This window comes from Manis javanica, chromosome 1 (genome assembly GCF_040802235.1).
Source record: "Manis javanica isolate MJ-LG chromosome 1, MJ_LKY, whole genome shotgun sequence".
Taxonomy (NCBI): domain Eukaryota; kingdom Metazoa; phylum Chordata; class Mammalia; order Pholidota; family Manidae; genus Manis; species Manis javanica.
This window is the reverse complement of record NC_133156.1, coordinates 74,912,399-75,056,577: the sequence shown is the minus strand read 5'-3', so window position 1 is coordinate 75,056,577 and position 144,179 is coordinate 74,912,399. Positions and strand designations below refer to the sequence as shown.

The 144,179-nt window shown below is 38.6% G+C and overlaps 1 protein-coding gene across 1 annotated transcript; it reads right to left on the bottom strand.

Annotated features, from left to right (window-relative positions):
- Positions 1-41,307: 41,307 nt before the first annotated feature.
- PCSK1 (proprotein convertase subtilisin/kexin type 1) lies at positions 41,308-80,980 on the bottom strand. The gene is made up of 14 exons (XM_017650258.3): positions 80,536-80,980; positions 77,385-77,489; positions 74,125-74,235; positions 72,046-72,192; positions 70,769-70,845; positions 65,512-65,600; positions 62,569-62,741; positions 61,376-61,588; positions 58,791-58,891; positions 51,912-52,145; positions 49,338-49,495; positions 47,818-47,951; positions 46,095-46,256; positions 41,308-44,484 (listed from the first exon to the last, which is right to left on the bottom strand). The coding sequence occupies exons 1-14, from the start codon at positions 80,713-80,715 to the stop codon at positions 44,107-44,109; spliced, it is 2,262 nt and encodes a 753-aa protein (XP_017505747.1). The 5' UTR covers positions 80,716-80,980; the 3' UTR covers positions 41,308-44,106.
- Between the last annotated feature and the right edge of the window lie 63,199 nt (positions 80,981-144,179).

Genomic DNA, 144,179 nt, shown 5'->3' with positions numbered 1-144,179 from the left:
TTATTTTATATGCTCTGCTTATTTTATAAGCTCTTCACTTATTCTCTTCTTCCCTTCCTTCCTTCATAATCCTGGTTTGCTATATTCATAGAGCTTTAAATTCTACTGGGCATGGTCACAGTAAAGGTAACTCACAAGTATACTGAATGCTGAGTTCGGAGCAGGGAAAGTTGTTCATATCACCTCTCCCTTAAAGACACTGCCCTGAGACTCAGTCTCAAGGGACTTAATTTTCAATACGTAGAAGTTTGGCGGATGGTCTTATTGCTCTTGCTGAGGTCTATCTTGCTCCTCTTCCTAGAGAAGAGCACCTGGGAGGAGGGCGCTGGAGCAGCAGGTGCCCTGCCCAGAGGCCTGCGTAACTGGAAATGCAGCAGAACATCCTGTTCCTGGGAGACCTTCTGCCTGGTTGTTTGGTACGCTAAAGACTGGCTCCTGGCATTTTCACCCAGACCTTTGGACCTTGGCAAGGCCACTTACTGTGTTTCTGTCTACATCCATGTGCTGTTCTGGCTCTTGAGGAGATTTGGTTTTATGTGTATTGTGTCAGTGGAGGCTGCTGGGACTGCCCAGCCAGGTACTTCTGCATGGACTCTGGCAAATTTCAGACACAGCAACACACATGCACTTAACTTGGAAATTAAAAGTATTACTTGAGCAAAAATGTAACAAAGTATTTTCTCAATTCTTGATAAAATATCGAGGAGCCAAGGCTCTGGCTTTAATGGTGATTATTAGAGTCTTTTGACTACTGCCAGATACCAACACTAAACAGTTTTAGCCATACAACTTGATTTGAATCATATATATCAGAAGAGCACAATCAGAAGCTTCTGAAAGCATAGTGCCAAGCAAATATGATAATACATGATCCCAAGAAAGCCATTCAAACATTTTAGTGCCTTGGTGTCTGTATCTATAGAATAGAACCAAAATGTAAAAGCAGTAAGAAAAACTTATTTGGGATTTTGTGAAGGATATCAGGTAGTCCTTATGAAATATCTAAGTCTCTTGAAAATAGGGCCCATTTACTAATTATTGGTCATAACACTGCATACTGTAGATGGGAAATGAAAGAGTAGAAAAGTTAAGTAATGAGGTTAAAAAAAATCACACAGTGAGCCAGGGGAAAAACCCAAAGCAGAGAGAGATCCAGATTTGTTTCATCAACAAACATGGCCAAGTCCCAGGTTTTAAGTAAGAAGGGCACTTTACATAGAACCTGAAATCACAGGCATATGGACCAGTAATACAGCTCTACTTGAATGCAGGTGGAGCACCAGTCCTTGTCTTTAGAGAAGATCTGAGGTGGGTCTGGTGTTTGACTTGCAAGTGCAGTGAGCCAGTGGAGCTCTGGGAATTGCTCCAGTTCCTGATGAGACAGGTGGAGGGGCTGTGAGTGTAAAGGGACAAAATGCCCCAAGCTCTGTGCAAGTGAGATCCTATCTTCAACTCCGGGACATTTAAAGTCTTGCCCAAAGTCTTGTCCTTTCAACTGGGAAAGCAATCACAGAAAGGATTCACGGCAACTGGTTATGAAACAGGAAAAGATAACTGCGAAAACTTTGTAAACAGTGTGAAGAGAAAGAAGGAAATTCAGGCAAACTTTTTCTTTGCTGTTTGCCTCAAGGTTGTATTTTGTAACATAATGGCAACAATAAAACAGGACACAATGTTATCTAATTTGTGCTGTTATCTTTTCAAGATCTGGAACATTTTCTGCAGGAGCCTACCTTTATCTCAGGGAGCCTCTGGCAAACAGTTCCATTTCAGCTAAAAGCTGTTGAGGGCTCCTGCTGCCCTCACCCCCTCTGGTGGTTAACATGTTTTTCATCTATATTCTGAATTGCTGTAGTAATTGGCCTCAAATTTTATTTCAGTTAATTTTTAATGAGTTCGTAACTCAAAGGTCCTGGTTCCAAATCTCTGGAACTGTGCCTTGTTAGTCAGGATTGAATCTGTTGGTTCTTATGAGACTGACATCCAGTAACATCCATGCTGTGTTTATTTACTTGGGTGGTTACTGGACCCCAGTAGGAGAAGTGGCCAAAGAGAAGGCTCTGGTCAAAGCCTCTTCGGTTGCCAAAAGAGATCTGGTGGCACAACTTCTGCTCTCATTGAAACATCACCCTTCGGAAGGAAGTTACTACCCCCTCTTATTATAACGAGGCTTTCAAGAAACTTTCACAGCTTCCATACCAGTAAGCATGTAAGACTTGCTCCAAGCTCTATGAAGCAAATGTTGTGACAGTTTTCTAATTAGAAATTAACTTACAGTATAGCTATCACTCTATAGGTTGAAACTTATGCAGAATGATAATGGAATTTAACTAGTAGTCAGTAGTTTATGTCCAAAAGCCACCAACATCACATGTGCCAGGGGAAGCATTAGTGAGTGTACTTAAGATGCATTTAAATGGAAAAAAGAAAAACCCAGAAAACAAAAAACAGAAATAGTGTTGTAGAGAAATCCTGACTCAAGGATCATAAAGCCCTATTTTGTTAAACCCAATGCCTACAAAATATATAAAGGCTAATTTATGCACATATGTAAATAATCTTGTCTCAGTGGGAACAGTTGTATTTTAATTGCTACTAGTAATGGACAGTTATAATTTATTTGCCCTCTTGTCATTAAAAAGGATAGCTTACCATAAATTTAATTCAAGTTTTTATGTTAACTTAAAAGTCTTGGTCATAATCTCCTTTTGGTTCAGTGTCTTTCTATCTGTTTTGCTTACTGTTGTTTTGGTTTTTGAAAATCAACCGTTGTAACTGATGAAATCTCAAGGTGGCATGTATATGCTTTCCTGAAAGCCAGACTGCAGGTTGAATTAGAAATAACACCTGTGTCTTTGAAGCGAGAAGCTGAATTTGAAGCCTCCTTACAGAAAGTGCCAGGGTAACAACCCACAGCTTTCCTTAATATAGTGGCTCCATTTACATACCATATCCTCAAACCACCTCTCCTATAAACTTCCTAATGTTTTTCTTTAAAACGGTGCATCTTTCACTTAAACTTTCTTGAAATGGAATTTTTGGATAATGACTTCACATAGAAAACCTGTATCCCATACCATAATAGGCAACCAAGAAAAGAAAGAATGTTGAGAACAAGAAAATTTTGACTGAATTATAGCTAGAAACGAGCTTTCTGGGGCACTGGGTCTAAGGCTCCTTTTCTTTTGAATTTTCTCTCTTCCTCTGTAAAGTGTTAAAGGTAACACTAAATAGAGACTTTCTCAAGACCTAATGAGGAATGTAGGGAAGTTGAAAAGGGAGAAACTTTCTCACAATGTGATTTAATGGTATTGACACCCTTCCCAACCCCTAATCATCTTCACCTTGAAAACAGAGCCTCGGCCACACCACTCAAATCCCCTGAGTCGGTCGGCTGTGGGTGGCGGCGTGCAGCTCTCCACGGGCGCCGGGCCCGACGTCGGCTCTCATTCTCCAACATCCTGCCTCCTCCCGGGACCCTACCGATGCCGCCGCTCCTGCTCCAAGGCCTCGAAATGCGCCCTGGATGTTCCGGCTCAAATGTGAATGCAGGCCTACTTCTTCCTTCTCTGAGGACCCCCAAGAAGAGACTGGAAGTTTAAATAGGATTTTAGAATGAAATGGCATAACAAAAAAAGAAATAACCAGAACGACTTACTCTGCCTTTTTATCTTTGGTTGGAGTCCCCGAGGCAAGGTTTCTCCTACTTTAGCTTCTATGGGAGTCACCTGAGTGGCTTGCTGAACCACTGCGGTCTGGGCCCACCTCCAAATATTCTGATTCTGCAGGTCTGGGTTGGGGTTAAGAATCTACGTTTGTGCAAGTGCCCGGGTGAGGCTGAGGCTGCTGGTACGAAAATCGCACTTGAAGAACTATCCAGAGGAGACATATTGCTGCCTGGTGGTGACTGCCTACGTATCGTTAAGTCAGGTCCATATTTGAGGTAAGTGAGGAAACTCCTTACGGCATGGATCCTAATTGTAATATGGTAAGGCCATTAGTCTCATAAATAGGATTGAGGTGAATTATTTCTCCCTCAAGCTAGCACAGATCAGCTCTTCATCATCCTACCCATGTCTCCCTCTTCTTGAAGTCACCCAAGCTTATTTCCTCACTTATAAGGTACAAATTTCCCACATTTTCACATCAATAGACAGGCACATATTTATTTCATGGTCATTTTTGGTCATGCTGCAAATTCCTGAGTCTATGGAAACCCTGTTGTAGTTCTTCAAATTATCATTGCTTCATGAGTTATGTTAATTTTTGGTAATGCATGTGTGGGTTTCATTGGCACTTAAAATGTCTTAAAAATTACAATTCTGTGCTTAAGTATTGGAACAAAAAGTTATTGTGTATGAAGAGAGGTGTGGGAATAGGGCAGTGGGGCTCACATTTGGTATTGAAGCAAATATTTGGCACTAAAGACTGATTGCAATTCCATATTTTAAAAAAGAGCTATGATAAGAGTTTTATTTTAAAATAACAACCTTTACAACACACCCTGTTGATAAAATGCAAGTTCCTGTGGCCAGGATTCTCACCTGGCCCTGGTTGGCTGGCTCACTGCACAGGTGTGGGCAATATGTTCTATTTACTCTATATAAAGAGCTCTGCCCAGTGCTCTGGGCAACACGGTCGCACGGCTGCAGGAGAGCAGAGCAGAGGACAGAGGCCCAGAGGCAGAGACTGGCTTGCTGCATGTAGACTCGCTCTGAGTGGATGGGATTTTAGTGATTAACCTGCCACTGTGGGAATAAAGTTGGGTGTAACACTTTCACCCCAAGAACGTTCTACTGTCATTTCTTTGGTCACACTGGATCCATAGCGAACTTGCCCCAGGCTGAAACCCATTGGCAAGACACACCTATACATAGTTGCAGTTGTTTATATGATGGTGAAAAATATTAGCTTCACCTTAGAAATAAGACATATATAGATTTTCAAAATTCTCTTGGATACATGAACAACTCTAGATTGCAATTTCCCAAATGGCCCTCAGAGTACTGGCACCTGGTCAAAGTATGTTCTTTAAATTGGGGATCAACAGAGGTGAGGCTTAGAACCTCCCCACCCGCCATTCTGAGAGAAATCTGCTGCATCCGTGGATGTCTTATTGCCCTTGTCTAGCTTGAATTAACACATAGTCTACAGGCACACACCTGATCATCTACATTTGCTCTCTTACAACACTAAACTATGTTTTCTACCTTTATCTTGCATCTACCTACCACTTCAGCATTTTATTAAAAATAATAATAATAGAGAAATGTGGTATCTACATATAAATCAAGTATAAAAATCAAACAAATATTCATATTTAAACTGACTGTTTATAGTTCATAATGCATGATCAAAACCGAAAGTTTTTGTGAGGACTGCCCTTGTACTATTTACCATGTAACTTATTCACTATGTAAGAATTTTTTCTCCATGTAAGAACTTGTTCGTTATGCTTCAGAAGATTGGAGACTGACGAAAATTAGGCCTGGGGTGGATTAATGATTATACATTGAACATTGAGTCCCCTATACAGAATTTTATTGTTGTTAACCATTTGATCAATAAATAGGAGAGATACGCTCACAAAAAAAAAAAAAAAAGTACACACTTCCAATTGTAAAATAAATAAGTAACTGGGATGTAATGTATAGCATAAGGAATATACAACTTGTTATGGTGATAGCTGGTACCTAGAATTATCATGTATATAAATGTTGAATCACTGTGCTGTACACCTGAAACTAATGTAATACTGTGTGCCAACTACCCTTCAATAAAAAATAATTATCTAAAAAAAATATATGTTCTTTGTCCACAGCAGAAAAAGAAAGTAAGGACAGTGTGTTGACTTTTTGGTTTTTTTAATGAAGCTGAATGTTTTCAGTTCAAAATTCTATATTCTGAATTAGGTCCTTTGTACATTTTTGGAGGGAAGAGATTTAAAATATATTTTAGTTTCAAAATTATGTTAATACTTGAGGCTTTTTTTCCCCCTTCCAAATTTCCTTTTAAAGCAATAACTATGCTTTACAATACCTACTATGCAAGGAGGCTACCCATAGGTAGGTAGAGCTAAGTTCCATTTTGCTATTGGGATATGGGCAAAACTGTAGACTATAACTTGCTAAGCATTGAAGTTGAAAGCAGAAGAAATTTCCAAATCTCTGAGAACCTATGAAATAAATATCTAAGCCTCAGAATTGTCATTTTAGAAATCATTCACTGGCATTATTTTTCTTAGTGGTCCAGAAAATAGCAATATGATGTTCAAATGATGATGCTTTAGGTTTGATCATTCATCCCAGCACCTAGATAAATTCAATACATGTGTGCTGAGTGAATTGGGGACTGAAGGACTTGGCCTGAAACTCCTACTTGAGTATCATTTTACATTTAGCCTGTGGCCTTAATAGAACTAATAGCCCTGCTTTTGTCAGGGTGGTAACTTTAAGGCAGATCCACATTTTAGATGGACTGGGAGACTGGGCAAGGGACAATATTAAGGTCAGTACAATGAGCACTACAGCAAAAAGAAGACTCACAAAGACAGTTTCTGTTGGAAGGCAGTTGTATAGGAGGGAGAGGGGTGGTGGAGTGGGGATGGGATAGGGATTATTCTTGTATAGCCTGGCATGTAGTCAGTACTTAAATGTGTTGATGAATGGGATTTTTGGAAATTTCTCCCAGTATGAATTTTTTCTCATGAACCAGGAGTCATTTCTTTTGGGGTATTAAGCTTATAACCCCTCCAAGGCAAATAAAATGTCAATCATATGGTTTGAGAATAATATCTTGTATGAACTTAACCATGAAAGCAAGCAGTGGCACTTATGCCTTCAAAAGAAATTAGAATGAATTAGAGTCAGGTAGCAGAGTACAACATCTAATAAGTGCACCATAACCTAGGGAGAAATTAAACATACTATACTGTTCTTTTATTTCCCCATTTACTCTTGTTTGGGTTTGTGGAGATACAAGGAATTAATTTGCTTCTGGTGGTTGTATTCTTCCTGGGAAAAATGGAACAAGTGACTAATACCTAGAAAGTGGATAGAAGATTGGCTGAGGTGAATGGAGGCCAAGCCAGCATGTATTTTTCTGTGCCATGCAGTTCCCCAGGCTGAATTATAGTAGAAATTTGTATTGTGTCTTCTAGTTGTGTAAATTCTTCTATTTGTATAAATTATTACTTATACAAATAGAGCTGAAAAATCATACCTGGTGGTTAAGCACAGAACCACATGATTTAATGTTTCATAGACACAAGGGGTCAGCATTTCAACACAGATGATTCCTTTGATGGCTCGCCTTTCTTACTCAGTTCTGCCACTGCTGGCTTGATGTGCTTCTGTGTATAAGCGTGGATAGGGAAATGAAATTCAATTTGTATTTTGCAAAGCACTTTCTTTTCCGGTTTAGAATTTTGGTTTCTCCCTTTTAGATGTAACCCATCTGTTAATTGCTGCAGGAAATGATATCTAACAGCGTTATCTTCCCAGTCTCACTGGCCCCCCATGGTTTCAGCAAGCTTCAATGAACTCCTGATTTACATTAATGTTCCTTCTCCCTCAAAGAGGTTCTTAACCCACAGAGTCCTCAATCTATGCTTGCTTAATAAGTGTACTGGATCCATTTATTTATTCCTGGACTGCAGTTTTATGGATGTCAATTTGCCTGGAAAAGCAGCTATGGGGATGGTGAGATTGTTGATTCTGGGCTAATTGGGGCTTTTGACGTGGAACAGTTCTCATGAACCCAAGGCTATCTTTGATCTGCTCTCACTTGCCTTCCCTAACTCAGTGGAAGTGCACACTAGTGTCTCTTGGGATATGCCATATTTTTCCCTAAATTAAAAACAGTTTACATACAGTAAAACTGACTCCTTTTTATGAACAGTTCTATGAGTTTTGACAAAAATAGAGTTATATAAAACCACCATAATGAGGGTAAATTTCTATCATTCCAGAATGGTCCTTTTTGCTGACCTTTGTATTTAACCTCTCCCTCTATCCCAACCCTTGGCAACCACTGATATGTTCACTGTCCCCATAGTTTTGCCTTTTCTAGAACATTATATAAATGGAATTATATAGTATGTAGCCTTCAAATCTAGATTCTTTTATTCAGTGCAGTGAATTTGAGATTCATCCATGTTGCATGTACCTATAATTTTTTATTTTGTTGTTTTAATTGTTGGCTGGTATTCCATCATGTGTCTGTACCATAGTCTTTATCCATTCACCAGTTGAAGGGCATCTGGGTTTTTCTCTGTTTCTGGTGACTATGAATAAAGCTGCTATAAACATTTATCTTACAGGTTTTCTGTGAGCATAAGTTTTCATTTCGTGTGGGTAAAGGGGTGAGTTTAAATACCCTTTAGTTCAAAATTATGATAATACATAACATTTTTCTTTTCCACATTTCCTTTTAAAGCGACAACTGTGTGCTTTACAGGGCTGCCACAAGGAGGCTACACATAGTGGATAAAGCTGAGTTTCATTTTGCTTCTCAGATACACACACAAGTATGGCCTGTAACTTGTTAAACATGGCAGGTGAAAGCACCTAGGAGTGGAGTTGCACAGTCAGGGACTCTCTCTTTTTGCTATTACTTAATCATTTCCTTCAAAACCCTCCAAACTCATGAAAATTGAATACGTGTATAGGATCTAGATTTCTGCACTCAGAGAATGTTCATCCATCTATAGAGTTTACACTGAAACAGTAATATTTCTAAGCCAGAAGAGATCATGTCTGACATTTAGACTTTATTTTATAAATGAGCTATGTGAGGCTAAAAAAAAAGGAAGGAGTTTGCTCACGGCCATTTAGCAGCCCCAACTAGACCTCTGGCTTTGTTTTCTGGCATTGTTTTCAGGACTTCCAACTCTAATTTTCTTGCCATTTGGTAAATAATGACATTGGTCCCAAAATAGAAGTAAAAAGGATAACCGTTAACAATATGTGCTTTATTATAAGTATTTTCCGTTGGCCATACCCTGCCTCTCCCTCATCTTTCACGTCTCAGTTAACAGTACCACCATCCACCCAGTTATTCAAGCCAGAAACTTTATCATTATCTTTGATGTTCAGAGCTTAGAAAATTCCCTGTCACAGAACAGACATTCAACAAATATTTGTTGACAGAAAGAATGCTTGAACAAATATATGCACTTGAGTGTATGTCACACTACTTTCATGTCATATAGGTTGAAAAGGCTTTCACATAAACCATCTCAAATATTGAACATGTAAAGCATTGGGTGCCTTTTGGTGTGTTTCTTAATTTTTAAAATGACTTGAAATAACTGACCATATTATATAATGCAGTATGATTACATTTTTATCACTCATTTTATCCATTTATTCCCTTTCTTTATGAACCTTTATGAAGTTTTCATAATGTGCCAGACACTGTGCTAGCACTGGTGATAAAGATGTGAGCAAGAGGGTTATCTTCTCTGCCCTCAGGGAGTTTATAGTTTGGGAGGAGAGGCAGACAGAACTATTGGTGACAAATGCCCTTTGTCATGTTAATGTGATGTGATGGGAGTGTATAGCCCAGGAGCTCAGCTTAGTTTGGGATGGGAGCAGTAAAGCCTACTGAGGGAGGTGATATCTGAGGGGCATCTAAACAGGGGGTAGCAATGAGTAGATGAGAAAGGGGATGCACTTGCCAGGCAGAGGGATCAGTACATGTGAGGTAGGAAGAAACATAGTACATTAAAAACAAATAATAAACAAAAACAGGGACAAAGGCCTGTGGGGTTGGATCAGGGTGAGTGAGGGTAAGAGTGATTTGAAATGAGACTCAAAAATCAGGTAGAGGCCAGATCATAGGGGCTTCAAAGGCCAGAATAAGGATTTTGGACTTAATTAACAGCAATAGGAGGCAATTTAAGGGCTTAAATAGGAAAATAACACAGTCATATTTTCACTTTTAAAATAAGATTTTGGCTTCTATGAGAAGATTGATTAGAGAAGGTAAGAATGAATGTGGAAATGTAGACCTCTAGGAAGTTGTATTTAGAATTTGTAACTGCATTACAAACTTCTCCAAGACTTGGTGGCTTTACACAAACACTTACTGCTTCATAGTTTGTGTGGTCAGGAGTCTGCACACAGGATAGCTGGGTGCCATTGACTCCAGGCCTGCCAGGCAGCAATCAGGAATCATCCCGGGCTGCTGTCACATCTGAAACTTGGATGAGGGATGAGACACACCCACACTCACTCCTGTGGCTGTGGTCAGGATTCAGTTCTTCACTGGCTGTTGGACTGAGGACCCCAGCTCCTTGCTGAATGTCATGGGAGGTCTCCCTCAGTTTCTTGGTATGTGGGCCTCTCCATAGGGCAGATCATAGCATGGCAGCAGGCTTCCTTCAGGGCAAAGAAGTGAGAGAGGGAGATACAGAGAGCAAGATAAAACTCATAGTCTTTTTGTTACCATCTTGGAAGTGAATCTCATCATTTTTTCTTGTATTCTATTTATTAGAAACTAAAGGAGAGAGGAATACATAATGGTGGGAGTAGCAGAAGGTGGGCAACACTGGGGACCATTTTAGCACCTGCCACCATGCAGGCTATTGCAATGGTCCAACTGAGAAATGATGCAATTTGAACTTGGGTGGTGTCAGTAGGATCAGAGAGAAGTGCTAACATTCTTCCTCTTGGGAAACAGAAGTGATAGAAAATAGGGTTGGCAAAACCTCATAGTCGATTGGATGTAGTGCATAAAGGGGTGGGAGAGTTTAAAGAAGACTCCAGGTTTCAGGCTTGAGATCTGAGTAGACAGCAGTGCTATTCACTTATAATGACATATTGCAAGAAGGGAGAAATGTTTACTGAAGTTTTAGACATGTTATGTTTCAAATGCCTATGAGATACTTAATTTGAATATCAACTAGGTGGTTATATATTCAGATTTGGAGCTCATGAGAAAGTTATGGGTCAGATGATAGATTTGGCATTAGTCACCATAGAGATGGTAATTACAGTTTGCTTTAGGTCTGGTTCTCCAGAAGTACAAATTTTCCCAGTGATAAGTGGGTCACTGGGAATAAGACAAGTGGATACTTTCTAATTATACTCATTGGCTCCCAGATTCATATATTCTACCTGGTAGAGACAAATAATGACCACTGACATGAGGTGTATGCTATGTCCTGAGCAACACCACAATCTCATATAGAGGGTGTCATCTCAAGCTGGAACCTTAGATGTCCCTTCAAGAGGCTGTTCCTTTCCCTGTCAGGACACCAGTGTCTGGCGAATACATCATGTGGGAGACTAGCAGCAGTCCATTTGCAGTTGTACCAACATACCGAGCTAATGCACCCATGAACCAGGCCTGGGTTTTTTCCTCCTCTATCACTGAACGGGTTCTCAGATATTACACAGCACAACCATCCTAGCATACCCACATCTCTGGGCCTTCAGATCTCTTCAGAACTCTGCTGAGGCTGTTCTGACATCTTCACCTCACATAATGTGAACCAGTTTTTTCCACCTATGGTCCTGGCAGCTGTCCCAGAATGCATGAGGCCAGCTTCAAAGCCCCAAGGAAAATCGTCTGGATGGGGACCATTGAAGGCAAAAATAGACAAAAAGCAGGGGAGAGGCCCACAGACTGGTAAAGGTGGTTTGAGGGGACCTGCAGACCACCGCTGGTGTCGACTACAAAGCCATAGGAGTGGGTGATGTGCAGAGAGGGTGAAGGGAGAAGGCAGGGGCTTCAGACAGAGCCCTGCCTACAAGGCCCCAATAGCCAGTGATTCATGAGAAGGAATTCCCAACAAATGCAGCAGGAAAGGAGTTGTAAAAGAGATGATGACCTGACAGTGTTATAAGAAAAAGGGATTATTCCATTGAACTGGCAGGTGCTGAACCAAAAGAATTGAATGGATGTAATATCGTGGAGGGCAGTGATGACTGTGGTAGCAGCAATCTCAGGTGGGACAGTGGGCCTAGGAGCCAGATTTAGAATGAAGAGTGAGAGGGAAGAAATGAAAGAAAATAAAGCCAAATAAAAAAATTAACAGTGGAAGGAGGGAAATGAGATGATTGTTGGGAAAGCTATGGAGTAAAGGCAGGTCTTTTTTTTTTTTTTTAATTTTACTTTAGTATCATTAATCTACAATTACATGAAGGACATTATGTTTACTAGGTTCCCCCCTTCACCAAGTCCCCCCGACATACCTGTTCACAGTCACTGTTCATCAACATAGTAAGATGCTGTAAAATCACTAATTGTCTTCTCTGTTTTGCACAGCCCTCCCCGTGCCCGCCCCCCAACACTATACATGTTAATCGTAATGCCCCCTTTCTTTTTTCCCGCCCTTATCCCTCCCTTCCCACCCGTCCTCCCCAGTCCCTTTCCCTTTGGTAACTATTAGTCCATTCTTGGGTTCTGTGCTTCTGCTGCTGTTTTGTTCCTTCAGTTTTCTTTTGTTCTTATACTCCACATATGAGTGAAATCATTTGGTACTTGTCTTTCTCCGCCTGGCTTATTTCACTGAGCATAATACCTAAAGGCAGGTCTTTTTGTTTTTAACTTTAGAAAGACATGAGGATGACTAAATGCTAGTAGGAAGGAGTTGGGAAGAAAGAGAGGGGAGAGAGAGAGATTGCTTTTGATTGTAAGAAACAATCTCCACATTAAGCAAGAAAGGAGAAAAATATATTTTAGGGATTTGGTGGTGGGAAGTTGAGGCTATAACAGTACCAATCTGATGGCTTATTTTTCCTGAGCAGGAGTTAAGGTTATTTAATGAGAGTTTATGGATTAGAGAAAATACGAGATGTGAGGGTGGTGGACAATATCTTTAAGAAATCTCAGCTTATACACAGAAGGCAGGCAGATGAGAGGGACATGAGAGGGATAGAGTGGAAGGTAGGATAACATGTAGCTCTGTCTACTCTTCTCTGTAAGTTTATGTGTCTTTATGATCCAAGTGGTCTTTGAAAGAATCATGATAACAGTTAGGCCTCCTGATAGAAATGGAAGACAAAAATCTCTATAGCCAATTTTCTTGATAAACAGTTATATATGTTGCATTCAAAAACAAAAAGGCTAGATAAAATTCTGCAGGTCCAGAGTTTGAAGAAGGTGGAAAATGTTTGTCTGGAACATGGACCCACTTCCAACCTGACGTACTTGGGAAACTAGGAAAAATGCAACTGCTATTAGAAAGGGCTATATGGGAAGTGGTACTTACTAAAGGAAGTTATTTTAGTTATGAGCAGAAAGTAGAGGGAAGGTAAGTTTGAGAATATAGAATTGCTTATCATAGAGTTGAGCTTTCTGGAGAGTAAAATAAAAGAGTTGGGAGCAAGGATTGGAGCAGAGATTAGGTCAGGGAGGAGAAAACACAGAGCATTACAAACTTATATGATTATATAATTTATATGATCATCTCCTTTCTCTTTCTTCTACTTCACTCTGACATAATGGAATGTTTTGCTGTAATTTTAAACAGTCTACTTTTTGTTTTGAAATGCAACATATACAACTATTCATCAAGAATTGCCTATAGATATTTTTGTCTTTCATTTCTATCAGGAGGCCTGTTATCATGAGTCTTTCAAAGACCAGTTGGATCAGAGAGACATATAAACTTACAGAGAATAGACATACCTACGTCTTTCAAAATAAGCGCATGTTTGCACCCGAGATATTTTCACTATTGTCAATTGCATACCTCATTAAACCTGAGGATGTGTATTGAAAAATGAAGACTGAGAAATAGGTTGGCTTCAGAGTGTGTTTAGGCACTGAACTTTGTTCCATAAGCAATAAGAGGCACTCATGAACTCCTTTCAGATGATGACTGTCACCATCACAATACAACTGGGTTTTTAGAAAGGTAGCTCTTACTGCTGCACAGAAGTGGAAGCGAAACAGAGAGATTAGAGGCCAAAGAAAAGTAGGAAGCTAGTGCAATAGAATAGGTGAGAAATACTGTAGGTATAATCTACACAAATGACCAGGAGGACAAAAATGGTAAAAGGAAACTTTTCTGTTTCTCCTCTACTTTCAACACTTCTGACACCAAAGTAGAGTTTCTCCAACCCAACCAATTTTCCAACTGTCTGGATACCAATTAAATGTCCTCCAATTCAATTATGATACTAGCTACCTGGAATTAGCTCAGACCCCAGAGTTTAAAAGCTCAGTCTCACCAGACTGTGCCCCTTCAACCTCAAATGCAAATCACAAGTAAATCCAGGTTATCACCTGTACTTCTGACTAACCAGCTATAAGTTGGAGGTTCCTGTGACCTCTTCAGATTTGATAATATTTAGAATAGCTCACAGAGCCCAGGAAAACAATTTACTTACTTAGATCATTGGTTTATTATAAAAGGATACAATTCAAGAATGGCCAGATGGAAGAGATGTACAGGGCAAGGTATAGGAGAAGAGATGTGAAGCTTCCATTCCCTCCCAGCACCTGCATGTGGTCACCAACCCAACAGCTCAACTGCCTTGGTGAGGCTTTTTATGGAGGCTTCATTACATGGATATGATTAAGTCATGGCCCCCAGTTGGTGATTAACTCAACCTCCAGCCCCTCTCCCCCGAGGTATGGGCTTGGGGATGAAAGTTCCAACCCTCTAGTCTCATGGCTGGTTCCTCTGGCAGCCAGCCCCATCCTCCAAGAAGAGCCTCATTAGCATAAATTCAGGTATGGTTGAAAGTGGCTCATTATAACAATAGATGCTCCACTCACCCCAGTTAAGAAATTCTAAGGGTTTTAGGATCTTTGTGCCAGAAGTTAAAGACAAAGACAAAAGTTCTATTATATATCACAATATCACAGATGGGAATGGAGTAAACTGGATATACAACCCACACTTAATTTGGCAGCTAACTAACCTGCCTGATAGGTCACATTATACTGGAAAGGTCATGATCCTGACTTTGTTTTTTACTACTCCCATTCAAGCTTCATCCTGCCTTATGTGCCCCCAAATATCTTTCTGAGCCATGTAGAATTTGTGTTAAAAGAAACATGTGTCCTGATGTCCATAGCATTAGTGAGGAGGGATGGAAAACTATCGCATAGTTACCATCATCGCACAGTCACAAATGAAACTAATTCTTCCAGCCTGAAATTGGCTCTTGGTTTCCCCTGGTGACATTTTCAGACCTTCATTAGAGGTGTAGAACCTTGATAACAATGTCACACATTTTCCTGTGATCTGAAACACATTCATTTAATGAGATGATGACCTTTATTTATCTACAAAATGTGACACCATTAGCTATTAACCAAACACACAGAGTGAGGTTGAGACAATGACTTAGGACTTTGAAGCTCAGAAATTAGATTTCTTTCTAAACAACATCTGGGGAAAATGTGTAGAAGTGTCCTTTGTTACTAGGGATTTTGATAAAGAGCAGTATAACCATAGTAGAGTGTACATAATAGACTATATAACTGTTTACTAATATTCAGTGTCCGACTTGCAAAAACATTTGCACATATCTGACCCTTTGAAGTTAGGTTTGGTCATATGACTTACTCTGGCCAAAGAAATGTCAGTGACATGCATGTCCCTTCCCAGTGGGAATTTGAGTACCAGTGCATTTTTGCACAACAGCCTCCTCCCTCTGCCTTAGCAGCTGGCAGTGTAGCCAGTGGCTGCTCTCTCAGGCTGGGTCCCTGTGTGAGGAAAAAGCTCTGTGGAGCACAGCCCTCAGCTGGCCTGTGAGGGAAATATATTATGAACAAGAAATAAACCTTTGTTGTTTCATGCCACAGAGGTTTGGAGTTGTTTGTTACTACGACATAATCAACCTATCTTGACTGATACAGAGTGTGCATTTCTACTGCACACCTGTGTTATATATCTGGAGTCATTTTAAAAGAAAGAGACACTGGAAAGGTGTGGGTGTAAAATTGGTAGAAAATAGTCTTTAAATTGTCAGTAGAAATTGGTGAAAATAATCCATTTGTTCTTTTATGTTTAACTATATCCTGCTATAAAAATGATGAAATATTTTGTTTTAAGTGCTTAGGGGTAGAGAAGGAGGTGGAGGAATTGGAACTTCAATCTAATAAATGTACAAGGGAAGGAAAAGTCCTCTAGAGGTTCTAAAAGGATCAAAGAAGAACGAATGAACAGAAATGCCTCTAATGACGGTTGGTTGTTCTCCTAACTTCTCATCAGAGATCACTCTCGGTGTGTGCTCCCCACTCTGCCCTGCCAGCCCCACATCTGGGGATTATTCCGACATGTGGAATTTTGGAGGGGCCTAGCAGCTCTGCCCATCACCCCTGAGCTGGGCAGAGTGTGATAGCCAAAGATGGGTTAGAACTTAAGAAGGAAGTCCCCAGTGGGCCCTTCTCCACAGTTCTTTAAACTTTATACGGTGGATATATATTTTCCTGCTTAGAAAGGAAGGGTTTCCTTTGTGTCTGTTGGAGTGTTCTTCAAAGAGAAATGCATAATGTGGATTAAAAAGTCAGATGAGATACATTGACATATTGTAGTATAATTACCACAGTAATAGCTAACATCACTCATGTCACATATTTATCATTTCTTTTTTTATGGTGAGAACTATTAAGATCAATCTCTTAGCAATTTTGAAGTTTACAATACAGATTTTTGTTCACTATAATCATATATAAATGTACACTGTATATTTTAAGTTTATATGATGTTATATGTCAATTAAATCTCAATAAAAAAATAACCCAAAATCTGATGAATATTAAAATCAGGGCCTGACTTGAGTGTTACTTTGAAGAAAGTAAGCACTAGTTGCTTCACCTGATTTGAAAGTATTTAGCTTTATTCATTTATTTATTTGTGTATGTATGTGTGTGTATAGGGCACTCCAAAGTATTAAGCATAGTATAGTGGGTAAACAATGTACCAGTCAGCTGTTTCCAGGGGCTTCAAAGGGCTTGTTTAACTGTGTTACACAAGAAACATGGCATCCATGATTCAGTGATACAGGAGATCTGGTTTTAGTTTTTTTCCAAGTAGGTAGTATCTTTTTCCACCAATGGAGTTATAACACCTTTTTAACAAAATACCTAGGATAAAATTAATTCTGCCTAAAAGAACCAAGCTCTAGGTAAGAAATGTTAGGTTTTCTGGACAGGTATGTAGTTCTTGTCTAGCCATGGCCAGAATTTGCTGACAATACCTGAGAGAAGCAAACACTTGTAAATACTGATTGATTAAAAAAAAAAGAATACTGAACAACTTTTGAGTAAGTGCATGAACAAAAACTGAGACTTAGCTTATTACTCTTTATCAAAGCAAGCAAAAATGACTATACTGTTTAAAGGGGGAGTAAGGAAGTGAATAAACAAACTCAAATTTATCTTTGGCTAGATGAAGATTTTATCCTAGCTAGGACAGAGCCTGATTTGTGTGAGTGAACTGCCTACTTACCATTTCCACCCAGATGTCCAACGGACATCCAAACCTGCATGCCCAGCTGCACTCTTGATCTGGCCCCATCTTTAACCTGCTGTTCCTGTACTCTTTCTTTTCTCAGGGAACTGAAACTTCACTCTTCCAGCTGCCCAGGCCAACAACTTAGGAGTTATGTTTGACTCTCCTCCTCTCTCACCTGATTCATTCAATGCATCAGTAAATTTGTTCAGCTTTATTTTGAATATACATCTGGGATCTGGCCACTTATCACTCCCTCCCTATTCTCAGCCTAGTCCGAGCCATGACTGGCCCACTTCTGGACTAGGCAAGGATCCCTTCCTTCCAATCTCATCTTCATAGAGATACTTCTCCACAAAGCAGCCAACAGGAAAATTTTAAGTTGTTTTTGAAAATAAAGTATACATATACATAACTTAAAGAGATAATTTCAGAAGGTTTTACTAAAACTGCAATGCCTTACCACCATCCTCCCTCCCATCCACTGCTTCCCAGAGACAAGAGGAGGCCTTCAATTCCTTTAACTGGTTCTTTTGATTTTGACCACTTTTCATTAAATCAGCAATACCCATGATTGTCTGATGCAGTAAACACTGCCAGTTACACTGTGACACACCTTGGGTTGAGATGTATCCTGATTATGGAGATGTTCAAGTGTAAAAAAATAGTGTGTCTCAGAATTGAATATAAATATGTATTTATGTAGGTTATTGTATTAAAAGGGATGTTATAACCCTGTTGGTAAAAACAGATACTTCCTACTTAGAGAAAAAGTTAAGACCAGATCTCTTATGGCACTGAAACATGGGTGCCACATATCTCACATAATACAGTTAAACAAGCCCTTTTGAATGACATGCTTATATATAAATGTTTATTTGGGTGTATGTATATTTACATGGACATTCTTGATTCTTGGGATTAGGCATTAAACATTGACTTCCCACTATGGATGGTGAAGGTCTATTATGCCTTTATACACTCTACCCCTCTGTCTCCCTCACCCACATATGATGGAATTCAATTATATTAATATCAACATTTTCATGGTATGACTGTATAAATATCTTCACAGCTACACCATATAATATGCTTTATTTAACCTTTTCATCCCTTTCCTTTCTGTTTTTCCCTGGAGTCAATAATTATCTTCTTTTAAATTGCTTAAATTTCTATATGTTTATTCTCAAACTCACTTCCCTATGCATAAGTCTCAGAAACATTCGATTCTTCCTCTCAGACTCTTCTGACCCAATCTAGACAGGAGTGATTGATCTCTAAACCTGCGGCAGAACATATGAGCTTGGCATTTTTCTTCACCATCTTCCTGGGATTCTTTCTCTCAGCAAGCTCCTGTTCCTTGAATCCTACATATGTCTTGATTTGCTCCCTGTATAAAATATCTATTGTATTACTTTTCTGAGAAAGATTCAAAATAATGTTTGAAACCTTGCTTGTTTAAAAACAATTTTATTCCACACTGACATTTAATTGCTTGGATATTAAATTTCAAGCTGGAAAGAATGTCTCCTAGTATTTCAGCAGTTTTGCTCCATTTTTTCCAGTATTGCTTTTCTGTGAATCCTGTTTTCCCACCCCCACCCCCATTTAAAAGTGCTCATTTCTTTGCGTCCAGGATTCTAAAACTTCACAATGATTTGTCAAGAATTCCTTGAATTATTTCATTGATGATTTCATTCCTTTCTTCTCTCCCTACCCCACCAATATTCTCTTCTCTCTTTCTTTATATTTTTATTATTTGGATAGTAACATTGTGGATTATTGTCTCTTTTACATATGTATTTTTTCTCTTCCTTATTTTTCATGTCTTTGCTTACTTTTCTATATTTTCTATATCTTTTACTTATTTCCCAGAAGACTATCATGCAACCCTCTTACTGAAGTTTTTCCTTTCTTTCCAGAATATTTTCTACTTAGAACTCTTTTATTCTCCAAATTTGTTTTTAGATATTTAAGTATCTATTTCTTCTTTTCTTTCTCTGATGACATCAAAATTTAACATTTTCTTCTCTTTATGAAGATTTTCTTTCCTCTAAATTACTGTTTTTGCTTCTTGATTTTGTCTTCTGACCTTGAGATTAGTAGCTATCAAATATCCATCAGTCCTGGATGACTTCATGCCTAAATATTGGGTGCCAGAGGCTCTTTTGGAAGCTGTGTGGGTGGGCTTTATTCTAACATGATCTGGCTGATCCACTTTGTTAACAAACACCCAACATTAGTATCTTTAGATCTTTTCTCTTGGAGTAATCATATTCTTCAGAGACAGATATCCTATTAATCTCCTTTCTGATGTCTAATCATGTCACTGTCAGAAATCTGGGAGCCAAGGGAAGATGGCTGAGAGTCTCAATATTCATTAAGTAGATTTCACCGACTCCCCCTTTCCAGTGTGGTACTCCAAACCTCAAGTGATTCTGTCTCTTTATCACACTTTATTTTCCTTCTTAGCACCCTTCCAGCATGACCTATTACACTTTCATGTGTTAATTTGTTTATTGTTTGTCTTCACCAATTAGAATGTTAAGGTGAATAAAAACCTGGTTTTATCTCTTTTTGTTCACAGCTTTATCCCCAGTATCTGACAACAATGCCTCACACATATGAGGTACTCAAAAATATTTATGTAATGAGTTAGGTCAAATCATGAAATTTTTGCTATTTACCTGTTTTTAACCTTCAAGATGCAGTTTCATATAGTTCAAATTAAATAAAAGATGATCTGAATAACTAAGGATTATTACCATTTTCCAAGTGATATGGAAGTGAATATAGAATGTATTGAGTATTTTTTATAGTGTATCATATAAAAATAACCCAGTAACTAGTGAGGAAACTCAAGCCCAGAGAAGTTCAATGACTTGGCCAAGGTCAGACTATGTTAGGCAGTAGTAAAACCAGGACCAGAATCTTGTATGTACCAGGCAGGCAATATTAGAGGCTCTGGGATAAACTAGTGACAAATACAGACATGGTCTCTGCTAGGTATTTCTGGAGTAAGAGAGACAAAAACAAGCAAACATAATAAAAAATTCAATGGAATTGTTATTATCTTGCAGTTCAGCTAAAGGTTCCAAACTGGGAATGATGGACAATATGACCCCTCATAAACTAGAAAGAGCAATGCAGTGCTGCCCAACACCCCTTCAGGGCCAGGCTGGTCCTTCAACTCTCACCCCCACCACTATAGCCAGTCTGTTTGCATGTTAATGTGGAAATTCACAGGAAAGGGGCACTGATTCACAGGAAAGGGTAGGCCTAAGAATTGAGAGTACTGTGGCTTTATCCAGGCTGTCTCCATGTTTGGGTTGGGCATATGATAAGGGTTTGGATTATAAATGCCCAGCCTGACTGCTACTACTATCTGGTGAACTGTTACCCCAGGGAGGTTTAATGTGGTGAAGTTATGAGGGTACATAAATAATAAATCTTCAAACAAAATGATGTTTTTTTGTTTTTTGGATGGTGACATTGTGGATTATTGTCACCAAAAAATTCCTACTTTTCCCATAGAAGAGTGATGAGAAAGCTTGAGGAGCTGAGTTATAGGTTCACCTGTCTCTAATATAAATCAAATTGGAGGGCTCTCAACCTGTAGTCCTAAAAGAAGCAAAGTTGATGCCCATTATATACTCACTTACACTTCCAATTCCTGGGATCTATCTTCATATTTAAAGGAAATGAACAACATTCACTGAGCAGATGGCAGTCTACACAAGAGCCCGTGAAATACAGCCGTGTTTCAGAGGCCACAGATACAGTGGGAACAGCTGTTGACCTGGACCAATGTGTGTTAGTTTCCATTAGCTCACAGTGTTCACCAGGCCATCTGTAGCTCAGAGCGAAGTAAATGGAGCGATTTTTCCATGGTTGGCTCATTTCCATAGGTCGTTATGTAGAGAAGCTGATAAAGCATGATTGCCTCAAAGGTGGTGGCGGGGGAAAACCCTCAGAGATTCTGGCAGAGTTTCCAGGAAGGCTATGATTAACAGTGCTGTTCAGTAAACTCCCTACCACCTGTAGATACTTCACTAACCCTGTACCAGACTGTGGGGGAGAGTTCGTCTACTTGGATTGCTGTCAAATGTCAAAGAGATATGGGGCAGAGGCTCAGCATACGCACATTTACTTTATTTTCTGATGGCATACTTGCTCCTCTCTCTCCCTTCCTTTCTTCCCTCTTTCAAAAACAGTTTTGACTGTAATGTGATGATGAAGTATTTTATAAGGTGCCTGGACTCAAGGTGTGAACTAGCACTTCCCTTTAATTATCTTCCAGCGGAGGCTCTGTGTTCCTTCCGCCTGTTGAATCATACTTTCCAGGAAGGAAGGAACTGTTCTGCCTGTTGGGCCCTATCACATCTACACACAGGTGCTCAATAAATGCACACTGGCTGAAAGGATCAGTACATTGCAAAGAATTTTGGTTATGAACCTAGATGGCCAATCTATGTTACTCTTTAATAGCACACCATATATATAGGCTGAAAACAGGATAAAAAAAAATGAAGATAAGCAGGAAAAAAAGGATGTTAAACACAGCAAGATTTATAATCAATATAGAGGTAAAGGCACTTTCTATTCTAATACTGAGGCAGCATACCTGGCTTCCTGTGTTATCACTGATACAAATTCCTCTAGCTCACATTGATTTTTCCTTCTAATAAATAGTAAGTTTTTTTTTTAAAGCTAACACTTATTAAGTATGGATATTGTACAGAAAATTTTTACATTTGTTTTCTCCTGTAAATTACAGGAAGCAGAGAGTATCACTATCTTGGAGACAGAAAAACTGAGGCCCTGAGAATTTAAGTAATTTTCCCACAGGTCATAAATGGAATGGCTAGGATCTGAATCCTGGTTTATTTGATTGCTACAGCATGCTGTCTATTAAATATTAAATATTGGATGGTTCCTTCAGTGCTTGTTGGACATACCTCTTGAATTTTGTTTAGGATAGAATTTCCTGAGGGCTTTGTTCCCCAATCCTTCATTTTTTTCTTTTGAGTATGAATTTAACATTAAATTTGTACCCATGGCCTTCATAATTTTACTAGATCTTGAACAGAGTTGGCTCTTGTAGCCAGTGAGTACTGTGGCAGCTGTCCTCAGAAGCATGAGAGCCTGTAGGAGAAGGATTTTGTGAGGATGAACCCCACTTGCTCCGGGGCACAGCTGAGTCTAGAGACTAGAACTCACCAGAGTGCTGCACTGGCCATGGGTGTGGACACGGCAGACTTAGGCAGAGGATAATCAAGTCCAATGCCAGGGGGAGAGAGGCAGCAGGTCCTGGCTATTTCCAAATTCAAATGTTGCCCCTGTCTCTATAAAAGCAACAAACCTGCCGGGGGCCTCCCTCATACCTTCCTAGTGGAAATTTGCCCAATTTCTGCTTTTCCTCAGGCTGCAACTTGGGAACCACTCTATCTCCTTCATCTTTTGGGACCCTTCCTTCTTGCTGTATAGATGCCCTCAATACGAGGCCCTGTTAGCGTATGCCGTAAGGCATCATCGTCATCATCTTAGAAGATTAACTACTGGATTCTCTCTCACCCTTTTATACTCAACCCAGGGAAACAGACATTTGCTGATTTCTTGACAGTCTGTGTCTCTGCCCAGTTTTGGGGGAATAAAAGTAGAGCTACTACTGATGTTTCCTGTAGGCTCACATTATTCTCAGTTCCTCTCATCATTGAAACCCCACTTCAGCCCACCCTTCTCTTTGCTCTTTATGACTATCCTAAGCTGAACTGTAGCAGTTCTTTCTTCAGTGGCTGTGAAATTTCATTTTGAATTATTTACTGCAGTGTCCTGCCACAGCTAGGAAAGGATATTCTTTGCTAATTAGGACATGTATCCCTTTTTCTTTAGAGCTGACCCTCCATTTTTGTTGTTTTCTTTCTTATAAGAGAATCCTTAGAATCTGCTTGAATTCAGGCATGCATGTCTTTCTGCAGTAATACTTTCTCTCCATTTGACAGGCAGGATTGTAGCTGAGCTCTGACAGCTGATTAGGTTACATGCCTTTTGAAATTTTCCTCAAAGAGCCCCGGATGACAGTGATGATGACCTAGGGAAAGCAATTAAGGCTTCAGGATCATTTCTGCTTGTGAGTTGGGAATGAGATGGCAGAGAGCACCAAGGGACATTTTGTATTGGGTAATAGGCTCTTTAGGTAAGGCACAGAGTAGGACATGAACTATCTCAGATTCTGTAAAAGCATATTATTTTTCTCTCCCAAGGTAGACAAATGCAATAGCACTCTTTAATGCTGGTAGATCAACTTTTCTGCTTTTGCCAAGAATATTCCCCAGAGAGCATGCCGCTTTCAGGAATGGCAGGTTTGCTCCTCTTACTAAGTTTTAGGGCTTTCAGAAAATTGCTTAATATACTGGAAGATTTGCAGCCCTGTGAACATTTCCATATCAAATAAAAACATCTACTCCCTTTGAAGAGAGACTTGTGTGTAACTTCATATCTAAGAATGGAACTGTAACGTTTAAAGGCATAAATAACATGAGCAGTTTTAGCATATGTGAGGCTGGCTGTGCTGGACATGGAGCATGTGATTTCCTGCTGGTGGAATCTAAGTTGTCAGAGCAATGGAAGTCTTGTCAGTCTCTGAATCACTGGAGGAAGGACCTTGACAGATTATTTTCCTGACTATTTGAATGGTCTAACTGAGAAATCTCAGTCTCCTATGATTCCAGAAAATTTGGCCTCTTGGCCTTGCATGCTACTTTCTTGAACTGGTTGTTTTTTGCTGGAAAGGGTTGATATTTTGCCAGTTCTGAGTGTGAGCAGTACAATTTGCTGTCCATTTAGCATATGAAGTTGTTATAAAACATGTACACAAACATTACGATAGGGCATCTTATGTAGGGAACCTGTCCCACTCCACTCAAAATTGGATAATTGCCACCCATTCAAATATACTTGGTGGAGAAAAGATGAGTTTCCATGGCACCAAAGCAGTATCTGCTTGAACCGTATGTTTTCCAATCCAAATACAGTGTTTTTTTAATTCAGAATGTTCTCCTCTTTCTTTATCTGATTTTCACTGATGTGACAAGTGACAAAACAGCGGGAAATATTTAAAGAGTATATAACACAGATCCATTTCCAGAAAACAAGCCAGTCCTTTAGAAAAAGACATCACATAAAAAAATCCTTTATATGACCATGAATTTTTAATCTTTTCTGGAACTTTTGACAGAGAGATGTAATGGAAAGCATCATAGATTAAAATAATTTCTGATTTCCACTCTCCAGGTAAGGAGAGGTAGGAAGGCTATGCAGTGAGAAGACTGTCCCAAGCCTTCTTTGTGGCCCACCTTACTATCTACTTCAGTCTGAATAATCCATGTGCCAGTGGGTACAGCAGGCATGTATGGCTGCTCAGCATCTTTTGAAAAAACACTCTCTTATGTCTTGATAGTTTCCACATTTTGGGTCCTGTCTTTTCAAGATATGATGTAAAAGATTGCATCAGAATCCCTTCTTGCTTAAGGTACAAAATTACACTACCTAGATTTCTCCATTTAACTGCACCTGGGCAAAATATGAATGAGAAGGGGAGCAGTGTTTGGGTGTTGTCTCACACAAATCCATTTCCTGGCATGTGTGGTTCTATGTGGGACTTTGTTAACTTTTGCATAAATGGTAAAAAAGCAGTAATGGCACCTTAGCAAGAGTTAAGGCGGTGGCACCAAACTATACCAGCAGTCACTGTGTGTTTCACTATCCTGCACTACTGGTTAAAACACAACAAAACTAAACTAAATAAAAACCAAAGAACCAATGGCACTCAAGAATATCTTTGGTCAAGTACTAAAATTTAAGTATTGACTCTTGAATATGTACCTTTTTAATAATTTAGATGACAAAATGGGAAATATATATTAGCACTTTGCTGTACACCAAATTATCATGGTACTCTTGAGGGAAAATATTTGTGCAATTGTGTTGCAAACTGAACTAAATTTTTTTTCATGGCAGACCATTTTTACTTGAAAAAAATGACAAGCAGACCAAATATGTTTATTATGATATAGATATTTGGCAGAAAATAGATATTCTTGAAAATGAATAAAGTAACTGTCCCTTCAGGAAAAACAACTGCCAATATTTGTTGCCAATGATAAAATTTGAGCTTTAAGGTGAAATTAACAGTTTGGAAAACTTACATCTACTGTCACAAGCTTGACAACTTCTTGATACTTAGACATTTATGAGATTGGTGGTCATATTAATTAATGTGCTTTTTATGATTAAATGGGTCAACATGTGGAATATCTGCATAACTCTTTGAATCAATCTTTTCCAAAGATACATAGTATTACAAAATTATGTGAGGGAAAAGCTCCATTCAAAGTTCAAGATAGACCAACGCATTTTAGTTTAACATGGTGCAAAAAGTTTACTGATACGGTTTCGGAATCTACACTGTATCTATTCTTTAAGAAACTACTTACTGAAGATGGCAGCATGAGTAGAGCAGCGGAAATCTCCTCCCAAAAGCACTTATATCTATGAAAATATAACAAAGACAACTCTTCCTAGAATAAAGACCAGAGGACACAGGACAACATCCAGACCACATCCACACCTGCGAGAACCCAGCACCTCGCAAAGGGGGTAAGATACAAACCCTGGCCGGGCGGGTCCTGAGCACCCCTCCCCCCAGCTCCCAGCAGGAGGAGAGGAGTCAGCAGGGAGGGAGAAGGAGCCCAAGAATGCTGAACACCCAGCCCCAGCCATCCGGACAAGAGCGCAGACACAGTGCATGTGCGGGGCCTGGATACTAGGGAAACAGGGCAGCAAGACCGGTGAGCGGGTGCCTGAGGCTGGCGCCGGAGAACAAAGAAACGGGAGTGGCCATTTTTCCCCCCCCTTTTTTTTTTTGGCAAGTGCTTTTTGGAAGTCTTAAAGGGACAGGGACCCCAATACTAGGGAAGCAGGGCAGCAAGAACAGTGAGCAGGTGCCCGAGGCTGGCGCCGGAGAATAAAGAAAAATGAGCGGCCTTTTTTTTTTTCTTTTTTTTCTTTTTTGTGGTCATTGTTTTGTTTTGGTGGGTGCTTTTTGGAAGTCTTAAAGGGGCAGGGCGGAACACTTAGTCCAGAGGTAGGGAATCTGGGGATCTCTGGGCACTCTAATCCCCTGGGCTGCAGGGAGCACAGAGGCCCCTTACAGAGATAAATAGCCTCCTGGCTGCTCCCCCTCCAATGCAACTCCACGACTTTGAAGCAGCATCCCAAGCCAGGCCATGCCCACAGCAACAGCAGAGATAAACTCCATAGCAGCCAGGCAGTAAGCAGAAGCCCTGTCTGCACGCAGCTGCCCAGCACAAGCCACTAGAGGTCGCTATTCTCCCAGGAGAGGAAGGCCATAAACCAACAAGAAGGGAAGTTCTTCCAGCCGTCACTAGTCCCAGCTCTGCAAACTATTCCTATCACCATGAAAAGACAAAATTACAGGCAAACCAAGATCACAGAGACACCAGAGAAGGAGACAGACCTAACCAGTCTTCCTGACAAAGAATTCAAAATAAAAATCATAAACATGCTGACAGAGATGTAGAGAAATACGCAAGAGAAATGGAATGAAGTTCGGAGGGAGATCACAGATGCCAGAAAGGAGATCACAGAAATGAACCAAACTCTGGAAGGATTTATAAGCAGAATGGGTAAGATGCAAGAGGCCACTGATGGAATTGAAACCAGAGAACAGGAATGCATAGAAGCTGACATAGAGAGAGATAAAAGGATCTCCAGGAATGAAACAATATTAAGAGAACTGTGTGACCAATCCAAAAGGAACAATATCCGTATTATAGGGGTACCAGAAGAAGAAGAGAGACGAAAAGGGACGGAAAGTATCTTGGAAGAAATAATTGCTGAAAACTTCGCCAAACTGGGAGAGGAAATAATCAAACAGACCATGGAAATACACAGAAACCCCAACAGAAAGGATCCAAGGAGGACAACACCAAGACACATAATAATTAAAATGGCAAAGATCAAGGACAAAGAAAGAGTTTTAAAGGCAGCTAGAGAGAAAAAGGTCACCTATAAAGGAAAACCCATCAGGCTAACATCAGACTTCTCGACAGAAATCCTACAGGCCAGAAGAGAATGGCATGATATACTTAATGCAATGAAACAGAAGGGCCTTGAACCAAGGATACTGTATCCAGCACGACTATCATTTAAATATGATGGCGGGATTAAACAATTCCCAGACAAGCAAAAGCTGAGGGAATTTGCTTCCCTCAAACCACCTCTACAGGGCATCTTACAGGGACTGCTCTAGATGGGAGCACTCCTAGAAAGAGCAGAGAACAAAACTCCCAACATATGAAGAATGGAGGAGGAGGAATAAGAAGGGAGAGAAGAAAAGAATCTCCAGACAGTGTATATAACAGCTCAATAAGCGAGCTAAGTTAGGTGGTAAGATACTAAAGAGGCTAACCTTGAACCATTGGTAACCACGAATTTAAAGCCTGCAATGGCAATAAGTACATATCTTTCAATAGTCACCCTAAATGAAATGGACTGAATGCACCAATCAAAAGACACAGAGTAATAGAATGGATAAAAAAGCAAGACCCATCTATGTGCTGCTTACAAGAAACTCACCTCAAACCCAAAGACATGCACAGACTAAAAGTCAAGGGATAGGCAAACAGCAGTGAGAAGAAAGCAGGGGTTGCAGTACTAATATCAGACAAAATAGACTTCAAAACAAAGAAAATAACAAGAGACAAAAAAGGACACTACATAATGATAAAGGGCTCAGTCCAACAAGAGGATATAACCATTCTAAATATACATGCACCCAACACAGGAGCACCAGCATATGTGAAACAAATACTAACAGAACTAAAGGGGGAAATAGACTGCAATGCATTCATTTTAGGAGACTTCAACACACCACTCACCGCAAAGGATAGATCCACTGGGCAGAAAATAAGGACACAGAGGCACTGAAAAACACACTAGAACAGATGGACCTAATAGATATCTATAGAACTCTACATCCAAAAGCAACAGGATATACATTCTTCTCAAGTGCACATGGAATATTCCCCAGAATAGACCACATACTAGCCCACAAAAAGAGCTTCAGCAAAATCCAAAATATTGAAATCCTACCAACCAATTTTTCAGACCACAAAGGTATAAAACTAGAAATAAATTCTACAAAGAAAACAAAAAGGCTCACAAACACATGGAGGCTTAACAACATGCTCCTATATAATCAATGGATCAATGAACAAATTAAAATAGAGATCAAGGAATATATAGAAACAAATGACAACAACAACACAAAGCCCCAACTTCTGTGGGACGCAGTGAAAGCAGTCCTAAGAGGAAAGTATATAGTGATCCAGGCACACTTGAAGAAGGAAGAACAATCCCAAATGAATAGTCTAACATCACAATTATCAAAATTGGAAAAAGAAGAACAAATGAGGCCTAAAGTCAGCAGAAGGAGGGACATAATAAAGATCAGAGAAGAAATAAACAAAATTGAGAAGAGTGAAACAATAGCAAAAATCAATGAAACCAAGAGCTGGTTCTTTGAGAAAATAAACAAAATAGATAAGCCTCTAGCCAAACTTATTAAGAGATAAAGAGAATCAACACAAATCAACAGAATCAGAAATGAGAACAGAAAAATCACAACAGACTCCACAGAAATGAAAAGAATTATTAAAGACTACTATGAAAACCTATATGCCAACAAGCTGGAAAACCTAGAAGAAATGGACAACTTCCTAGAAAAATACAACCTTCCAAGACTGACCAAGGAAGAAACACAAAAGTTAAACAAACCAATTACGAGCAAAGAAATTGAAATGGTAATCAAAAAACTACCCAAGAACAAAGCAACTGGGCTGGATGGATTTACCTCAGAATTTTATCAGACACACAGAGAAGACATAATACCCATTATTCTTAAAGTTTTCCAAAAAATAGAAGAGAAGGGAATACTCCCAAACTCATTCTATGAAGCCAACATCACCCTAATACCAAAACCAGGCAAAGACCCCACCAAAAAAGAAAATTACAGACCAATATCCCTAATGAATGTAGATGCAAAAATACTTAATAAAATATTAGCAAACCAAATTCAAAAGTATATCAAAAGGATCATACACCATGACCAAGTGGGATTCATTCCAGGGATGCAAGGATGGTACAACATTCAAAAATCCATCAACATCATCCACCACATCAACAAAAAGAAAGACAAAAACCACATGATCATCTCTATAGATGCTGAAAAGCATTTGAAAAAATTCAACATCCATTCATGATAAAAACTCTCAGCAAAATGGGAATAGAGGGCAAGTACCTCAACATAATAAAGGCCATATATCATAAACCCACAGAGAACATCATACTGAACAGCAAGAAGCTGAAATCTTTTCCTCTGAGATCGGGAACTAGACAGGGATGCCCACTCTCCCCACTGCTATTTAATATAGTACTGGAGGTCCTGGCCACAGCAATCAGACAAAACAAAGAAATACAAGGAATCCAGATTGGTAAAGAAGTTAAACTGTCACCATTTGCAGATGACATGATACTGTACATAAATAACCCTAAAGACTCCACTCCAAAACTACTAGAACTGATATCAGAATACAGCAAGTTGCAGGAGACAAAATTAACACACAGAAATCTGTAGCTTTCCTATATACTAACAATGAACCAATAGAAAGAGAAATCAGGAAAACAATTCCATTCACCATTGCATCAAAAAGAATAAAATACCTAGGAATAAATCTAACCCAAGAAGTGAATGACCTATACTCTGAAAACTACAAGTGACTCTTAAGAGAAATTAAAGGGGACACTAACAAATGGAAACTCATCCCATGCTCATGGCTACGAAGAATCAATATCATCAAAATGGACATCCTATCCAAAGCAATATGCAGATGTGATGCAATCCCTATCAAATTACCAGCAACATTCTTCAATGAACTGGAACAAGTAATTCAAAAATTCATATGGAAACACCAAAGACCCCGAATAGCCAAAGCAAGCCTGAGAAAGAAGAATAAAGTAGGGGGGAATCTCCCTCCCCAACTTCAAGCTCTACTACAAAGCCATAGTAAACAATTTGGTACTGGCACAAGAACAGAGCCACAGACCAGTGGAACAGACTAGAGACTCCAGACATTAACCCAAACATATATGGTCAATTAATATTTGATAAAGGAGCCATGGACATACAATGGCGAAAAGACAGTCTCTTCAACAGATGGTGCTGGCAAATCTGGATAGCTACATGTAGGAGAATGAAACTGGACCATTGTCTAACCCCATATACAAAAGTAAATTCAAAATGGATCAAAGACCTGAATGTAAGTCATGAAACCATTAAACTTGTGGAAAAAACATAGGCAAAAACCTCTTAGACATAAACATGAGTGACCTCTTCTTGAACATATCTCCCTGGGCAAGGAAAACAATAGCAAAAATGAGCAAGTGGGACTATATTAAGCTGAAAAGCTTCTGTACAGCAAGAGACACCATCAATAGAACAAAAAGGAACCCTACAGTATGGGGGAATATATTTGTAAATGACAGAACCGATAAAGGCTTGACGTCCAAAATATATAAAGAGCTCACATGCCTCAACAAACAAAAATCAAATAATCCAATTAAAAGATGGGCAGAGGAACTGAACAGACAGTTCTCCAAAAATGAAATACAGACGGCCAACAGACACATGAAAAGATGCTCCACATCACTAATTATCAGAGAAATGCAAATTAAAACTACAATGAGGTATCACCTCACACCAGTAAGGATGGCTGCCTTCCAAAAGACAAGCAACAACAAATGTTGGCAAGGCTGCGGAGAAAGGGGAACCCTCCTACACTGCTGGTGGGAATGTAAATTAGTTCAATCATGTGGAAAGCAGTATGGAGGTTCATCAAAATGTTCAAAACAGACTTACCATTTGACCCAGGAATTCCACTCCTAGGAATTTACCCTAAGAACACAGCAATCAAGTTTGAGAAAGACAGATGCACCCCTATGTTTATCGCAGCACTATTTACAATAGCCAAGAATTGGAAGCAACCTAAATGTCCATCGGTAGATGAATGGATAAAGAAGATGTGGTACATATACACAATGGAATACTACTCAGCCATAAGAAGAGGGCAAATCCTACCATTTGCAGCAACATGGATGGAGCTGAAGGGTATTATGCTCAGTGAAATAAGCCAAGCAGAGAAAGAGAAATACCAAATGATTTCACTCATCTGTGGAGTATAAGAACAAAGGAAAAACTGAAGGAACAGAACAGCAGCAGAATCACAGCACCCAAGAATGGAATAATAGGTAACAAAGGGAAAGAGACTGGGGAGGATGGGTGAGTAGGGAGGGATAAGGGGGGGGGAAGAAGAAGAGGGGTATTATGATTAGCATGCATGGGGGGGTGGGAGAAAGGGGAGGGCTGTACATCACAGAGAAGACAAGTAGTGATTCTACAACATTTTGCTATGCTGATGGACAGTGACTGTAAAGGGGTTTATAGGGGGGACCTGGTATAGGGGAGAGGCTAGTAAACATAATATTCATCATGTAAGTATAGATTAAAGATAACAAAAAAAAAAAGAAAGAGAAGGGGGATTACTCCCTGATAGGATAAAACTAACTGTAAATCAATGATTAATGCATGCTTTAAATATCCTTAATTTTGATCACTTAAAGGGTGTCAGATGATCGGCTGTGGTGGTACACTTTTCTGATAATATTCCTTTCTCTTAAAAAAAAAAAAGCAGTTCCTGTGTGGTGACCTCCAATGAGTTCTACACAATGGTATAAAGGGCATATCAAAGTGTGAGCAAAGGGTCTGTTTGTGTTTATACAGAGGATCAAAGCCTAATTTGGCTACCCAGAAAATGAACTAAGATATGATATGAAGAAGAACTTCCAACATCAGCACTCTCTGGAAGAGTCATACCAGAAGATGATCATCAAAAAACCTCAACAAAGATCCAGGTGATGCTGCAGTTGTAGCTGCATCCATCCCACTGTTTCCTGGACTTGCCATTGGAATAAAGAAGAAGATATCTAAACTGGCCTGTGCACACAGTAAAACAACAAACTTGACTGGATCTATACTGTTGGAACTCAACCAAGAATTAGGAGAAGTGCAAGTTGTAGCACTCCAAAATATTACAACTACAGACTATCTACTGTTAAAAGAACATATGGAATGTGAACAGTTCCCAGGAATGGGTTGTTTTAATTTGTCTGATTTCTCTCAGACTGTTCAAGTACAGTTGGACAATATCCATTATATCATAGACAAATTTTCACAAATGCCTAGGGTGCCTAAATGGTTTTCTTGGCTTCACTGGAGATGGCTGGTAATTATAGATCTGCTTTGGTTATGTAACTGTATTCCTATTATGTTAATGTGTGTGCGCAATTTAATTAGTAGTTTAAAACCTATACATACTTAAGTTACTCTACAAGAAGATATGTCAAAGAAATAATCAATCTTCCCATATTTTCTTCCATCTGCTACCTCTATAGCTTTTCTTCTTCCTTCCTAATTACAACCCTTAAATAGAATTCGTGCCTCATATCAAATTCACTGAGTATCAAAATTCCTCCAAGTGGTAAAGATACCTCAAGACAAATGCTGGGCATAGAAGCCACAGGACATAAATCTGCAAAGAAGTAAAAAGCTAATCTTTTCAAACAATATGGCTTCTCTCTCACTTACCAACTTTACATTTCCCTGTATGGTCCCGGAAGATGACTGGTTAGCCAGAGATGGGTAAGATTCCTCAAGGGAGGAACAACCTAAGACAGGCACAGTCACAGGGGGGCCATCAGGTGAGAAATTGGGGATCAACAGAGGTGAGGCTTAGAACCTCACCCCCCCTGTTTTGAGAGAAATTTTCTGCATCCATGGATGTTTTATTGCCCTTGTCTAGCTTGGATTAACACGTAGTCTACATTTGCTCTCTTACAACACTAAGCTATGTTTTCTACCTTTATCTTGCATCTACCTACCACTTCAGCATTTTATTAAAAATAAAAATAATAATAATAATAAAGGGAGAAATGTGGAATTCACATATAAATCAAGTATAAAAATCAAACGAATATTCATATTTGACCTGATTGTTTATAGCTCATAATGAGTGATCAAAACCGAAAGTTTTTGTGATGACTGCCCTTGTACTGTTCACCATGTAAGAACTTATTCACTATGTAAGTATTTGTTCATGTAAGAACTTGTTCGTTATGCTTCAGAAGATTGGAGACTGATGAGAATTAGGCTGGGAGTGGATTAATGATTGTGCATTGAGCATTGACTCCCCTGTACAGAATTTTATTGTCGTTAACAACCATTTGATCCATAAATATGAGAGATGCCCTCTCAAAAAAAAAATGTAAAAAAAAAAAGAAACTACTTACTGAGTCTTGGTGTTACATTAGAAAAATATCTACAAGTATACTTCCTTTTTCAACTATATCTATGTGAGGCTACATTTCCTTCATGTACTTCAACTAAAAATATCATTTGTAGCAGGTTGAATGATGAAATAAATAACAGAATCTGGGTTTCTTCTACTGAGCCAGGCATTAAGGAAATTTGCAAACATGTAAAACAATGCCATTCTTCTCACTAACTTTCTGTTTTGGAAATAGTTATTTTTCCTGAAATATTAATGTCATTATGCAATTAGTTTATTATAATTTTTGTATTATTTTTTTTAATTTTCACTTTTAAAAGCTCCAATGGATATAGCCCACATCAACAAAAGGTCTTTGGGTTACCCAATAATATTGAGTGTAAAGGGAACTTGATTCCAAAAACCTTAAGAACTGTTACCCTAATAAATTATTCATGGAGAATTTTGCATATAAGTATCATGAGGCTATACCAGGCAGGTTAATATATTCAACAATAGATTAGGATGACCTCTAATTTGAGTGCAAAGTTGGGTGTAGTGATCCATAAGTCACATAAATAAGAGAAGTCAAAAATAAAAAAAGCTTTCAAAGGCCTCTTTATTACTTTGTTCACGTGCACCAAAGACTGCTAAACTCGGTTACTGACATGTGATGGTGAATGCAACTTGTGGTCTCCTAGGGACACTGTTTGCTTTATCATGTCATATGCACACTTTTTTGATCTCAGATGCTGCTAGCCTTCTGTCTGACTTCTTTGTGTTTAATAGAACTGACATATCACTGGTTTCTTTGTCTGCCTTTTATTATCTTACTCATCAGGGCATGTAGAAATCAGTATGAGGAATAATCAGACTACAGTTCAGTTTTAATTGTATTTCCTTATCAAAATATGTAGAATTATATGGCATTCTTAGGATTCAGTGCTCCAACTGATGACATAATGTAAAGCTGAATAAAACTATATATTCTATTAAGTCTATTATTACCAGATACAGGGAATAAAAACAGAAGCAGGAAAAAAGTATGTGAGGTCTTCAAGACAACTAACCAGCTGGATGAAAATAGGCAGAGAAAGAAAAGAAAGATATTTTCCTGCTGTTTTTCTGATGTCAATATTTCCCTTTCTGTGCTTTGAACTTCTCATTTCCTCTCTTTATGGGACTCTGGATTCTCAACTAGAGTCTGACATTACTTGAGGGTACTCTCAGTCTAGTGAAGTTACCTATGCTCAAATGCATCTTCACCATTTACTAGCTATATGACCTTCAGCAAGTGACTCCAGCTGTTTGTGCTCTATTTCCCTTGCTATAAAATGGGGATAATAATAAGTGGATCTACATTACTGAATTAAGGTTAAGTGAAACAAGGTACCATGCAGAGCATTCTCCCTGGCATCCAGTGAATCCTCCATAAATATCAGTAATGATTCTTCTCTGCTTTTATTCACTGGCACTTTTATCTCAACTGTACATTAAATGGGTAAGAAAATAAAGAACTATATTGATAATTCAACAAATACATATTTAACTATTAGATACCAGGTGTTGTGCTAGGGCTGGGGATACAAAGATGAAGAGAACAGTGCCCATGAATATAGGGGCCATATCATGTAGCACTTTACTCTTTCTGGCCTCTATCAGAGTGCCTGACATATAGTAGATGCTTAACAAACATGTGCTAATAGCAACCAACCAACTTTATGAAGTTAATATAAGTGCTTTTATCATTTTACAGATGAAAAACTGAGACTTAGAAACGGAGGATAATTCATCCACTGTTAGCCAGGTAAAAAGTCAAAGAATGAGGATCAAAACCACCTGGGCATGATTCAGCTTAGAGTAGCACCTACCTATCTGAGTCTCTAGAAAGGGAGTGCTCACACTGGCTCTGTGCTGCTCACAAGTGTGAACTGGGCTCTCCAATTTCTAATTTCCAAAGCTTATCATTGCCCTGCAGATAAGCCAAATGCTGGGCAAAACACTCCCTAAGTATTTACTGAGTATCCATCTTCTTGCGCAAAACACTTCTAATCTTTAAGACTATAGCAGTTAACATGAGAGATGTCAAGGGAATTTACACTCTATCCAGGGGAACAGATGCTGAGCAATTACTTAGGTATGTGATCACCCTCATGATGAATGCATGTGGGAGCATATGTCACAGGTTCTGACTTCATTTGGCACAGTGGTCAGAAAGGCCTCCCCAAGAAAGGGCAAGTAAAAAAAAGTTGACAAGAAATGGAGGAAAAACATTTCTTGCATACTAGTATGTCTCCAAGACTATCTTAGGGCATTGCAGAAAAAAGAAAGGGGTCCGTGCGCTATACCCAGAGAGTAAGGCAGTAAGATGACAAGACACATGCTCAAGCTATAGTGACAGGTTAGGGCCCAAACTTCCAAGGCTTCCAAAGGAGGTTAAGCATTTTGCTGTTATCCTCAGTACAGTGGGTTTTAAAGAAGGGAGTGATGTGATAAGGTATGCAATTAGAAACATCAGAGGGTGAAAGGAAACCAGAGAGAACTCTGTTGAAAGATGATGGCAGTGCGGGCCAGGATAGTGGCACTGGTGGTGGAGACAGTGAATAGGCATGAGAGACGGAGTTCACAGGCTCGGTGATTAGATCAGGGAGATGAACAGGCGGCAGATCCAGGTTTAATGGGACCCATAGTTTGTGGAATTGGGGAGCTCATGTAGAAATGAATTTACTGTATAAAGGAAGGTCTTCAGATGGCTGGCAAGCTCCTAGACATTGTGTACAGACACAGTGAGGTCTGGATGAAGAGGAGGAGGGCCTCCTTTTCTGCATCTCTCTTATATTTTAAAGGGGCAGTACTTTTCTCAGAATCCTTCCCAACATTCACTCTCTAGGGTAGGAGTTTGGGTAGAAAAATACATAATGCCTTCCAGTTCTGAGACTCTGACTGTGGTGTGAAGAAAACAATTTAGGTCAGTGCATTATCATCTGCAAGCCAAGAAGGCAGTCTATGTCTGTGCTCTAATAACAGGATATAATTATTGTCCAACAAGATACTTTTGAAGTAATAATTTGTGCTCAAACAACAGATATAAACTGAGGTATCCTCAACAAATTGGGACAGTGGTCCCTCCCTCTGTAATGGACATGAGTGTCTGGGTGGATTCACTCTTATTCCCCATATCTCAGGCATCTTCCCTCCTGAGGCAGAGCTCCACTTCTCCCCCTGCACCACTGTTGGGGGGCTCTGACTCATCTCCTCACTGACAACGGTTGGCACCTGTTTTCTGTCAGCTGATGGCGCCATAACATTTTATACTGTGGCGAGGAGAGGGCAAGAGCTGTAAGTTCTTGGAAATAATCAAGCATGTGTTGATCATAAGACTTACTACTGATAGAACCCAGAATTAATCTGGGAAATTATTAACTGGAGATAGTTAGCTGGGAGATCGTGTCTCCCCAAGAGAGCTGACAGAATCCTGTGCCTAGAAGATGCTTCAGGAAAAGGAATTCTGTCTGGAGCAATGCATGCACACCTTGAAAAGTCACAGCAGATACACTGAAAAGTGTTTCTGGGAACTACCATGGAGAAATGTGAAAAAGTCAGTGTTTCATGAAGGTACATGATGAGGGAATTCTTTCTCCACACACACACACATATCACTGATCAACCTACCTGCTGAAGAACACACTTCCACAAATATGTATATATATATTTCAAAAAAGGCACATCAGCATCAAGGTGGGAAGGCCTAGGAAGGGGGAAAAAAACCAAAATGGCCTTACAGAGTAGAAAACTCCTCCCTGTGCCCAGATGGTGCCGTCCTGATCACAGTCTGTTTTGGCACCTCTAGATCTCCCCTGCACATAAGTTCATGTGTGGTTGATTCTTGATCCAAAGGATGCCTGAGCAAGGTTGGCCTGTTGCCCTGCTGAGAGAGGATCTTTGGTTTATTTCAAGATGGGTCAAGCATGGATGACCGATACAGACAAGTACCTCTCACTTTTAAATTTATTTGGGTTTCCAAAATTTGAAGTAAGGAAGCAGTAATAAAATCTATCTGGTTGTTCCTGGAAACGTGAGATAACCTATTGAGATATCAGTTTGAAAAAATTGGAAGTAAAGCTAAAAAGTTAGCCAGTGACATAGTGAAAATATGGGGTTAAATAGACCCGTTTTTGTTTTCTTTTTAAGTATTGTTGACATACAATCTTACATTGGTTTCAAATATACAACACAGGGGTTCAACAGTTACCTGTATTATTAAATCCTCACCCCTACTAGATAGTAGTTACTATCTGTCAACATAGGAAGATGTTACAGAATCACTGACTTTATTCTCTATGCTACACTACCTGATAGACCAGTTTTAAATGTTCAGCTGCTGTATGACTTTGGACAAGCAACTTAACCTCTCTAGATTTCAGTTTTTCTATCTATAAAAACACTTTTGCAAAATAATGCGAACATTATAAATAATATAGCTTATTCTCATGAACTGTCTCATCATTTTGAAGTACAGAATATATGTGCTTAACCTATAGTAAACATTCAGTTAACAAAAGCTATTTCTATTATTTCAAATGTCAGAAAAGGGCAGTATAAGACACACAGTACTCATTCGATTCTCATACTATAAATCTCTTCTAAAATGTTGTCACCCTTTTGTCTTGCTAATGTAAGGCATAGCCTGAGTTCTGGTTGACTGCCAGGTTAAAATCTCCACTCTAATACTTTCTATCTCTGTGATTTTGAACAATGTTACCTTTCACTGCCTCAACTTTATACTCTACAAAATAGGGACAATAATATTTATCTGCTATTTCTCACAATTCTTCTGAGAATTCAGTTAATGTGCTGTGGATGTAGTTAAGAAGTCATTATTTTTCACTACTGTTAATATCAACACTTCTCAATGCTTTATAAAATGTATTTGAAAACTAGTACTCCAACTCATCATATAAAAAAATGATTGGACATAAGACAGAACTAAACAAATTATTTCCTTTTTTCTTTATCTCCTTTCTCTTCACTTGTTGCCCCTGGCTTTCCCTGGCCTTCAGTCACTGCTCTTTGAGTCTCAGCTGTCAGTTGTAGCACTCCCTTCTCATTGCAGTCAGGTCTACACTGGCTATAATTAAATGGTTTCCAATGTGATCTTAGGGGAAGGAAGTTCACCCTGGTATGACAGTGGCCGTCTTGACCAGCAACAATTTACTGTATTCCCATCTTTGTTGATTTGAATGTTTTTCTCTTTTATTGAATTTGTACATAAGAGCTACAAATTCAAATCTATTTGACTCCAATATCTGTTTTCTTTTCACAATACCACATTAATAATAGTAACAGTGTCACTAATAATAAAAACTAACATTTATGGCATATTTACTAGGTGCAGTAACTGTACAAAATTATTTATCTGCATTATCTTATTTAATCTTAAGAGCAAATCTGTAAGCAGTTAACTTTATGGTTAAATTTGAGGAAATAAGGTGCAAAGATGTGACGTAACCTGCCCTAGGGACTCCAAGGAGCCGCAGAGGCAGGGCTCACATTCACTGGGGGCTGACTCAGGGGACCACACCTCTAGCACTTTTTGTTACTGTTACATTTTTTACTTTTTTTTTTGCCCTTTAATAATCAGAACCATATAATTTACAGCAACTAATTGATAAGCCTAAGGCTTGTGGCTTTTTGGTTTCTATAAGTAAAAATAGCATTATAACAAGGTGGCAGCATATTCAGGGCCATTCATTCATGTCATGAAAGCTTAGTACATGCTGATAAAGACAGGGCCAGAAGTGGATTTGGATAAATAAGGTGGACATGATCCACCTATGGGAGCACTGTTGGGATGGATAAGATCTGACAGAGGGACTTTCTTCATTCTGGTTCTGAGAACTTGAAACAACTCATACATTTCTCTTTCATCTCAAGTACCTCTTATAGTAAAAATTTTGGTTCACAATTTATACCATCCAAAAAACATTTCCATATCCCAAACAGAATGGCACTGATGCCACTCCTGTGGATCTCTCACGTGGTGCTACTGCTGTGAACATGACCATGAACTAAAGACCGTACAAGCAGTGAGGGGTGCGTTGGACCCTCTCCGGAAATGAGTTTGGGGCTGGGCCCCAGTGGTGTCCGGAAAAGGAGAAATGATGGTACAAGAAATACCTGTGAAGGACTTAAGGCAGAGCTGGGCCTCAGGCTCCTGGAGATGGGGGTAAAGGAACAGTATGGCAGCCCTGCAGGGGCCCATCTGAGTGTTTTCCCCACCTTCTTCTATGAATAAGAACTCCTTCTGAGCTTGTGGCCCCCTCCTTGGGTAAATAGTCAATGGAGATACATAAGACATGGGCTTATACAGAGATGGAGGGTACGAGGGTGTAGAGGAGAGTGAAGATGCTTTGTGGAGTTCCAGGCAATTTGTCTCAAAGTATCGCACATGGTAGAGGCCCAGAATAGGAGTCAGAAAAGACATTTCTGCTTCCCTCGACAGGCCATAAAAACGGTGGACACATAATGACTATGTTCACCTCCTTGTCCAGACATTGATGAGAAGGTAATGCTTATGTAATATCAATATGTAGCAATATACAGGCAATACAACTGTATGCCAAAATCCACGTGGCCAAAATATACTGCACTTTTTTATAACAGAACTTTGTTATGTGAAGAGTTGCCTTTCTAATAAATGGTGTGAACTTGGATCTCAGCCAGTCAAGTTTTCTTTCCTTACCATAGAGTTGCACCTAACTTCTGAGAGAGGCTAATGGAAGTATCAAGGCATTGGAGGGGATGGGGATGGGGAGTGAGGAGAGCATAGGTACCTTTTCTGAGTTATCATCTACCAATGCCATTATCAGCTAGAACATTCATTCCAGTTGTTGTGCAGTCCTGTGCTGATCAATGTTACTCTGTGTTACCCTTGAGTATGTGTTCTCTCTACTCTTTCCTCCCAAATAAACTGTCAGCACACAAGTCATTCATTATCTGAGGCATTGCTTTCAGGAGGAACTAAACCAACATACCTTTGAAACTGAAAATTTCAAAGATTGGGCACGGTCTTTGTTTAGCTATGGAATTAATTTGAAGTTTGAAGCAAGAGGAAAAGTGGGCCTCAGGACAGGAGCTCAAAGTTGGGAACTGGAGCTTCTGATGAGGGGGCCTCTGGGAAGGATTTAATGCTTAGCTGCTTTAATCTAGCCTATAAAAAAGGCATGTTCGGCAAACTGTTGCCAGTAAAGTAAAAGACTAGTCTATAAAGGAAAGTGAAATATATCTATTCAAATTAATTCTTAAATTGCCCCCAAGGAAACCCATTTTTCTAAAAAAGGAATTTTTAATGTAAACCTTCAACTTTTATATGGTTCATTTGGGAAACACATTAAGTAAGAAAAGCAGATACTTTTTCATTGGAAACATGAGCTTTTTTTTTTAACTTAGTGAGAAGCCATTTATTCTTCTGATTTATAAGCATATTTTACATTTTCTGGTTAATACATCAAGTATATGATATGGGAATTCCCTTAAGAATGCTAAGACCACACATGTTAAAACTCAGCTACACATCGTATTAGGCTATTAAACAAATGTCACTTTTAAGAGCACAGCAATACAGATTATACTTTTTTTCTCTGAAGAAGAACATGCCTTCCAAAAATATTTTATTGGATGAAACTTTCTTATTCCCAGGAAAATTTTAGTTCTTTAATATAATTTATTATGCCCTTTAAAATTCTGTTTCATAAAAGCAGCGATACATTATAAATACCTGTGAAGAAAATATAGTTTAAAATTCCAAGGGAAATATTACATAAGTTTATTCTTTTACATTTTCACAAAAATCCACACAGTCACTAAGAAAGACTGACAAAAATATCTTATATCTTAACAATATACTCCAGGTTGGAAACATTCAGATATGACTTCATTTAAATATTAAAGCTTTTCTAGAGTGAACCTTTGGCTACAATCCAATGAGTTGGTTGTGGTTTTAACCAGGAAAAGATACTGTTAGAAGGATAAAAAAGAAAGCTTCATACAATTTAGCACTAGATCAGGAATGGGGAAAGGATGAGCCTCCATTTATTACTGCTTATTGGCCTCTCTGGACCGCAGCTTTGTTTTTTAGTTGAAACTTTATCTAATGGCTCCCTGGTTCTTTTCAACTTTAATGCTTGTTGATAGGCTGCAGTTCTCCAAATTCCTTCCAACTCTCTATCAAACAACATCTAAGACTTCCAAGGACAAAGTGATACTGCAGTTCTTCTGGGAGAACATCCTGGAAGCATCATGGCTGTTGCTCTGAAATACCCTTGTTCTGCACAAATTCAAATGATAGAACAGGGGGTGAAAGTTTGTCTTACCAACCATACTTCAAACCAAAGCAAGTAACAGACTCTAGTGTTCTTCCCTGATCTGGTTTGTTGTAGTTCCCTTCCTGGTCTAGTTCATGTGTGGGCTTGTGAAGGTTCAACTTCACGGAAAAATTACAATAACAAACTCAGTTGCAGAATGCGAGCATTGCAGGTATCCGGGGCCTTTGTGAGACTGTAGAGAATGGGAAGCTAGGGGGTTGGCAGTTAATTAATTAGTATGAATGGGCATCCAGGTGAGGTGAGATAAAATATCTTATGCTAGATTTCAGAGATACTTATAGGGGGATATAAGATGCTATCTTTTTTTTGCCTAAAAATTAATTAGGCCCTGGAAAATTCTCATTATTATTGATTATCATTCAGATCCTGCCTGAAAGAAGTTGATATATTTTTCCTAATGCATTTACACTTTGTACATGTTTATTTACTGCAGGAGTGGGCAAAATCAAATGCCTGTCGGCTGCTGAGCAGTATGTAGGAGTCGCATGCTGTAAGCAGCATGAAAGAGGGTGCCACAGGGACCTGGCACTCAAGCCCAGCTGGGCAGCTGGTACTCAGCTCCAGCCAGCTGTTGCCATTAGGGAAAGCGGGTCTGAGAATCAGGTTTTATGTGAAATCTCGTATTTTCAATAATTACTCACATTTTTAAAACATTTTACATGCTGAACAAAATCTACCTGAGGGACAAATGCAGCCTGTGGACTGTTTGTGTAGCTTGTGTCCTCTGAGGTGAAGCTTAGAGGCAATTTGGTGAGAATTTGGATGTTATCAGCTGTAAGACTGGGGAAGAGCCTTTAATGTCAAGGAATGAACACTCAGTTCGTAACATCCAGAAAAATCTGTTATAATGAATACAATTTGAAAATAAAACCTCCCATTGTTCCTCCCCATTATCAGTATTTTCCTGTTATTACATTGATTTCCCATGTTATTAGTGGTTTCCTGTTATTATTATTAAAAACAAATGACTACGTATTTGCCAAGCCTCAAGTGTAAGTTTGTTCTATGAAAGCAGTATAAATTAGTTCTCTTAGTATTCAGTTTGTGGCCATCATTGGTAGATGATAACTACTATATCTGAGGTACTGTGCTAGATGGGGAGGGACACATAAGCTACCTTCAGAAGAGGACACAGAGTAAGACCAGAGTGCACAGCATGAGTCAAAGTCACCTTTTTATCCACAGAAGCCTCCACATGGCACATAAGCAAATAAAAATGTTCTAAAGCTTCTCAAACCAGATAACACAGATTTCGAGGTCTGTTTCTGGCTCTAAATAACCCAGCTTTTCCTCCAGAATGATCAGATGGCAACTCCCTAATGAGTAGTACTTTGGAATAAAAGCCTAGAGTATGGGTCTAACTGTGAACTCTCATTGGAGACTTTCCAAACCTGTCTTTGGCATCAAAACCGCACAGCAAAGACAAAACACCAGCTATAGGAACCGTTTTCCTTCCTCTTGTTCTTTGCAGATGACTTCTCAAATTAATCTACTGCCCAGCTGATGCCTTTTCTTTTGAAAAATGAAACAGGAGGGCCCACAGAGACATTCTAACGTGGCATGAGGGCCACATAGGAACTGCAGCACCAGAAAGAACACAACATCTCACTCGTGCAGGCAGGAAAGACATGTTTTGAAAGTTCTACAATTAGTTCAGGAAACTGGATTTACTACTTGAGCTCATCCTTTTCATATGTCCAGTTTGGGGAGAAAAAGAAAAGTACCACAAAGGATATTATAAGCATAAGAATCGGTGACAAAACAAGCACTTTAGACACAAGCAAAATCTAAGCAGAAGGAAGAAGCATGAATATTTCCAATTCAGGACCATATATTTATTTTAATTTTCCTCCCTCAGAATGTCCACCAGAGCTTGCAGCAGCCGGTCATCTCTGTGCTTGTAAGGTTTTGTGTTATAGAAAACATCAACATAGTCATTATACAGACTGTCCTCAGAGTCTTTAAGCTGGTAAGGTTTGTTCAGCTTTTGCAGGGCTTCATAGAAATTTTCAAAAGGGATGTTGAGCTTCGCACTTGGGGACTTCTTTGGTGATTGCTTTGGGGATGAATTTTTGCTGAAAGCACTTTGTAGGAGTTGCAGCATGGCCTCAGATGGGGCTCCATCAGCCAGCTCATCCCTTCTTCCCCCCACACTTCCACTACTGGGGCTTTTTGATGCCAGGAGGTTCTCACTCAGGTTCTCCTGTGTGGGCTGCTCCTGAAACACACCACGCCACCGACAAAAGGGAGAAGCTTCATTACTGAGGTTCATGCAGGGCAGCTGTAGTACTTGCCCACTGCTGCCCCTTAAGAGGCAGTTGGCTTGGAGCCACACTAACGTGGGTTCCTCATTTTTCCACTTACTGATGTACCCTTGGACCTTTTTTAATCTCCCTGAACTTCACGTGTAAAATGGGAATAAGAACATCTCCATTTCTGGTGGTTTTGTAGACTGAACGAGATTATGTATGTAGTTGCTCATTCCTGCTTCTCTCCTTAACTCTTCAGCCTGCTGCAGCAGAATTTCTGTTAGGGAACTTAATGATTTTGCATGCATTAATTTTAATTTCTAAATTTTGGCTAAAAGAATAAATTTTTAAAATAACAGGGTTTCACCCTATGGAAAATAAAAAGAGTTTACTACTTCCATTCCCTTTCCTCCCCATCCATGTTTTGGGAAGGAGCTGATACTCAGATATTTAACAACTCCTACAGAAGACGCCAACAGTGCTGTCATATGGGAGCAGTTTCTTCGAGGCCCCTTGCTCTGTCAGGAGCTACTCTTTCAGCTGCTGAGTTTTAAGAAGGAGTCAGGGAAGAACTGGGGTGACAGGCCAGGTAGGGGGGGAAATTGGAGACATCAGGTGATGAGCTCATTGTCAATCATTTTGGAAGTATTTCAACCAAAGGGAATTAATAACCTTTAAGGAATTCATACCCTGAAAGAGGATGTTGATACCCACAAGGTCAACCTGCCTCTGGGACTGTGACTATAAGGCTCCTTGGGTAGGGCTCCAGGGGGAAGTTGTTTTACAGAACATAAATGATACAAATGGGGCCAGAATCTGAGCTGGGGCCTTCACATACTAGTTTGTAAGTTTCTTGAATAAATTCTATACATCTTCCAAAATACCCATCACAGAGCCAGATTTTAGGTAAGGTCATTCTAGAAGTCAGATATCCTAACTACTACATCTGAGGTACTGTGCTAGATGGGGAGGGATACATACAGAAAATGTGGTGTCTTCCTACCATCTTATAAGGAAGAAGCCAACAGCTTCAATAGGCTGATAAGGAATGTGAATGACTGACTTGAGCTATGCTCAGAAACTTTATCAGAGAAATTGTGATTCTATAGCTCCCCTTGGAGTTATCAAGAAGTGTCAGTTAAGGCATTAGTGAAGAAAAGACTATAGGATTTATTCACTTTGAGCCTTGCTTTTTTCCTGAAAAGTGGACATTGCTAATGTCTATCCTTTCAGGTCACAGAGATTATTCTTTAAATGAAACAATGCAAAAAATGCTTAAAACTAAGTACAATACAAATGTTAGGTATATGTAATCATGAATAAAGACAGCTCTCATTACAATCTAATATATGTCATTAATGGAGAAAATTCATGTTTTAGAATTTCATAATTTTAATTAGTTTAAATTTTTAAATTCTGGGTGAAGGAATAAATTTTAAAAATAATAGGGTTTTTTTCTATGGAAAATGCTTCACCACTCCTACTCTATTTCTTCCCCATTCATGTATGACTTACTCCCGGCCTGAAATTTAGGTGCAACTTCTCAAAACAGAGCATGCCAAGAACAGAGCACACAGACCTCCTCTGAATCCACCATCTTCTCCACCCCTCTTCTGTCATTCTGAACGGTGTTGTAGGATGTGTACACACGAGGCTGTTTCATGTATTCTGGCTGAGAAGAGGTCCCATGCAAAATCAGCTTCCAATTGACAATTCTTCCTTCATTTTGCATTCTTCCAGACTAATGAGTTCAGTATACATAATTTTAGTGTGAATTCTAAGTAATATCAAACAAACTCCTTAGAAATATCTAAAAAGGATTCACAGGCAAAACCTAATATAAAAATTCTGTGTATTTCATGTGTAGAGAGCACTTTGTACAAAGAAGAAACTCACGGGATTCACTCTTGCTATAAAAATGGACAGTTTAAGATTCAAGAATTGAAAGGCTGATTAATTGCTTTATTTGCTTAAAAAGACAGAATGCTCCACATAAACCTCCTTTTCTATATTGGTTATGTTCTTGAAAAGTTTACTGTACCTGTAAATGGAATTATATTTCCCAATCATCAACTTGTGGAAACATTCCATTGGGAATAAAAGTCAGCCTCTGTGAAGTATTATAAATAGCCTTCATTATTAATTGGTCCTTAAGAACTGTATTTTTTTGGGAAGAGTAATAATTTTCAGAGGCCCAACAATTGTATTAAAATTAATATGCTGAAATCTAAAATATCTAAAAAAAATCTGCAAGTGTAGAGTCATATTTCTGCAGACTTGACATAAAATAGTTCCATTTTGGTGAGTAGATTTGCTTAGTTTCCTGAAGGTGAAATTGGAAAGAGTGGAGGCCAAGTTGAAGAATGACTACTTACTTAACAACATTTTCTTGTTCTCCCTATGACAGCAAAATTTTTACAACTTCATTTCTAAATCACAGTTTTAACAGTCCTTAGGAGCAAGCTATTCTCAGAGGAAAAAAAAAAAAGCAATAATGGCTATAGAATTTGTATGAACTTGATTGACATTGTCAGGAATTTAAAACAATTTCTTTTCGAAAAGTTGTCCAGACATTGAAGTGTGGTGCTGCTGACACAACATTTCTATCTTCGGAGAACTTAGGCCTGAAACACTATTAATTTACGTGCTCACCTCTAGAACGTTCTGGAGAAATGATGATGCAAAAATAAATAGTTCAGCTGTACGTGGCTTTTTGCTGAAACATTCTTTGCGTTTATTTTTGTAACTGTGTTACAATTTTAGAACCAGTGTTAGTAAACAGAGTGAAAAGAGAAATGAGAAATGCTTTTCAGTTTGTTTCATAGCTGAAACTAAACAAAATAAAAGTCATATTCTCTTGTCTAACAAGCAAGCTACTTCTAAAGAGTCACTGCAGTAAATATTTGTCAGAGTTCTTTCATGTGACTCCAGCAGAGTATCATAATAAAGCTGATACAGCATTTAGCTGTCTTTGTGAATACAGTTGATTCTGGTGGCTAAGTAGGTAATGTGACTGGTTATATTTTGACATGGGAACACTTCGATTTGTCACATCATCTGTCACACTGTGTATCAGTATATATATACACACATATGTATTTTTTTTATGGTGTGACCGGAGCCTAATTTTTTTCCCCCCTATATAGCTAAGTGGGTAGGCAGGGCTTAAAACACTATACCTTTCCCCTACTTACAGTCAGGAGTAATCAGAGTTCCTTAGGGCCTGATTAATGATGAAACCAACCTTAAAGGTGCTTCAAAGTGTTTAAAAGTTGTTTCTATAACCTTACATTTATACTTACAACATCAGTGATTCGCAAAGTCCAGGTGCCTATGGGATTCTCTCCCCACGTGTGAACCGACGTGAAGTCCCAATTCTTAAAACCATTAGGAGATGTATCCCGCTCTCTTTCAGCCAGCAGTACAGTGCTGGTTCCTATTTTCATGCAACAAACACAAGTCAATGAATGTCTTAATAGCTGTGATAGTAGCATACACTCTAGCATCTGATAACTGAAAATGAAAACCAGGAGAGATTAGCTCTTTAATTTTTCCTCTAAGCATAAGAGCAGGATAAAGACATTCACAAGAATAAAAATATTTTTATCTATAGTATTTAGCACATTGCTTGGCATATAATAAGTTCTCAATAAATATTGTGGCAAAACAAATAATGAAGGTTTATTTGAATAAGGATAACTCAGAGAATTTCATTTACAAACTATAGGAAAGAAGATAGTCAAAGATCTAAAACACATTTTAGTGGGACTAGTATTTTTAAATTTAAGAGGAAATCTTGAAATTTAATAGGTGCCTGAGTCTGCAATCTAGTGTAGGCACTAAAAGAGAGCTAAATTAATAATCTCTTGTCATATAAAAACTAGTAGTAAAAATAACTCTAAATTTTCAAATCCAAGCTATCTATAGATCAATAAATAATATTTATTTCTAAATGGATCAAATTTTCTAATGGGTCAAATGAGCTATAGGGTCATCAAGAAAAAGCATTCTACCAATATTTCAGGCCACTTCCAAGATATCTAGAAAGCATTACTCCAAAGTTAACAGAGCCTAGTCAAACTTCTAGGAAGTTCATATCCTGGAAGGAGATTATAGAAATAGCTCATATTTCCTCACCTATAGAAATTGAATTTACTCACCTGAATCCTACTAAGACATGAGCATATTGGGACAGTGTCTCTGGGTTGGATTTATTGGGACAGCATCTCCTGATTGGCTTGTGGTTTATGGTTCACAAGCTCTTCCCCACCCACAATAGCACCTGAATTAGTGCCCACTCAGGAAAGGGCAAATACCCCTACATCATATATAGGGCCTTTATCATATCATTATGGAAATGTCGTTGGTCTTCTCAATGCTCTTTCATGGATCAGAATTTCCAGTTTTTCAATTGATTCCTTGGATGTGTCTGATATATTTGTCATCTTTATTAATTAATTATCAGAGTAACTTTCACTATGTGTTACCTGAGAGAAAGGAATGATAGCTCAGTGACCTGGAGAAATGAACACAGTTTGAAAACACATAACTCCAGAAAGGTTTATTAATTGATATTACATGAACAGACCTCGTCCTCTGTTTATCTAAGAACCAGTAAGAATGAGTAGGGCTTAGTTCTGAAGCCAAGAAAAATGAAAAATAGGCATATGTTTTAAGACTTGAAAATATCTACTGGGACACTTACTCCTATAAATAAACAGAAACAATAATTGATTTGAAATCATTCAATTTACTTAAACATTTACTTAAAAATTAAACAAATGGTTTAGAAGAAATTTTTGAAGTTTAAAAAAAAATGTACCAGCAGCAGAAGTGAGTGTGACATGAAGGTCTCCTCTTCGGGAATACTCAATTGTTGCTTCAAACTGTACATGTTCCAGGGACTTGATAGCATTTTCTTGTTCTTCACAAGCTCTTGTTGGAATTTCAATGATAACTTCTCCATTAGCTTTCAGGGCTCTAAATATGTTAAAGAAATATCACTGAACAGACTGTATCTCTTCTTCCTTGCACTTTATGCAAATATATATACATCAGTCTTGACTAGATACTCAACTAAGCTTGTTGTCTCTGCCTGTTATAACTGGAACCCCATTCCAAATTAGCTATAAATGAATTTTAATGCACACAAAATGGTAAGGTTTTTGCAGAAATATAAAAAAATAATTGTATAATTTTTATGAAACCATGGAAGACCAAAAATAGCCAAATCAATCCTAAGAAAGAAGAAAAGGAGGCGTTACATTCCTGATTTCAAGATATATTATAAAGCTACAGTAACCAAAATACTATGGTACTGGCATAATGACAGATATATAGACCAATAGAATAAAGAACCCAGAAATAAACCCATTCATTTATGCTGAATGGATCTTCAACACAAGTGCCAAGAATACTCAATAGGGAAAGAGTAGTCTGTCTGTCTCTTTAGCAAAGGGTGCCAGGAAAACTGGATAACCAAATACAATATAATGAAGTTGGAAAATATCTAACAGCAAACAAAAAATCATGTCAAAATGGAGTAAAGACTTAAACATAAGACCTGAAACTGTAAATTCCCCAGAAGAAAACAGGGAAAAAGCTTAATGAAGTTGGTTTTGACAATAATTTCAAGGATATGATGCCAAAAGTAAAGGCAACAAAAACAAACAAGTGGGACTACATCAAATTAAAAAGCTTCTCCATAGTAAAGGACACCATCCATACAATGAAAAGGCAACATACTGAATGGAAGAAAATATTGAAAACCATATATCTAATAAGATTCCTAAAAAGGAGTGCCCTCAACTCAATTGCAAAAAAATTAATAACCTGAATAAAAAGAAAAAAGCTAAGGACTTAAATAGACCTAATTTAAGTCAATTTACTAATTTCTCCAAAGAACACATACAAACAGCCAAAAGGTTTTTGAAAAGTACTCAATGTGACTAATTATCAGGTAATTGAAAGTCAAAACATCTGTCAGGATGACTTACAAAAAAAACAAAAAGCAAAAGTGTTGGAGAGTATCTGGAGAAATTTGAACCTTGCACAATTGGTAGGAATGCAAAACAGTACAGCCACTATAGAAAGCAGTACAGACATTCCTCAAAAACTTAATGATAGAACTACCAGATGATCCAGCAATCCCACTTCTAACTACTTATCCAAAATTGAAGTCGGGATCTTGAAAAGTTCTGATATTTACTGTAGCACTATTCACAATAGCCAAGATGTGGGAACACTTAAATTGTTGATCGACAGATGAAGGGACAAAGAATGTGGTAAATACATACAATGGAATATTAGTCAGCTTTTAAAATAAAGGAAATTCTGCAATATGGGACAGTGTGAATGAATCTTGAAGACATTACACTAAGTGAAATAAGCCAGTCACAGGAAATGCATGATTCCACTTACATAAATTATTTAAAATAGTCAAATTCATAGATTTAGATAATGGAATGGTGGTTGGCTGGCGAGAGGGAAGGGGGAATGGAAAGTTACTAATCAGTGGGCATAAAGTTTCACTCAAGATGAATGTAAGTTATAGAAATTAACAATTGTACTTATTGCCAACAATAATGTATACTTAAAAATTTGTAAGAGGTTAGATCTCATGTTAAGTGTTCTTACTCCAGTAAAAAGTAAAGAAAAGGAACACAGATACTTGAATATAATGCTGTTTGCTGTGGAATTGAATATAGGCATGTTTGCCTTGGACCCATCAAAAAGTGGCCCCTTACTGCATTAGGCCTTCCTGAGATTTTATATCCCTAATGCATGCACGCCCCTCCCAAACCTCCCACCCATAGATATTTTGTGCGAGTGGGTCTTCAGTATACCCAGGGTTGCCTTGAAAGAATCAGCAAAACAATCCTAACAGATTTTGCTTCTGTGGCTAGCTGTGGTGGGCCTGATGTGGTCTATTGTAAGCACTATGATAATGGATCCTTCTCGGAGAAGTTGAGTCACACAGCCTTGTGGCATGAAGTGAAAACCCTGCTTTTGGATAATTCTGGTTGGCAAGTACTGCATTTCATTAATTTTAAGATACATTTAAAGAAACATTTTAACATCTTTGAATTTGGGATGAGTCTTAAAACTAATGGTTGGTAATCATTTAATTGACAGTGGTTTTCTTAGTGATAATAAAACAATGGTGCACCTTAATTCTATATGGTAGGTAGGCTATGAGAGGAGGTGGAAAAATGTAACATGATTTGTAGATTTTTCATCTTTCAGTGGTTTTCCATGGATATACAAGGAACACTGACAAACACTATCTCCATCTACTTCAGAAGGGTAGATGAGAAAAACATTAGGCAGAGTGACAAACATCACAATCAAATAGTGCCATAGGCACAATTGGTTTAAAATTCCTGGAGGCGCTTACCTGGGCTCAAAGTCATTGTCCTTTACAACACACTCTTTCTTCTCAGGCACACTGCTCCAGGTCACAGGGTCAGCTAAATCCACCAGAGCTTTGGCATTTAGCAGCCCGAATCCAAATCGACTATTCACCATCAAGCCTGCCCCATTCTTTTTCCATCCAGGATTATTGGCCAGTGGGTCATATTCAGAGGTCCAGACAACCAAATGCTGCATATCTCTCCAGGTAAGATTTGGACTAGAGAGGAAATGACGCAAAATACCTTTCAGGGACAAAATGAAGTTTTCTTGCATAAGCAAATACTAAAAGCAAGCATGCATCTTCTATTCAGAGATTATGAAGTGCATTTTGCATCTGTATCAATGTAATTCTAGTGTGTATTTCTATTGGTGTGTCTCTTCATTCAGAACTCAAAAATACAGTACTGAAAACTTTTCCCCATTCCATGTAAATTAAGCTCTTACTATGAGAAAAATTTGGTCTTCAGCATTATAGAAATATAGGACTTGGTCCCTGATTTCTAATCATGTATATTTAAGTGGAGCAAAAATTTTAAATGACAACACTTTCTTTGTGTCTTCTCGCCTTCTGTTCATCAATAACCTTGGTATTTTTAGCATTTTGGACCCTCAGAAGATGTCTTGACTTCCTTCTTAGGAAGACTTAGATTGTAAAAACATGGGCTGGCTACCTACTCTCAAAAACTTTTTGCTCTTTTCTTCATGTAAAGTGTCAAGAAACTCTTAGTTGTTTGAGATCAATCTTGCAAAGCACTACACGAACACTGGGGGAATATTCAAGGAGGTGGTTCTTGTCTTGAAAAAGTTTACAATCCAGTAGAAGAACTAAATCTATGTATATCAGTTGAATGCTGTATTCATGGCATAATGTATTATAGGAGTTTAGAGAAGAAAAAATTCTTTTGGGATGGAAAGACCTATGAAGGCTTTGCTGGAGGGAAGTAATTTCACCTGAACTTTGAAAGTTGGGTAGAATGTCAAGAAGTGGAGAGAGAAAAAGGGACGATGCGGTAATAAAGCAAAGCCTCTGAGGAGGAAAGTACAGGATGCGGCAGGTCTGGCTGCTGGAGCAGGGAAGAGGCAGTAAGGAGTACTGAGCCAGGCGGCGAGCACCTGAAATGCCAGCAACTTGGGCTTCTCCTTTACCCTTTGGGCAATGACAAATCAAGGATTTGGGAACAAAGAAATGATATCATCAAAAGTTTTGGTAAGATTAGGTCCTCAGCAATATAAATTGGAGATACATGGGTTATTGGGTCTCTAATAATGAAAATGTAGCCTTCCCTGATCATCCTATTTAAAAACTTTAATTCTCCTCACACGCTCCTGAGCTTCCTTATCCTGTTTTTCTTTTATGGTGGTGCCTATCACCTTCTAACATACTGTGCAAAAATTGTTTTGTATATTGTTAATGTCTGTCTCCCTTGCTAGAGTTAGCCACGAGAAGGGCTGACAGTTTATCTTTTTGCTTCTCTAAATGTACCATTCAGAACAATGCCAGGCACAGGGTATATCCTGAGTAAATATTGGTTGACTGAGTGATTGATTATGACTAAGTGCTAACTAGACCCAAATATAATTTTAAAATGTAGCTTTTCCTTAACTTTGAGTCCTGCATTGTTACTATCAAGCCAGTCAAGCATTATTTAATAAATAAATACCCAAGTGTTTAGTCCTTGAGGTTTCTATCTTATCACTAGGTTGTCAAACAACCATCAGGGGAATCTGGCTCTACGTGCTATCTTCTCCCCAGAGCCTGTAGTATTCTGGTTAAAGAATCCCCTGGTGGCAAGAAAGAGATAATGTACTTTTTTAAACATTGAGGAGTCCAGCTCCTGGTTGAAAACCCACCTGTGATTTTCAGGCCTCATCACAGGCATTACAAAGGCTCTACCCGGCCGGCCTCAGGGCAGCTCCGTCCCCACACCAGCCTGGGTGCGCAGTCCAGGTACTGTGGTCTCTGAAGGGAGTTGTTCTCAAAGAGTCGGGCTCCCCGCCCAGGCCAAGCATTCCCATATTTACATTCCCAATCCCTTTGCCCTGCCTGAGGCCTTAGAGCTCTTTTTCAGGCCTTTGGCTTTAGCTGGGGCCTCCTTAAGGGGGGCTCAGGGGGAAACTTTGTGGACACTTTTTCCCCACTGTGACTGAGTACCTAGTATGTCTCCACTCCTAGCCTTGTCCCCACTCCACCCCCACTCCAGATTCCATAAAACGAGCAGAACTTTTTGGTGGGGCTCCATCAATAGCGAGATGACCCCCACGTCTGACACGGCTCCACCTGACCCTCAACTGGTACATTGTTCCATGGGGGAACAGAGGGAGTCAGTGTTTTCTCTGATTTTAGACTCGTCTATACCATCTCAGTATTAAAGTGTTAATTCTTTCATTTTTGGTTTATTGCTTTAATTGGCTGCATGGATTTCTGGCAGCTCAGTTTGCTTGCACTCAGCTCAGCCTAACTTCTGACAAACAGGCCACTTAGCCCCAGAGAGTGCCTGAGGGAGACCTTAGAAAGACTCCAGTTCAGTGATTTTCATGGGTCCCAGACTGCTTGCATTATAATTGCAAGCAGTCTATAAATAATGAAAATTCCTAAACCTACTGAATCACAATATCTGAGGGTAGGGCATGATTTTTATATTTGCATTTGAAAAAACTGCCTAAGCAATTTCTATGTTATAGCTAAAATAATAGAAGTTGGAAGAAAGAATAGAAGCATATAACCAATTAAAACAATTAGAAGACATTTCAAGTCATGGAGTCCGAATAGGAAGAAATAGAGAGCACATTAAACTAGATTCTACTACCAAAGACCTGTGTGACCTTAAGTAAGCCACTTCACTTCCCGGGGCTTGAGGTGACTCAACAGTAAGATGCAAGGTTTGAGAATGACAATATCCAGAATGCCCTACTATTCAGACCTCCTATCTACCTAATATCATAAATACCTCATTGTAGATTGTGTTTCCATGCTGGCCAACCCACATGAAGGAATGATTAACTAACTTAACAGAAATGGCTATTTTCTCCATGTAGAAACTAATTCTATCTTATAAGGCATTTTATTGAAATTCTTGCTTCCTTCCCATCTTTAAAAGAGAATTTTAGCTAAAAGCCTCTTATCAGGGTGGCCAAATAGGTAACATATCAGTTTCCCATTTGGACCAGCCTATGGGCAGGTGTGCAGATGGAGGCTGGGGTGAGAAAGTGTATTAAGGAGGCATAAGGTAGGATCTTGATCCTCACGAAAATTAAACACAAAGCATAGACTTTCTGAATGTCTATAGTAGAGCATTTATTTTATATTTAGTTGCAGGTTTTGTTTTTTTACCTATTCTTTACAAAATATTCAAATAGGCTTCATTGTCATGCAATTAGGAAAATGAGCCTATTTTTTCCTAGCAATTATTCTTCATTTGTGTGATTGCATTTCATAAATGAAAAGGAGCTGCTAACAATAGTACATCTTGTTCCTGACAGCCTTCCATTACTAATTAGTGCTCAACAGCATCCACAATAATTAGATTTTTAAAAATTACATTGATTGCTAGTCAAAAATATGTTTATAGAAAATAAGGGTTATGGAATTAAACACGGAAATTAAGCATTGCTTCTAATTAGAAGGGTGTGGTTAAAGTAATCTGGAGACAAAATATTAAAGTAAAAATGTCTTAGAGGCTACCTCGTTCATCCTCTAATCAGGATGTTTAGATACATCCTGGATTACAGGATGTGTTGGATACAGGATGTGTTGAAGCCTAGATGTTGACGGTACTCTACCCTGGAGACTTTCCAATATTTCACAACCCACTGAGTCAACGATTCCTTTGTTGTGATTTATCCAAAGATTTCATGAAACATTGAAAGCCCATTTCCCTTTCTTCAGTCTTTAATGAAAACAGAAGATTAGTTTATCTATTTGTTTAATACCTCCAAAGGTGTGAGGGATTCAATATTTCACTTCAGTTTTTGTTCTCTGTTAACAAATAATCTGATTCCTTTGCTCTCTCCTCCCAAGACGGAGGTTATTGTCTGCCATCATTTTTAAGTATACTCACTAGGTATACTTTATCCAAGGAAATCTTGTCTGAGGATATATACGTATTTATATTTATATTTCTCCAGAATATATCTATTAAGTTCCCTAATGGGCGTCGTCACAGTCACAACTGGATGAGGTTGGAGGAGAACACTGTTGTACAGTCACCCCTCATAGCAGTCGCTCAAAATTTAAAGTACTACCAGCATAAAAACTGGCTGGGGTACTTGTTAAAAACAGAGATTCCTAGGCCAAATGTCAGAAATTTCTGAATCTGAGTTGCTGGCAATTGGACTTGAGAATCTTCATACTAAATCAACTCCCAAGCATTATATATGCTGGTGTCTGAGAAACACTTCTAGAGAAGGAAAGTATTCCTTCATGCACATTTGAGCCAGAAACCACTCTTTCTCCTTCCCACTGTTCTTCCCATTCCCTGCAGCATAGTGAGCAATCTACTTTCAAAAAGGAGCCTCTTATGAGAAACTCACCAACACAAATTATAATGTTACTTTATCAGCATAAATCTTCTTAACTCCCCTTTGAAGGGATGAGAGACTGCCATTCAGCATTCCTGCTTCCTCGCAGGGCTATGAGTGGCAGCATAGCAGAGCTGTTGATAGCATAGGCTTTGGGGTCAGGCAGACCTGAGTTTGAATCTCTCTGTGGGATCTTGGTTACACACATTTCTCAACCTCTCTAAGCCTCAGTTTCTTCATTTATAAAATGCAGCTAAAAACTTCAATGCCACAGGATGTTGTAAGGATTAAAATTAGTATTGTAGATAAAGAGCATCTGGCCCATAGTAAAAACTTCATAACTACTGAATGTTATTATTCTTGACTTCTTTAGCCCAGAGTTCTTCAGCCTCCATACTTGTTCCTTGAGAAATGGAACATAGTTGAATGATTCCCCCAATTTTGATTGTCTAGGTACACTTCGAGAAATTCTGGCATTCAGATTCTCCAAAATAATCTTGTTGGTATAGACAAATGAATAGAGGTCATAAAACTTCATCTGAGAACAGACATCTCAATAATTTCTATGTATTTTGGCAGGAAGTATATGAAATACAGATTATGTCCATCTTATTGATCATTGAATCAAAATGTAAGGGATTATATACATCAGGGATATCACAGACTCTTAATGTGTCAAATCAAGAAAGTGTGGGAATCTGATGGAACTTACAAACTGTCCCCCACAAAAATGTCATACATACATACACTCACAAACAATTCTGCATGTAGTTTCAAAGAAGTTCATAGACCCCTGTAAAGTCATCCATGTATTTCATAGCAATCCACAGCATCCCTGCTTTATAAACAGTCCATTAGAAATTAACTGTGGTTAATGAGTCTAGATTATTCTTAGATCATTTTCTCCTTGCACAGAAAAAGAAGATTTGAAATTTTAGAAATCAGATTGAAATCTCAGTTTTTGTGTGAAATTTACATTGCATCTGTTCAGCTGCATGGGTGTTTCTAATGTAATGTATGTTAGACCAGTATAGTGGGCTAGGCCTGGCTAGTTATATTTACATGCATCTGATAGGTGTTGAGTAGAGAAGACTTAAAAATTTAAGTTACACCCCACCTGTGTGTAACTGCTTGCCTTCATAGGACCTTATTTCCTTTCACTTTGGACCTCTCACCACCACTCTTAACAATTCATATTAGATGATTTATATGTGCTTCAATTTCAAATTCAAATCAGAGAATCTTACAGAAAGAAAAGGTTTGGAAAAAATGGTCTGATATGACTCACCCCATTTCACAGATGGCAGATTGAGCCCTCAACTGAGGATTAACTTGCCTAAGGTCACATAGCTAGTGATATGCCTAGAACTTGAAGCCAGGTGTTCCTTGGACTTTGCACTTCTTAAATTGCTTTCCCTCAAATTTGATTTGTATCTTCTGATGCCAGTCATAGCTTGTGTTTGTAGGCTTTGCCCTTTGTCTATCCTCCTGCTTTTATAAGTCTGAGCATAGCTCTTCTTTGGGCCCAAGAGCTTCATATTTCCTTCTGTTTCCAATTAAGCACCTGGATTTGCTTTTCCCTCACCAGACATATTCCCGCCCCTGTAAGTAGATGGAGACTTTTGTTACGAGCCTTGCTAGGCCTGTCTTGCTTAGCCTCTGTGGCCGTCTCACAGCTGAAATACCATGGACTAAACTCCACAGGTGGCCCCAGGGCTCCTGGACAAAGACTCAGGAACTTCAGGGCTTTTCCAGCTGTGGCACAGGCCAGGCTGTTCTACTCTTCTGCTACTATGATCCTCACCCACTGACTATGACCTGAGGGGACAGCTTGTCCTCTCTCAAGAAAATATGGGTGTTCTTCTAATATAACGCCCTTATCAGGAAGGATAATAGACATTTACAAGTTTGATTACTTCCTCTGTCATGCAACCATAGCACTAACTTGACACTTAAAGATTTTTCACCACACATCAGCAAGCAAAAATGAGCATGAATAAAAGTTGTAGATACACAACCAAGACAGAGTTTTTCCTCTCTATTAAAACTATTGGGCAACTATTATGAGGAAAAAAAATGTTAAATCGCTTTTTTTAACATCATACACTAAAATGAACTCCAGGGGGATTTTGAACTTAAATATGGTAAAGAACCATAATAAAAGACACCCAATTTAGGTGGTATTAGGAACAACTTTATAAAACATCCTTTTTTTTTCTTTCAGATTATAATCTTTTAATGTGATATAGGGTGGTAACCATGTACATATTGAGAAAACATTATAGATTATTAGTAAGAAGGAGAAACAGATTAGTTAGGTGATTAGAGGCTTTCTGGGCCTTACTTTGCTTCCAGGGCCAGAGCGAAGATGCCGGCAGCCAGGGGTGCGGAGGCCGAGGTGCCCGTGTGGGTCTCTGTGCAGTCATTGTGCAGGTCAGCACTCGTCTGGGTGACATCAGTGAGGCAAGAAACATGGGAGGACATGTGAGGAGTGTGAGTCTGTCCCTGCAGGTTAACTGTACCAAGGGCTGCATCTGCTATGATCAGGAAACTCAGCTGATTCAATTCCCTACTTCCTCCTCTAAACCAGGGGCGGATGTTTGCCATCTGCCGATATTTTAGTTCACTCTCCTCTATATGCAACTTGTCTATAATTCTGGCATCAGGATGCCTTTTCTGGGGATGAAGTACTCCCACTATGAACATTTTCTCTTCTGAGATTCCCAAACGAAATGCTGTCTGTAAAAAAGGGACTATTTCAAAATCACTGTGAATCATGCTGGCCCATTAATCATCAGGTCCATTGTGTTTGGTCTGGCCATATTTAGAAATTCTGCCTCATGCAAAATTCCCTTTTGCCTTCAGATTGACATTTGACTCCCTCTTTAGCACAAGGATGTAAAGCCTTCCTGATTTTACCACTTGAACTATGTGTACAAAATTTCTTCAATGTGAAGTTTGCATTCACTGTTAACATCATTTGATGCCTATAAGTTAGTCTCTACATTTGTACCTTGACAAAAATCATATTTTGCAAATGGGAAGTGTGCTAGACTTGGATCTGGGTTCAAATTCTAAACTGCTACTTGATAGATGTGAGCCATGGGCAAGTCACTTGGCTTCCACATCTGAATAAGGCTGACACTTCCTAACTCATATCCTGAAACTGAAATGAGATCCTGTCTGTGAAAGCATTTTTACACAATATTATTGCGTGAAAGGAATTACCCAGCTAATTTTAGTTTAATGAAGAGGTTGCCTAGATGAAAGGAAGAAATCAAAAAGACTTCCAATCAGTCTGCCTTAAGGACCACAGCGCTATTGGTTGAACAAGTAGTTGGTCCAAAGAATCACTAACCAGCTGCCCATCCAGACTCCTGCATTACGGTTTTCAGCTGGAGATTTCAATGTGTGGGAGGGAGGTGTAAAAAAATTATTTGTTCTATTATCACCTCCTTTGGCTTCCCACTTGAAGTTGCTGAATTTCTCAAGTTATGCTGTGCTCTTCCTAGGGTTGTGGGAGCAAGCTTGCCCTTTTTACCTGTTGACGCAAGTAAGCCCCCAGAGATGACTGTGCTGAGGAAGAGGTTTGCGTAAGACAGAGGCTGTGTTATTGCAACTGTTTCAAATAGAATCCACCAGCTGTCTCTCCTATAGCTGATTTACCTGAGGGAACTTTACAAAGATGGAAGCTTTTCCTTCTACTTCAGAGCACAGTAGCTCAGGTGAGGGGCAGTGTATAAAATGGAGACTGAAATGCGTAACAGACCATTTTCTGAAAAGCAGCTCTGGATACCCACAGGGACAACGGCAACCAGGGGCTCTGAACACCTGCGGGGCCAATGTCTGATATGCCTCTTTCAAAGACTATAGAACGTGCCCGCCATGAGGAACCCCGAGACAGAATGCCACTGTCTGTTATTTGAGTCATCAGAGACATGTGGGTATGACAGGGAGGACAGTGCTTTTAAGTTGAGACCACAGTTTTCCAGTCTAAACTAGAGTAGTTTGCAGAAACAGGCAGAGTTCCAGAATAGTGTTCCTCTATGAACAATATGGTCATTTTGACAATTTTGTTGAGATGGCATGTTATGAATTTTACATGCATTCCAAGATTTAATTGTTATGGGGTTCACTCACAATGTACTTAGATCATGGCCTGGTATTTCATTTAGATTAAGATCTACTTACTTTAGCTAGTTGGTTCTTTCTGTTGCAGGAGTTAAAAATTTGGGGCTTTAAATCTCCAAATTAAAAGTGCCTCTCTTTGTTCTCAAAGCCCCTGAATGGCCCTTCTTCATCATGCCCTTGAAGGGAAATCCAATACTTGCCCTTGGCAGTCTGACTCAGGGAAGCGCAGGCACAGCCAAGCGTGGGCTGGAGATGCTCTCTGAGCATATAACCTTCCTGAGCTGCTTATTCAGTTGCTGAAAAGTTCACCTCAGGGGAAATTTAGACTGTTGTTTTCCTGCAGGTCATCTGTCCTCAGGAGACATAGCTGGTGTATGCTCTGTATTTTTATAATCTGCTGAAGGGCAAGTCAGACCATCTCCCTGCTATTAAAGGATCAAAAATTACAAGGATGATGAAGCCCCGCACCCCGAAGTCCCCTTTAAGGCTGTTTTCAGGGAGGTATCACACGAGCAAGATAGACATTTGGAATCTCGGCCACAGGTGATGACAGGCTGGTGGCTTCTCAGGACTGAGTTTAAAAACAACATAGTGGCAACTCATCTTGGCAGAAGCGTCATTATCCCTGAGAAAACTTTAGAATATATGCCAGCCTTTTAAGATAGTAAAAGGTGAGTCTCCCAGCTGAGATGTCAAGCTTCAGCAAGTCAGTTTCCCAAAGGTACTAGCCAAAGTATCTTTAAAATCTAAGCTGCGCTCTCCTACCTCAGCAGGGAGAATCAGACAAAAGCAACATACGATTCGCTGGTCACTGTAATCCCCGCTGCTGTACGAGGTGGCCAGTGTGGAGGAGCACTTCTCGGCGTACCAGGGGGCTAGGCCTTGCTGGGAGGCACTGCTGATGGAGATGGTGTAGATGCTGTCCGTGTACCCATCACAGTCGCAGTTATCTCCCTGACGCCCCCCGTTCCCAGAAGCCCAGACGAAGATGGAACCCTTTCCTTGTCTCCCCTAAAGGAAAGGCCAGAATATATTGTATCTGTTATCATCTCTTGGGGTCACTGTCATGCTGCAATAAGACCCCCCAAAAAGACATGCATGAAGTTGTCAGAGATGGATATCTGGGGTCTGTTTCACCTGCAGGCCCTCTAGCCTCAGTGCTGGACATCTCATGGCTGCTACATATTTTGAGCCCCTGGGCTGTGTATCTGCCGGTCCTCCTTTCTCTGGGTCTTCTCTGGGATAGGCTGAGTGAGTGCTTTTCTTTATTATGTGCATTCATAATCTGGCCCTTTGCACTTGCTCATATTTTTTCACTCTTCCCTTGGCTTATGTCACTACCCATGAATCTTTGAACTTCCTCTCTTTCTTTCTGCTGGAATCTCTGGCTGACTGATAGAATGACAAAATCAGGCATTATTCAGATCTGCTTTGCAGCTGCATTAAAAGAGACTCTTCAACTGAATGGAACTGTCAAGGCGACTCTTTCTATGATTTTTCCATTTGTGTCCTTCAAACTTTTCTACTTTTGTTTCATTCTGTGCAGAGCAAGACCTTAGAATCCTGTAGCCCCAGATGAGAGCAGCACAGCCAAGGCGCATGTATTCACCAGGCACGTGCAGAGTGGGAGGTAGCATGTTATTGTGTTTAAGGGTACGTTTGCAGAGCATTTGAAAGAAGTCTCAGTAGTGATTTACCTAGTGTAAAAATCCAAAAGTAGCAGAAAAATTAGAAAAGACATATCCAGAATACTTTTTAAGTAAATATTCTAGAGTAATGAATCTCAAATGTCATACTCAAGTGGGGGAAAACTCATAACCCTTATCTTCCCTCTGAAGAACAATTTGCCTCTTTAAAGGCATTTCAAATCATAAGCAATGAGAAGAAAAATTCACAAAGAATTCTTTCTATATAGACCAAGTGTTCTTCCCTTCTCCTCACATCCAAATGGTCAGGTTTCATTTTCGGTGTGTCTATGTTAAGCATCTCACCTGTTTAACACCATATTCAAAAGCCTTCTGGGCTAGTCGGCCAGGCCCCTCCACAGTTTTCCCATCATCATTAGGGCCCCAGCTAGCACTGTAAATATCCACATGTCCAGGATTGAATCCAATTGAACTGGCTTCAATAGCATCCGTCACAATGCCATCCAGCATTCTTATGCCTGAACACCAAAGCAAACAAATATATAAGTTGATGTCAGTTTATACATGTAGAATGGTACAGTATTCTTAATATTTGTTTTTTAAAGGATTCTCAAAAGAGTGAGAAACAGGGTTACCACCGGATGTCCCAAATGCCCATGACCTAGCTGCCTAGAGCACAGAAGGTCGAATCACTTCCTCCACGAGCTTCTTTGTCTGCCCCTTTGAGGTCACTGTATGTGCTGTGCAGTGGCCAGGATTGTCATCAATTACAAAGTGTCTCACCTACCTTCACAACCCCAATAACGCTAAAATGACAGGATAGCTTTCAGAAAGAGACATTAAACAGCTCTCCCTCAACACATCTACTCATGACTATACCATGAATGGCTGTGGCCCAGCCTGTGCCATGCAAAGGACCCTGTATGGGAAACTGTGCAGCTTGAAAAGGTCTACCCACAACAGGAAACTAACAAATAGGGAAAGAACTCTTGTTTCTAAACACTGATTAAAAATAACCCAGAGGCCATTCTTTTGTGTATTTGCTAAGAAACATTTTCAGGGAACATGCTTCCTTTTCTTCTAAATAATCTCAAGGATGAAATCATTGCCAAGGATTTTGTTCCTGAGGGGGAATCATTTTTCATCAGGAGAAGGCAGACATGATAGCTCTTTGTGCTTTCCAACACACTGTCACCCATCATCAGACTTATGTATTCAAGAGTCAGAAAGGCGAAAGTAATTTAGACAGATACAGGCAGCTACCTGGTTATTCCTGACTTCAGGCTAATAATGCAATCGAGGGCACAGCCTCAGATTTTCACACTATTATTTACTATGAGGCATAAATAAAAGAACATGTAATTGACATGATTAGTGAAAGTCATATTTATTTTAAAAATTGTTTAAAGATGCATTTGGCAGGCAGGGAGTGGGCAATCCCAGCTGTGCTATTTATTAGCTGTGTGATCCTGGGCAAGCCGCTTAACCTCTCTGTGATGCAGCCTCTTTAACTGTAAGAGGGGGATGATGACAGCTCACGTGCACTGAGGATATACCATCTGCAGCTACCACTCTATAGGCCTTACGTGTAAGCTCATCTGTACTTATGACAACCATCTGAGGTGAGTGCCGGAATTCTCCCCACTTCACAGTTGGAGAGACTGAGGCCAGAAGATGGCAGTAAATTGCCCAAGGCCATGCAGCTTGAAATTGGGAAGCTGGGACTTGAATACTGGGAATCTGGCACCCAAATCCATCTTGTCTTGTTAACTTCTAGGATACACCACTTATAATGCGTTGTAGGGTAAGTAAGGGACATTTAGTAGGTGCCTAATAAGTGAAAAGTATTATTTTTAAAATGCACTTAGAGCTAGACCATAAAAATATTACACTTTGGTTTATTCCATCCTAGACCAAAGGATGGAATAATTAAAAGAAAAGGTCAGTAGACTTGGAACCAGAAGTCATGTCTTTTAGTTCTACACTGCCACAAACTAGCTGTTATCCTGAGAATCTTGCTTCTTATTACTTCTCTCTAAAATGAAGGGATCAATGAAGGGATCAGATAACTCTCTCACAAAGGACAGCTACTTAGTACATCATGACTTAGAAAGAGAATTCTTTTTCTAGGTGATTACATAACTTGTGCTTGTGCCTTAGTTTCTTTTAACATGGCACTGTGATGATGCTAGTATCAAAAGAACAGGAATGACACTTAAAATCCAAGACAGTGCTGTGTTAGTAGTGTGAGATATATTATATATGCCAGGACATATATCCATTTGATCTCTAAAAAGGAATACATAACCAGATTGAAGGTATATTTATGTAGAATTAAAAGTTAACCATTGAAAGCCTGAGGTACAGGTGGTCTAAAGAGGACAATTATTACATTCTTTCTGAGTCTCTGCGGATCCACTCTCCACCCTTCTCTGTAGGAACACGGACTACATCAGTGGGTTCTTTTGTCTTCTCGCTGGGTTCGGCCACCTGAAGACAGCAGCAAGAGCTCAGGGGATGAGAGGAGAGCAAGGTTCTTATTCCCTGGGATCCTCCCTGCCTGAAAGTAGCTCCATTGGTGTGGTCAAGGCCACAGCTCCTGTCCAGCAGTTCTCTCCTATGGCCACAGCTTTCGCTCTCCATCTTCCACTGCCCCTTCCTTCCCCTTGCTTCTTAAGATCTAAATGTGGTAACAGCTGCCCACATTTGTTGACTGTTGTTGGTTTCCTTTAACTCTTATAAATAGTTTCTTTATTAAGTTGCCCCGATAAAAATTACCATATGTTTCCCCATAAAGACAATGATTGAAACAACTAGAGATTCTAGATTCTTGATATCAGAGATAATCTTTGGCTTCTTAATGTAAAAAGTAGGTATATCTTTTTATTTTTTCAAACTGTTCTTTGCTCTGAAATGAAGAAATACAGAATTGAGAGGCAGGGAGTATCTTTTCCTAAATTTACTTCCTCCTTCTGTTCCCTTAGCAAGCACTCAATAACAAACCCTTCTAAATCAGAACATGGAGGGAATTAGATTTGGTTTGAATGCTATTCAACATTTCCATTTTTTCTCTCACAAAAATGTATGGGCTATATTCAGCTATCATTTTCTAGGAATCCAGATCCATTGATTTGTTTGCAAGTAACACTGAAATCCAGCAGCAAATTTTGCATAGAGTTCATTTCTTCGTCTGGTTGTTGAAAAGCACCCCCTCTCCTCTCCACTGACATCCTGTGATGAAAGACTCAAATTGAAGTGCAAAACTACAGGAGCAACCCTCTGCTTTACCTCCAACTTTAGAATTGTATGCAACTCCAACTCCACACTTGCGATTATTTGCTTGCATGGCAATTTCTCCTGCACATCTGGTTCCATGTCTGAGGATTAAAAAATAAGAAGTATGAAACATAAGCGAGGACAAACATTTGCTTTGCCCATGAGTCCATGGTGCATGGATATATTAACTTTTGTCTGCCTGTTGCTAGTTTTCTTCCCATCAGTTTCAGATGAAGGGCACAAGTACTAGAGCCAAAACATGAGAGTTCAAATTCTAGCTTCTGTCACTAACTACCATTCTGACCTTGACTAAGTTAGTTGTCCTCAATGCATTGTGGCATCACATAAGATATTGTATGTAGAGCACTTAGAAGAGTGGCTGGTGTATAGTAAAAACTCAGGAAGCATTAGCTATGGATACTATTATGAGAAACTCTGACACTCTCAGAAACCGTTTCAGAGAAATGGCTTCTGAACCACACTTATTAGTGGTGAAGTGCCTCCTCACTTCTCCACAGTGACTTTCTTGGATGAGGTCATCCTGGACCATCCGTAATAGGAAATGCAGAACAGAGTCCCTTCTCCAGCCCTCCTCTCTTGCTCTAACCATATGACAAACTAAAACATTGATGGTTTTCTGGTACCAAGAAGAGTCTGGGATTTTGACAAGATGCTAGTTTGAACAATGCACTACTTTAACAAGGCTAATTCGGAAACCAGGTACTTCTGCACCTCCTATTGGGTCCAGAAGCCTGACTGGTTTTGCAATCACAGAAAGAGGGTAATTTATCATTTCAGACTTTGTTGGGAGAAATCAAATCTCTAGAATAGACCAAGGTCCACATGAAAACATCAAGTCTAAAATTCTGGAGATAATTATTATCTTTTCCCACCAGCCCCCTGACCTCAGGAGGGCCAGTAATTCAAGAGAACCTCAATGTGAATTTATTGCAGGATTTATTGCACTGTGAAGCACCTGGGAGCAGGGGAGAAGGCTGCTGGTGCCTTGGAGAAGCCATTGACCAGATATGTTGACACACAGGAAAAGAGAAGAATGGTTAGCTCTGAGCAACTCTTTCATCCAGCTAAATTTAGACACTACCACCTAGATACCTATTAATTAAGCTCAGCATGGAATATAAAAACTTCTAAATTGGCTGGGCCATCCAAAATAATTGTTTCACTTAACTTTTTTTTTTTTTAACTGCAGTACCAAAGATGATTTCCTGGGTTTCTTCCATTGTGATGTTCTTGCTTCTTCATGTTAATACTGGATAGGAATCCTAAGTCAGAATAATGTAATTATCTTCAATTTGGGGTCTTCCTAATGCAGCAGGTATCTGCTTTGTTGTCTCCTAGCCTTTTCTCCTAGGAAACGGCCCTTCCTCAGTCTTGTGATTCTTTCTGTCATGAGGCTCCTTCTCCCAGACAGCTTTTAAGGACTGATGCAGATTCTGGAGAAGAGAACCAGAATCTTCAGTTTTAAGTTCCATGTGGATCTTCCTGCCAGGTAAGACCCTATTGAAAATGAAGCTAAGTGGAGGTGAGCAGTGCTAGGAGATAGAGACAGAGCAGCATCTTGATGGCATACTATTTGAGCTCCTGGATCTTGCCATATTTGAAGCATCCCCTGGGTGAATTTTTGGTTAAACCCACATTTTATTCTTTGAGTAGGTTTCTCTACTTGCAACTGAAGCTGTGCTGACCAACACACCCATTCCCTGAGAAATGTGTGCACATTGAACACATAGGAGGCACCTTATGTTTCTTTGATGGATCAGCTCTCTTTTCCTTTTGTAAAAGGAGAAATTCAGTAGTCAACCTCTGGAAAATGTGGGCCCAGAAATCATCACTGCCTGTATTTCCATTTACACAGAATAAGAGAGAGAGCCCCGGATAGCAAATTCTCTATCCTGAGCCAACAGGATCAACCTGTTGGCAAACATCCCCTGTGTTTGTACCTCTGTCCTAAAAATCATGCATTGTGACACCACGTATTAATTTATCTCTTCTTACATACTGAGGACTATTATCTTGAAAGGTGCAGGAGGATCACTGCACAATTGGTGGCTGATATTTTTTCTTCCTCTTATCTTTACTTCCCACCTCCACACTAGATAAAAAGGGAAGACTTTATCAAAGTGGCTCTATGGCATTGTTTATAGATCTGCAGTTTTTTTTCTTCCCTTAAATCAGGCTCTGAGATAAAAGAACCTTCTATTATCTTAGAACAATGGTAGTAACTGGCATTTAAACAAACTGATTTTTAAAAAATTATACCACAGGATAGTTTAAAGACTACTATTATACTGGTTAAAATATCCTTGTCACACATGTTATTTAACTAGAAAAAAAATCTGTAATTGGTGTTGAAATTCTGAATACAGATTCATGCCAGCTTAATAGGTAAGCATTACCTGCACTTTTAAGATTTTATTATTCAGTGATTTCCCTTTTGGTTTGCAAGAAAAATTCAAGTGCAGCTATTAATCGCATTTACATAGTTATAAAGAGAACAGCAGCAACACAGATAGTTTGGAGAGATAATACCCTTGGAACTGGGAGATAGTAGGTCTCCAACTGCTATAAAGGCTGAGACAAAATGAGACCATTTATTTTCAAACCTAAGGGACTTATTCTGACAACATGCCAGGAGGGTAACTCTATTTTTTATTACACCTTTTGATAAATAATAGGGATGCTATCTTTTTGGCTGACAGTCTCGAGGACCCTGAAAGGTAGTTGCTTATTGTGTAATTTTCAAACAGCAGATTCTGAATTGGCTCAGAAAATTGACTTGTCTCTGCTTCTCTTCCTGTGGGATGACATTCTGGTCATGCTTATTTCTCACTGAAAGGAGGTCCACCTTAGTTACTAAATGAGAAGACCACCATCAGTAGTGTCATTGTCATCATCAGAGCAAACCCTTAACTATTTCTATGGACTAGGCACTATCCTGGTCAAACTAATTACATATATAAACTAATTTAATCCTCAAACTAACTCAATGAAATGATCTATTATTATCCCTTTATAATAAATGATAAAACTGAGACACAAAGATAATTTGTTCAAGACCACTCAATTATTAAGAGGTGGATCTAATATTTGATTTAAATCTAGGTGCAAAATCTGCTCTTAAGTATCTGGCTGTTGGGCTATGCTACACTAATTCTATGTTATGTGGAAGGTCTATGGCAGGCTATGTTTTGAGTTTTCAGGTACAAAATACATACCACTATATGCACTGCTTCCTAAAGACCTCTGGAGCTCCATGAGTTGGGAGAAAGGTAGCTACTGTAAATACTGTCATGTAAGATTCCTTCTTTTAGGGAGGGAAGAGGAAAATCTGAGTCCCTCTTCTCATGAGTAGAGAAACTCTAGAGAGTATCACTTCACCAAGTATTCCCCTACATGTCTATTCATGTAGACACCACACAAGTTATTACCTGCACTGGATTCTGGGGCCAGAACAGGTTACACTGCCTAGGAAGGTACCCATGCAGTTGGGAGCAGATTTCCCTCTTAATCCTGACTAAGGGGATGGAATGAGAGTTGCTTCTATTACTTATTTCTAAGAAGGGTGTCGCCTTCTTCAAAGCATTTCCTTAAGAAATTCCTTTCAGGAAGGTAGAGAAAAGGTGCTTTGTCACCTATTTTAGGAGATGAAAAAATAAAGACAGAGAGGTAAGTGATTTCTTCAAGGTCACCCTCGATACTAATTGGCAAAGCCATGACTACCAGCCAGGCTCCATTACAGGTCACGCTCTAAAAGAGCAGCGATTCCTTTAGTTCGTGCACTGCCCTGACTCAAAATATTGCTGAAAGTTTGTCTGGGGGATCTGCTGTAAGTTCCTGAGACATACTGCTTTCCTCCAGGGGTGCCCCATGAAGTTCCTGTTATATTGTTACTAGTGGGTGTTTGTGGTTAACCCCTTTAAGAAATAAACCCTAGAGGTAAATTCTATTGAAAGAAAACCTTGGAACCCTCCTCCATTCCCCTCTTCTCTCCAAGGCAGAAATATATACCCAGAAGTTGAGGCCAAGTCCATGAGCCTCAACCTCCCTTCCTGGGGCTTGTTGGCCTTCTAAAAGGGGGGACCACCCAAAGAAAACTTTAGGTCAATATTGCACAAGCCACATGGGAATTCTGAGACAGAATAAGAGAGAAAAGGAGATGGTAAGTGAGAGTGAGGGAGAGAGACAGTGAGAGAGAGAGAACTTAACTGGCCCAAATTGGGTAATAGTCCAAGAGAGAGAAAGCCATACAGAGAGAAGAGGGAACCACTTCATGTGGCACCCACAAAAACTTTTTGTTGTTTGCTCTTTTCATCCTCACCTGTAGCAACAAGCCCTAATTTTGCATTAGCTTTGATCTATTTTGGTGCAGGACTTCTCTGGGTAGACCAAAGGAAGAGGGAAGTGTGAATGTCCCCTTGAAGTGTGGAGAGATCTCATTATGCACAAAGATGATTTCTCACATGGGCATGGACACTTGGGGCCTCATGCCTGGTGGGGGGGGGGTGGCGAGGAAAGAAGGTTAAAATGTCTCTTGCTTCTGGGTCTTTACTTGGCTTCTTGCTTTGGTCGGTCTGGCTCTTGGCCTCCCTCATCAGCCGTAGCTGCTTTGAAGAGTTAATTTAGAAGTCAGAGACATTCTCTTTTTCTTCCCTTTAGCTTTAGAGCACCCAGCAGGAACTCTGGACAGGCTACTAACCAGTCCAATGATGCAGACACTGTTAGATGTAAGGGCCAGCCCTCAGGGGACGTTTCTTTTGCCTGGTGTCTGGCCATGCCCCTCTGAGGGGCTGGTGAGCATGGCTGTGGCCACCACAGGAGGTCATCGGATTGTCACCTTGGTCATCTGTATTCTTTCCACGAGTGACAACAACCGCGCTGCTAATAAATAGTAAACTATTCACAGAGGAACTGAGGACAGAGAGGATGGGCTCAAGGTTTTTATGGCATGAAGGTTTTTCATTATGTTCCAAACATTTTCCCTAAACCTATTATGATTCAGTAACAGTTAATCATTTCATAATATAAGAAGAAAGTTTAACTGAAAAATGGTTCTATCAACTAATAGGAATATAAAAATAGTAGCTTTGGTTTCTGTTTTAAAAGCAACAAAATATTGTGGTATGGATAGTGTTCATGAATATTTTCTGAGAGCTGAAATATGGATCATATTTATAATATAATTTTCTCAAAAAAAGATAAAAACATTTAAAAATACATGTCCCCCACCTCCAAATCCACATTTACTCACTTGTTCTCATTAGTGGGATCATATCGGGGAAATGGATCCTGGTCATTATCATTAAAATCATAGCTAGCCTCTGGATCCTAAAGAGATGACAAACATAACATTGTAGCATCATAAAAAAGCAGCATTTCCTAATCCTTCTATCCCTACTTGTGGGTGATAGCTCAAAAGTCTGCATTTTACAATCTCTGGCCCAGTCGCTGATCATTTATTACACCCATAAACCAGGCAGAGATTATGTTCCTAGACAAGCGAGCTAGCATCCAGTTCCCAGTGAATGCTGCCAAACCTGTAGCTCACGGAAGTTCATAGGATGTTAGAACTAGAAGAAATCAGAGTTTACTTGGTTCAGTTACCTCATTTTCCAAATGAGAAAACTGAAGCCCAGAGAAGTTAGCAACACTTAGCAACACTTTGACACTCATCTCTCTTATCAATATAGGTATGCAGAGAGGTGGCTATGGGGTAGAGCTCAGGTCCACAGGGAGCTCCTTTGGCCTGCCCAGTTACACTAAATAAACATGGAATTTAATTTCAAAAGTGTGTTTGAAATTCAAGACAAGCTTCCAGGTCCCACCCCATTTTCCAACCAAACTGCTGAACTTAAACATTCCTCCCATGGGAATTCAATCACCACTACTGCTACTTCTTCATATTTTCCATATATTTAAATAATCCTACTTTCTGCTAATTTTTTTCATCTCTCATTTTCCTTTTCCTTTGCTCTCTAGCTGGGGAATGGTGGATGAGTGGAAAGGATGAGAGAAAGGCAAGGGACAATCTTAAAGATGAAACACATTTTGGAAAACTTCAGAGATAATTGAATTGTTTTCATTTACTTATTTCCCATTTCTAATTTCTAATTCCCTTTTCTCAGCTTGTCATTTTTGCACTGTGTGGTATATACTTTGAACTCACAGAAGGAATCACATTCATATAACTTCACAATGTCAGAGATGATTTGATTGCTTAATGTACAAAATACTGAGTACCATAGAATCTGAATGGCTTTTAATAATCTAGTTGGCATAGGTGCCTCCATCCATCCCCAACACACATGCTTTTGTACAATCCTTGGCTCTACTGAATTCTTCCAACCACACGTGACACAAAACAAGTTCATATGGGCTGGCAAAAGGGTGAGGGAAGTAGCAAAACACTGGCCCATCATTCCCAGGGCCAACAGCAGAGCAGCCTCCCACACGGGGGAAGGAAAACCCCAACTGCATACCCATGTAGAAAGCTCCCTGAGTTGCAGTCATGGGAGGGTCCAGACTCACGTAATTGGCATAAATGTCTGTGTGATTCCACTCCAAGCCATCATCCAGTACAGTGATAACAACTCCTTTGCCGGTGATGCCTTTCTGCCAAACAGGTATCACATGGAGATCCAGCTTGGGCAGGGCTGCAGTCATCCTAGTATCTTGCTGATAAAGAAAAATGAAGATGAACTGGTAAAATCATGATTTGCTTGATGCAAAATAAGACAAGAATTTCCAGTCTGCAGACCCATTCGTCTTTCTCCTAGGGTCACTCTACTCTCTAGAATGTAATTAGGTGAAATAAAAAACAAAGTTGAGGGTAGGGCCAAGTGAATCATCAGAGTGCTGCCCTTCTTCCAATTGTTGCAATGGAAAATCACTCAAAACAATGAATCACCCTATGCTCCTTTTCAGTGAGCTAAGTGGCTTTGATGAAGTTTGTCCCTAAGTTTCTTTAATTTATAATGACGTGCTCAAGCTTTTCCTCTACCAAAGCTTTCTTTGCTCTCCCATGTTTTGCCCCCAAAATTCTGAGGCTCCATTGCCTTATTGAACCTACTTTACATTGCCTGGTTCACAGCCATTCATGCTTTTATAACTTTTTATAATTTTTCTAAAAGAAAAAGCCAAATGTAGAACGCCAATGTGGCTGTAGTCTCACTGGGACTTGCAAATTAATTGTCTATTTCCAAGTCTGAGTGAATTTGGGAGCAAGTATTTATGAGTGGAGATCTGGATTTTCTTTTCCAGGTGAATTTTTTTATAGTTACAGTATGTGGGACTGTAGGGAAGAAGAGCTGGACAGTAAGGGAACACAGATATGAGCACATTCCCAAGCATTTGAGAGAAATGCATTAGAAGAGTACCAGGTTTCTGGTGAAGGGGCCAATAAGACATGTATAAATAACGATAATAAAAAACATCAATAAATGGATTGTCTCCTGGCTTATGCTCTGCAGAAACAGATGGGGGAAAGCAAGAAATTACTAGGCCAACATAAAGCTAAATAGCAGGAGACTGAAACTACATACATCTACATACAACTTTCCTGGCCAAAGCCAGAGAAGTCCTCTTTGTCAGGCACAAGTCACTCATAGGGTGTAGTTATTAAAATGTGGCCTCTGGAGTCATGCATAATGTCCCCACCACTATTAACTATGTGATTTTGGCAAATTACTCAACTTGCCCATGTCTCTGTTTCTTCACCTATTAAATGGGTGTGATTACTGTATCTATAGCATAATGTTGTGAGAACTAAATGACGTAATTCATCTCAAACACTTAGAATAGCACTTGGCACACGGTAAATACACAAATATTAGCTAATGAGTCTCTTCTGCTGTAATGAGTGAGTACTGCTTAGGTTAAGAGAGTGTCAAGAGGAATTGATCCCCGTTCCCATCTATTATGCCAAAGGAAGTCTAAGCCTTACATTGTGGCTGTCATGAAAAATATCTTTCATAATATTCTCAATAATAAATACTTCCCTTACATGTATTGCTACCATAGAGATTTAATGTTAGAAGAGAAGAGAGAACACTCTGAAGACAGGCAGGTACACTTACAATTTCTCCACTCAACTTCCACATGCCAATAAGGATTTGGTAACAATTTTAAAGGTGGAATGGTTTGCAAGTCTAGACATCTATAAATAGATGTCTTTTTTTCTAGTTGAGAAATTCTCCCCTGTAAACATGTAAGAATCGCCACTTTGGGCTGTATGTACTGAATCATATTCTCTGCACTCTTTGGGTGATTTAAAGAATTCTCAAGAGTAACTTCGACCAAATGCAATTTGGTCATGAGTATTGCTTTAGAACTCTCAACTTGCAAGATGTGGTGCATCTGCACTTACTCTAGATAAGCTAGAGAAGAGAAGAAGGCAACAGACTCTCTCCCCTCATAGCAGATAAAGATCTGTGTTTCAGATATTCTCACCTGGTAAAACAAAAGATCCAGGTCATGGAAGGTCCCATCAGTCCTAGTCTCTGGAGTAACATAGCCTTCTGATGAATTCCCTTCATTTAAAAAAATCTATTTTGTATATGTAGCAAAATAAATAACCAGGTCCTACACAGTCCTTTTGTAGGTACTTACCAAGTACCACTGCTGATTCCACATTGGATCATTGAAGAGATTTAGTGCTGAGTCTCTCAGAACTGAACGTTTACTTCTTTCTTTTTCATATTGCTGTTCAGCCCATATCACCTACAAGGAGTTTTATAGTAAGAAAATCAACAAATAGCCATCTCTGTGTAATCATCTTCCCTCAGTTCCAGTACCCTCCCCATCAAAGTTCAAGCAGCTCCACAATGTTTTCATTTGACTACAGATTAAACTGGTAGTTCAGTGAGAAGGGATTGCCTACTGAGGAGATGAATATTTCTTGTACCTCTAGGGGGAGGAGAAACAGTCAGTTAAGTGATGATACCCTCAAATTATTTACACTGTGATTACAGGGAAGTAAAAATTCAGCCTGCTTTAATCAGCAAATGGACCATAATACCCATTTTTATATTGAAGTTCCAGGGCTCTGTAGCTGAAAATGTGTCCATTTTCATGGAATGAGTCAACCAGCTAAGAGATCCCAGAGACTGCTGTTAACGTGCTCTTACAGCTTAATTCTCTGTCTTTACACGCAAAAGGTAGAAATTGCAAATGTTACACAAAATAAGAAAGTCCTGTGTCAACACAGATCTGAGACTCCAGCTCCCTTGTGCTTCAACTTGTGGCCTGTGAGTATTTAATATGAGAAACAGATTCAGGGGGATGATGAATACTACTGACCACTTACACTTACCATTAATTTAGTCTTGTGTATTATATGAAAAGATCTGACAATACAATAATCACCTGCCCCATATTTATGGCATAATCCTGTTATACTTGAGGCCCTGAGAGTGTGAGGGGCTGCATTCTAGTTGTATTCATTATGAGATAATACCACGCTCTTATTTTGCTGGGCAACATAACTGTTTCCTACCCAAACCCATCCTCTCTGTTCTACACATGATGCTAGTCTACTGTGTCGTGGGATATTGCTAATGTGAAAATACTCATGAGTCAGATCCAAAAATAAAAACTGAAAAATAATTTGCAACTAAAGGATAAAACCATCCACTCAGACTGTCCCCAATTTTCAATTAGAAGATATACTGCAAACCTATTATAAACACAGGGAGGGACCTGGGAGCTAGAAATTAGTCAGTATAATTTATTTTTAAAGTGCCTGTATTTTCAAGCTTAATTGTTTTGGCTGAAAATACATCAATGCTTGGAATATACTGCCTGTTATCTGAGTTGGTCTTTGGAAGCTGGCTGCTAGGGAACGAGTACTAATCTTTGAGGGAGAGAGTCACTTACAGTTGGAGATTTCATTAACAGACATGTAAAGATAGCCTAGTGCTGTATTTCAGAAGGCTAATTGGAAAAAATACTATCCCCAATCAAAAAAATGCAATACAATGAAAATCAAAAGCAATTTTAAAAAAAAAGAAATATAAGAAGAGGCACTCTGCCATCTGATCAAATAAAATTCCAGTTGTTGGAAACAGTGTTATGATTAATGTCATTAACTCCAAATTCCATATTAATCTCTAAAAGAGCAGACCAAACACAGCACAGCAAATTGGTGGTCTATTATGCATGTAATAGGTATCAGGTATTGTAAGTAAGCCTTTTGATTTGGAAAGAGCATTGAAGATAATCTAGTCTAAACTTTCACTGCTAGCTTCTATGGGTTCTAGGATTTTTCCTGAAATAAAATTATTCTGGGGATAATTTTTCACAGGATTATATAGACTCCTTATTAATTATTTTGGAGAATAAATTCTCAGCTCTTCTTCATTATGCCTTGAGATTTCCCCCAAAATCAACTATAAAGGAAATATCTAAAGGGTAGAACTGGGTCATCTGTTCATTTTAGGGAGATACTTAGGGTAATAACAAGTATGCTCCACTCTGTCCAGTTTTCCTCTATGAAGATAAGAAGGGAAGTCAGTTTGACTTCCTCATGTATTAATGTCAAGCATGCATTTAGGCAGAGAAGGAAATCCCTCTCTGGCTTTGCCCAAGGACTAAGCCTAGCCAGAGTGCTGGAAGTTGTCCTACTTTTCAGACCCCATACAATCAGCCATCCGCCTTGGGATGGCAAAAGGAAGACATCGCTGGACAAAATCTTAAAGTAATCTTCAGGGTCTCTGCTTTGATCTTCCACATATAGCCATTAACTTGAGTAAAAGCTAGCAATAGGTGTGTGTGAGCTGTGGATCCATGTCTTTTGGCCAGTTGCTGTCTGTGGTCCTGAAACAACTTTCTTTGTCAGGGTGTGCTTGCTGCTTTTACGTTTGAACACTGGTAACCCAGGCCCAGTCATTTCCTACCCTCATAATTTGTTGTCTTCATTTAAAAAATTATACCAGATGCAGAACAAACAAACAAAATAGCAGATTATTTCAAATGGTTAATGAATTTCATATACTCTGAAAAGTTTTATCACCTTCTGTCACACTTTTGTTTCTGGGAAGTTGAAAGGATATGTTCTATGTCTCACAAAGCTTCCATAATTCTCTAGTGTCCTAGGCAACAGAGATCACACATACAGGTATCAAGCCAGCCAAGACAAATCTCCACCAGTATGGCACATTCTTGAGAAAATGCAACATTGTGTATGCAAATCTCAATACTCCCAATATAGTCAACATTTCTATTGATATATTTGCTAACCTTCAAAACAGACTCCAAAAATCAATAGGTACATTAGATATATATTCAAATTGTCCCAACACTAGTTACCTATATTCATTCTAGACATTTCATGCTGTGGCCTAATCATTGGATATGTATACAAACAGGATAAAGAGAGATCAAATGCTTTATATCAAACAGTACAATAGTTAATGGAAACATTTGCTTCATGAAGACATGGATTTAAAGCTCTGCCTAAATGCAAACTTCCTGTATATATACAAAGCAAATAGAAATGACAGAATGTTTTTTCAGTTATACCAAAATGTCCCTAAGAGCAAGGTTCGTATATTGTATTTCTTTGACACCCCCACATTGGATATTAAAGTGCTTGATACCTACTATACATGTAATAAAAGTTGTTAATTAGATGTATTGTCACATTTTTATTAGTGCTGTCACTTGATTTTCAATATTCACTTGCATGTTCTTAGACTGGATTATTATGTGTGATTCTAACCCTATGGAAACAACAAAAACACTACAGATAAATAATTGTGATCACGATAAAAAAACTGTATTTGCAGTTGATTGCTTTTGCTGTTGTTGGCAATCATAAAGAAAGCAGATAAGCCAGGCTACTAGTTTAAAGATAAATCCACGACACTTACACGATCATCATCAGATAATCTCTTAGTGATATGAAGGGCACTTCTTCGAGACCTTTGAGGGTGGTTTTTATGTCTGAGTAAGTAATGATTTTCAAGTGATCCAATCTATGAAAGAAAAAAATTAAGATTAAAGTTCACTTTCCAAAATAAGAATTATATTGAAACCCAACTAACTTAGAGACAGGAAACTTTAAGCCCATTCATTGTACTTGAAGTTAACTTTTTTCTTCATGAGGAAGACACTGATAGAATCCTTCCCACTATTCTCTGTGTTTTGAGTGAGATGAGCCTCACCATACTATCACTTGGGCTCATGAACTACATTTGTTTTCTCTGTGACAATGTGGTATAGGTAGATGTTTCTTTAAAAAAAAATACCCATTTTATCAAACACATTCTGTCAGAGAACAGTAATTTGTGGAAAGCAGGTAAATCCTTTGGGTTATATATATGGTCAGTGCCACAATTCAGTTAAAACATTTTGTTGTCATAAAATATAGCCATTGGATCCATATTGATAATTGTTATAAGCTATTAGTACTGACCATTTGACTTTCCACTAGTTCAAGGCTTTGGGGAAATAATTAGTATGCCACATACAGGATAGTTGTTCTTCCTAAGAGTGACTATCAACACCTTTGATTATTTAGAACTTCATTCATTATTTTTTAAGCTAGTGTCCCTTTATTCAAAATAGCACTTAATTTGAAGCTACCAAATTCTCTAGATTCCTGTATTTTTTAAAAAATTAAGAGACAAATTATTGCAATGGGTTATTTTGGAAGAATTACATTATTTAAATTGGTGGTTCTCTTAACCTAGATAATTTTTTAATAGAGATGCTTAGGTCCTGCTCCAAGCCTGAACCTCAAGGAGTAAATCTGCTGTAAGCTATAGATGCAGTTGGGGAGAGAGATCAGTAGCCATAAGAAAAGATGCTTAGCTCTGCTTCTATTATCAACTGGTATTGCTCTGAACACCCCCCTTAATCCTAGCTTTATCCTGACCTTTAAGGAGCTCAGGATAGTGATGCTAAATTAGTTTAAACAAAGGAAGAAATAAGCAAAATCAGGAAAGCATTATCAATCTTTTATAAAAAATTATTTTTAGAACACCTGTTAAAAATGCCATTTTAATTGGAAATGGCTACTGAAAATATACAAATCATATATATATATAGATAGATATATAGATGGTGTTACTATTAAAGCTTCTTGTGCCTATGACATCCCTTTCTCAAAGGGATCCTATCCCATCCCATCCTCCAAGAATACTGATTGCCATACTGAATGGTCCATGTTTGAATGTATATCTGGGGCTAATAGATGAGAGAAGAAAAAGGGATTTATTTTTTGCTCTCCCATCCAATCTCCTTTCACACAGCTACCAGTGTTATTTAGCTGCCCAATGTATGCAAGAATAAGCCCCCCAATTTTCCCCCCCATATAGAATACATACAATTTCCATGATGCCCATAGTACCCACCAGTACAATTCCACTCACTCACTCCATTCCACTCACTCTTTCCTTAGATCCCAACAATTCCTTGTAGTTCCCAGATTTCCTACTAAATTGTCTTCATTGTATCTTCCTGGTTTCCCACAATCTGTTTTCTAAGCCTGGAGTGCCTTCTCCAGTTTCATCATGTTCTTCTGATAATATTTGATTCTTCTTCCTAAACCCTGTACAGATGATTTGTCCACTGCACTGTCTTTTCACCTCTCCCCAGTTCCTTTTCATCATCAATCCTTCAATCAAAAAGTATTGAGACTCCAGGCATAACTTCTATTACTACATCTATTATGTGCAATTGCAGTAATTTGTTTCTAAACCAGTATCCTCTAGATTCTTGATTCCTTGAAAGTTTTCTTCCTCTTATTCCTGAGACTAACACGGAGCCTGGCTCAAAATATGGTCTGGGCAAAAGCAAAAGTCTTGGTCTGCTACTGGGACATGGAGAAGTCAGTCTGTGTACTGAATTTTCTGCTGAGCGTTTCAAAGACAATTTGGCTCAAAAAGTTGGAGAATGAAGCCTCTGGCAAGCAAAGGCGTATTTCCCAGGGGATTGGATCTGTGGAATCACTAACGCCCACGCCGATTACTCATTCGTGACTTCAGCAACATCTCTACCACCACCTCCAGAAAAAAACGCGCCAAAACGTTTTACAACTCCCTCTTCCCCCGTTCCAGTGCACACCAACTTCCAAGGCAAGGGGAGGGAGCTCAATTCTAAGCTAAAGAAAAGAAAAGCTTAGATTTGAACTCACACCCGCTGTGGTTCCGCTGGAATCTCACAGCTAAACAGCCTATGTATTAACCCAGTCCTCGCTCGTACAGGCAGCAATTGCCATTACAAGCTGAAAGCCCCAGGGAAGCTATTACGCATTTAGCTGAGGAGCAAGAAAGAAATCCTATCTTTACAGTCAGTTCATCAGCTTGACCCTTCAGGGCGACTGACCCAGCAAAGTTGTGAAGCTCGCACTTTCTAAGTTCCGGTTGAAAACCTGGAGCTCCCGGTAGGGGCGTGTAGAGCTGCTCCCTCTGTCGCCCACCTCTTCTTCCACCAGCTCCCCAGGCACTCCGCCGACCCCCAGCCTCTGGGTCCAGAGACTTTGGCCGCTGGCGCTCTCCCAAAGCCATGGGCGTGCCCCCAAAGGCTGCCTGCGGACCTCTCCGGGCCCGTTTGGCCCTTGAAGCAGGTCTTGGAGCTGATGCTGCCATATTGAAATGAAGGAAACAGCGGGCGCCTGACGCAGACCCACTAGGTCCCAGGGGACAGAGCGCACTACCTCTCCCGGGGGCGCTCGGCTGCTAAGAGCCTGCGAGCATCACAAGTTCCGTGAACAAACGTGGAGGGATTTTTCTTCCAAACCGCGCGGGAACTGATTTCAATGCCAGAGCGGACAACAGCAAGAACAGGCTCTACCCAGCTGCAGCGGCTTCCTTCTGCCTGGCTGCGCCCAGCCCAAACAATAAATAATGCAAGCCTTTTCCCTGTACAAGCGCGCCAGAGGCGGGGAGCTGGAGAAGCTCCTGCTCTTTGCCCCTGAGCTCTGGAGAGTGCAACCTGGGACTCCCACTTGGGAGATCGCGTTCAGTCCCGCCTGTCCCCTCGGGCCCCAGAAAGTTTCTTGAAAGTGCAAACTCTTACCTGACCCAGAAGGTCATAGCCCAGCTCCTCGGCTATGGCCGAGGCTGCCTCTGGTCCCCCAGGGATCTCTGCCGCCCATTCATTCACAAATTGCCTCTTCGCTTTTACACCATTCAGTGCACACCAAGCGCAAAAGAGAGCGAAAACAGTGCACTGCAGAGTCCAGGCTCTTCTCTCCATGGCTTATACACTCGCTCGCGCTAAAGTAGAAGAGGCAGAAAGACTCTCTCTTTTCACCCTCCGGCTCGCGACCACTCCTCACTCTGGACTGCACTGCGAGGAGAGGCTGGGCGGCGACGAGCGCTCAGTGCAATGCTTCGGTCTCCAGGCTGAGTAGAGAGCCCCAGCCCTTCCGAGCCGGAATGGAAATGAGTGTTTACACGTCAAATCGACGAAAGCCATCTCTTGACGTCAGATCTACCTGGACGAAGATCTGGATGGTATTCCCGGCGGGGTGGAGAAGCCGCTAAAATAAGAAGCTAGAGTTTATGAAAAGGAAAGAAGGGTTTGCTGGGATCCGTTAAGTCGGCTCACTGTGTGACCATAAATTCTGTAGCTGTGAGAAAGTGCTTCTTTTGAATGTAACTCCCAAGAACCCGAGGCTGGTAGTGCAGCATACTTTCCCTCTCTTCTGTCCGTTTTCTTTATATTTACTTGATTATCTCGTGTGTCAAGGGAGGGAGGGAGGGAGGAAGAGAGGAGAGTCGTCTAATAATGGTCCTGTGGATATCAGCACCTGCTGTGAACAGGTGTCTTAAGAACAGGCGTCTTAAGTCTTTCAAATCAGACAGTCTGGTAGAGCAGAGAAGAGGGAAGGTTCTATTGCCCGTTTCTGACCTAAATTGCCTAAGAAAATGAGGATGTCTGGAAGACAATTTTAAGAATACTTCTTAAAATGTATTTAATTCAAACCACTTTAATTAACAAGTTTACTTCTTTTCTGTTTCTCAGTTTCAGTAAAACAACATTTGTAATTCCATTCCAGACGAAAAAATCAGTATCACCCAGTGCTTATCAGAAAAATTGTTAATCACATGATTTTTAAAACAGAAAATTATATTCTCTATTCATCAACAGGGGGTCTGGGGACCCAAAGGCTGTTGTGTTAATTCAGAGAGAGAAAGAGCAGGTTTCGTCAACTCTGAACTTCTATTTTTCCTTCAGTAGAGCTCTTCACTATGGTCTTGAACTGAAGCTGTGCCATTACTTTCCCATGAAATACACAATGTCTGTGCGTTAGAATGTTTTCCCTGGAAAGAGAATAAGCAACATTTAAATGAACCCTTCCACCCGCCCCCGCCCCCGCCCACCGAGTGAGGGTAGTGAGTTTGGTCTACCATGGCTGAACCTGTTCTGATTCCGAGCGCTTGAACCTGGCGGGAAACGCCGGCGTGGGGGGGTGTTCAGCACCGAGGAGTGGACAGCGCCACAGGCGCCTGTGGCGGGAGTTGTCCTTCCTCCTGAGTCCTAAGGACTGCCGCTCTTCTGCATCTAGCCAGACCCGAGCTGTTTCTCTGTTGACTTGTGCCTTTCCTGTCTTTTAAATTAAAAAATAGGAAACTGACCTCAGGGAGGAAATGTAATTAGGTTTATGATCGTGACTACTTATGTTGAGCTGGTGGGAACGCGTTGGACTCAGACCAAAAGTAAAATTGTAGTGGCTTTAGAGTCTCATCTTGGAAAGGTTTCTTTTTTAAACTCCCAACCGCCGGGGGGCGCAGCCTATTCTAGAGAAAGAGATAAGAAAAAGGTTAAAATGGAGAGGGCATATGAGCTTGTTGAGAAAGGAAGCCAGAGACAGTCCTTACAGGAAGCAAATGAGAGGAGACTTTGTGGAGGTTGAGACTGAGTAGTGCTAATTCTTCATTTTTGAAAAATTCTCCATGTTTGCAAAAATGTTGACTAGGCTGATAATTTCTTTAAACATAAAATTTCTTAACAAAAACAAATTCCAGTGTTAGTAAGCCTTGTGATGCAGTTAACCGTATTACGATAATGTGAGTTACTCTCTCATGACATGTTGTGAAACTAGCTCAGACTGACAGCTCTTCCGTAAATTCAAATGTGTGTTGATGGCTGAGCGCGCAGTCTTCTTTTCCCTACATGCCTCAGCCTGAGTTGTGGCCTTAAACTCCCTATGGTATTTCATTATCACAGCAGACAGATGCTATCTGTGTGCTAACAAAGCATAAGAAACCTGTGGCAAATATTGAATAATGGTACGTATGGTTAGAGCAGGAATATGTTTCCCCCTTTCTTATTATTGTTCAATTAAATCAGTTTGGCACTGTTGGCATTCAAGCCATTGTCTCATTAATGAGGCATTTGTCTTAAACACAGCACCCTACAAGCCCAGAATAAACATTTGGTTGATGAGCTTAATAAAACAAACTGAATTCTCACAGTAAGAAGACGATCTTACCATCTAAACTTTGAAATACATATATTCACGAATTTATTCTGAAATTATCTGAATTTTATCTAAGGGAGCTTATTTGCCACAATTTCACAATTCCTTTGCAGAAGAAATGAATGTTTGCCAAAGCGAGGGGTGCAAATAGATGTAAAATCCATCTTAACTCTGTCATGTCAAGGGCTAGCCCTAACCAGTTATGTGGATCAGAGTAATAATCTCCAGGTCTATTAGTGATATACTTTATATCATGAATTAGAAGTGCCAATTCTCACCATTAAGTTTTAATAGTATTTGATTCATCTGAATAATTTATATAGAAAACAAGATAATTCAGAAGCTGAAGAAGACTGTTTCTATTATCAATTATCAAGTGGGTGTTAGACCTTTCATGACTGCTCCCAACTGCCCAGTTAATCATTTATTAAGTTTTCTTGGTGAGCAATAAGAGCAAGGCTAGTACTAGCAGGAAGTAAGAATATGTTCACAGATCTGTAGCTTGCCATATCTCTTTAGTCTTAGAAAACAATCTTTTAAAACCTTTTGTTACTGTGAAACAAAATATGCACACTGAAGTACATAAAACAATGTGCTCAATGATTTATTACAAAGGGGATACTGTGAAACCATTCAGGTCTAGAGAAAGAATAGTGTTAGTCCTCTAGAATAATAGTCCAAGATTTTCAAGAGGCAGAGGAGGAGTGAGGAAATAACTTAGTTTTAACATTTTCCAGATAACGTTTGTTGTCTAGACTTACCTTGTTTCTTTTGGAAAACAGTAATACATATTAAGACTTCTCTTAATATATATAATAATATAATGTGTTTCATATATAGCATATAATATATAATTATAGTCTGTAATTAGTCTATAATTAAACTAGAAAATATTGAGTAACAGAACATATTAAAGACGCAAATCTACCTGTAGCAGTGTTTCCCAACTAGAAAACAATATTTATTATGGCACAGTCGGGTAAACTGGAAGATATTTGGTGATACCTGTATGAGACTTGGTAAAGAAATCCATTGTATTTTGTTTATACTATATAGTTTTGGAAAGGAAATAAATATTTGAGGCAATATATTAAAATCAAATATAGACAACTTTAAATTAAGAAATATGAATACACCTAACATCAGTATAACTTTATCTCAGGTTTTATGCTTAAAATCCTATATATCATTTCTAATCAAAACATTTTGATGATTTTTTCAAATTCTTGAGAGCTGCTGTCAATGAAAAATTTATTTGCACAAGTAGAGAATAAAAACTTTCAAACAACTTTTACAACCATTAAAATTTTTGCAACACTTGACTTTAAATATAGCAACTCTTCCTATTATTTTCCTGCCAATTTTTTCAGTTGGAATTTCATAAGAGGATGCTATAGGTTTGGAATCTACTTAAAATTTTTATAATATGTATTACAAAATAATACTGAAATTCTAAATTGGAAAATACACATGACTTTTAGAGATGTTACTGTGCACCTACTTTGTCACAAATGGATAAAAGTATTTAGTGTGTGGGAAGACTGATATTGGGGCCACCACCTAAAAATACACTTTCTCATCATGTCCTCCCGTTGCCAAATTTTGGTAGGCATGCTATGCTAATTAAGCACTTAGAAAAGGATCTCCTCCAGCAGATCCACAAATCCTTTTCTCATGATGGAAAGGGATGAACTTGTAGCAAGTTGCTGAAGTAGATATCAAGGTGATAGACACGGCTTGGTTGAGCTCATTGATTCACTAATTGCCAGTCTGGTTGGGTCTTCTTCCCAGAAGTCCAGGATCAAGTTGCTTGCCTGGCCTTCTTAAAGGCTAAGAAGACTGAATATCATGAGGGAATATCTGTAATTCTATCAATTGGGAAGTTCTGTCCTATAGAAATGGAGGTAAGAGAATAAGAAAGCATAGTCTGTGCACAGAAAGGCTCTGAGGTAGATGAATAATTATGAAAGACTTTTGTTGAATGAACCAGAAAAAACACTTAAAGCCTTGAATTTATTGTAGAATTGAATTATTAAACTTGAAGAAATGAGTGCTATTGCAATTATTGAAAATGATTGGTGATTGCTAATGGAAGTGGATAATTAAATGTTGTCATATATAAATATTTATTAACAATTTTTCTTTCCTTAGAGCAGGGTATTTTAAAATATGCATTTTTGGAGTGAGTTTTAGAGTTTCCCTGCTTCTGCCTCCAGGCAGTGCTCAGGCTTCCTCTTTGCTCTCAAACACTGTTATTTTCATATGTAAGACCTAGTACCTACTAGTACCTTATTGCTTTCTCTGTTTCTGAAGTCCATTTTTCTATGAGAATTATAGGCTCTCAGTATTGAAAAGTTACCTTAAAAGTTATCTAGTTATTTGCTTCTCAGAGTGTGATCCACACACCAGCATGATGGATACCACTTTGGAGCTTGTTAGAAATTCAGTTTCTCAGCCCCTACCACAGAACTTCTGAATCAGAATCTGCATTAGTCCCTGGTTATTCACATATAATTGAAGTTTGAGAGGCATTGATCTACTTAACATCCCTCTAAGTACATGACATGACTCTAAAATATTCCTATCAAATGGTTAGGTATTTCATGGTCTCTCTGCATTTGTTCAAATGGTTACAAAAACTTCCTTATATTGATGCAAATCATCCCTCATTACCTACCCCCAGTCAAGCATGCTAATTTTGCCCTGTAGCACCATACTGATAAGTCTCAATCTTTTTTCTATATGAGAGCTCTTCACAGTTTGATGACAGATACCTATTAGGTCTTGTCTAACTTTTTTCTCTAGGGTAACATCCGATCTTTAATGATTTTGTATTCTGGTTGCTCTGGTCTGGTCAATATATATTTTTTAAATTTTTAATTGAAACATAGTGGATATGTAATATTTTATTGGTTTCATATGTACACCATAGTGATTAGACAATTATATACATTAACTAAATGCTCATTATGATAAATAGAGTTACCATCTGTCACTATAACAAGTTATTACAATATTATTGGCTATATTCCCTATGTTGCATTTCCATCCCTATGACTAATTTATTTTATGATCTTAAGTTTGTACCTCTTTATCCCCTTTATCTATTTCACCTATTCCCCCAATCCCATGGTAACCAACAGTCCATTGTTGGTTTTTATGAGTCTATTTCTGTTTCATTTGTTTTGTTTTTTAAATTCCATATATAAGTGAAATCATATGGTATTTGTCTTTCTCTGTCTGACTTATTTCACTTATCATAATACTGTGTAGGTCCATCCATGTTGTTGCAAATGACAAGAGTTCATTCTCTTTTATGGCTGAGTAATATTCCATTGTGTATATTTACTGCATCTTTATTTGTTCATCCATCAATGGACACTTAGGTTGCTTCCATATCTTAGCTATTATAAATAATGCTGCAATAAACATTTCAAATTAGTGATTTGATTTTCTTTGAGTAAATTTCCAAAAATGGAATGGCCAGATTGTATGTATTTCTAGTTTTAGTTTTTTGGGAATCTTCCATACTGCTTTCCATAGTGGCTGCACCAATTTACATTACCACCAGCAGTTTACAAGTGTCCCCTTTTCTCCACATCCTTGCGAACACTTGTTATTTCTTGGTTTTTTGAGACTAGCCATTCTGACTAATGTGAGCTGATATCTCATTGTGGTTTTGATTTGCATTTCCCTTATGATTAATAATGTTGAACATCTTTTCATGTATCTGTTGGCCATCTGTATGTCTTTGGAAAATGTTTGTTCAGGTCCTTTGCCCTTTGTTTTTTAATTGTATTATTTGTTTTTGTTGTTGTTTTTATGAGTTGTATAAGTTCTTTATATATTTTGGATATTAGCTCCTTATCAGATTTACAAATGTATTTTTCTATTCAGTAGGTTATCTTTTCACTTTGTTGATGGTTTCCTTTGTTGTGCAGAAGCTTTTTAGTTTAATGTAGTCCCACTTATTTTTGCTTTTGTTTCCCTTGCCTGGGAAGACATATCTAGAAAAAAATTTACTAATGTTGATGTTCAAGAGTTTGCTGCCTGTTTTCTTTAAGGAATTTTATGGTTTCGTGTCTTATATTCAGGTCATTAATCCATTTTGAGTTGATTTTGTGTATGGAGTAAGACAGTGATTCAGTTTCATTCTTTTGCATGTAGTTAGAAAGGTTCTTTAAACATACTTTTAAAAATATGGCACCCACAATTAAATGTAGTGTAATTGCCAAACCAGTACTGATTAGATCAAAAAATTCACCTCTTCTTAGAAGCTATCCTTCTGCCATGATAGCCTAAATGAGTTAGCTGTTTTTTATTGAACTAAGAGTCTACTAGATTCTCTATTTATAATCCTATATGCTGCTATTAAGTCACATTTCTATCCTGACTTGTACAGTTTTTATGTTTTGTTATCTATGTGTATGGAGGCAGGGGGCTGAGTGTAAGACTCCAATTTTTCCCCTGCTCAATTTCAGCCTCTTGAGATGTTTGGAATCTTGATTTTATCATCTGATTATTTGCTCCTAGCTTCATTCCATATACAAATGTCATCTTTCCACTGGTGTCTTTGTTCAGGATATTAATAAAAAGATTTACAAAGAACAGAAGATAGATCCACCAGAAACTTCCCTACAAGTTAATTTATTTAATAATCATTATGCATTAGAAATTAGTTACTAATTTACCATAACAATGACTATTCAAAGGGAAAGCAGAAAGAACTAGCTATATGATACATGGAAGTTCAGACATATAGTGGCTACAGGGCTGAATTTCACAGGCATTACTATGACTTGCTCTATGTCATGCTGGGTACCAATATTTACTTTGTGAGTAATACCACATTTTTAATAATTTGTTCTGACATTGATGGCAGTACACTCATTTAGTTCAGAGAACTTACCTTCTCTTCATTCTTGGAACTGAGAGTTCTTTGCTGTCTCCAGTTTTGCCGTAGTGGTCCTTGGTTCTACTTTCTAATGCTCATGATCTTTGACATGGGTTCAGCTGTTCCTTTTTTTTAGAATGAATTTATTCTTAAATTGGATTTTATCCATATTACCTGTCCTCTCCTCTTGAATCAGCCCTAAGTAATAGTGGTATAAACATTATCATCTGATACATGACCTTTTCATCTAACAAAGATGAAGTCTTTGATGAATCAAAATTATTTTGCTTTCAAAAGACAGCAAGCTGTATCTTAACTAAAACCAGCTTAAGCAAGAAACAGGAAATTTATTTGCTTATATAACTAAAGTATGAAAAAAAATAGAGAGCTGACCAAGGACACTGGATCCAGAGACTTAAACAGCATTAGCGAATGTTCTCTCTGTCTCTCTGTCTCTCCCCTCACTTCTCAGCTTCTGTATCTTCGTAGGTCTCATTTCTCAGTCTTTTTCACAATGTGAAATACATGGCTATCTGTACTTATTGGACCTCAGCTTTCCAGTGCATAATACAAGGAGAAAAAGGCAACCTCCTTTCCATGCGCAATATGAAAGTCCCAGAAAAAAACTCTAGGTGCTGGGCTTGGCCAATATAGTCACCCTAGACCAATTACTATAGCCAGGAACTTTAGTATTATGATTGGTCAGATGCAGGTTATGTGGCCAACCTTTATTTGAAAGTGGAAGATTATCACCTTTACTATGACTTGTAGCCATATCATTATTTCAGTGTTTCAGTAAGGAAAGTGCAATTCTCCAAAGGAACGGTGGGGTAAAGCTCCCCAAAATAAAGGAAGAAAAATGTTTAGAAACATAAATAACAAACACTATGCTGGCAAAAAGCAAATAAAGAATAGGCATTACCATATTCTTAATATAATAATAATAACCTATATTTTCCCATCCTGAATATTATCCTTCCTACAGTTCACGCATTTCATTCCCATTCAACATTTCAAAGTAAATATCAATGTTGAATTAGTTAACTTAGGCAAAATAATATAAATATAATCTGTATTAGAGTTAAAATCCTTTAAAATTATTTGAAGTAGAGTTGGGGTAGTGTTATATAAAAAAAGATAAATTTTTTCTAACTTTTCATTTTGAAATAATTTTAGATTTCAAAAAGTTGCAAAAACAGTAGAGCTCTTGTGTATACTTCACCTTTAGTTTTCCCAAGGATTTACATCTTATGTATCTGTAGTACAATTAGCTAAACCAGGACATTAATATTGATACAATACTATTAAATAATCTATAGAACCTCAAGTTTTTTCATAATTTGATTGATCATGATTAGATATGCATTTTTTAGCAAGAAGTGATGACATGCCATTTTCACTGCCTTTTATCATCAGGACCTATGGATATCCATACACCTAATTACTAGTAATGCCATCCCTGACCACTTGGTTAAGGTGGCATTAGTCATTCTGTACTATAAAGTTAATATTTGAGAAAGAATATTTCAATGCAAAAATAATTGTTAAAGTCATAATAAGAAGAACCATGATGAATTAATAATACCCAAATTTATATTTTTGGAGAAAATGAAAATAATTTCACTTCCATGGACATTGTATTTATGACCCTTGCTACTTATTGCTCCACATGCCAGGAGATTGCTTTTCAGTCTTACTGATTATATGTCTTATGTGCCATATCTGGGATCAGGGTTGGCCTACTCTTTTAACTACAATTACAGACAATTATTTGAGGCCTGCTTTTCTTTGCCTGTGCATAACAGCTTCAATGCAGTCCTTCAAGGATTACATTTATTTGAACAATAAGCAGATTAATTCCAGCATCCACTGCAAGGAGATGAGAAGCAAAGATAAAGTTAGGTTTTGTCCATTGTTGTTTCTCTCTCAGTAGCCTGGCTACAAAGAAGGGCTGAAGATGACCAGTCCTGGAACTAATGCTGATGGTGGGGGCGCTGGGGAAGCTTTGCTGCTTTGCACCCAGCACAGACAACTCGCTTCTCAGCTGCTGATCTCTGCTCTGCCCTCCTGAGCCTCTGACCACCACCAACTGGGAAGAGAAATAAGTCTGTGAAAGCAGAATCTCCCCAGACTGTTACTTTACAAATTCTAAATTGGTTTCTGACAAACTCAGAAGATATCTTTTAAAATAGGGTTTTCTGGCTTCTTTTAAAAACTGGAAAATATGGGTGTGAATTGCATTACACCAACATCCATCTCCACCATTCTCACATAATGAGACAATGTGTTAACTTTTGTAATTATGTTCACCTCCACTTTTTTTTTTTTCTTATGGTAGAGTTCAGGTATCCTTAACAATGATCACAACTGGGAAAACAAAACATGGCTGAGGAAATCAAGTATTTGAAGATAATTTTCTTATGCCTGACTTCCTCCATTCAGTTATGGTATCTGCCTGTCTCCTCTGAGCTTTAAGTCTGCAACTCTTTCCATAGACCCTCCTGCAGACTCTTTCCTGTACTGTTCAGACCTGGCCTTGCTGCAGCCATAGCTCTCTGCTCACAGCAAGAAAGAGGCAAAGACCAGTGGATCCAGTATCTTAAGCAAACATGTCTTAGCCATGACTGGGTTACTATATGCTACAGAGAAACTAAACAGGCAGCATGTTCATTCCCAACCCCTGAACTTGGGAGAGAGATGAACTACAGGTGGGAGTTGGTGGGGATGTTAGCAAGGCAAATAAGTCAGTTTAAGTAAGGCCACTCACATTGTTCCACTCTGCAGCTCAGGCTGATCAGTGATCTGGTGTGAGGCCGCATTCATGGGAAGTGCGTGGGTTTGGCACAGGGAAAGCTGGGATAGAAATGGATGTGAGAAAGTGTTTTGTGGAGTGGCTAGTGATCCAGCTTCTCCTTCTCTGGTGTTCTGTTGCTGAACAAAGCAGAAGCAGTGGCTTTAATTTTATTTGCGATGTTTGCTGAAAGCCGACTGGAAAACCAACACCATTTGACAGACTGGGCCTAAACTCAAGATGGACACTATTTTGAAAAGCAGTAAACCCAGAGGTGAGAGGAGGCTCTGGAGCCAGACTGCCTGAGTTTGAATCCCAGTTCTACCTCTTATTAGCTGGGATGTTTGGACATGTTTTTGCTTCCGTGTCCTCATTTGTAACATGGGGCTATGATAGTAACTTACCTGACGCAGTTAATATTTATAACATACCTACAACATTTCTACTGCAAGTAAATGATCATTATTTTTATTGACAAAATAGCACCCTGGATGCAACACAGTTTGTTATAAAAGTATTTCTCCAATGGGAAGAGGTTTTGTGGTTGTGGAGGCACGTTGGATGGGGAGATGATTTCAGAGCTTAATCCTGCCTTGCCCTGCCACAGTCCCACATCTCTCTCCTCTTTTCCTACTCACTGGTTTCCAACGTGCTGTCTTCCTTCATTTCTTTCTATCATAGTCTTGCAGAGTCTCAGTTGATTTTTCCCATGAGCCTGGTGAAAGAAGCAGGACAAATTTGATTAGCTCCAGTTCACTGACATGCAGAATAGTAAAGTAATTTACCCACAGCTCATGCAACTGATTTCACACATTTGAGTTTGGGTGCCAGATCCTTCCTCTGTGAGCACCTGCTATTTGATTTCACAGTGGAGGGTAAACAGTGACTGAGTTAAGGGGCACGGGAAGACCCAGAGGGCTGCTCCCTCTGACCATTCTCTAAAAATGGCACTTAAAACAAAATAAGAGACTGTGTCACCTCAATATTTTTAAGTATGCCAGAAGTGTTTTGTGTGAAAGTATGAGGCCATGTGTCCAACAGTCAGTATCAGGAAGTGGTGGTCAGGTCTTGAGGCACACAGAGAAAATAGTCTAAGGGGCACCTTTTCTAAAAATGTACTTGCCTGCCCAGCTTGCCCTCCTGATAGAACTAGCCTGTTATTCTACCTGATTGATTGAGTAGTAACACAATTACTTCATTTCCATTTCCTAACTTTATGTGGCAAGGTTTAGATCAAGCCCACACATGCCATGATAACTGGCATTTATATGGTACTTTATACTTTTCACAAGGATTTCCCATTTACTGGCTTCTTGCTGCACTATTATTATCATTCCCATTTCACAGACAAGTAACCCACATCTCAGGAAGATGAGGCCACTCAGTTTGTACAACTAGCCCAACAGAGCTAGAACTGGAACTCAGCCCCACAGGGCTTCTATCTCCATGTGCATGCAATAGTTCAATAGTCTGAGCAGTTGAGGGTATGAATGCTTTCCAGCCTTACTATCATTGTTAATTAGCACAATTGGCTTAACCCAAAGCTTTAGCTTCCTCATCTGTGAAATAGGGGAAATAGCAGTGACTACTATTTATAAGAACTGAAGGTCACTAAATCATGTAAATAAATCACTTAGGACAGGGTTTGGCACACAGTAATTGCTCACTAAGGCTAGCTGTCATGATTCTTGGTCTGTCTTCTCTTCACTTTCTTGGCTTCGCATCAAAGAGAACTGCCCGTAGTTTGAGATTAACCCCAGAAGCACTATGTTCCTGGATTTATATTATCTCAAGATATTTTTACCCTTTGTTGCTTTGGTAAGACTGGAAGCTTGAAAAATAAATGAGTGAATTGACAGCATCCCTGGCATTAGTATGTAGCATATTGTAGGCCAATAATTTTCAAACAGTTTATCATGCATAAAACTCACCTGTGGCACTTGTTTAAAATACAAATTCCTAAGCACCCCCATCCCATTCTGATTCTGGGATAGTGTGGGGCCTAGGAATCTGCAAACTGTAATAAATACCCATGCTGGCCAGAAGAAATGCTGAAAGGCCCATAGCTAGTGTTGGCTGTGAGTGCACTGTTGCTGCTGGGTCTCCTCTCCCTCCTCCTTCCTTGCTGTCATCATCATCATCTTCTTCATCCTCTTCATCTTATTCTCCCCTTCTCATTTTTTCCCTCTTCTTCCTTTTTTTTAAAGGGCATTTCAAATAGACTGCCTGTGGTTATTTTCCACTATTAGGCTAGCTCTACTATTATCTCTTTAGAGAAAATGCCACTGAACCTGGGGGAAAAATACAGAGTAATTACTCAAAGAAAAAAAATAAATATATATATACAACTTCCTTTGAGCCAATTAAGAGGACAGTCATTAGGTTGAAGTGATCATTTGCTCACATATCACCATAGGGCTCTGGCCTTCTCAAAAAAGTAAAATAGCCCTTGTTTGCTTCTGCAGCTTATTAATGTTAGGTCTAAATTTAATGCCCTGGTAGAAAGTTTCAAAGCCTTTTCTAAAAAGATGCATAACTAGATACAGCATCATTATCTATATCAGCCAATAGAAATCTTTCTTTTTTACATTCATCTTTTACTTCAAGTCAGCCAGGCACTTCAATAACTACGTTATTAGTTCCCACTCCCTACCCAAACCCTCAATTTATTGCACCCAAGTGCTGGAAAACTAGAGTAGAGAGCCAAATACTAAACATGAAACTATTTAAATTAGTAAAGTATGGTCACCTATTTGGAAGTCTATATATATTTGGTGGTCTATATTGGGCACTATATAGATATTTGGCCACTACCAGCTTTTAAAGAAATATGAACATCCAATTCAAAGCACAGGCTTCAAAGTGTATTTTAGCCTGTATACAAATTTGCTTATCGGTGGTTGTCAATTCTTGCTGCATATTAGAATCATTTGAATGACTTTTAAACAGTACTGATACCAGGGCCCTACACTCAGAGAGTGTGATTAAATTGGTGTGGCATAGAGCAGGCTAAGTGATTCTACTGAGGATGAAGGGATGACTATTCAATAGATCAGATTTACTTGACAGTCACCTGCTTTTTGCATCCCTTTGCAAGATATAGGCATAAATTAAGAATAAATGTAAAATGAAGCACAAAATTTTCACATTTTAGTACTAATTCCTGTACATTTTAGGGAAAGTGAAATATGAGGTCTAGGATTTCCTCTTAGTTGTCTCAATTCTTTATTTCATATTGCTAGTTATACGTGATCTCGTCAAAATACTCTCCGCACCTGGTATAGAATCTCAAGGACATTCCAAATGAATCTTACCAATAAGGAGTGAGGGTTAAAAAAATTCTGCTGTCATTTATTTGTCTTGGGTTAATCAAGGTAGCTACAGGAGCAACTACCACCTCATGCTTCAGACCAGCTGAAGAGATTTATATACCAAGGGTATTCTTTGCACTGGTCTGCATTTCTGTTTTAGGCCTTTTCAGTTCTCATCGAAAATAGCTATATTGGGATCACGATTTGCCAATAAGCCTTGTATAATGGATTTTTCACTTTGTGGATACAAGGCATAAAAGTTTTTTGATTTAGAAAGCTCACTAATGCAGTTCTAATACTTGCTGTCTGCCTAGATGTTCTGGCAATTGGGAAAAAGGTTAAAAGACCTTTTAGAAATTAAATCCTTTTCTGATTTTACCTCATCTGAAAAATCTGGTGGTTTATATAATTTAAAATCTCTTCTTCTCAGATACTTATACCAAATCATTGTCTCTAAGAGATAAAAATTATCTTTTCTCTCTCATTTAAAATCCTTTTTTGTTTTTGCTATTATTTCTGGGAAATTTTTCTTATGTTCCAGCCCTTCTACTGTGTATTTTGTTTTCATTTATGCCATCATATTGTTAATTTCCAAGAGATAGTTTGTGTTTTATAGACTGTTCCTTTTTCTTTGTCCCATTCTTCTCTGATGGTTGCAATATTTTCTCATGTCTTTGAGAATAGTCATGCCAGTTTTTTGCTTTTTTAAGTTTTCCTTTGCAGCCCACCAGTTGCTTTTTCCTGTTTGGTTTCAGTTCCCCTTATCACAGCAAGGACATTCCTCAGATCTCTGGTGATCCTTGGTTGCTGGACCTTGTGTAAGACTGAAGCAAGAAAAGGCTGATAGGAAGTTGTAATCATTTTAAAGGTGATTGACCATGGCAAGCTTTGCTAGCTATAGGTCTAGCTAGATAATCGAGTTGAGACAACTTCTGTAATACAGTCTTTAAGTCTTTCCTCTTGGGTTGCTTAGTTCCCACAGAGAAGACTCTCCAACCTGAAATCTGGAGGGAGAGACATTGGCTGCCAAAGGGAAAAGAACCCTGGGGAATTCAGCATCCATTGTACCTCATTTATTTCCACATGAAGCCTCCATCTTTAACTGTGTCTGTGTCCCTAGTGAATCACTGTTTTACTTTCTTTCAGGAAGGAACCTATACTCTCTGGCTAGGGTGGCACATGAATTGTTTCCTGGCAATGGAGTTTAGTAAGGGAATCTGAGGGTATGGTTGCTTCTGAAACAAACTTTCAAATAATTCTTTTGGCATTGTTTTTATTCCAGCTTCCAGAGCCATTTGGTGCCTCCAGTTCCTAAGCTTTAAGAGAATTCTGAGATGAAGAAAGGGTTGATTCTTAGCTTTATTTCCTGCTGGCTTAGGATTCAGTTTTCCAGATATATAAGATAAAAAGATGTAAAATGTGATATAATAAACATAAAATGTTGGGGTGCAGATTAAAAATTGTAAGCTTTAGAATGGGATCAAATTTAAGTTGCTATCAACATAACAGACTGTTATAGATAGATACATAAGTTGTTATATGTATGCCTCATGTAACAGAAACCTATATAGTAAATACACAGAAGATAAAGAAAAAGAATCTAAGTATAGAACTGAAGAAATTCTTCAAAATGCAAAGGAAGAGAGCAAGAAAAGAATAAAGGAAGAGAGAAAAACTATAAAAATAGCCAGTAAACAGTTAGTTAATAAAATGGCAAAAAGTACCTACCTATCAATAATTTCTCTAAATGTAAATGGACTAAATTCTCCAATCAAGAAACACAGAATGACTGAATAGAATATAAAAAAAAATAAAACAAAACAAGACCCATCTATATGTTGCTAGTAAAAGACTCACTTCAGATGTAAGGACAGCCACGGACTGAAAGTCAAAGTGAAAGAATGGAAAAAGATATTACATACAAATGGAAACAAAAAAGAAATGTCAAGTTGCTATACTTACATCAAACAAAATAGACTAAATAGAACACAGACTGCAGTAATGGATAAATGGATATTACATGAAGATAAAACACTTAGGGAGCAGGAAGGTACAATATTTATAAATATTTATGCATCCAACATAGGAGCACCTAAATATATACAGCAACTACTAATATACATGAAGGGAGAAATAGGCAGCAATATAATCATAGCAGGGGATTTTAATACCCCACTTATATCAACAGACAGTTGTCTAGACAGAAAATTAATAAGGAAACATCAGCCTTAAATGACACATTAGAGCAAATGTACTTAACAGATATATACAGAACATTCCATTGAGAAGCAATAGAATACACTTTCTTCTCAAATGTACATAAAAGATTTTCCAAGATAGGTTATACATTAGGCCACAAAACAAGTCTTGATAAATTTAAGAGGATTGTAATCATATAAAGCATCTTCTCCAGTCAAAATGGTAAGAAACTAGAAATTAATTACATGCAAAAAAACTTGAAAATTTACAAACATGTGGAGATTAAACAATGTGCTTCTGAACAACCAATGGGAAAAAGAAGTCAAAAGATAAATTTAAAAATGCCTTGAGACAAACAAAAAGGAAAATATAACATACCAAAATTAGTGGGATGCAGAAAAATCAATTGCCAGAGGAAAGCTCATAGTGATAAATGCCTACCTCAAGAAACAAAAATATCAAATAAACAACCTAAATTTACACCTAAAGAAACCATAAGAAGAGCAAAGCCCAAAGTTAGTAGGAACAGAAATAAGTGAAATAGAGATTTAAAAACTTTAAACAATAGAAAGATCAATAAAACTAAGAGCTGGTTCTTTGAAAAAATAAAATTGATAAGCCTTTAGCCAGACTCAACAAGAAAAAAAAAGAAGACTCAAATATAGAAATGAAAGATGAGATGTTACAACTGATACCACAGAAATAAAAAAGATTGTAAGACACTACTATGGACAATTATACACCAACACATTGAACAACCTACAAGAAATGGAGAAATTACTAGAAATACACAACATACCCAAACTGAATCATGTTGAAATAGTAAGTCTGAACAGACCAATTACTAGTTAGGAAATTGTATCTGTAATCGAAAATCTCCCCAAAAAATAAAATTCCAGTACCAGATGGCTTCACTGGCGAATTCTATCAAACATTTAAAGAAGAATTAATACCAGCCTTTCTCAAACTCTTCAAAAAAATAGAAGAGGAAGGAACTGTCCCAAACTCATTTCATGTGGCCAGCATTACCCTGATACCAAAACCAGACGAAGATTCCACAAGAATATAAAATTACAGGTCAATATTCCTGATGAACGTATGTAAAAATCCTCAACAAAATATTAGCAAACTGAATTCAACAATACATTGAAAGGATCATACACCACAATTAAGTGGAATTTGTTCCAGGGACATGAATCAACATTGTAATCAGTAAATTGATATACTACCTTGCCAAATGAGAGTAAAATTACCTGGTCATCTCAATAGATGTAAAAAAAGTATTTGACAAAATTCAACATGCATTTATGATAGGAACTCAACAAAGTGGGTATAGAGAGAATATACCTCAATATAATAAAGGCCATACATGACAAGCCCACAGCTAACATTATTCTCAATGATGAAAGGCTGAAAGCATATCCTCTAATAATAGGAACAAGACAAGGGTGCCTACTCTTAGCACTTTTGTTCGACATAGCAATGTAAGTCCTATTCAGAGCAATTAGGCAAGAAAAAGAAATAAAAGGCATCCAGTTGGAAAGGAAGAAGTAAAACTGTCACTCTCACAAATGACATGATGTTATAATGGATTCCTTTTAAAACTTTTAGAACTAATAAATGAATCCAGTGAAGTTGTAGGGCACAAAATCAATGCACAAAAAAAATCTCTTGCATTTCTATACACCAATAATGAGCTATCAAAAAGAGAAATAAAGAAAGCAACCTCATTTACAATTGCATCAGAAGGAGTAAAACACCTAGGAATGAATTTAACCAAGGTGAAAGAGCTGTATATTGAACATTATAAGACATTAATGAAATAAATTGAAGAAGATACAGATAAATGAATAGATATTCCATGCTCATTGTTGGGAAGAATCATTATTGTTAAAATGTTCATACAACCCAAAGCAATCTACATATTTAATGTAATTGTTATCAAAATACCAATGGCATTTTTCAAAGAGTAGAGCAATCCTAAAATTTGTATGGAACTGCAAAAAGCCCAAATACCCAAAGCAATCTTGAGAAGGAAGAACAAACCTTTTGGCATCACACTCTCTGAATTCACATCATTCACATAATTACTATGTACAAAGCTATAGTAATTAAAACAGTATGGTATTGGCACCAAAACAGACCCATAGATCAATGGAACAGAGTAGAGAGCACAGAAATAGACTCATCCATATATGGTCAATTAATTTATGACAAAGGAGTCAAGCATATACAATTGGGAAAGTCAGTTTCTTCTAAATGGTGTTGGGAAACCTGGGCAGCCATATGCAAAAGAATGAAACTTGATTACTATCATACACCATACATAAAAATTAGCTCAAAATGGATTAAAGACTTGAACATAAGATCTAAGCCATAGAATTCCTAGGAGAAAAAGCTCTTTCACATAGGTCTTGGTGATAATTTTTATTATCTGATACCCACAGCCAAAGCAACAACAGCAAAAATAAGTAAGTGGTATTATATCATACTAAAAAGCTTCTGCCAAGCAAAGGAAACTATCAACAAAATGAAAAAGCAACCTACTAAGTGGAAGAAAGTATTTGCAAAACATATACCTGATAAGAGCCCAATATTCAAAATATATAATGAACTCATATAACTCAATAGCAAAAACAATCCAGTTAAAAAGTGAAAAGAAGATCTGAATAGACATTTTCCCAAAGAAGACATACAGACGGTAAGAGGTATATGAAAAGATGCTCCACATCACTAACCACCAGTGTAATGCAAACCAAAACCACAATGAGATGTCACTTCACACCTGTTAGAACGGCCACTATCCAAAAGACAATAAATAAGTGTTGACAAGGATGTAGAAGAAAAGGATCCCTCATGCACTATTGGTAGGAATGTAAATGAATGCAGCCAGTATGTAAAATAGTACTGAAGTTCCTCAGAAAATTAAAAACAGAACTACCATATGATCTAGCAATTCCACTTCTGGTTATTTATATGAAGACAATGAAAACATGAACTTAATATGCACCTTCATGTTTGTTGCAGCATTATTTATAACAGCAGAGATATGGAAACAACCTGAGTGTCCATAAATGGATGATTGGATTAAGAAATTGTGTGTGCGTGTGTGTGTGTGTAATATTATTCAGCTATAAAAAAGAATGAAATCTTGCCATTGGCAATGACCTGAATGTATCTTTAGGGCATTGTGCTAAGTGAAATAAGTTCAAATAGTAAGACAAATACAGTGTGAGCTCTCTGTATATGGAATCTTAAAAAAAAAAGCAAGCTTGTTAATACAGAGAACATTCAGTTGGTGGTTGCAGGGAAAGAGAAATGAGTAAAGGAGTCAAAAGATAAAAAGAAAAAAATATGGTATTTTACTGAGGAACAACAACACATAAGAGTCTTACACTGAGTCACTGCAAATGGCAAGATTTCGTTCTTTTTTATAGCTGAATAATATTAGCAATAGACTGCCAGTTATGTAGGAACACATACAGATCCATCTTGAAGGAAAAACAAAAGTGAGAGAAGATCTGCTCCATCCACTATTGGATCATCTGCAGCCAAATAAACATGGAATAGATCCAGGCATAACAGGGAAGTTGAGTGGTCAGCATCTTGAGGTGAGAAATCTGACAAGTCTGGGAGGCTCAAGGCAAAAAATAGTCAGGCTTATTTTCTTTTATGTTTTCCAGGGTGTTTCATTGCCCAGAAATAACTTATTCTGTCTTGTAATAATTCTGTAACTCAGCATTGTTTAACATCTAGCTTTATCTAAATTCTGGGCTCAGCGATGCTTATTGTTGACACACTCATGTAGTTTACTTTATCTATACCTGAATTGTGTGAATCTTCCAATTATGTACATTTAGTGGCCCTCAAAAAGTAGGTCTGGCTACAACCTATTTTATAGAATTAATAAGCAAAGTTTGTGGTATATAATTCAATTTCTATGAAATGAAAAGAAACATATATCTATAACACAATTTCTCTCTTTTTGAAATTCCAAGACTGTGGCTCCAGCTCTCCTTGGGGGTTCCATTGGTGTACTGGACACAGTGTCATCAGTTTCCCCACTCCTGTGGACTGTCCTCTACAGGCCTGCACTCCACAATGAAGATATTCACCAATATAGATTGAGGAAGGAAACTCTTCCTTTCCTTTTTAAAAACAAACTTCGCCCCTGTTCCCTAGATTGGGCATACATACAGACTTCTGGGGGTAAATTCAAAACATGCAGAGTGACATTGGTGAGGACTGAAAAACAAAAGCTTTATGTAGCCTGCCTTGCAGAAAAGAACTAGCCATAGCCAGTTGTTTCTCTGTATTTCTGGGCTTTCTCTGTGTTTGAGAAAAGGCAGTACTGGCAGGGCCATCACTCCCAGGGAGGTGGGAGGATGACATTTTGAAATATTATCTAGGGTTCTCCAGCCTCTTTTTCTCTTCAGCCAGTAGCAAGCATTGCTTCAGAGAGGGTGTAGGGTTTTAGGTAAAAAATACAAAAAGAAAATAAGCAGTGCTTAGCATTTGACTCTCTAAAAGTAAAATTTAAACCTCACTGCAGAGAAGGTATTCTATAAAGTCAAGAATACTGATATTTAAGATTCCGTATTTTAACGTGCAAGAAGCAGGCATAAAGCTTGTGCATAAATAATAAAATGAAAAGAGAATAGATAAACATTCATAGTGCTCTGTCCTGGAGACTAGATTAAATTTGCCTAGGCTAAGGAACAAATGTTAGGACCTTGATGAAAAAGAACAGTGGAATAAAAGTGTGAAACTTAGCTCCTGTCCCCATTAGACCAACATCCAGGTTGACTGAGATTTCTATCATCTTGAGTATTTGAGAATAGAGTCAGAATTCTAAGTATCCAATAACCAAGATAGCCAAGAATAGGTCAATTAGGAGAGATGCCCAGTCAGTCCAAATGATCATTCTGGTGCCTGTTGGCTAAATAACAGACCTAGAGAAAGGGGAGTAACACCTGATTCGCATTTGAGGATTCAGGGTGGTGGCAGCCTTGCATGATTTTAACAGGACAATAGCAAGAGAGGAATAAAATAGAATGAGCTGAGGCATGAGAAAGCACAAATACCCCTCTGAGTTTCTCAGGCTTCCAGTAATATGATGACAGCTTCCAGTAATATGATGACAGCTTGGAAGTAGCTGAGAACACTGGAGATCTCTAAGGAGCATGAACCCATGCTAGGGCCTCAGGCAGTAGCAGAAGTAGTGGGCATAAGGGCCAGTTTCCAGAGAGTAGGCAAGACAATTTGAATAGGAGCTGATGCCAGCAGAGAACAAAGGATGTCTATTGACCATGTATAGTGAACGGTTGCATGTGCGCACATGTGCACACACACACACACACACACACACATACACACTGTCTCTCTCTCTCTCTCTCTCTCTCTCTCTCTCTCTCTCTCTCTCACACCTACCTACACAAGACCTCTTTGGAATCTAAATGTCATTCCAGGAGAGAAAATAGAGGAGAAAATTTGCCTGAATTTGAAATTAAAATAACTGAGGAGTATTTTACTGTATTTCCTCGGGAAAATTTGATCAAGTGTTCTGCTTTTAGAAGAAAATGTGAACTTATGATAAAAATTACATTTATTTACAGAAAAACAAAGATGTATTTTGCATCTTTGGTGCCTACTGAGTTGTGTGTGTGTGTGTGTGTGTGTGTGTGTGTGTGTGTGTGTGTGTGTGTGTATGTGTGTATGCATCTGCACAGAATTGCACTCATGTATATAAAACCCAGATATCAGCTGAGGCGCCCTGTCCTTTCTAATTAAGTTGGCCCACTCACATGCTGTCCGTTGTGTGGTGAGACTCCATACCCTTTGCAGTTTCTCCAGAAATATGCAAGAAGTAGAACCTCCTCTGCTAAAATAGCATATTCTTACATCAGTGGTTTTCAAACATTTTTAAGTAGTAGAGATGTCATTTTGTGTGGAACTCTCATTTGTAAAAAACCATAAATCCAGGGCCATTCTGGATGAGCAGAGATGAGGAACCAGGAATCAGCTCAGGGATTCTGGCTCAAGTTTTTTCATGGAACTGGAGTGCCCTTATAAAGAAAGTCATTTTGAAAGCTATTGCTCTACCCATTGCCACATTGGGTCCTATAGAAAGTGGATTAGTGGATATGTGGGCTATAAATCTTAAAGGCCTAGTTTTAACTCCAAGTAGAACAGGAAACTTATGCATAAAATGCTTCTAAGTATGTATCTTGGGCTTTTGACTGTATCTAAGGTCCTTGCTTTGCTAGATTTAAAGAAGTGAAAAACAAGCAACTAAATGTTTCACTTTGGCTTATACAGACAATTCTGTCAGCTATCCAAAAAGTAGCTTACTACATTTCACTCATTCATTCATTCAACAATTGTTTTACATTTTTACCAAGTACCAAGCAGTGTGCTAGCTGCCATGGAAACAGTTTCCCTATCCTCTATTGACTGTTGTATTTTTTACATGAACCTCGGCACTAGAGATGCTTTTGCTGCTTGCTGCCGTTTTAGATCAGAACAAGCTGTGGATGTCTGGATGTGTTTCTGTCAGTGCTTAAGCTCTGGCTCTTGGTGGGTTAAATCCCTTTTCAGGATGACAACCCAGAAACTCTAAAATATCTACACCTTGCCTAGGCTGTCATATTCACATGAGGGAAGACTCTGGTCTAAGGTTCTGTGATGTAAAGATTATATCACTGATCAAAACAGGGAGGCCAGCTGAGACTTCCAAAGGCATTTCTGTGTGGTGCTTAACTGGATCATATGCCATTTAAAAAATACAACTATTTCCTGGACTAGACTCCCTGGATAAATTGTAAAGAAAAATAGTACCTTTAAAAATATCTAGTATTTTATTTGTACCAAAGTATACAGGTAGATCAACTACTTCTTCCGGGCTTGTTATGAAAAACAATAGTCCTCTGCCTTTTTTAGTCTATCCCATTTCCAGCTCCTCTAGGGCCATTCTTTCTGCTTCCTTAGTTTTTAGCATTTTACCTTCATCTGATTTTCCTATATCTAGATAATATTATTTTCCTTTTTCTTGATGTTTTTCTGTTTTAGGTATTATCTAGCCTAGAAGCATCTAGCTCTCTTTAACCACACTGCACTCAGCAATACACAATACTTCTGTTTCTTTGGGTAGTTATATCACAACCCTATTTAAAGATACATTCAGTATCTGCGTGATTGACTATACAAAATCTGTTCATCCTGGAAGCCCATTGTCTACTATGATTACTTTTCCCTTCTTATACACTTGTCATGTGTGTTCTTTGCTTAGTTTTCTATATATTTATCCCCAGTACATCTCCAAGTTCTTACCCATTTATCTAAATGCCATCTGGTTGTGTTCAAACGCCTCAGCTCATCTTCCTGGGGACATTCTCCTAGAGCCTCCTGGCCTGACCCATCGGGACAGGACTCTTCCTGTGCCTTCATTGTCATGAGGAATTCTCTTCACCATCCTCTTAAGTTGGAGCCAATTGCCTGGTATTTCCCCTTGTTTTTTTGAAGCACTTTTTGTTTAATAAGCCTGAAAAAGGGTACATATTTGAAACTAACTTGAATCTACCTTCACATTTGACAAAGAATTTAATGGATGTATAATTCTATGTTGAAAAATAAGTTTTCCCTGGAAAATTATAAATATTGCTACAATGTCTTACTTCTGCCAGTTTTGTTGAGAAGTTATTATGATTCCTGGTTTGTTTATTTTCTTTCTGGAGGTCTTAAGTTTTGTTTTTAAATTTATCCCCATATTCTAAAATGTCATAATGATGTACCTTAGTGGAGGTCTAGTTTCATCCATTGTGCTGAACATTTAATATATTTTTCAATCTGGAAACTTAATGTGCCTTAGGAAACCTGCAGGACAATCTGGAAACTCACTTATCTGTCACCAGTATTACCTGTTCTCTCCTCCCACTGCCTCCACCTTTTCGGTGCTGGCCCTCTGGGACTGCTCATTCCTATTGGCAGGGACTATTTCATATTCATATTCTCAGAGTCCCTGGTATCTTATTCTTAGCAGTTGCTCAGTAAATGAGAGCTGAATCAGACTAAATTGAATGAGTTCACATTAAGAAAAACCTCTCCTGCCAGGATGCCCTCCTCCTACACATCTTCACTTACTGACATTCTGCCCATTCCCCTAACTCTGACCTATGTCCTCTCTTCTGATTCTTCTACTCCTTCCCTGCAACATGCTAGTACCCCTATCATTTCCTTCTGTGGTGTATATCTAATTGCTCATATGAAGTCATTGTAATCTTAGAATTCTATGTAATCCTCTAAGGCAGGGACCTAGTCTTATGCATCTTTGTGTACTACCTACTCCCCATGTAGCACCTCAAAGAATCTAACCCAGGGCTTACCACTCCCTCTTCTTAATAAATGTCTGTTGAATGAATGAGGAAATCAATGTCTTTTTTAAAATCACAGAAATTCCAAGCAGCTGAGGAATGACTTCAGCCAGTGAACAAGCATGGCCCAAACAGTTATGAGGGAAAAGACTTTGTTTATTCAGTTAGGAAGAATAAATACAGGAAAATGGACCTGCAAGGTATGATGAAAACTAGGCTGTCAAAGTCCTTCTTTCTGAATCTCAAAACATAGCAGAAACAGCTATTTAAAAATGCCAACTGAAGTTATTTTTCTGTTAATTTTCACCCTAGTGTGTGTATATAAATCCAGTTTTGAATTCTATTGACATTGACTCAAGCAGAGTTACTAATTGTATTTAAGGAAAATATATAAGTAGTAAGGTTTATAATTGGTGCACAAAACTATTTTCCAGATTAACTTAATTTTGCCACTACCTATGTGTGGTGAGGCCTAACAGAGTGCTTTTAGAGAGGACTGTAACCAAGCTGTGACTTTTAATTCTATTTAAGGAAATAGAATTTCTTCATAAACTCAAGAGTGGAACAATGTAAAAAGGAAAACACATCATCGTAGCTACAGGAGGTGTTTGGGGCATCACCATAATGTACTCTTGGGGGAGATCTAAGTGTGGTTTTTACTGACCATGACAGTCTGAGCTGCTCCCAGTGGGAAAAGTTTAGCTGAGGTCTGTGTTTAATTGTTTCCAAAGTGTACATGGGGTATGATTCATTGACCTTTCAGGTAACTAGACTCAATCAAAAATTTTGATATAATGATCTAATCAGGAGAAATGCTTTGGCATCAAGTAAAAACCTTAAATAGAAAAATAATCCTTCAAAATGAAGAAACATCCTTGAAATGAAAAGAGACCAAGTGGTACATCTGGTGCTTCACACTAGAGCTGTTGTGTCCCTGCTGCAAAAGAGAGAAGAATTTAGGAAATCAGATGAATCGACAAAAACAAACCAATACAAACTGGCCTTGATTAGAGCAAATGAGATGGAGTTTGGATCTAGAATGCCTGCATAATTTTCTCAAGATTTCTCTCTAATTTTTATCCATAGAAATGATTTTTTTATTGAAGTATCATTGATCTACAATCTCATATTGGTTTCCAGTACACAACACAGTGGTTCAGCAGTTACCCATATCATTCAATCCTCACCCCCACTAGTGCAGTTACTTCCTATCAACATAGGAAAATGTTACAGGATCATTAGCTGTGTTCTCCATGCTCTACTACCATCCTTACTATCCTTGTGACCATCTTTCAAAGAAATTGTTTTTTGACTTTTCCTAGTTCTCCAAATATATTTTTTTCTTTCTCAACTGTAATATAAGGCCTTAGAGCTATTGTAGCCTATCCATATGTTATCCTAAAACATAGCTCCAAATTATGGAGACCGTACTATGTGACAGCTGTACTATATGCCTCATTAACCTTGCTAACATCCCGATAAAAAAGTATTATCAGACCCATAGAACAGACAGTGAGACCAAACCAGAGAGATGAGATAATCTGGCCAAGGCCTGAAACTAGTGAGCTCCTAAGCTTAGATTTGAACCTAGGTCCACAGTTAATTCTCTTTCACTACATTGCTACTTTTATATCATTATAACTACAAAAATTTTAAAAAGAGGTATTGATTATTCACTTACAATAGTCCCAACACTATGAGTTTGTCATCCAGGAGTTCAGCTATCTTACCGTGCTTGAATCCTTATAAGCAAAAGAAGTAATTTTTTACAGATGTCTGGCAAAGGCAAGGATGCAGTCATTGTTCCAGACACCAAGTTGGCAGTTATGGGTGTCTGTCCTGCACTCCATTCTGTGCTGAGCCTAACGGGACACACAGAACACTAGAAGATCCAGTCCCCCTCTTTGGTAAACTAAACAGTCATGGATTTGGGGTTTTTTTTGGGTAAAATTCCCCTATTTTCCAAGCATTTCACCAGTGGCAACTGAAAAGATTTTACATGGTTCATTGACCCCTAAATTAAGTAATACTGAATCTCAAAGAGAGATACGCTCCCTTTTCTATCCTCCTGACAACCATCAGGAAGAATGGCCCCATTTGGTACTAGCATGCTTTTAAAACTCTTGCTAATCTCTTTTGCCAATAAAATGAAAGCAAGCATTTGGTTCCATGACTTGGGCAACAGAGCATTTATTTAATTGATATCCTGTTTATGATAATTGTCACTAACTTTCTATTTATGATAGGGATATAAATTATCCTTTCTAAATGAATTTAGGCTAAAAAGTGAGTCGATCAAACTAAAGATATTAAAAATATAATAATACAGGCATATTTCAATAATACATGTTAAATAATAATACAAAGATATGGCAAGAAAGCCAACCCTGGGACCCGAATGCCTGAAATAGTCCCGAAAGAGAAGAGGCAGGTCTTACGCAGCTCCTCTGGCAGCATGTCCCAGACTAGGCTCTGCCCTGGCTCCCCTGCAGGGAAAAGCTATCTCCAGTTTCTTTTGTAAAGAATGAACACAAGTGGAAAATTCTGTTTTATAGAAGAGAAATAGTGTGTTAAAAAAAATTACTCATGTAAGCCTCGTTCTCAGTAATTAGGTGCTATCATAAATAAACAGTGACCAATAGGTGACTTTCATTCTAGGCAACTATAAATAACCTCTGGAAGTAAGATCGAGTTGTTTATAAAGATGCAGATAATAGACCTTGACATCATGGTTCTACTAATTATAAGACTTTCATTTGAGAAGTTAAAACCAGAATAATCAGGTGATACCTCTGCTACTTAGTTATTAACAACTGAGGAGCATCTTGCTTCTTGTACAGACTTTCTCCTTGGGATGCAGAAACAGGCAACTTACTGATGGCCCTCCTGCCCCACATCAGGCAAGAATGCTCCCTCCATGTAAAGCAAACATTCCAGATCTGAAGTTTCGTGATTTCATCGCATCATCTGGCTTTAAACACCTTCTTGGTGCTGACACTCCTAAGTCAGCATTACGAGGGTAGGGTTTTTGTTTCTCTGCTACTAGAACATGTGGTAAATAGTCCTGAATATTTGCTGGTTGAATTAATGAAGTCTGTCACTTAAGCTCCTGATTTTATATGACCATCCCAGAAAGAAATCCTTTTATAATGCTTCTCACCCTTCCCCAATTTCTAAAACAGACTCTATAGTATGACTCAACATTACCTCCCTGTGTCAGGATTGTCACTACAAAAATTAAATAAATAGATATGGCTATACACACACTGACCTCCTCAGGTGCTAGTGAACTTCAGGAAGCTGCTTCCCCTTACAACACGGCCCCAGGTCGATAAACCTTCCAAACTCTTGCCGCTACCTTCTATATTTTCCTTTCCTTGTCATTGTTGCAGGACTATCAGCTATCCTGTTGTTCACTGTCAAAGTACCTGATTTTAACAGCTTTCTTTAAAACTTCTGGAATGGCTACTTTTACATAATCTGGCTTGTTAGAATTCTGGGACACACACACACACACACACACACACACACACACACACACTTTTCTGGCTGGAATCAAGTGCTCTGGAGAGGCAAGGGAAAGCTTTTCTACTTGGTGGAGAACAGTGTAAGCTTAATACGTGGGCTTTGTGCCGTCTCTTTTAGCTGCCGAGAACCATTTTCTTTACTTCTTCATTCTCAGTTGTGAGCAATCTAGTTGAAGTTTCCAGATAAATGGCCTCTGAATAAGTAGGGTGCTGGTGTAAATAATAAATAACTGCAGCCTAATAAATTTTAAAACTCACTCATTTTTCACAGTTTCAATTTAATCCTGTGTTAAATTATTTTGCAAGGTAGAACCTATTTTACCCAAATATATCATTTCAGAGATAATGGCATCTTCATGTTCCCAACTCCATAAATTCTGCTGATTCATTTCATTTTCCCACTGTTAACTTAATATTTTACTTAAAAGTTTTGATTCCTATTAAAATAAAAATCCATCTCTACCGAGGGAGGTAAATAACATTAACTATCACCAGTGAGTTTAGTTTAACCAAAAACATTCCAAATCCTGTCTTGAAAGCAAGTTTTGATGATCATTATAGACCTATTACATGCCATGTGGGCCTTTACATGGCACTGAAAATAAAACAAATAAAACTTCTCCCACAGACAAAGACAACTCCCCTGCTGCCCTTCTAATTCCCTCATGGGCTGTCCTCTGGCTCACAATCTCCCAGCCACCTTGGCATCTTTTTCTTAATGCCTCAAAAACACCAAGCACCCGTCCACCTCGGGACGTCTGTTGTGTTTACTGGTCACATACTTCTCCTCCCTGGCTTTTCACATGGCTAAACGGTCACCTCCTCAGAGAGGCCTCCTTTGAACAACTTATTTAAATTATATCTTCCCTCCATATTTTTCTCTGTTGTTGACCTGTTTCTTCTTCCCCATAGCCATTACCATCCTTGTAATCATTTACTTGTAGACTTGTTCTTTTATTCTGCTCCTTCCCTTACACTTTCAGGTCTGTGATGGCAGATCCTCTGCTTAGAGACCACCATGTCTCCATCATCTGGCACAGTGGGCCTTAAACACATGTTGATGGAAAGAAAGAAGGATGAGGTTGCTGGGCTCCTGAAGGCTGAGGAAAGGGAGGCCAGGCAGGGAAAATGACATTGGTATAGAGAAAGCTCACTCTGGAGATATAGCTAACAACAAAAATCCCCTTTGGGTCCAAAACAAGAAACATAAATGAGTGAAGAAGGCTGGCCTATGATGACAGAAGGAAACCTCCTTCCATTCTCAGTGTTCAGAGGACACCTGATGGCCTGGGAAAAAGGGTGACTCAGTGGATGGGATTAGCTCGTCCAATATTTGCCATGGAAGGGGAAAGAGGCCAATATGGTCAGACTCCATTTTTTTCAAGAGAAGCTAGAAATGTAAATTATTATGTGAATTGGTTCTAATGCTGGCAACTAAATTGAAATTTTTTTAATTTTAGTGCCTAGTAAACAGTAGGCAGTCAACTTTTTGAGTAAATTAATGAATGAAATAAGTCAGGTATCTTGAGAGATTTTGGAACCAATATGAACTTAGGAGACAGACTTAGAGCAATGTTCTTGATTGTCTTGGGAAAGTTTAATGTTAAACCATCTAGATTTCCATGTGATGGGAGTGAATCACCAAAGTGTGTGTGTGTGTGTGTGTGTGTGTGTGTGTGTGTGTGTGTGTGTGTGTGTGTGTGTGTGTGTCTGTCTGTCTGTCTGTAAGGGCCTAGAAGCAAATCAGCATGATGGCTTCAAGGATCTGAGAGAAGTTTCTGTACGGCTCTAGCAAAAATAAATGAAATGAGACAGAAATAATAATAAGGGTTTGGAACTGTGGAAAACAAGCTACTCATATTCTTTTAAGGTCATAGGAATGCTGGGCTATTATTGCCAGATCTTCTCAATTTTCAAGAGAAGATGGACTTTGAAAGATTGGCTCAAATATATAAAAATGCTTTAAAAAATAAAGAAAGAAAGACTAAGCAAAATACCCATGTATTAGGTATAGCTCCAGACAATTCCCTTTCAGCCTCCACAATAAGATATAAACTTTAGCCCTCCTTAAGCTCTCCTCTAACCATATTTGCAACCTTATCTTTAATTATTCACGTGCCTAAATCCAGTCCTTTGACTTATAAATTGTCTTTCAAATTCAACAAAATGTTGTTAGGCTGCACAACTTTTCACAAGTGCATCCCCTGGAATTCCCAACACTTTTCCCCTCCTATCTGAATCATGTTTCCTTTAAGGTACTGGATGGACTCTTTTCTCCCTGCACTCAGCTTCGATCCATCACTGTCCTCTTCCTGGAAGCTCCCTTCCCAGCAAACGCATCATACTGGGACATGCAACTGGCAAGGGCCACTTGGGCAGGCAGCTGCACTCTTTCTCTGTGCTGGGTTTAAACTCATTTGTGCAGCTTATTGTTAGGCTTCAAAACTTAATGCATTTCATCCTTCTTATGTTACTGATTTTGCTCTGGAATATTGGTTAATAATTATATATATATTTACATGAAAAGAAGTTGTCAGGATAAGTCTTGTTCCCTGTTTTCATGGGTTAACAGCTTATCCAGTCAATTTTCAGTCATCTGTGGACCAAGGGCCAAATGGGTCTGTCACCTATTTTTGCCCAGCCTGAGAGCTAAGAATGGTCATTACATTTTCAAATAGCTGAAACATGGAAAGAATAATATTTGTGACACACGGACATTTTATGAAATCCAAATTTCAGTGTTCATAAATACAGTTTTACTGGAAAGCAGCCACACTTACTTGTTTACATGCTGTCTATGGCTGCTTTTGCACTACAATAGCAGAATTGGGTAGTTGCAAAGATACCATATGGCCTACAAAGCCTAAAATATTTACTATCTGGCCCTTTACAGAAATTTACATCTAGAGAAGTAATTACTAGACTTTAGGATTTCATGGCTGAGTAGAAATAAAGAGTTGGAAAGAAGAGTTAACAAACACAGAGTACCAGCTTTTAGTTTGATTGCCAAGTAAAAAAGCCTTAACTGTTGCTGTCATCACCAGAATTCAATAAAAGAAAGCTTATTATAGCACAAAGAAATAAGAATGGATATACTCTCAGAATAAAGGTGATATTATGCTTTTAAGGGCATGGGACCTTAGATTTAAACCTAACTGGTTTGAGTCCAGAGTCCAGTTTTCTTTGTCTGTGGGAAATTGGCCTCATTATTTAACCCTTTTAATATTAAATTTCCTTGATTCAAGAAATGTTATGAAAATTTTCAGTTAATCTCTTCTTAGTATTATTTTAATAAATTGATGAGTTTCTAGGTTATCCCATTTTCTCATGTATCTTTAGCCAGCTCTTCACTACTAAGTGATTTCACTACTAAGAATGTCTGTGACATGGGACTGTACCTCATTTGGGGGAGATTTATTATTCATCACCTTTATTTTTGTATCCCAAGTACCAAATTCGTTTTCATATCCTCAAAGACAGACAGTACAATTTTTTTTCGTCATTTTAGCCTAATGTGATGCCAAGAATATTGTTAGTGCTCCGAAACTGTATGTAATTAGTTCTGTTGAATGAATACTCTCTGTGGCATGCAACACTGTCCTTTCTGCTTTATCCATAGAAAACACTCAAGTTGAGAAACAAAATCATTAGTCTTTCCTACTTATCAGAAGTAAATGGCTGCTCTCCAGGGCTGATTAGGGTGGTTCAGTGTTGGCAATACAGACATGGCAGAATGCCTCCTTATATACCTTTTTATATAATTCATTCTTTTATGGTCATATAATATGATATAGATCACAAGCAGAGAAGCATTTTGCCTCTCAACCATGTAGCACAAAGCCAAGTAAGGTTCCTATGAAATTGGGTAAGTGGGTTAATAAAGCCTATGATCATCCAGAAATAATATTGAGAGGAAAATTAATATAGTGGTTGAAATATATAATTTGCTGGCTTAGGAAAAATGGAACATGATGGTTCTTTTTAAAAAAATTAAGTAATTACAGGATTCAGCTGCTTAAGCTTTAATTCGGCAAAAGACCAAAGAGCCCTCAGGACTCCTGTGGAGTTTTCTCTCTCTATGCTGGAGCTAACCCCTCCAAGTAATTAAGAAATAATTTCAGAGTAGCCACACATGTAGGCAATCAGACCCAATATAGGAAACACCTGTTTTTACTCCAATTCTGGCCTGCTAACTAATAGGGCATATTTGTCTTGGGACATTGTGTTTGCTTGTGTAATTGTGCATAGCACATTTTCAGATTTTACCACAGATGGATCCTGAAAGCAATTCGGAATGAGTGTGTCTGGGTGAGCAAGACACGAAAAGCCTTTCTCATCTTCTGTACAAATAGACGTAAGCAGAATGAGGCCTTGCCCTATCCTCTGCCCACACCATGCAGAGCAAACAGGAAGCAGTTGGTGAACAGCTTTCGCCTTTCCAGCCTTAGCAACTAGGTTTCTTTTGTTTGGTTAACAATTCCAGACCCATCCAACCAGAAAGGGGGGAAAATAAGGCCACAAATAGATAGAGAAGGCACTGACAAGAGGGCCTAATGTCACACAAGTAGAAGAGACTGTGATCCAGTAGGAGGATGTGCTCTGAGTGTCCAGAGTTTTATTATTTTGCATATTAGCTACACTTTGACAAGTGTTTTCGTGACCTAGCCCAGAAGAAAAATGTTCCAAAAGTCACAAAAGAATGGGAAGAAATACTTGAGGACATGGAGAACATACAGACAGAAGAATTGCAAGTAGAATATGATTAGAAGAGAAATAATACTCAAGCTCAAAGAACCCGGTCAGAATGAAAAATGGCATTCAATAGTTTTGTTTGTATGTGTGAATGGAAATAAAGTGGAGAACAGAGTCTATAGAATGGAAAAAGTCATGCTTGCATAAAGTAGATGCATATTTATGGCTATCTTGCCTGAGGTTTTCAGTCCCTGGCAGGTTCACTATGGATTTAGTGAGACCAAGAAAAAACAATGGAACGTTCTTGAGGTAAAAGGGTTTATACCTAGCTTTATCCTCCAAGAGGTAGGTAGGTCGAGCACTAGAACCACATCTGCATCCAGCAGTCTGCAGGTCCATAATCCACTCCCAGAGCCTACTCCCAGAGCACTGGGTAGAGCTCTTTATATAGTGACTCAGTCAATAATAGCTTATTGCTTAGGGTGTGGAAACAGAAGCCTAGCAGTAGGCCAATTACATCATCAAGTAATTTAGGGTCAGGTGAGAATTCTGGCCATAGGAACTTCCAATTTCCCCACAGTGGCACCCATATTTTTAGGTTTGAATTATCTTACATTTTCTTCAATTGTATAGTTTGTTTTGGGTGCACAGAAATGTATGAAAGTAGTAAGTATATTCATGAATTCTGTATAAATTATGTGTCCTTAGCCATAATTTTTTTTAATAGTAGTTTCACTGAGGTAAAATTCACATACTATAAAATTCACCCTTGTGAACTGTATCATTTACTGAGGCCTTTTTCATATATTCCAAGTTGTAGAACTATCACCACTACCTATTTTAAGAACATTTCTCTACCATTCCCCCATGGCTATTAGTGATCATTCTCTACTCTTCTCCCCCTCAGCTTTCTGACTCTATGGATTTGCTATTGTGGGCACTTCATATAAAAGGACTCATATCATATGTAATCTTTTGTGTCCAGCTTTCTTTCAGTATGATGTTTTTAAGATTCTTCCATGTTGTGACATGCATCATTACTTCATTTCTATTTATTCCTGATTAATATTCCATTATATAGATAACACACATTTGTTTATCCACTCATCAGTTGATAATATTTGGACTGTTTCCATTTTTTGGCTATTACAAATAATGCTACTATGAACATTTGTTTTCAAGTTTTTGTGTAGATGCACGTTTACAATTACTGTGGTACTTGTGACACTTGGAACATGTCCTCCCATGGAATCAGAGCCTCTTCTGCCTCTGTGATATCAGCTCTACTTGTCAGCACTTTCATTGTCTAGCTGTTGGTCTGTACACTTTCCACCCTTTTAGGGTGGATGGATCTGGAATTGTTAACCAAACAAATAAATGTGGGTACATAGTAATGGAATTGCTGGATCATGTGGTAACTATGTTTAACTTTTTGAGAAATTACACAGAATTGTTTTCCAAAGTAAGTGCTCCATTTTCCATGTTCTCCAGGAAGAAATGAGAGCTCCCATTTCTCCACATCCTCTCCAACACTTACTTGCATCTTTTTTATTATAGTCATTCTGATGAGGTGACTAGACATGATGATTCTGAATTGTCCTCCAAATGGCCTAGTGCAGGTGAAACAGGTCTGAGTCTTCCATCTGGTTTTACCAACTGATCCATATTATTTTGGGGTTACAGAGTCAATTAAGGTAAGAATAAACATTTTATACTAATTTAGGGCTGGTTTTACCCTCTCAACCATCAGTCAGTGTGTATCACTTAATGTGGGTCATGTTTTAATAATTATCATGGACATAGCATGTGCATGCTTTTATTGCAAAATCAAGTTTTGTGTTAAGTGCTAATGTATACCAAGTGATTAAGCTGATACCCAGATTGAAGTAGATAAGCACTCCATCTGTTTGAGTGTTACCAACACTGACTATAACAGCGTATTAACCAAACAGCAGCACAGATAGATAAACCTAATAATAGCTGATTAGGCCTCTTCCGAATGGAGATACAATGAAGCGGTACAGCATGAGGAATTGAAAATAAAACTGGCCTGGGAATCAAGGAATCTGGATTCCAGTTTTGCGAATGAACTGTACCCAGTGCTCTTCCCCAGGACGGACACTTTCCTACCAGGTTAGGTGTATTTGCTATTTGCTTGTCATAGTTTCCCTGTATGTATCCTTAAAAGGTTATTCCCTCCTTAACTGACTCCTTTTGGCCACTAAATTCTAAGTTCTTTGAGGTGAGGGAATCCTTTCTGTGTTATCTGTCATTTCATTTTCAGCTCTTTAGCCTAGTACTTGACTAGCAGGTTACTGAATATAGTAGAGATCTTGTACTGAACTATACTCAAGAGTCACTGAACTACAACTTCAACTTAATATTAGTATGGAATGTTATCATTTACCTAAATAATGCTTTCCCGTACAGATAAATTTTTTTATCTGTAAAATATAAAATGGGGGTATCAGTAGTATCTACCTTTTTGTGTTATGAGGGCTAAATTAAATATAAGTTAAGACACTTAAATTGGTGGCACACAGTGAATAATCAATAAATATTCATCATTATCATCATTTGATTCTGACTCCTAGATATCAGCGTCCCAGTAAAAATTAATATGTGCTGAATGAGAGTGTCCCTAACATGTCTCCCAGCACCAACAATCTGATAATATGTTTGTTAGCATGATAATCCATACCCATGGTGTTTATGAATATCACATTTCTGGGGTAGGTGCTGTGGTGCCCCAGGTCAACATGTACATGCAGCAGCTTGATTACAATGGAAGTGCCCAATTCCATCATGGAGACAGAATTATATTTTATAACTGCTATTTTTCTCTAAGCCACTTGTGATTTGAAACTCAGATTTGTTTTTCTCCTGTACATTGATGGTGCACTGCTTCTTCAGGGAACCACATCAGAGGAAAAACACCAGTCCTTTCCGGTTTTCTAACTATGCCCTCAAACTCCGAACTTGAATTCCTGAAATTATCCAGAAGGGAAACAATATAATTCCTGCTCTTTTGATAGTATTTTCTTGAAAATAATAAACCTCCAGTTAGAGAAAATGCTGTTATGAAGATTCAGTCCACTCACACTGACACTGACTTGTGTTAAAGGACTCTCTAAACGGCTTTCTCAGTCATATTTGTATTAGTGGAGCATAGAAGATAGCACCACAGTTAAGCTCCACAGGTAAATTTCACTCCCCTCAATCTGTCTTTGTGTTTTTCCTTCCCTTTCTACCTTCCCTGCCCAAGACCAAACTTTCTATGTCTTTTGTCCTTTATCTTGGTTTTACCTTCTGTGATCACTTGACTTCTGTTTCACCTCCATATCTTATTTCTCGGAACCTCTTGCTTTAACCTTTCTATTTTAACATGAGGACTCAAAGTGATGGACTAGGGAGAAGAAGTAGAAAAAAAGAACAGTCTGGAGAAGAAAGTAGAATCAAAAATAATTGGGAGTGAGGAGGATGAAATGAAAAAGAGCACAGGCTGCCAAAATACTCTGAGAAACACCTGATGCATTTTCTGGGAAGACTAGGGCTAAAGGACTTAAAGAAAAAGTACATAAGCTAGATAACAACACACTTTTACTGCCATTGAAAAAGAACTGCAGAAAATGTTCTGTAAAAGAAACATGCTATCTGGCTTTTTAATACTGACTATTACTTATAGATGTTTATAAATAATCTTTGAAATAGACGATTAGAGACAAAATATTTTCTTGGCTTGTTTCTCTCCCACTACTACTTGGGAGCTTTTTTGTTCAGCCAAAAATGACAGTATTTACTATCTGGTGTATTTGAATAGGGTTTCATGTAAAAAGTAGTTATTTAATTGAATTCAAGGACCAGGCTATCTATCTATCTATCTATCTATCTATCTATCTATCTATCTATCTATCTATTTGAGGGATTTTAGTAGAAGTCCTACGTTTTACATAGCCCATTCTTACATGATAATGTCACTATACTTGAGATTTCCATAGTACCCATGAATGAACCTTGGTTGGAATGACAGAATGACAGAAAGAGGAAAACTTTAAAAAACAGTAGCAGAATCACAGAACCCAAGAAAGGACTAACAGTTACCAAAGGGAAAGAGACTGGGGAGGATGGGTGGGAAGGGAGGGATAAGGGTGGGGAAAAAGAAAGGGGGCATTACGATTAGCATGGATAATGTGTGTGAGGGGGCACGGGGAGGGCTGTGCAACACAGAGAAGACAAGTAGTGATTTTACAGCATCTTACTATGCTGATGGACAGTGACTAATGGGGTATGTGGGGGAAAGTTGGTTATGGGGGGTGTCTAGTAAACATAATGTTCCTCATGTAATTGTAGATTAATGATACCAAAATTTTTAAGAAAAGAAAAAAAAATGTCCTTGTTCAAATACCCCTGTTTTGTGAAATGTAAAACAATAGAAATCATCTCTTACAATTAAAGTGAATAAACCTAAATATATAGTGTAATGTATATTGTAAATATCTGTGTAGTCATCACACAGGTCAAGAAATATAACCTTGCCAGCTATGGATTTATAGGATTCTTGACATTTGCTGTGGTCTAAATGTTTGTGTCCCCATCCACCCAACACTCCCCCACCCACCTCCAGATTCATATCCTAATGCCCAGAGGTGATGGTATTACTAGGTGGGGACTTTGGGTGACAGATAGGTAATGAGAGTAGAGCCCTCATGTATGAATTAGTGCTCTGGTGAAAGATCCCACAGAGCTCCCTAGCCACCTTCTACCAAGTGAAGATACAATGAAAAGTCTGCAACCTGGAAGAGGGTCCTCACTCAACCATGCTGGCACCCTGATTTCAGGCATCCAGCCTCCAGAACTGTGTTTGTGTTGTTTATAAGCTGTCCCACGTGTGGTATTTTTTATAGCAACGTAAACGGACTTAAATAACATCTAGTAGAGCAAGTCCTCCCAACTTGTTCTTTAGGAGTGACTTAGCTGTTCTCCACCATTTGTTTTTCTATTTGCATGTTAGAAATAGTTTTTCAAGTTCTTACAAAAGTCCTTCTAGGATTTTCATTAGGATTGCTCTGGATTTATAGATCAATATGGAGAACGTATTATATTTATCAATTATTTATTCAGGTCTTCATTTATTCATAAAGTTTTATAATCTCTATAGAAATCTGACATATGCTTTGGCAGATTTATTTCTAGGTATTTGATCTTATAAAGATTATATCAAAATCTTATAATTATATGTGCAGAAGTCTTCGACATACTTTGATAGATTTTTTTCCCTAGATATTTGATATTTTATAATATTGTGAGTGCCTTCTCCATTTAAATTTTACTCTTTTATATTTTGTCACTTAGAAAGAAAATTGATTTTTGTATATTGATTTTCCATCCTGAAAATTTGCCCAGCTGTCTTTTTTTATTCTAATAATATAACTGTAGATTCCTTTAGATATTCTAATGTACAAAACCGTGCATCTATAAGTAATAATTTTTGTTCTTCCTTTTAATCCTTATACATTTTCTTTTCTTTTTACCTTACAACATCAACTAGGACTTCCAGTGCAATTTAAAATAGAAGTGTTGATGACAGACATCCTATTTTGAAAGAAAAACTTCCAATATTTTTACCATTAAGTATAATGTATTTTATAGATGTTTATAAATAATCTTTGTCCAGTTAAGGCATCTTATTTCTTTCTTCTGAATTTTAAGACATTGTTAGGCAGATTTCTCCTACAGTGAGAAAGAGAAATTCACTCATATTTTACTTCTAGTAGTCATATAGTTTTATTTTTTTACATTTGGGTCCCTACTCTTCTTGGAGTTCATTCTTATGTGTGGGTCTAATGTTATATTTTTCCAAATGGCTGTTCAGTTTTCTCAGAACCTTTATTTGTAAGCCAATATTTCTAAATGCATTAGTGTCTGAGGCTCCATGTCCTCTTGGTGAAGTGTGGATAATAAATCCTGGTGTGCAATTTAAATGATGTAACCTATACACTATGGTATAGGTACTTAATAAATGCTAATTTCCTTTCTATTAAACAAAGACTCTGTGTTGGCTTGGTGTATGCAGATGAAGCATGTATCTGTCTAGAGCAGTGGTTCTCAAATAGTAGTGCTCATAAAAATCACTTGGGATTCTGGCTACAGTGCAGATTATTTGGCCCTATCTTTTAAATATTCTAACTCAGTGGGTCTGGTGTGGTTCAGGAATCTACATTGCACCCAGGCTCTTATGGTGATTTTTGAGATCAAACCCCAGAAAGCATTAGCCTGAGGGATGTACCTGTCTCATCCAACCCCATGTAATGACTACAAATTTGCAAAAATAATAACCCACATAAGGTCACAAATGACTATAGCCATAAAGTTATTTTATATCAGCTACAGAGCAATATCTTTGTTAAAAATACTATTTCAAAATTAAGTGTGATTGGAGTTCATTGTAGTTCATTTGAAATAGGTAGTTTTTGAGACATGGAGAAAATCAGGAAGGAGATGTAAAGAGAGCAGTTTATTTGTGTGTTTAGTAACTTGTGGGCTTGCTGGTATGATGCCCACGTCAAGACATCCTCCCCTACAATCTTACAACATGGAGGAGAAGATAGAAAAAGGCATCTTTGTATTGGCATTCCAAGACTAATTAAAGAAAATAAAGGATAAATGCTATCTCTTCTAGAACAGAAATCTTTTTTGAGTTCCAGCTAAGCTAAAAAAATCATGTGTGCTTGACATATGCATGGACTTAAATTATATGCCAGAAAATCTCTTATCAGCTACTGACTTCAATAAATATATTGATGCTAAAAGCACATGTACTGTTTAGAACCCATTCCAAAAGAATGCTGTCTCTGTGTCTCTTACTCCAATACTGATAGGTGAAATAGGTGAAAGTAGGGGACCGTAACTATGATTCATTCACAAGTATTGTGTCCAAAAGTAATTTTTGTGGCAGCTCGACCACTGAGTGATTTTAAACTCCTAAATAGGTAGTAGAGTACATAAGCATGATTAAACTCACTCCCACAAGAAGAAGTGTTTGTTCCCCATATCATCATGTAGCCTGTACAACACTAATTTGAGAGTCTTGATGTTCAAAAGCACCTGTCATAATACACTGAACATCATTATGTTTTGTCTGGTGGGATGATGTGTGACAAACTCAGGCTCTTGACTGAAAAGTAAAATATGAAGTGGCCTCCTCCCTTCAGTGACTCAACAGCCAAGGTGATTTGTTTCCTATTATCTAGGAATTTTTTAAGATTAGAGACCAACTTTGTATATTTACAAAGTTTGGTCACTATTCTGGTTGCATTATTTCTCAGGTAGATGACTTTGAGATGTCAAAAACTGAGATGAGAACTCCCCTTGCCTCATTCTAATGGGTAAAATAGAATGCATTGAAAATAACTGTCAAGATACTGTACAAATAATGTACTTTCGTGTATACATATATACATGTTTATTTACATCAGATACTGCTTTCTAGTTTGGTGATGATATGTAGTCTTCTGAAAAATATCTTAATAAAGGAGTATCCTTCACATAATAGAAGAAGAGGAGAGGGAAACTAGTTATATGTATTTTATGTTTATAGAAATTTTCCAAGGAAGATATATGCTTAAGTGACTTTAAAAGTATTGTAAAGTTGGTGTGAATTAAAATGTAAAACATGAGTACCAATTTTTTATGACTGTCTATCTTGTTCTTTTTCATTACATCCAAGCCTATATCATTATATCTCAGATTTCTTCAGTGTGGCCTTCTTTGGTAGGACCCAAGATCCCATGCCATCCCCAGCACTCCATCTATTTCCCAGTTCCCAAAAGAAAAAGGAAGTAGGTGAAGACAAGAAAGTACCACTATATTCGCAAACACATGCACACACATGCACCCCATACATATATGGCGAGAGAGCGAGAAGGCACTCTGATTTTTAAAATGGAAAAATGAATGATTCGTGCTGAAAGCACATAACATGGACATGTAAAATCTAATCATTACAGAGATGATTGGTCATAATGAGAAAGATTGTTGATGCACACCTAACCAAACTACCACAATAAATAAACAGATAATAATGAGCTAAATTAATAATAAATTAGGATAGAAAGGCAAAAAGAACAGCATCTGAAAGTAACAACTATTTTAAGATAACACAGGTGCTATTTCAATACTAGGGTACTGGCAATCAAATTGTATGTATGTGTGAAATAGTCAAACTCTACCACTTTTTATAGAAAATTGTGTTAGGTGGTCTTCCTGGTAGAATACTGAATTTAAGTACTCAGTATGCTCAGTTAATGCTCATTTATTTTGCACATATCAAGTTTAAGTAACTCTAAAAGTTCACTCCTTAATTTAGTGACAAATAGCTTTAAGTCCCATGTGAAAATAAAAGTCAAAGGTTTTATACATCCCTTCTGTGTAAGAACTGAGAAGGGACTTGCATTTTGAGAACTGTGAAGTGTTATCAGTAGCCTGCTTATGGCCTTGGAGCTTACTTTAAGAGTCATGGGCCAAAGGGAAGGTGAATAATTGAAAAGAAATAGCCATACAATTGTGTATGAAGATATTGCAAATTGTTTGATGGGATAGTTTCATAGTGTCAAGATCTTACTGAGATTCAGGGCTCCTCTTGATTAGGCAGACCTCAGGGCCTCTTCACCCCAAACACATTACAAGTTGAGAAGAGCTTTAAGGTCATAGAAAGAGGACATTCCTTCCAACCCCACAGACAGATTAGAAAGACTTGGGGGTCTTTGTAATTGTGTTAGGACCTGAGGGTTATAGTAGCTTCAGTGACTTGACTGATGTAACAAGCCAGATTGAAGCCAAATCTGCACAGTTCTGTAATATGCAAATAACACCCAGTCTATTCTTCAGATACGAGCTGAAAGAGAATAGAGTATTTCCCAGAATGTTTACCAGAAATTTCATGCTGAAGCTACACCTCAGATTGAATCTATGTGTTTCCCTGAGACTACCATGATATTCCCAACTTTGCTCAGTCTCTAGTCAAAATTATGTCTCCTTTCCTCTTTTCACAATTGAATTACAATGAAAAATATTTGCTTTAAGTAGCCAAAAAAGACCTCCAGTACGGCAGAGGTGTAACATGAATTGAGGTGTCTGGCATGTTGATATAAAAATTCCTGCTCTACACACACTGGCAAATTTAGGACTGTCACAAATAATGAAATTTTATTAATCTGCAAAGTGGATTTGCCACACAGCATCTGTTTACATTAGATTCCTGACTCATACCAAATTTGAGAGCTGGCTTGATTGAGATCAAGGATTATCCTTAAGGTATCCTTTCAAATTGGATGTGTGTGTATGTGTGTGTGTGTGTGTGTGTGTGTGTGATTTTCATTGCATATTGGACTGGTTAAATCTTTAAATTTAGTTTACATTTTTTTCTACTATTTCTCAGAAGTTTATCTTCCTCCCAATCCAGCCCTATCCTAGACAATGCTCCACAGCTATTATTTTGCAGTTATCTACAACACCTTCCAACCTCTAGCTTTCACTTTCTAAAGGACATTTACTTCTTTGCTTCATTGATATATACTCTGAATTTCTTGAGACTCTGATTCAGGCAGGAGCACGGCCTTCATTCTTCCACTGGGCTTCAGTAATCTGCTTGTCTAGCAATGAAACACTCACCCCTGCCCACCTCAGACTGGGATTTGCCACTGCTGTGCTACTTCAACATCAAAGTAAGAGAGAGCTGCCAGCAATCATGAATGAGGTGTTTATATGAATTGCAAAGAAGAGACACACACAATTGTGGACGTGCCTGAAAACCCAATACTATAACCAGATCCAATCTGGAAGGTTAGCAAAGGTAAACTGATTCAATTCTTCCCTCCCCTGTTTTGGAGGACACCTTTAATCCATCACAGCCTGCTTTCCAATGTGAGCTCTGTGGAGAAAGGGATTGATTGATTGATGATTCATTGGTAAATTGATTTTGCTCCTTTGTGTGTTATGGATTCCCAGGACCTGGAATAGTACCTGATGTATTCACATAGTGGGCATTCTAGAAATAACTGTTGAATAAATGTCTATAAATGACTCAAACACAGCTTCAGAATCCTATTCAACACAGTGTTCTAGGCAATCAAAATGAAACCTAATTGCCATTTTTTGATTATGGGTTCTTGCATGCTGACTTCATTGTGAGGATGCCAGGACACAAAACATGGAACCAGCAAATTGTTAACTTATAAAGTGGGTCCAGTATCTCTTCTGGCTCTGATCTAGATTATGACTCTAGGGCTGGCCTGCTCTAAGATGCCCTGGTTCAAATCTAAACAATACAGACATGGTCACTATGTTCCATTCGTAGGACTGCCATAACAAGTTACCACCATGTATGGCTTAAAATGATAGAAACATATACTGCCTCATATCTAGAGGCTAGAAATCTGTAATCAAGGTGTCTGTCATACTATGCTCTCTCTAAAGGCCTAGGAGAGAATGCTTCCTTGCCTCTTCCAGATCCTGGACATCCCAGATGTTCCTTGGCTTGTGGTGACATAACAACAATCTCTGCTCCCATCATCATGTGGCCTTCTTCCCCATGTGTCTTTGTGCCCAAATTTCCCTCTCCTTCTCATATATAGATACCAGTCACTGGGTTTAGTGCCCATCCTAACCCAATAAGATTTCATCTTACCTTGATTACATCTACAAAACTCTTATTTCCAAATAAGGACACATTCACAGGTATGAGGAGTTAGGATTAGCACATAACTTTATGGGGAACACAATTCAACCCATCTCAATCACTGTGTTCATGGAGCTTACCACTGAGAGCAAAGATATACACAGGTCAACAGGAAATTACAGCTAGAGGACATGTGTTTTCACAGGGGAAGAAAAGGATGCGTGAGGACAACCAACAGGGGCACCTAGCCTAATCACCAAAGAGGCTCAGAATCGCTCTCAGTAGCACATAGCAGAAATCTGATGACAAGGGTCTGACTAACTAGAGATTTATTCTTATTATATAGCACAAAGTTGGAGATAGGCATTTCACGTCTGGTACAGCTGTTTCAGGACATCACTGAAAACCCAGGCTCCCTCTGATTTCCTTCTCCAGTGTGGCTCTTGTTCTTATAGCCACAAAATATCTGCTTCAACACCAGACATCAGGTCTGCATTACAGGTAAAAAGGGGAAAAGAAAGGAAAGAGGCACATGTGGACTGAGTCTGACCCTTTACATCCTGGAGGCCCTACCTGGTAGATTTCTGCTTACAACTCACTGGCTAGTGCTGTGTCGTGGGGCCATTCATAATTTGAGAGAGACTAAGGAGATATGACTGGGGGTTTGTTCTTAGGGAAGGCCTTTGAATAAGGATGTGGTGTCAACATGGAGATGAAAACCTAGGTGTGGTGGATTATGAAGGCCAGGCTGCCTTGTGGAGTGAGACAAATAGCTATGATATTTAGCCGTGCTGGGCCTGAAGTGGCACCAAGAAGAATTGTGTTGTTTGGTGAGAAGATAGGAGATAAGGCTTCGCCTGTTCTCTCTCCTTTGGCTGGTGCTCCTGGGCTAAAAGCAGCATGGCAGGACAGACAGACAGTACTCTATCCCAGTCTCTGCCCCCAGAATAAGCCATAAATACAGTTATTCGGGGAAGGGCTACCAGAGCAGCCCCTCATCCCAGCCCATGGGAAAATGAAGCCTCAGAACTGAGTGAGTAGCTGGGATAACCTGAGATCATGCTTTCCCAGCTTTACCTCTCAAAGTAGCATCTTCCTCTCAAACGAATTCATAAGGATTTATTGCCATGGTACTTTTCTCTCTCTGCCCTGAGGAACTGAAGTCTCTAAATCCCACTAAGATTAGGCCCCAGCTCTAGTTGCAGGAAGGCATAAATAATGAAAATCTCCAGATATTCTCCTTTCCATCTTACACAAAATCACAAGACACTAACATGGATATTAACTTTTTAGTGGTTTTAAGGACTGTTAAATGGCAACTTTTACTGTTAAATAAAAAATGCACCAAAGCAGGTCCAAGGGGATGAGTGTCCCAGGATTGCTGGGTGGAGTATCTGTAGTAGGGGCCAGGGGGTTGCCCTAGTCACCAGACAGATTACTCTGGTAAATACACTTGACCCTGTGTGACAAGCAGGGGGCCTGGAAGTTCCCATATCCTCCAGCGAAGGGAGGAAGATTGGCAAAGATTTGGGGGTGAAATAAGAGGCTGCTGCAAAAGAGATGGTGAAATGGGGCATGTGACTAAGACTATGACTCCTCGAGTAGGTGGTGGTCATCTCCCTGAATGGCTAGACTGAACCAGTTGCACTCAAGTGTCACCAGTGCATGGGGAGTGCAGAGCAGGTACGGCACAGCAGGGAGAAATTGGGGCCGAGTGGACACTCCATGGGTCAGAGACTCTGGCTGCCCGGGCCACAGGGACCCAGTTTCCCTTCACACAGCAGAATTCCACTGCTTCATCCTGGGCAGGAAAAGGGAGTCCTCCAGGAAAGGCCATTTAAACCCTTCTTTATTCATTATTGAACCTTGAGAAAAGAGACAATTTAAACTAGAAGAAACAGAAATACGATTGATAGGCAAGTCTCTTCCCTGATGGTTGGGACCTCATGAGAAAATGTGTTCAGCTACAGAAAATAAAGAAATTGCTTTTTTGGTGCCCATTTGAGGTTAGAGTGAGTAAAAGTTAAACTATGTTTTGCTTTAAAATTTATTTTTGTTGATTATTTTTTATGCCTAGGGCTTTTTTTTGTTTTTATTTTTAGATGACATCATATTAATTTTCCCCATGTTTATGCTTGTTTGCATGACTTGATTTTTTTTTGACAACATTCACTTGAACAAGTCTCATGGTTATATGATGCCAAGTTGACCACTTATCATCTCTCCCAGCAACACTTCTAAAGTGAAGCTAGGAATTTTCCAGGAAGATATGTGAGCCAGAGTCATGGTCAGGAATCCTAAGCCAGGACAGAACAGTATCACTCTTTGCCTCCTCATTTCTTGTTAATTCCTATTGCACCAAACACTTGAAACATTTTTAAATGGAAGCTCCAGGGAAAATTATAAACACATGTCAAAAACATCAGTTCCTTGGCTAGCCCCTTCTCTGTGCTTAGCCTGAAAGACCACTGATACGGGATCCTTGAGACAGTCCTCATATTCATGGCAAATTAGTCCAATTTCCAATAGACAGAAAGATGATTATACACTATACCTTTCTTTCCTCTCTCTCATTCTTTCAAACACACACACACATACTCTACAGTTGTCTCAAAATAGGTGGACAGCTCTTGTGTTAGTGTAGAAAGAAACATTTTCAATTCCAGTCGTGATGTGGACGACAAAAAAATAGTCTATTCTCAAGGCCTTTTTAATTAAGTCCAAAGATCCCAGCTAGACATCAGTTCTCTATTTCCTTCACAGTTGTTGATCTAGTAACTGGTAGATCAATGTGTCCCCGAAACAGAAACTTTCAGTCTCAGCAAACTTAAAACATTACTTTTATGTTTCATAAAACAAACATGTACAAAGTCTGCTGATAATTTGCAGGCCCTCTTTCATCTAGGTAGGATACTTGTTTTATTGATTAATGAGATTTTTGTAGTTTAGATCAGGTGATATACATAGGTGATGGGAAGAGATGGGTAGAGATAAAGGCAGAGATCCATGCACACATGCTCAGTTTGAGGATCTCTAGATTTGCCGTGTATGGGTGTGGCCCATTCATTTCTTCATTTTACTTTCCTAATGGATCCATCAGCCTGGGTTAAGTAGTGCCTTTGTGGAGCCTTCCTATAAAATAATTACTTCTCAGGACAGTTCAGCAACCACCTTCACAGTTTGCTTTCACAGACAGTATTATCAGCAATTACTCTTCCAATGGTCACCATTATGTTTGGACTCATTGTGCTTCAACATCCGAAGACGCGGCTCAGTGTTCCTAGGTCGGCAGTACCTGCTACCTATGTTCTTAGCACAACTCCTGGGCTATTTTAAGAGGTGTCAACACAAAAATCTACATGTTGTGTTTTCCTAGGCATCATTATCCTATCATTTCTCTTGAAGGTGAGACTGCTCATTTTCTTTCCCCAGTTTGTTTCAGTTATCCAGATTGCAAGTGCCAGACTGGAACGAACAATCAGGAGTTCTAAGATGAGGAAAAAGTGCAACACAAAGGATGGGAGGGTAGAAAGGTTTGTTGATTTTCCTCATTAAGCAAACCTTGTAAGAAGGCACCTTCAGACACATAGGCTGGAGAAGATAACTAGGCCAGAAAGCAGTGGAATCTGAAGAACTCGTGCTCCACAGTCACAATACCAAATGGCCAAATACCCATTGTCATGCCCCTGAGTCACACTGCTAATTTAAGCATGTATTTTTAAGTAGTGATATGAGTGTATTTTTCAGAAAATTGATTACTTTAAGCAGTCAAATATCTCACTTTTCCTCTTAATAAAGTAAATCATTAATATTTTCTTAAGGTTTAGAATCTTTATGACATCCTGCAATTTGCTGTAATAAAGCATTATCTTTCTCATGACTTTATCATATTTCTTTAGATCTATCCTAAAAGATGCCAACTGGAACCAAAGCTTCTCCAATAATAAAAATATTTTTCTAATTCTGCTGTGAAAAACTAATAGAGTAAAAAATAAGTGCATTTTATGCCTCATATCAAATTTATGCATCTTAAATATTATGCTTCAATTGAAATGCAGCACATGTGATACAAAATGTGCATTGGCATTAGCCAAATTATAGGATTTAGATACAAAGTGAAAACTGTCCAGTTATTTGTTTCCAGTCTTCTTGTCACACTCAGTTCTTGGTTTTCTGTGTTATTTCTTCTGTAAGGTCATTGGTCCTTATTGTTGGTGAAGGTAAACTTTCACACCCTCTTATTCTTTGCTGTTTCAGCTGGTTAATTATTTGAATGTGGTTGCAGACAGTGCTTAATATACCTACACATATTAATTAAGAAACTATATTAAAGTGGATTAACATAAAGTAAAAAGCATAGTCTCTCTCATCTCCAACATCTTAATTTACTTTCTGTCATTTATCCTATAAGATACTCACTGAATACTTACTACATGTTATGAGCATGATGGGTGATATGATGTACTAGGAAGGGGCTGTACCTTCCAGAAACCATAAAATGCACACTGATGCTAGAGTCAGAGCCCACTTGGCCACTGAGTAGCTTTATGATCACGGACAGACTTCAGTTTCTTCCCTATCGATAGGAGGAGCAATGACTGCTTCACAGGACTGTTGGTAGAGCCAGTTAAACATATGGAGTGGTACTTAGGCATGATTGGTGGTAAGAATAAAGGAAGTGAGAGGTGAAATAAGGTGCTAATTGGGTTTAACTGAGGAAACAGAATAGTAGTGGAAAGTGAAGAAGTGAACCCCAGGAGAGATCCACACAGCAGGATGTCTGTCCAGGGAGCCCAAGCCAGGTCCCCAAGTCACCTGGGGGGAGACTGCATTTAGCAGCCAGCATGCCGACATCTGTCCATTGTAGGATCTACTGGGTGACCTGGAGATTGCATGTCTCCTGTGGATTGAAAGCTCAGAGGTCAGTGATGATAGAACTCCTATCATTAGTGGCTGCTTTGCAGACTTGATTGTCTGTTTCATTAAATTACCAGACAGTCAACTTAGCAACACTTGTTTAACAGCTCCTTGAAAGTAGGTGTGTGTGGTGAGGCTCTTTTGGGAAGTCAGCCCTCAAAATTTATTTGGTCATTGAAAGATGTTTTAGTGAGTAACTACCAGACATCTTTCCACATTATGGACAGGAAGGGAAATTATGAGGAAATTTCCAAGAGGAAAATGTGGCTGAGGCCTAGAGAAAGACAGCAGTGTAGCAGGCAAAATGGAGGCAGGCACAGCTCCCCAGGGGGAGGCTAATCAGGGCTCTGAGGAAGGACTGTGGGCGGAGCGGTGCGGTGCTGGCTCCGGAGGGGATGTGGCTAGAGAGCTAAGAAGCTGCCAGCACAAGCAGGCACTTGCAAGTCATGTTACAGAGTTTGCATTTTATCTTAAGAGCTTTAGAAAGACATTAAAGGTTTTAAGTGGGGGAAAATAACCAGATCAGATCTGCAGGAAAGAAATTTGACTCTGGCTGCAGAGTGTGGGTTGCAGGGGAATTAAGGCAGGAGTTAGAACAATTAGGAAACTGGTGAGATAGTCTAGGCAGAGAAATTTGGTGGCTTGGATTGAGGTAATGCAATGGAAGTGGGAAGACAGGAATTGAATATAGAAATAGAACATAGAGGGGTCCAGATTGAATCCTAGTAAATGGTTTTAAATCATTATGGATAAGAAAAAAGGGATAGTCTGGAGTGCTAGGGGTTGGAAAAGAGAGGATGAGTTCAATTCTGGACAGGTTGACTTTTTAGTGGTTGCAATATATCTAAGTTGGTATGTCTTGTAGGCCATTTATATCAGTGGATCTGGTACTCCAACAAATTGACTGAACTGGAGAGAGAGGTAGAGAAATTATTGACATTTGATAGGAATTGCAGTTATTCAAATAGATGAGCTTACCCAGAGAAAGTGAGAGGACGGCTTGGGATGATCTCTCAGTGACAATTACATGTGAGAAACACAGAGGACAAAAACCCCGTGAGCAAGATGAAGAGGAGTCGTTAAAAAGCTGTGAAGAGAACCAGATATTGTGGTGCCACAGAAACCAAGAAAACAGAGTATTTTAGGAAGGACAGGGTTGTCTACACTGTCAAGTGTCATAGAGAAGTGACATTTTGAAAGCAGTTTTGGTGAAATGGAACAGGAATAAGCCAAATTAGAAGAGAGCAGATTAGAAGGGGTGGTGAGCAAATGGAGACTGGGAATAACTCTGAAGAATTTTGGCCACGAAGGGAAAGAAAGAATAAGGGCAGTAGTTAGAGGGGATCCAGATTTTAGACCACAAATAGCCACCCCAAAACAAGTTTGCCATGGAAGATGAATTCATCGGAGCTAACGGATACATCCGTAGTCTTTCCAGGAGGGAGGCATATGGCTAAAGTGGCATGTGGAGAAAGGCGAGCTCTCAACCAGGAAGAAAGGAAAGTATGTGGAAGAAGCCGTGAAGCAATGTCGGGCTCATTCACATTGTTACGAGCAGAAGGCAAGCAGCTTACATTTTGATTAGTTTTCTCTTTCTTCTACCCTCCCTCCCTTTCTGTTCCTCTCCTATAAATTTCATTTAAGAAGACTCTAGTCTAGCACAGAAGGGACTCCTCAGGAGAGGAATCACCGATAGTCACTAAGCATAGGCCCGTCCTGTTTGCAGACAGTCGTGAGATCCAGTTCTCATGTGTCACATGTTGCACAACCGCTTCTCTCTTTGCTTGATAAACCAAGCTTATTGTGAATCTGCAAAAACCGAAGAGCCAAGAGCCAAGTGGTTCTAACTGAGATAAGAGCCTTCCTTTAGATCCATTAAAAGCAGTTTTGAGAATGTTTTCAAGCACTTAAAATAAATGTGCTGGTATCTGATTTGTAACCCAAGAAAGCCAATTTAAAAATTATTTATTGCCCACTCAGTCTAAAAGGCAGGTTGAGCTGAATCATCTATGGAACTAGGTTATTGCTTGCTTGGGGTCCAAAAAGAATCAGGTGTGTCATAAGGGAGACTTTATATTAATTTACAAAGCAGCAATATTTCAACCTCATCATAGCCATAACACTTCAGGAGTGGTCCTTAACATTCTCTTTCCCTTGGAACAAAGCATCATTTCTTATGTGGAAATATATGTAGGAAATTTGATTTAATAATGGACTCAAACAATTTTCTCATTTGGAGAATAAATGAAAAGATCAACAATACTTTTTATTTATTTATTTACTTTATTTTTATTAAGATATCATTGGTATACACTCTTACAAAAGTTTCACATGAAAAACATTGTGGTTACTTCATTAACCCATATTATCAAGTCTGCCCCACACCACATTGAAGTCACTGTCCATCAGCGTAGTAAGATACCACAGAGTCACTACTTGTCTTCTCTCTGCTACACTGTCTTCCCCTTGACCCTACACACACCATGTGTGCCAATCATAATGCCCTTCAACCCCTTCTCCTTCCCTCCCCACCCAACCTCCCCTTTTAGAACTTTCAGTGGAAACATCTGTCTTCTGGAAGTCACGGAAAGGATTTAAGTTATTGGTACCAAATAACTAACAATAAGACCCTGTTGGTTAAGGATGCATACTCATGTCTGAAGAGGAAGTAATAAAATACCATACCAATAAAAAGTAATAAAGTAATAACACAATCACTGTGAATCTACAAAAGCTTATGAAATATCCCTGGACAACAATTTTGAAAAAACTCTAAGTAATTATCAAGCCTCGTTTTAAATTAAAACCTGGCCCTGGTGTCCCACGTCACTCTTACGCACACATGGTAACAAAGGAGACTTATGATGGCTTTGTGTATATTGCCGCAGTTAGCTGGCTGGCCACCTTTATGATATAATCTCCTTTCACTGCAATTTAATTAAAACAGTGAAAGATCTGACCTTTGCTGGAGATTTTCTTATCCATAGCACTAAAAATATCTCCTGGAAGCAATCTGTCAATATGATCTTTTAAGCACAATCCTGCTAGTACTGGAGAATAGAAAAGAAATGAGAAAACCCAGAACCCATAAAGATAGCACATGGTTAGTTGTCATGAAGCCAGAGTCACGAGGTTGTCTTTATAAGAAGGATAAGAAATAGATTTAAGCCACCTAATTATATGAAGCAATGAATGAAAGTTCCCCATCTATTGTCCACTTATAATAAGGGCACAATTGATAAGAATTGCCTCCCATTTCCCTACCCCTCTTCCAAGAGTTATACTTGTGTCTATTTTGGCTTTTGACACTTGAGAGGCATAAGAGCCTTGATTTATAGATATTCATGGGCTAACTTCCCATCTCATAACCCCTGGAATTCTGTCCATTCTGCAGCAAAGATTTTTTTTTTGATGGTAACAGGAGTTCACTACCCATTCTGTCCTAATGATCAAGATGTTTCTGCCTGGCCATAAATGTCATTTATCTTCATTGCTATGATGAGAGAGGAAATCTTTTTACCATGTGAATGTGAGTTTCTAATGTGAAGTATAATCCGATGTATGAGAAATGGAAGTTCTGGAGAGAATTTTTTTTAAAGAACTGGAATTTTTAAATAAGCAATCTTGATATCTTAGTCAAAAGTACTTTTCAGTCAGGAAAACTGTCAGAAATGAGAAAGATAATTCTATATGTAAAGGTATATAACTCAAAGAGAAACGGTGCCCATAATGGGGAATAAGTCCTGATAGTCATGCTAATCATTAGCAGAGAATGGTAAAAGGTCAGATTTAAGGTCAGACAGATTTACTTCATTATATTCCTTCACTAGTTCTCATTCACCACTCCATAGGAAATACACCAGTCACCTCTCAGCCTATAAAATGGGAGCAGTATTGCTGATTTTACAGACTTGTCGGGGTAATAGGGCTAATGTTGGTATATCTTTTGGTACATATTTGATGTTTCATAATAAACAGATACTATTAACAATAGTCAGAAAAATAAAAACATCACTAAAGAAACTGTGGGTCAAGACAGGAAGCCACAGATACCCCATGAAATGTACTTAAGTTAGATTCTAATGGCCAAACTACTGTTGTCAACCAAATAAATCTGTAGTACACTTAGTCAATAAAGCTTGCTAGTGCTTCAACTATCTGTTCTTTAACTAGTACCCCATACCAGCTGTGCAATTGGAAAATTGAGATGAACCTAAGGCATGTGCAAAGGCTAAGAAAAGCTGTGGTTCTGTTTTTTTTACTGAAGTATAGCTGATATACAATATTACATTGATTTTAGGTGTACCACATAGTGCTTTGACAATTATCTACATTATTAAGTGCTCATCCCAGTAAGTATAGTTGCCATCTGTCAACATACAAAGATATTATAATATTATTGACTATATTCTCTATGCTGTACTTTCATCCCCAGGACTAATTGGTAGTTGGAATTTTGTGCCTCTTTATCCTCTTCACGTATTTCACTCATCCCTCCAACCCCTTCCTCCATGGCAACCACCAGTCCCTTCTCTGGGTCTATGAGTCTATTTCTTTTTTGTTCATTTGTTTTATAGATGCCACATATAAGTGAAATCATAAGATATTTGTCTTCCTCTATCTGGCTTATTTCATTTAGCATAATACCCTGTAGGTCCATCCATGTATATTCCCAGAAGTGGAACCCAATTCCCAGAAGTGGGTTGTATGGTATTTCTATTTTTAGTTTTTTGAGGAAACTTTATACCACTTTCCATAGAGGTTGTACCAATTTACATTCCCACCCACAGTGTAGGAAGGTTCCCTTTTCTCCACATCCTCTCCAACACTTGTTATTTCTTGTCTTCTGGATGGTGTGCATTCTAACTGGTGTAAGGTGATATCCCATAGTGGATTTGATTGGTATTTCCCTGGTGATCAGTAATGTGGATCATCTTTTCATGTGCCTGTTGGCCATCTGTATGTCTTCTATTTTATTCATATTTATATCCATGAGAGGTATGAGAGGTAATCTTCACAATCTTTATTTTGGATCAAGCCTCACCCAGTAAGCACTGGTGCTCACCATAGACAAGTGAAATAGCTGTGACATTGTATACTGGATGATTAGCAGTCCTGCACTTCTTTATAATGTCTAGCATTGGACTTCGTACATAGTAAGCACTTAATTAATATGTATTGAATTGAATTCCCACTGTTTGAACTTGGTCATTTCATAAAAATGAGGCTAATTAGAAAAAAGTTGAATTAACAATGATCAATTTGAGGACTTATAAAAGAAAGAATTACTCTTTTTTCACCATAAAGATTTTTCAGTTTTTGTGGATCAGCTTAGATACATGTTTAGGGCTTAAATTTGATTATTTAATCATTTTTCTTTTGATAAAAAAGTTTTAGATATTTTAATAAACTTACTTTTGTTGATTGATTAGTAAAATCCACGTGTCTCTTGACTTTTGTATCCAAAAAGATATGAAAAATCTCTATCTTGACTTATAGTTTATTGGGATTCTTGTGACAACTCTCGAAATGAGAAGACACCTCTGGAGAGGTTAACTAACTTTCCAAAATCAGACTACTAGTGAAGTGTCAACACAAGACTTGCACCAAATCATACGATTCAAAGTCCAAATAGCCTCTTGGCTGCCTACTTGAAGTCAATACCAGGCAGACGCAAGCCTTACTGACAATTAATTCTCCAAATGCTGAATCGATCTTGTGCTCCAAGCTTTGGTGTCTAGGATAGCACCTGCATACATGCATACTTAATAAGTCAGTACATGTGATTTTGAGTACTCTTATCTGTCTTTTTACATTACCAGGACTCTCTGGTTCTCATGAGAGCTGGAATTTCTCTAAGCCTATTTCTTTCTTCTGACTTTGATTACCATTACCAATGGCTGTGCTCACCATCACCACTAAGTTTCCCCAACACACACCAGTTGTCACTCTTAAGCACATCAGCGCAGCTAATAATTTTGTATGAACAGATTAGAGTTGTCAGAAAAGTAAAAACCAGCACAATTTCAGTTGTAATAACACATATATACTTTGTCTTACTATATCTGTTTTTAAATCAAATACAAACTTTAATAATTTTGCTCAGCAGAGGCATCTGGAAGATGTGCTGATACTTGTTGGCAGCAGACACCAGATGGGTTATTCAATCTGGAACAGATGGTAAATTGATATTAAATAATGATAATCCTGGACTTTTCCACCATTCATGATTCTCATTTCATATTGATAAGTTTACTATTTTGGTTTAACTTGGTTTTCTAAATTCTTCTTTCTAACCCATATGGTTTTAAGAGGAAAAGAGGAGAAATTTGTCTTTGATAAGAGAATATCTCAAGCCATCAAGACACTCTGGAGTTGAAAAATGAACTCTGATGAACTCATGATATTATGGTAGCACTAGGAGGCTCATGATTGTTTTCATGGCCATAGATCTAGGATTTTTCTATTCCTATTCTGCTAATTAATGCTACCCTATTCCCATAATCCTCCTCCTCCTATTCTGTCAATGAAATTCCCTGGGGGTAACTCTGTACAATGGAAAACAGTCAAATGGGAGTTAAGTACACTTTTATTAATAGCTACATAAGCATCAATATTCAAATGTACCTCTCTCTGGAAGGTGGGGATTGAAGTTAACAAGTTAGAGTTAAGTCCTGAATGGACTTCTATCACTTCTTATATTGAAATTTTGGACTTTGGACTAGATGCACAGAATAAGGAAGTCAAGGGAAAGAAGGAGTGAGTCGTCTGGTTTTGTGGGGCTTCTACCTCATCTTGAGAGAAATGGTCACAGGGTCTCAGAGGATAGGCCATGGGTCTACTTAGTCTCGTGGATGGAAGTGAGAGAGCTGGATTTGGTGACATGCATGGATGACACAAACACTCACAAGTCATTGCTGCCCAACTTGACCAATTAGATCATCAGCACGTTTTTGAAAGGGGAAAGAATCTAGCTAGCAGTAGAATTAGTGTAGAAAGAAAAGATAGTAAGTACCCATGCAGAGTGATATCAAGGTTTTCTAGAAAGTTATTGCCACATGCATAGTTCGTACTTCACTCCCAAATTCCTGGAATTCTACTAACATAATCTGTTTAATACTTTGTTTTAAATATTTTATGCTAATAAAATATAGTTTAAAAATGACCAGAGAGCTGATTTGGTGGGCTAAAGAAGAGAGTTAAGAAGATAATGGGCACCAAACCTGGGAGCTCAGGGAGAGTTGGGGAGAAGAGACACCCAAAGCTGAACAATTCAAAACTAGGACCACTGAAGAAAAACGTGTTTGCCTTGGGCTGGCCTTAGAAGTTAGATAAGGTATAGCAGAATCATCTTGGTACTCATCTTACTCGCTGTTGAAATTTGTTGACTACCTAAAGTGGAATGAGATATCAGTGAACCTGTTCCAGAGGCACAGAGATAGCCGAGAGAGTGTATTTTCTCTCAGTTCCACATCAGACAAAGGTTTTTCTTTCTGTATTTAAGATAGACCACTCAGGGCTGATAGAAAATTCTTCATTTAAGAACTATCTATCATACCAATCACTGGGGATATACAAAGAGCACACTGCAACTAAAAATTAAGATTTTCTTTTGGTCATTTGGATTTTGTGCATTTTTCCTCTAATTTTACCTAAAGATAACTATAGCAGATATATGGATGGTTCCTAGGACCATGCCAAGTCTGTCTAGACTTCTAGAGAAATAAAAAATGATAATTATAAAATTAAACAAGACAAATATATACTAGATCAAGGCAGAGTATAAAAAGCCACCTAAAGACAGACAATATCTCCAAACATAGGAGAGAGATAACTAAAGATACTGCCATGTCTTCTGTCAAAGTCAGGAGGAGTAGAACCTGAGTACCAATGGGAGTTCAGGGTCTTACAATGGTAATGTAAAATCCCGGAAGCACAATCCCAGGAAAGGTGAAGGACTCCTAGTGCATGCTTCTGAGAAAAAGTTACCCAGGTCTGTGAATTCTCAATTCCAAGAACAGTTGTCATCTGCCATTGTAGCCTGCTGAGATGTGGGGACAGTTTTTGTACCAAAAAAATGTACGAAAGCTCACTGGCACTGATAAAGTCAATCCTTAGAGGTTGCTCTTTGGATTCTTCTCCTTGGGCTCTGCTATAGTCCCCAGGTGACCTCCAAAGGAACTGACTTCATATCTTATATCTATGATATGGACCTCTGAGAGATTATCTAGGGAAGGAGAAGCACAAGGCCATATAATCTCAGAAAGAAGCCATCGAAAAAGTGGGCATACTGTGCAGAGGGTAGAGGATTTTAACTTCTTGACCTTTTCCACTGAAGGCCAACCTTTGATGGAATCTCAACTAGGACTGGACCCCTCCCTCCAGTGGGGCATTGAAAAGTGAGGCTGCTTTTGGCCATTATAATGATTGGGGGGTATCACTGTAATCTGCAATATAGAAGCTAGGAATGCTAAACATCTGTAATATGTGGGACAGTTCTGTATGAGATTGGACCTCCTACCAGTATGCCAATACCATACTTGAAAAACACTGTAGAACCATAGTCCATTCTCCAACACAGCAAAATCCTGGGGAATACTTTTGGAATTTTCCATAGAGGTTAGAGAATGCTGGTATTTGTATTTTATGTAAATGGTACATCATATTATCATACAATAATAACATTAAACATACAATTAAATCACCTTTTTATAATTCCTTTTTCTCTGAATATCACTTGGAAGCCCATATGGATCTGCTGATGACTGTTACATTCCCACATAATTTATAGTCTCATTGTAAATTAACACATTAGCCATCTGATTCTTAGACATTGTATCTCATGAGTTTGGGTTAATGTGAGTTGTTCTGTAGATGAATCTATTCTCAGACACTGATTAAATCAAGCATCAAGCCTATAGAACAAAGGACTCCCAGATCAAAATAACTCAAAAAGTTTAAGCCACTTTAGGGAGCTGCAGAGAGCTTTCTGGCTTCTCCTTGTAGCATCCCTGACTTAACTTGAACCTTCTTCAAACTATAATGTAAATATTCCACTTGAAGACAAGAGCAGATTCAAAACTTAATTCTGAAATATAACTTTTGAAAGCATGCAAATGAAACTCATTTTATATTCTGTCATCATTGTGAATCAGGTTGGCATCAGAAAAAGGCACTGAACATATAATGTTAAGGAGAGGATTGAGATGTATGACAATATATGTTAGGAACAAAAATGCAAACACTTTTATGTAAGATTTTTCTCTCACATCCCACTAACTATTAATAACCTCATCCTTTTTCTTTTATGTAACTTTACTTATGAGAATTTTATACAATATGACTAACTCATAAAATTTTGATAGAATTGGACAAATTGCTAAAAATAGCACCTGTTACTGTAATTATTAAGCAGCTTTATGCTTCAAAGCAGAATGAAGTGGGGTTACAAAAAACAATCCCTTTAGGAAGAGTTATTAGTTGGCTAATTCAATGTGTTATGGAGAAGATTGTCCTTAATTCAATAGTCTAACCTAAGGTCAAAGTGAATATAAAAGACTTAAAGGATTTTAGTCCCTTTTCCTGGAAATTCAGTGTTCTGTGAAAAACAGAACTTAGATATCTTCCTGAATGGTAAGAAGTCATCACCAGTATTTAATTATATCCAAAATAAAAAAGCAACTGTCAAAAAACTGAATATTTGCAAAATTTACAGTGATGAACCATCACTTACCCCATTTTTCATATTTTTGTTTATATCCTATGATGTATTTCCAATGTGAAAAAAATGCAAGACCCCAAAATAATACAGCCTAGTAACTGCCATTTTTTTAATGCTGAATGTGAACAAGGCAGTTTTGCCCAATGCTTTACATGTTGCAGAGTATGTAGTAAGATGTAATATTTATTTTAATCCAGAAGAGCTTCCAGATAGTTGTTTTTAGTTGGAGGCAGCATGTCCCTTGGAGTAGATCTTTGTGGGAGAAGGCTCCATTTCCCAGATATTTGAAGTTACACAAATGCTCAGAGAGTAAATAGTAGCATTATCTTGGAGGAAGGGTGTAACAGAACTTTCTGTGACCTGACAGGGGCTTCTCCCCTCAATATCCCTAGCACGAGGAAAAGTTTAGTAAATTTACTTAGATAGTAGTATTCCTTTGGGGAGAAATGAGGATAAGACTCCAAACTCTCTCCTTTTGAGATCAGCTCGATTCAAACTTGGATTATGAATGGTAGTGGCACAAACTGAGATTTTTAGGCAGGAAAAGACACCAACAACACAAAGGGCAACTTGACTTGAAGGAAGGGGTTGTAAATGGCAACCTGGATTCAATACTAGATCAGCCATTATTGTACACACTTGACTTCAGAACTTAACTGTGCCCAATAACTGGACTTGCAAAACACCTAAAAACCCCTTTAGTTTAGTTTATATGGCACATGTGGAATTATCCAAACTTCTTTGGACAGATTAAGGGAATGAGAAGTTTTTAGAATATAACTAGAAACACTTGTGTTGCCTTGCAAATACAGGTCTAACTTTCAATAGAGGTTCACAGGCACGATAATTTCTGTTCAGCTTTTAAAGCCATATTGAGGCAGATCTGAAGATAACTAGAGAGTAAGTTGGGTTAGGCTTTTCTGAGATCAAGACTCTCTTCTTTTATGGATAAATAAACTCATAATGGCACCAGAGCTTCCATTTGCAAATGTATGGCTTGGTAGTGCACAACCACGGAGAGCATCATCCTCATTGGTTACAAAATGAATGGTTTTCCTCATGGTGCACATTGTGTATAATTCACTACATTTCCAAAATTATATACTCCTACACACACACACACACCATGAATCCATATCAAGGAGAGGACAGTGGTCCAGGTCTCCTGGATGCAGCATGCGGCAGGGCAACATGATCATGTATGAGTCACAGGAGCAAGTGGAGGGCAGGCATAAGATTCAATTTGCATGCTTCCCTTCTCCCTTCCTGTCCTCCTCTCACAGCCTGATTCCCTCCCCCACCCCAGGACTATCAATAGCAACAGTATCTAGGGGATGCAGACCCTTCTATTTGCTGACAGGCTGTGATATAGATAATAGGCCCCAACAGCCTCTAGAGATGCCCCCCTCTCTCCATGCACTGAGCTTTGATGTGGCATTCCTATAACATAGAGACAGAGGCAGTTAAATGACTATGGCTTGTTAGTGCTATTTAGTTCAGGAACCATGAATTTGAGGCTCTGAATAAGAAAGAATCTACTTCTTTGAGATGGACTTGATGACCTCTAGAGGTCACTTCCAATGTCACTTTAGACAGCAATGAGAGAAAAATTTAGCTGTAGATCAGACTTCATTAGGGATGATATCTGGACAGATGTGCTCTCTGGGTGCTTTAGGCACAAAGCAGCACTGTATCCTCATGGAGCCTCCCACCGGTGAGGGCCTGGTAAAATGCTTATTGACTCCCCTGCAATGGCTCTTCATTGCTCCTGGAACAAGCTCAAAGCACCTACCATGATCTATTATGCCCTGCCCTATCTAGGCCCACCTACCTACCCATCCTCCTCTCTTCCCACTCCCCCACTGCTATACACAGAGAATGTAACAGGTTACTATCCAAATGATCCAAATATTCAATAAATCTTAACCAAAATCTCAGCAGAGTTTGTGTGTATGTGTGTGTGTGTGTGTGTGTGTGTGTGTGTGTGTGTGTGTGTGTGTGTAAACTGACAAACTGACATGCTGGCCTAAAATACCTGTGAAATGCAAAGGACCAAGAATAACAAGTCAGAGTCAGTCTTGAAGAGCAATAAAAAAGCTGGAGGCGGTATTCTACTCACTATCAAGGCATACTATAAAGTGATAGCAACAGTGGGGCATAATTATATACAAATAGGCTAATGGAACAGAAATGAGTACAGAAACGGGCTCACACATATACGGAAACAAAGACAAAAGTCATGCAGTAATGCAGTGGGGAAAAGACAGTCTAATTATATATGTGTTACTGAATTAATTGCAAATCCATATAAGGAAAAAAGTGAACCTGAATCCCTTCCTCATACTATACACAAAAACCCAAATGAATTGAAGATCTAAATATAAAGTGGAAAATAATAAAACTTTTAAATTCATGGGAAATTATTTTGGGGTAAACAAAAATTTCTTAAATAGGACACAAAAAGTACCAGATAATCAAAAACAAACACAAAACACTTTGGCTCATCAAAGAACAACATTAAGACAGTGAAAAGTCAAGCCACTCAATGGGAAATACTTGCAATACAAACTCTGACTAAAGACTAATATGTATCAAGAACATATAACTATTATAATTAAATAAGAAAAAGATGCACAAACCAATACACAAATGGGTATAAGAGTCAAAAAGACAGTTCACCAAAGAAAGTATGGAAACAAATGGAAAGGTACTCAACAGATTAGTATGCAAATTACAATGACAATGTGATCTCCCTACATATTCTCACCAGAATGACTAAAATTAAAAAGACTGACAATGCCAAATCCTGGTGAGGACATGGCACAGTTTGAACTTTTCTATAGTGCAGTAGGGAATGTAAATAGAAATAACTGTTTTGGAAACAGTTTGGTAGTATTTATTTAAATTGATTACATAAAAACCTTGTGACACTGTAATTCCATTCTTAGATATACATCCAACAAGAAAACATTTTTGGAAATGTGCATTAGAATATTTATAGTAGGGGCATTTGTATTAACTCCAAATTGAAAACAACCCAAATGTATGTCAACCATAGAGTAGCTACCTGAACTGTGGTATATTTATGCAATGAAACATTCTATGCAAGATGAATAAACATCTAACACAAAGTCTCCCAAAAAGTGAATGAATCTGGCAATGTTGAGCAAAAGAAGCCAGACACAAAATAGTGCATACTATACAATTCAAAACATTTATAAAAAGTTCTAAAACAAGCAAAACTAATGTATCAGGAAAGAGTTCATGTAATACCTCCAGAGGAGCTAGTTAGTAACTTGAAGGAGGCACAGGCATTCTTGGATTCTGGGCATATTCCTTGCCTTGACCAGGCTGTTGATTACACAGGTGTGTCCAGTTTTAAAAAAAAGAATCATTGAACTATACATTTGATTTGTGTACTTTCTTTGTGTATGTGATGTTTGGCTAAAACACTCACTTTAAAAAAAAAAGCATTTTGGGAAGGGATCGTCAAAGCTGCCACTACTCTTGTTTGAGGGAGGCCCTGACTTTCTTAGAGCTTAGCCAAGGGAAAGGACAGGGAAGCCCCGTTCAAAAGAAGTACTAAGGGGAGTCCTGGAGAGTGACAATTGTTTAAGTTGGGTCATGGGTACATATGATTTCATTATATTATTCTCTTTTATTTTGTATACATTTCTAATTTTCCATAATAAAAACATTTTTTCTAAAAATCCTTGGCATATAAAACATAATTTGCACCCAGATCAAATCAGCTGCCACTGCAGTCTCTATTTAGAATGTTGGCCGCCTAAGGAAACATTGTCACCAAAGCCTTCTGCTCACATAGGAAAGCTCCCCTCCTGGTCATTTTTGGAGAGTCCTTCCCTATGTGTTGTTTTCCTCTCTCTGGAAATGAAGATGCTTGCTATTTACTCTTCCTCAAGACTCCCACCAGCCAGTTTATACTCTTTTCCATCCCAGTGTCAGCGCTTAATGAATGACAGAATGACATGTATACTCTTCAGCAGAGAATGCTTAGGGAGGTAGATTAAACAATCGAAAAAGAGGAGGCTAGATGTCAGGCTAACAAGAGGCCACAGGCCAAATCAGCTGAAAAGGAAATGATCCATTATGGGAGTGTAGCAATAGAGATGCCCCGGAGTGTGAATGACGCAAGTTAAAAAACAAAATAACAGGCCAATTGATTTGGGATTAGAAAAGTTTGTTTGTTTTTTTAATTTGTATGACCAAATAGATGGTCCTATTTTTACCAAAAAAAAAAATGCTTTAAAAAATCAATTAAGTAAAACTACAGATAAAAGCCTCTCAGGTCCTTTTATTTTCTATATACCAAAATATTCTTCCCAAAGAATTAGAAAGACTAGGGGATAGAGACAGTGCTTTAAAAAACTGATTTATTTGTTTTTTAATGGAGAAAATAATTGCCTTTCAAGAAGCCACACACTTCTATGTGTAAAAATACCTATGATTTAGTTTTACTTTTGAAATGACCATTTTTATATACTTTTCTATAACTTTTTATACCACTTCCACTTCTCATCAAGGTTGAACTTCTGTTCTTTTCTCCTCTTAAGCCTGGATGAAGTACCCTGCCCTTCCATGTGTGGGGTAAACATGAAGTTTTACTTTGCCTGCAGTCTAAGTCTACCCTCCATTCTGCCTCTTCACTGGAGAGAATGAAGGGAAGTGGGCTCAATTTCCTCACTAACTAAATTGAAACTCCCGTTTGGAAGTTAGGCAAACAGCAAAAGTAAACACTCAGTTGTCCCTATTAAATTATAGACCAGTAGTACCCCCACCCACTGACCCCAAGCCTTGTGCTGCACATACTGTGACACGCAGGGTTTGAAACACAGCGCAGAGGAGGTTTAATGATGTTACACAGGAAATAGTGAGTAGGTGTTTCATTGCAATGAGGAAATCCACTGAAACTAAGGAAAGAGTCTAAATATAAAACATACCTCCTCTTTCTCTTCAGCAGTGTCTGGACTTCTGTTAATCACTCGTGGCATTCAGGAAGAGGACAGGGCAGGATCAGGGGCAGTGCAAGAACAGTTAGGCCACGCAAACAGAGGCCGAACCACTGCCACAGCAAGAGAAGAGCCTCAGGTTTTCTTCAAGAACGCTGGGCTCCCTGTAGCCACCCAACGCAAGGGTAAGGATGACTTGTGCTGGGAAGTTTTCAGCATGTATTGAGGCCTCATCTGTACCTGGAAAATACGCAAAATTTAAAATGAAATATGAGTAATCAAATGAGTTGGGGCTGAGATTTATCTTTCTCTGCAGCTTGTAGTAAGATTCCCAATATAAGAACATAGTGGCAAGGAGATCATGGTACAGCAAGAAAAACAGAATCCTCTTAACCACACCTGCTAAACTCTTTTAACCAATTCCTTAGGGTGGAAGAATTAGGTAAAATTAGTGTGAAAATAAACATCAACTTCTTTATAGATATTATGCCTTTCTTACATAATTACTTTAACTATATAATAACATGTTTACAAATAGTTTCAACCTGCAGTAAGAGTTCACACAATCTAAGCTACTTTGTTTTAGTGCTGTAGGTAGAATACTTGTCTGCAATTGGCAGGAACAACAGGATCTGGAGGTAGCTGGCTCTGGAACTGATGTCATCAGTAACCCAGATTCTTTCCACCTTTCTGTTCCCATTCTCTTCATGCTGGTTTTCATCTTCAAGCTTGTCCCTTTTTGGTCACAGGATGGGGATCTCAGTTTCCGGCATACACTTCTGTACATCCCCAAACAGGAAGGCCAGTTTCTCCTCATAAGTCTTTTTTTCTTAGAAAGTTTTCCAAGGATCTCTCATAGACCTGGCGCTCTCTCATTGGTCAAAACAAAGCCATATGCCAAAGTATAAACTAATCACCAGTGAGGAGAATGGAGTCACAATTCCTGGCCCAGACTAGTTATAATCTGTGCCTTGGGGACAGGCCACCTTCCTTGTGTGCAATGCCTCTTAATATCCAGACAAACCTGGGGCTCTATTAATGTGAGAAACGGGAAGATCAGCTGTTGAAACAGCAACAGACTCCATCTGCCACAAGTGCCTTCCTGAAGTTCTGGATCGAGGAACCCACCAGGTACCACTATAGGGACCAGGATATAAACACTGCCAAT

Excerpts from the sequence above, each read along its gene's own strand:
- PCSK1 (XM_017650258.3), bottom strand. The coding sequence starts at position 80,715 with ATGGAGAGAAGAGCCTGGACTCTGCAGTGCACTGTTTTCGCTCTCTTT. Across the intron at positions 52,146-58,790 it reads GCTCTGGCCCTGGAAGCAAA|TCCAAATCTTACCTGGAGAG; the intron begins GTAAGGCCCAGA and ends TTTCCTCTCTAG. Across the intron at positions 46,257-47,817 it reads CTTTGCGAATCACTGATGTT|TCTGGAAGAATGCAAAATGA; the intron begins GTAAGTATAAAT and ends TGAACTCATTAG.